Source organism: Corvus cornix, chromosome 4A, assembly GCF_000738735.6.
Source record: "Corvus cornix cornix isolate S_Up_H32 chromosome 4A, ASM73873v5, whole genome shotgun sequence".
NCBI classification, from domain to species: Eukaryota; Metazoa; Chordata; class Aves; order Passeriformes; family Corvidae; genus Corvus; species Corvus cornix.
Window position 1 is genome coordinate 8,020,215 of NC_047058.1, and position 142,633 is coordinate 8,162,847.

A 142,633-nucleotide genomic window follows, 5' to 3' on the forward strand; every position below is an offset into this window, starting at 1 on the left:
AAGATGCAAAGACCGAGAACAGTGAAGAACTCAGGTTTAAGTACAGGAGTGGGGCAAGCACCAGAGACCAATGATCTGAGGGCACAGGGGTGGTACAAAGGCGGGACTAGGAAATGGGAACCAATGGGGAAGTTCTGGAGGAGTGGCGAGGGGCAGAGGCCAATGGGGGGAACCTGGAGTGAAGAACTTTCTAGGACATGAAACATATAAGGTAGCAAGAGGGTGGAACGACCAACAGCCAACCCAAGAAGCAGAACTGGGGTAGATTACCATAACAGAACAAAGCATTCTGGGAGAGGCTTCTTTTCTCACCGTGACCTTGACAGAAGTCTCTGGTACCAGGGACAGTCCTACCAAGAATTCTCTCTGTCCCTTGTACCACAGGCTAAGTGGCCACTACATTTTCCCATTGCAAATTTCATTTCCTGATGTTTTATTCCCACTGCTCATCTGGATCAACTTTGGACACTTTTAGAGGCAAGAGGAACAGAAAAAAACAGATTTGGAGAATATTCAAGACCTGATGTTTAGGATTTAGTATTAAGCCATGTCTAAAGCAGGTTCTTCCTAGTTGTGTTAGGTCTACTGCCAGCTCTTATGATTATACTGAAAGTCCCAAGATGTTTAAAGGTGCAGTTAAAACTCCAGTTCCTGGAGGCAGGTCAGTGTTACAGCGGGGATACTGTAACATGCCTCCATCAAACCAGGAGTCCTGTGGAAAAGAAATATATATGTGGACCGATTCTTGGTAGATGTTTCAGAGATGTTTATTTCCCTAGTCGCATGGCCGGGGCTCTGCCGAGGAACTGCTCAATCACCGGACCAAGGGTCCTTTGCCCACGCAGGGAAACACAAACCAACCAATGGGAACGAGGCTGAGCAGGGGTTAGGGAACCCCGTGCCTCCCCCCCCAGGGTCCCTCTCCCAGGGCTCCATGGCAGGGGGGAGGGACCCCAACATCTCACCCGTTTTTATTTTAATAAAAGGAGATGAAACAACTGGATAAACATCACAAGAACAGTTTCAAAACAAAACAAGCCACCCTCCTGAGTCTTTAAATGTCCAAACAGATTCTGTGGAACATCTTAGGGCTGACAGAAGGGAGACAGGACTCTCTGAGCATGCTTTGTGGGGAAACTGAGGCAAGAGAGGGTTTAATTTCTTCCCTCCCCCTTTTCATCCCCCACTCGGCATTGGAAAGGGATCTTTGGGGAAACAATTGGCAAAGGTATGGTTTTGTGAGGGAAACCATGGATGAAAAAGCGGATTAGGAATACACTGGAGGTAATAGGACATAGGGTAAAAGGGAAAGGTGGGATTAGGAAAGGGAGACTGTAGGGGGGGTTTACAATGGAGATATTGTCTAACATGACTACGATTTTTAGCATATATACTGCCTTTTACAGGAACACCATCAGGCCCAGTGACCTGCGATGCTTGTAACCCTTTTCTACCTTGTATAATTTTGAATTCCACCACCTCTCCATCTCCCAAGCTTGGGATGCATTTTTCAGGGTTATTCTTTTTAATAGCAGTTCTATGCACGAATATGTCTTGCTGGTTGTCACACCTTGTTATAAACCATAATTTGTTTAACATTATACCATTTTACTATCCCTAAGATCTTAGCTACTATGATCTTTTCCTTTTTCCGAGTGGCTGCTGTTTCTGTCTCGCTGCGTCTTTGCTCTCTCTTTCGGTCGCTCCCGTGTTGGAATTGTCAGAGCTGCTGGTGCCTGCACGCTCTTCCCGGGGTCACATTCGGGGCTGCGCGGGCCGGGCCCGGGCTGCACTGCTCAGTTCTCTGTGCGTCGCCTCCTCTGGTCGCAGCTTCGTTGCCGCTGCCAGGCGCTGCATCCACTTCTCGGCCGGGCCCCCGAGCGATGACCCCCCGCACCCTGCTCCAGCGCGTTGTTTCGGCTGGGCGCGGCTCCGCTCCGCCGCCAGCCGCCGCCCGCATGCCGCCCCTCTCGGTCGGAGCGTTCATGGGGCTCGCTCCACCACACACTGTGCGGGGCTGGGCAGGCACTGCTGGGCCGCGCCGCTCCACGCCGCGCCTCACTCCGCCACCGACACTGCGGCTCGCATGGCCCCGCCCGCACGCAGGAACTGCCTCCTGCTCACAGAGCGCTCGGTCCACGTGGCCTGGGTCTCACGGTCCCTGAGGCAGGCTTCCCTTCGCCAGGACACAGTTGACATTGCTCAACAGTCTCAGTAATTAAATAATGTTCATGGAAAATATTCTTCATCGGCATATATTTTGACTCAACAATTAACTGTGTCCAAACGGTTTTCCAAAACCCTTGGTAAGAATTAAATCCCAAGAAACATAGAAAAGTTCTTAAACAACCATGCCAGGAAGTGTTTCAATTCTTTTTGAGCTTGAATCAAGCTAAAATTTACAAATCGTTGTTCAAGAATCTTTTTAAGTTTAAGATAAGTCCATATGCTCTTCCCACGGTTCCTCCATAGTTTAGAGATGGAATAGCAAAACAAAACCAAGAAGAGGAATCCAAAGTTTCTAGGGTTTACTCACACAAATCAGTCACTTAGGGATCGGGGATCGTTCTGCTCACAATTCCCCACCATTTGTTACAGCGGGGATACTGTAACATGCCTCCATCAAACCAGGAGTCCCGTGGAAAAGAAATATATATGTGGACAGATTCTTGGTAGATGTTTCAGAGATGTTTATTTCCCTAGTCGCATGGCCGGGACTCTGCCGAGGAACTGCTCAATCACCGGACCAAGGGTCCTTTGCCCACGCAGGGAAACACAAACCAACCAATGGGAACAAGGCTGACCAGGAGCTAGGGAAACCCCATGCCTCCCCCGCCAGGGTCCCTCTCCCAGGGCTCCATGGCAGGGGGGAGGGACCCCAAGAGGTCAGGAGGTGAAAAATCTCAACTTTCCTGTATTAAAAAGACAATTTGCAATGCTGTGGCTTGTGCAGTAAAGACCATGACCTAAGAGTAACTTAAAAGCTTGGGTATCAGGTGCCAAAAAACCAAGAATCTCAGTGCCACTGACAGCATTTGGAGACTTTTGTCCCTACATGCCCTCTTTCAGCAGCACTTTGTCACACTGCAGAAATATCCTCAGCTTGTTGCAGAGGCGCATAGGTCTTAGCAACATCAGATTTGCTCTTTCCATAGATCATGACTGGAGAAGACACCAGGCTAAAACTATTAACCCTCCTCTTGCTGGGCTCCAGGAGGAAGGTGTCAGGGTATGGGCTCCCCACCTTATGCCATCAGATGATCAATGGCACTATCACTCTCCAGCTACCCATCCCTGGAGTCTGAGGATGTCCCTCACCCTCGCCATTGATTGAGGAGGTGTAGGATTGAAGATGGAATGTGGTGACTGGCAGAAATCTCAAGGGGAACCCATGGTAGATTCCAAAGCAAAGCCAAGTGCTGAGGGGAGAGGGAGGGAAGGAGACAGAGAGGCTGCTTTATGTTGTCTGTGAATTATTTGCAGTTGGTAATGTCTGCCTCAGCTGCTTCAGGAACAGAACTTTTGTCATTATTGCCAGGAGTGTTCATGAAACTCATGGAGCCTACTGTGTTACTGACAGTGGCAAGAGCTGCACACATTTTATCCTCCCATTGACTGTCATTGGAGAAATAAGGGGCTGCCAGAGCCAAGGCATTTGCCAACCCACAGGCACAGGACCTGGGGCAGACAGCTTCTCCCCCCACTTCTACTGGGGAGTATCCAGCCTCCACTGCTCTGAAGACCCTTCTTAGCTTCAGTTTTCCAGCCCAAAGGAGTTTGTGGCCATCTCTGCCTGTCCCTGAGGCAGCCTTATCCTCTGCTGAAATGGCTTTCCCCTCCCCACTGCCCTATGTCCCCCTAGGAGAGTCTGCTGGCAGAAGACCCTTCTCAGCCTGCATTTTGCTGAGCATTTGCAGTGGCCTCTTTCATGATGGTTCTCCACGCCCTATTAAAAGCCCTTCTTCAAACCCACAAATGTAAAATTCCCAATCCTAACATCCCATTCTCAAACTCACCGTAGCTGATTAAGTTGCCTTACCCATGAGACATGAGAAAAGCTATTGTGTAGATGGACAGCCCTAATTTGAATTTTTCAGACCTTCATGGAACTCCCTACTCCTTTCAGGATCACACCACGGAGCACAGCTCTGCTGGGAGCACAACCACATAGTGCCACCAGTCAAGGCAGCAATATTTAATACCAGCCTCTTTTGCACCTCTCTAAGTCAGCCTTGCCAAGGGGGTATCTGCAGAAGCTCATGGATTTCACAACTCCTCTGGGCCTGCAGAGAGCATGCATCCTAAATACAGATTTTCCCCCTTCCCTAGACCTGGCACAATGATTCATCTGTGCATTTGCTTAAAAGATTTCACTGTTGACCAATCCAAGGTTTCTTTGTTGACTACAGTTAATTTTGGTATGCAGAAAATGCCTGGGTAAGGACAGGGATCTAAGATGCATTTTCAGTGTCTCTGAGCTGTCAGCTGTATATTAACAACAGACTAAACAGCTCTCACCAGCTGAGGCTCAGTTTCCATCACTACAGTTTTGTAGTTACAATGCTTCTGTGATATGAAAAATAACTTGTGAAAAACCTCACCTGAGGCAGAACTAAACTGAAACATCTTTAGAGGTTTGGTCTATGGATATGTGGGATCCTGTGGGTTTCTTAGCCTGCATGGACTGAGGCTAGGGAAGAAAATATGGTCTGACATGTGACCAGCCTTGGCTGCAGGATACGTGGCATTGATGAGGGTTTTCTCCCTGTAGAAAAGATAGAGGCCAAATATCTTTATTTGCGTATTAGTGGTGATGGAAGTTGCTTGTGTGCAATGAAAAGAGAGCACAGTCCAAACAGCTAGAGACTGATTTACTGGGTTTTTTTGCATAAGCCTATAAATTGTCTGGAACTTGCTCTTTCTTTTCTGAGAAACTGCTGTCATCTGCAAAAAATGTGACTAATTCCACCTCAACACAAGAAAGATGCAAGGGAGGCAGATTCCTCAGGGTTCTGAGTTCTCAGAGAAGAAAACAGGCTTTTAAGAGTTCACCAGCTCTACACCACAGGAAAAAACATACATTTGTTTCTTTTGCTGATAGTGATGAAAAGGGGAAGGATCACTGGTGAAGTGCCCTGCTTGGATCTTGGCATCAATCAGCTGAGAAGGGCCGGGGAAGGTGGAGAGACTGCACGAGGAAGGGAAAAGGAGACAAAACCCTGTTGGAGCTGCAGAGGTTTTTTTTCTCAAGGCACAGAACTTGCCTCTGTTTTGTATCTGTGCTCCCTGATCACCTCTTCTCAGGCTAGGAAGCCCTGGCAGCAGAAAGGAAGCTGGTGAGACAGAGGTGCTTTGCACCCCTCCATGGCCATGAAATGCTGGAGGGTGCATCTGAATGTTAGCAAGCACCAAAGACACCCTTGTTCCCAGGGTCTCCTCAGGCAGGGGATCCCCAGCCCTGCTCAGATGTTTGGATGACCCTGCTTGCTGCAACTTGTGCTTGCAAGTCCTTCTAAGCAACCCCAGTGGGGAAAAAACAGGAGCATTTTAGGTTGTGTTTCTACAGCAATCCAGAAACGCACTGACAGGCCCAGGTACAGCTACACCTGGGCTGATTCTGGAGATGCCCTGAATTTTACAATGGATCAAACAATGCATTTAGAAGCACTTTGATCCATCCTGTTAAATGTGCCTGGTCATGGATCTATGCAAACGAACACTACAGCACTTCTGAAGGGAAAAGGGACTCCTGTGTACTGCATACAAGATATTCTGGTATTTAGATCAGCCACAGCAGTCTTCATTAAAATAGACACTAATTGCAGAAGGTTGAAAGCAGGATGATAACAGAATGCAGCCACAAACAGAATGAAAATGTAGCAACTTCCACCAAGCACCTAGCTTTAATGCAAGGTTTTATCTTCTAATTAGAGCTCTCAGTCAAATATTCCTATGTGTGGTTGTCTTTGCTTGAAAATAGGCTAGGTGGTACGGTATTTAGAGAAGTGCATTTTTATATTAATTTCAAATCACAAGCTGGTTCCCTGCTGAGGTGCTCCCTTACTAGAGCCAGCCAGGAAAAAGTACTCAAAATGTCATGAATTGAGGGCTAACTGGTATGATGGTGGGATAGGGCAGGATTTCACCAGGCAGCTGCACAAAGCCCAAGAAGAGCCACAGCAGAGTTCTTCCTCTTTCTGAGCTGTCCTGCTACTGTCTGCGTTAGAAGTGAGCTCTGCACAGTCTGTGGTGTGCACACAGACCATAGTGCAGACATCTGCTGGCCACAGTTCATCTCCTTTGACGAGCTCCCCACCTTCTCCTTTGCTCTTGATCCATACTTGTGTATGGTGTGAGGACCGTTCACCTCTTTAGCTCCTGTGCAGCAGCTCCTCATTCCCGGGCAGGGGGCAGTCCCTGCTCCAGCACAGTGCTTGCTGTGCCTTGGCAAAGGCAGAATCAAGCTCATAGCATAAAGGCCCATGGCTTCTGCCCACCTGGACTTGTATGCTCCACCAGCATGATTGCTGCCACAGAGGGGTTTACTGTGCTGGAGCCATCAGAGCCCAACTCCATCCTGGATCCTTGTGCATAAGTCTCCAGGTCAGCACTCGCTCCATCTCACTGGGTGTCTTTGGTGTATTTGCCTGGTTGATGATTTTTAGCTGGATAATTTCCTGCTCATCTGCGCTACTGAGGATTTTGGCTACCTCAGGGCCAGGAGCAGATCCTCTGTTATCTCAGCAGTGGGTGTCCTGCTCTGCTCAGCCACGTATTGGCAATTTCCAGCCATGGAAATCTGGAGGGAGGTAGAGCCAAGAGCAAGCCTGGAGCTGCTAAAAACAAGTTCACAGTTATTCATGATTCCTGAAGAGGTTTCCATCAGAGACGGCCGGCTGGGTGATAGAAGGGCTGTGGGAGGTTATTTCATTCCAGACTACACCACTTAATGACTTGCAATAAACTGCCAACAAAACACTGTTTTTCCTTGAATGCCCTCATTTGGTTCTCTGGATAGCAGCCATCACCTATGAATAAAATCCTTACAGAAGACAGCTTGAACCAGGAATGGGAATTCTGAATTTCATTCCATTTTGGTCACAGACATTTTCAGCTGTTCAGGTGAACCTTCCCCTTGCTCTGGAGGAGAACCAGAAATGTTTTCATGAAGTGATGTGTTTCGTTAAGAAGCTCTCACTGCTGGGAATAAAGGAGGTAAATATTGCTGTAGGGGTTATTTATTGCAAAGAAGTGTTCTGGCAGGATAGAGGCTATTCCGTCTTTTTTCAGATTCTTTTGTATACATTAAATCAAGTCCCAGAATCATTCAGCAATTTATGGGTTCCTTTCCACATCCGATCAGTCTCTGCAGGTCTCTCTTCCTAGAGCTGCTATTGTCTGGATCCATCTGTCCTCTCCTTCCCAATAGCTACTGGGAACTGTAAGCTGTAACTCTGGACACAGTGAAAGAAAATCTTTTAAAGGTTTTTAAAGAATAGTTAACAAATTATAGGAGTTAATGTGACCTGTTTGTCAGGGTCAGGCAGGTTGAGAGAGGCCCTGCTCAGAGGTGCTGCATCATTTTGTGGCAGCAACAAATTTCATCCTGCGCAAACTTGGGTGAACATTTTGAGAAGCCCAAAAATGACTGATGATTCTGCCCACAGCCATGTAAGCATTGTCTTTTCCACATTTGAGGCCCAAACACACACTGCTGAGTGGTGACTGGCACTTGGGCCAAGCTGCTGTATTGTCACACTGCAGTGAGGGGCTCCCCTGGAGTAGGGGGAGGATTGGGGGCACCACTTAGGGTAGGAAGTGAGTGACACATCACATTTACAGCACCACAGCCACCTGTCCCTGTGCCTGCTTCTCCTCAGGGTCACTTGGTACCTGATGCTGATAGATGAGGAGCACATTCAGCTCCTGTGTGTCACGGCAGGTGAAGTGACACCTGAGGGGAGTCCATCCTTCATCCTGCCAGCAGCAGCTCTGCCAAGGACTATGCAACTACGCAGATGAGCAGGTAAAAGGGCATGTGCAGAACATATTTTGGGCCAGAGACTTTAATTTCAGACTGTTTTTTGCCCTGTGTTCTTTTAGGCAAAAGCTGTGATGACTCTCTGTTTTTCTACTAGAACTTGGAATTTTTTTTTTTAAGACATTAAAATAGATCTGACCGTAAGCTCAGATGTAAGACAAGAACTTTGCATGTGTCAGGGTTTCAGGAACAGATTTAATTTTTGTGTCATTTTAAACCATATTTAAAGAGAGATGTTTCTGAATATCAACTGGTCAATGAAATGTCTTTGGTTCTGTCTTGCTGAGTCAGATTAATCATCTTTACTACGCTATAGAAATGCCTGATAATTTTTTTCTCCCCTCCTCCTCCTTTTTTTTTTTAACTCAGCATTCCCAGAAATTGCTGGTTGCTTTTTAAAACAACTGACAAAGTAAAACCCACACAATACAAGAGCACTAAAAGATAGTTCCACGTGTTATTTTGCTCAATTTGCTTAAATCACATTAGCACTGTCAATGAATTTCTACTGCCTGCCCTAAAAAGTTACAACATCTCAGTCTTTGTGCTGTTCACTTGAGTTTTGTTCTGTAAGATGGACTCCACCTTGAAACTGATTGTGCCCAGTGCTGCCCTTTGCTGAACTTTATGCTGCCTTTGCACTGAATGGTTTAACAAGTGTGTGTTAAATGTTATCATAAGAGCTGAATTGTAAAGTGGTGAAATCATCTGAAAGTGCAACAGGCCTTACAGGCTCAGCACAGGTCACGTTCATTAGAGCAAGCTCAGTCACAAATATCCTCTTGATATTTGCCAAGAAAATCTATTATTTTCCAGCAAACACAAAAAGCTGAAAGCAAAGGGTATTTTTCATCATTAGCTCCTGTCCTTTTTGTTGCATGTTCTCTGTTCCAACCAGGCAGTATAGAGTGAAAACTACAGAAGAATTAAAGCAAATGGGTTGAAAATATTTTTCAGACTTTTAAAATATAAATACCCATTAAGGGCAGAGACCTCTCAGTTTCTGCAGAGGTCCAGGGCACTGGAGACAGCAGGAGGGGTCTACTGGGTGTTGCAGTGCTTGGGTGACCTGTTTATCCTCCAGAATTCCCCTACCACTCTTTTCCCAAAGCCAGTCAGCAGTCAGCTTTGCTGCTCGGTCTCATCTTGCTCAGAAGTGCAATTCACTGTGCAGACAGTGCAAATAAAGCCCCAAGTGTGCAGCCAAAAAAATTGTCATTTCTTTTCAAATAATTTTCTATCTTCAGCTGTCACTGTGTGCTATATTGGCAAGTGCAATATATTCATTCACAGTATCCTGATAAACATGTCAGCAGATTTGGGAAAGCAAATTTGTTTCTTTTCTGCCAAAGCCAACCAATGCATGCCTGTGTTTTCCTTTAAACACAGAAGTGTGGTTTGCTGGGATTTACCAACAGTTACTGAGGAGGATTTTGGTCCTCTGTGGGAAATGAAGCTACAGAGAACTTGCAGGTGCTGACAGGGTACATAAACAGCATTATGCTTGAACAGATAGAAATGGATACATGTTTCGATCTGAGACCTTGGCAAAGGCTGCCTGAGTTAGAACAATGAGCTTTTGCAGTTTAAAATAAGAACGTAGTTTTGCAGTTTTAAAATAAGTATGCTTTATAAAAGTAGAAATGTAATTTTAACAAGTAAAAACATGTTTTATGCAAGAAATAATAGTGACAAGTAAAAGAGTAAAGAACTTTGAGTTTAACAATAAATTTTATAATAGAGTTTTTTAGAAAGTTAAGATGTAGTAATGTAAGCCTGTACAACAAGCTTTAATAGCAATGATGATTGGTTAAGAAAATATGCATTGCGGCAAAATCATGTACAGTGATGATGTGCTAACAAGCCTTGTGGCATTTGTTTATTGGCTTAAAAAAGTATATAAGGCCTTGTAGAATAAAGCTGCTAACTACCTCAGCTTTTGTATCTGCTGCAGCTGCTGCTACCTTGGCACCCGTGCCTGCTGCAGCTGCCATTGCTGCTGCTTTTGCTATTGCTACTGTAACTGCTGCTTTTGATATTAGAGATGTTGTCCGCAACATCTCTCCTGTCTCATCCTTCAATAAACATGAGACTGATTCAGCAATAACTCATCTCTGTGACATCTCTCAGTCATCCAAATCCCCAAAATCCCAACAGTCCTCATTCAAATTCTGTCTATTTTTTGATCTGGAATTTAACTGTAACATTTGGTCAGCTTTGACTGCCTGATTTTAGGTAAGAAATTTCTCATGTTGTCAATTAGAAGCAGACCGTTTCTCATTACTACCCCCAAACCAACATGCTTTACATTACTCATGTTGTATAATTTACTGTGCATCAGTCTTAAGTTCTACAATGCATCTCTAACAGGCTACACAAAACTGCCTTTATAGCTCTATCTTTTTTACTACAGCTGATTCAGAATAAAACCTGCAGCTCTCTATAGTGCACCACTTGCAGACTGAGAGCTCTTTTCCTGCCCTCCCCCACCAGCACAAGCTGCCTCCCCGAGTCAGAACTGTCACCAGTGCTGTGAGAGCAAGGAAAGGTTTCTCCCCAGATGGGGATCATCCAACAGCCCTGCTCCTCCTGCCTTGGCACCCGCCCAAATCAGATCAGAATCGCACACTCCCAATATAACACCCAGACAGACATCTTCTGCTTTGTTCTGTAATATGATGCACCCAAGGGACTAATTAGGCATCGTTTGGACACTAATTGCTTGGCAGCCCTCTTTGCCTTCAGATACCTTGCTACAGCAGTTGCTTGAGTTTATTTGTTTCACCTAATCCATGGGAGGCAGTTGAGTAGCAGCCAGGTCTGCCGGGAGGTGTTTCACTGCCCCTGTAGCACCTGGGGCAGAAAATAATGCACAAGCTGCAGGTCTCTGCATGCAAAGTGTCAACGACTGAATCTCGAACCCAAACCAGCAGGGAATCTTAACTGTTTATTCAAAGGAGTGAGTTGGTTTTATACACTTTTCTAAGGCACAGTATTTCTTTATATTGTGTGACCTATCCCGTGTTGCCACATCAGCAACACACTTTCTCAACGTCCTTTTATGGGATGATCACTCGATGTTCACTCGTCTGTCAGCTCCCGGCAGGCTCCTCTCTCTAGGGGTCTGCCGTGTGACACCTCCTCCCCCCAGGGTCCGGTGGAGACGAGCCTCTGTGTGCTGGCATGTGCTCCTTTGTGCTGCCATGTGCCTCTGCAGGCAGGTTTTATGGCTCACAACTCAGTTCTCTCTTATAATTCCCCATAATTCTCCCTTTTCTGCTTTATACAAATAAGAATTATGAAACAAAACACTTTTAACATTAGAACACTGTGGATACAAATATGCAGCTAGCAAGAATTTCTCTTGCTTCTTTCTAGTCCCGTGAGATATTTTTCTCTCTCAAGGAAGATATGAGTAGAGTTCTATAAGCTATGAACACCTGCAACCTTGCAAAGCTTTGTTTATAGTACAGTAGAAAAATATTTTGACAATGGATGTTTTAGGATTTTAGCCAATCACCCCAAGGGGTGGCTGATCCTTTGACCAATTAGACTATGAAGAAAAAAGTCTATAAAAGAGTTTGTAAAATAATTAAAGAATCATGCTACACAATGCCTGCCTGCTGGATCTCTCGTCCCTACCACTGCGGGACACCGTGATAGAACGTGTTTGGTCTACAGCCCTAATCAAATAAGCTCTGTTACAGTGATTAAACAGATTGAACTTTGAGAAACAATGTAAAGTTGTAGAAAACTTTTACCATCACTCAGAGTCTGTAGCTGCTGGAAGGTCCTGTTTCGTAGTGAGGACTTTAGAAAGTCTTTCCTAAGCAAGGCTTTTAAGTTTATTTTGAAAGAGGGTCCAGCTTTTGTGAGATCAAATTAGTAAGTCAAAATGACTTGATTACACTTTTAGAGCAGAAACACTGGGGTCTGATGGTATAAACACCTAGTCAGCCAGGGCTAGGCCTTGGCCAGAGCCTTAAGCTTTGACTGAGAGGATTTCTCTAAAATGCTTATAAAATTGCTTAAAAACTTTATTAATATCATTCTGAATGCGATTGAAAAATAAAGAACATGTAAACTTCTTTACAATCTTTCGCGGGGGGTGCACCCCATCTCTGCATTCCCCCTTTTCTCTTCTAACAATATGTAACACAAACATTTTTCAGTTTACTAAATTCAGGAAAATGTGTAACATAACATGCAGTTTTCTTAGTATGAACAGTGAAGTAATACATCTAATACAACAACAAGTGTGCACCAAGTAAAAAAAAGCAAGGTAATATCATTAACTGCTTAAATACTTCACTGTTCCACAGAATGCATATAAATCTAGGCTTTGGAAAATTCCAATTATAGTAACATTAACTCTCTAAGTGGTTTCAAAAGGTAACAAGGCTAATTCCTGCTTAAAAAAATAGCTTATAAATTATAATTATTACCCATCACAAAAAGCAATCTTTGAGATAGGGTAAACATTTTGACTAACAAAACCAGAAGAGTTCTGTGGACCAACTGCAGGACGGGTATGCTTAGCCTGCAGCCATTCCCGCACAAGCTGGTGCAAAATGCTGTATGCTGCAGCATCCCCACTCCTGGGGAAGGGGCTATTGGTCCACTTAGTCCTTTTTTCTAGCACAGTACCACCACCCGAGAGTAACAGTGTGATCCCCGCCGGCTCCCCAGCCCCCGCTGGCTGAGTGGGAGCACGGGTCCAGCGGCCAGCAGACGTCCGCCGGCCCATCTCTTTACCTCTCACACGCAGAGAGCTGCCCGCGGCCCCTGCCATGCGCCGAGTGGAGCCGCGCCCAGGCCAGCCTCCAGCGCTGCCGATCCCTCCCGTCCGCAGCATGGGGGCGGCTGCTGGGCGCGGCTGCTGGGCGCGGCAGCGGCACGGCTTTGCCATGTGCTCGCTGCTATGTGCTTGCCGGCGCCGCGCGGCTTTGCCATGTGCTCACCACTCCTTTCCGGCTCCGCCGTGTGCTCGCCGGCGTGTGCTCCCCAGCGCCGCTCGCTTGCCGCCGCGGCGCAGCTCTGCCATGTGCTCGCCAGCGCGGCTGCTCGCCGGCGCCGCGCCCTCGCGGTACCGCACGCTCTCTCCTCGCCGCGTCTGCTGCCGCCGCTGCACTCTCGCAGAAGGCAAATGGAGAGGGAATACGCTCCCCCGGGCTCCAGCCACTCGCCGCGATCCGGCTCCAGCTGATGCCACATGGCGTGGGGCGGGGCGAGCTTTTCCACGGTGCCGTCCGCCTTCCCTCCAGGGTCAAACGGGTCGGCGGATGAGGGGCCATCTGGTTCTCTTCCCACAGCCCCGACAGACTTACGGTCGCTCGCAGGCGGTGCAGAAGGGCTTGGCACGGCTGCTGCAGTAGCACAAGAGGCTTTTTTTGTCCGGTCTCTGGGTGCCGCATGTGCTATGATCGCCTTATACACTGCCCTCCATGGACACAAAAGCTCCATCAGTGCTGTGTCGCCACGTGTAACTCGGTTCCGCAACACATCTGAAACGTCCTGTTATAAACATATATTGTAATATTGTCTTCTCGCAAGTATTAAAGTAGATATTATATAATGTTACAAATGCTTTTGCTCTGTGGATGTAGTTTTCTTTCTTTTTAGCAAGAATATTAGCAAGTGTGAGCAAGTAAGATAACCTCCAAGCGAACAGAGGATGAGGCCTGAAAAGCTGCTAATCAACACTTTGTCCAGAGAACAAAGGGGCCCAAAGGCTACTCTGCCCAGAGAACGGGGGGCCCAGGGGAGCCCAGAGCCGCTATCACCGCTCTGCCTGGGGGGCAAAGAGGCCCAAAAACTGCTATCAACCCTGACTGTCTAGGGAATTAAGAGGCCCACTCAACTATCAACTCACCTAGCGAGCCCAGGCCCAAGAATCAAAAGAAATAAAACCGAAAGGCAGAAGAATATGCATGCTCTAAAAAGGTGGGACCAAGGAGTGGCCATGCAGAACAGCTTTTGGAAAAGTTTGAATATGCATAGAGAACAGACAGTAAAAATGGTATAAAAAGGACTATCCTCAAGCATCAGGTGTGTTCTTGGCAGAGCACCAAGGCACCCGGCCGTTACCTCTTTGCTTTATTTTATGTGTCTCTTATTGTCTTTATATTAAACTTTTTAAATTCTCACAGGAGAGTGAACCTCATTTTTCACAGTCCCATGTCTGAGGATTAAAAATATTGGTCCTATCTAAAGTTGAATCACAGTTCTTTGCCCAGAACAAGAGTCTGTTCAAATCTGTAGATTCACCTTTCCTGCCATATTTCTTTAATATCTGTTTTAACGTCTCTGGGACATTCTGTTCTTGGGATACCCGATCTCCTATGTCTCCCATGGCTCACCTACAATTTGTAGGGATTATCGCTGGCCAGCGTTCCTGCTTCTTGCAGCAGCACTTCAAGTCCAATGGGGCTCACTGACGGACGCACAGTTAGGCGTATAAGAAATTCCTCACACGGGGACACCATTTGTCGACGATTGACTCTCAGACCCAGACCAGCAGGGAATCTTAACTGTTTATTCAAAGGAGTGAGTTGGTTTTATACACTTTTCTAAGGCACAGTATTTCCTTATTTGACGTGACCTACCCCATGTTGCCACATCAGCAACACACTTTCTCAATGTCCTTTTATGGGATGATCACTCGATGTTCACTCGTCTGTCAGCTCCCGGCAGGCTCCTCTCTCTAGGGGTCTGCCGTGTGACACATCCTCCCCCCAGGGTCCGGTGGAGACGAGCCTCTGTGTGCTGTCATGTGCTCCTTTGTGTTGCCATGTGCCTCTGCAGGCAGGTGTTACAGCTCACAACTCAGTTGTCTCTTATAATTCCCCATACAAAGCATTTCTCCTGCCTAGCCAAAGGCATTTGGGATCCATGGAGCTACAGCTTATGGCATGGGAAATGCTAGACAGGGCTTGGTCCCTTGCCAGGAAAGTGACATTGTTCAAGTGGAGCTGCAGAGTCACCCTCAGAGCCCATGGGCTGCAGTCAGAGCATAGACAGCCTTGAAAGAACCTAATGTGGCACGAACAATAAGGAAACTCTGCACGAGTGGAGATGCACAATATTAATTGCATCATTAGTGTGGAAACTTTGTTTAAAGCCAGTAAGTCTTCCTCTAAACAGGAAGACTGGAAAGGCTGAAATGCCAAATTCCTGTGGGAGAGAAACTGTAACCTTCCTAACTCTGCTGTCATCTCTGTGCAAACTGTGCCATGTTTGGTTTCCCAACACACGTGGATTGTAGCGTGTGAGGTTTCAGGGGGCAGAGCCATTTGGGCTTTCTTCTCTGCCTTGTGATCAACACAGAATAAAGCAGGCTCAGTGTAGTGCTCCAGACAGTGTGTTCTTTTCTGAAGTCCATGTCTCAACCAAGCTTATTAAGGATGACTTCCCATTAAACCCAGGCACCCAATCACTTGGGATCAGACAACGGCTTCTGGGCGAGACCAAATAAAGACCACTGCTTAAATTCTAGACCAGCAGCTCCTCTAGGGAAGCAGCTCCATCTATGTACAGCCTCTTGAAGATTTTGGCTGTGCCATGTGTATCTCTATTAAATGTATGTGTTTAGATAATTTTAGATCACTTATCATTTTTTTGTTGCTGCAAACTACAGAATAAATTTTAGCTGACATGTTCTGCAGAAGCCAAATAGGAAAGGGTAAATTTCCTGTGGCAATTATTTCTAATCAGAGAATTATGCCAGCATCGTTGAGAATTATCTGAAATAGTATTTTGAGGGACTTTAATGATCAGAACCGAGTTGCTCAGAATATTTTCCTCAGGGAAATCAAAGTGTCATAGCAACAGACCTACCACTACTAATGGCCCAAACTTACTGACCTCCTGCTCCTCCAAGACCTGCATCTGCCATCCAGCAACATTCACCTGGTGGAGAAAGGTACACTGGGTCAGGCCTTGGAAGCAAATTGCTGGAACTGAATGGGTTTAAGGAATTCAGGATAATAGATAAAAAATCCCAGAGGCTGTATGTTAAGCTGGACAGTTGAAGCTGGTTTATAACATACACTACCAATTTCCAAATAAATAATAATTCTTAGTGGATTTGTCCCATTTCTTGGCTAAACAGTGAATAATTGGATGAAGTCCAAATATGGATCCAGAACATTATTTGCTTCTATTGAACAAACAGCACGTTTTGTTGGGAGGCCATGACTGAATTACCCTGTTACTTTTCTTAAAAAATCTTTTCCCCCAGTCTAGGCTGGCATTTGTTTTCCAAAGGAAGCTAAAGTGATTAATCTAAACAATAGACTTGCTAAACATCATCTTAGTCTAGGAGTTTGAGATCCAAATTTTGTTGCTGAACTCTCTCGCCAAGAATAGTCTTACTATTCTTGAACAAAACTGACACTTCCAGGTTTTTGTTTTGCTTTTTTTCCACTTGTGAATATGAAATTCTTCCATTTATCTGCACAGGAAAATACAAGCTTTTCCTTAGTTGGTAGAAATGTCTTTTCTGTGTGTAATGGTAATTTCCAATTCTGCCATCAGGAAAGATAGAATCATAAAATGGTTTATTTTGAAAGTGACCTTAAAGCTCATCTAGTTGCAGTATACCTCCCATGGGCTGGCACAACTTCCACTAGACCCTGTTACTCAAAGCCCTGTCCACCCTGGCCTTGGATACTTCCAGGGATGGGGCAGCCACAGCTTTTCTGGTGAGCAGGTAGACCCTGTTGCATGGGAAGGAGTGGGGTAAGGGCAGAGCTGCAAGGACAGAACTTAGCTGGCACCTGGACTCCCTGAGCAGTTTAACTGGTTAAGATTATACAAACACAGCTTTGCTCTGAACTCGGTTTAGATGTTTCTAAGGCCAAGCCAGGCCTCCAGCAGATATTCCTCATGATTTTTTGTTTTTATACATATGAGATTTCTTAGAGAAGAGTCTCATCAAAGAGTTGTTAATGAAACCTCTCAGCCATAACATCCCAAAACTGCAGGAAATGCTGTAATGGTAAACAGTAACTATTTTCATAAAAGCAGGCTGTATGTTATGCTCTCCCTCTGTCATTGACTACATGCCTCACCTACAAGGTCTTTTAACAGCCTCTGTGATACTTTGTTGTTTGACAAGCACAGTGAAAGGTCTGCGAGCAAAGGCAAAAGCTGAGGAGCAAGTGCCTGGGCTATCCCAGCCCCAACAGCAGGGCTGGGTGCCTGTGCTTGCTAGTATGACACCAGTTTCTACAGGAGCATAACATATAATATCAACAGCCTGGAAAGGAGCAGAGAATTGAGGGAGGAACTAGAAAAGAAAGTCAATATTAGCCTGTTCTGCTTTATAATGAGGTGGCTGTGGATGCAAATGAGGAGCAGGTTTTATAACTGAGAGCCACAGGTACTGCTTCAGTAACAACCAGCTCTTTGTAGCTCCTCCTGCTTTGTGCCATAGCTGCCTGCAGTAAGGGACTGAGTGGGAAGCTCACCTAAGGACTGTTGTTGAGCTCTGAAGCTCTCCTCCCATGTGTACCCAGAGCTCCCTGTAAAGCTGGGGAGGCTGAGGAACTGCTGATGAAAAGAGCTGACTGAAGGACTCTGTCCTGCACCTTGCATGGAGGGATGGTGGGTGGGTCAGAAATGCTCCTGCGGGTCTTTGTGTTGCTTTGGCTCCGATGCAAAGCACCTCTCCTGGCTTGCAAATGGCATTTGGGAGAGGTTCAGCTCTGTATAGAAGATAAAAGAACTGCTTTCAAAGAGGAAATGTGCAAATTAGAGCTGTAACTGGATTAGGCTGTGAGTACAACTTGCCTTTGGATTATTTATGTCCCATGTGCTTAGTCTTGATCATACTCATTACAGCAAGTACAGCCCAGGATTGTTTAAACTTGGAGTCAGGGCAGCTGAACAGCAGCCTTTGGGCAGTGGGGTCTTGTGGCTGCTGTGTGCAGGTTGGAGGGAGGTGGCAGTGACTGTGGCTTTAGGCTTGCTTCTGAATCACACATGCTGTTTCAGAATGATCACAGAACAAAAAGACACAAAGAAGTCACACTTTTGTATTTTTTTTTTGTATTTTTAATGCATCCTTGCCTGATATGTTGTCCTGCCTCTTAGTGTCTCTACCTTGCTCGGAGTGGAAGATCCAGAGAGACTCCCAGAGCTTTTGCCTGGCAAAAGACTGTTGCTTTTGTCTGGCACTGTTACACGGAAAATAGATGGATATTGCTCTGACCTGCAGGTGCATGACATGCCAGGCCCAGCCACAGACAAGAACCTGTCCCTTCTTCCTCCAGAACAGCTGCTGGGTGCATCTCTGCTGACAAGGATGATGGAGGAGCAGCTGATCTTGTTTGGAGTCTGTCCCTAGAGCTGCTCTAAGCACCAAGGAAAAATAACTGGTGGGTTTGACCTGTCTTGACTGAGGTGGACTCCTGTTAGGGAAGCTGAAATGTTTATGGGCATATGCCCTTTATTTATCCAGATGAAAATACTTGGACACATCTGGATGCTTCTTGAGATACTGCAGATCTGGGGAGTTACAGCAAGTAACTGAGTGTAGCCCTCTGCAAATGCAAGTTAAAACTCATGATGGTGCTTTGCTCGGCTGCTGATCTTGAACTTGAACTCAGCTTGCTACTGAGTCCTTTCATGGCCGAATTGCCACAATCAGCACTTTGGTTTCTGTTTGTTTAGGAGCCTGTGGGGAGGTCATTGAGCACTGCCGTGTGCTCACCACCTCCCAGGGTAAACTCCTTGCCCACTGCTAAAGATAAAGTGATATTTGGATTGGGGAGATCATTTCATTTTGTATCGAAGCAGTTCGCACAGTAGACAAAGAGGAGAGAGAATAGATCCAGACTTAATTTAAGTGAACACATGGAAACTGTAGATTCCTATTCTGCTGATTAGCTGCTTGAAATGAGACTTTGGGCGTTTTTTACATAGAAGATTTAAATGTAGGCTCCTGGGTCTGTATTTGGATATTTACTCAAGGTCTGGGAGTACCGAATACCCAGAATGTCCCAATGATGTAAGACAGGATGTTTCTGGGGTGAAGAGAGCACCAAGGTGCTCAGTCTTTTTTTATGAACAGACTAACTATAGAAGAGAATTCCAACTTTTGGCTTGCTAATTTTTGTGGCTGGAGTCTGGAAGCAGCTTCCTTTTCTGAGCTGACCTTGGAATGTGTTAGCAGTGTTTTCTGCTTTCCATATCAGGAAATGTTATTTGTGTCTTAGACTCCTTTTTTTTTTTCCCCTTTTTAAAAAGAGCAGAAAACAGCCTTTTCATGTGGCAACAAACTACAAACTAAGAACTTCATTTCCTTTTTAAAACTTAACATTTTTTATATCTGAAACTTCTTTTTCATGGTGGAGACAGTGTCCAGTTGGTTCTGTGTTAACTTATAACTTGCTTAATTTAAGTCTGTGTAATGCATAACACTAATATGCTCTTTGTGCCTTGGCCATTGCACATACCAAGATTAAAAATGTTAAAATACTTCTGCATTTTTTCAGGACTGGTCCCTCAGTGCTCTGGGAAGGTATCTCAGGGATCAATGGAAACAAGCTGGCTTGCAGAGAAGCCAGTGCCATTGGACTGGTACTTGGAGTTTGGAGCCTGAACTGCCACATCAGTGATGGCAAGCCCTAGAGGAAAATCTGTTGCTGTGGAGGAAGAGCAGTGACAAGAGGGTGTTGCTGAGCCTGAAGCTCAGGGCAGTGGCTCTCTGGGATGGCCATGGCTGTGACACACAGCTGAATATACCCTGAGCCATATCCAGAGCACCTTCAGTAGAGGAGCCCACGGGATCATGGCTGAGCCTGCATGGCACTGACCTGACAGCATTGCTGTGGATATCCCCACGTGGGGAGGAGGGATAAGCCATCAAGAGCTCCCTGTGCCACATCCCAGCCGTGATGGTCCACAAGCTTCTGTGGGTGCTGGGCTGAAGTGGGACCATATACCCCCTACCTTCTCCTGGTCCCACAAATGCCACTGTGAGGTCTGAACTGGCTCCAAGACCAGCCAGACAGCAGAGTGCTGTCTTGTATTCTTTGTAGCACCATCATCCCACATGCTGTTTCAGAAAACCCAGTTTTAAGAAGCTGGATTCAATAAAGAGGAATTATATTTTGCAATATCTGAGATAGTCACCAATTCCTGACATGTGCTCTGTCTCTGCCAAGAGATCCTGCAAAGAATGTCACCACAGACTAGTATGTTTTAAAAGTGAGATTTTTCAGATAATCTGGGTTGGAGAAGCAGCTCAGAGCTGTATGACAAAAGCGCAGGACAACATTGACAGAGGTGCTGCATCATTTTGTAAAGGGACATGAACTTTTTTTCTCCTGCTTGTATAATTTCATCCCAGAATTGCTGTGTCACTATCACACAGGTTTTGGTCACCAGGCCTTAGGAACTCTGCATATGAAGAAAAATTCAGCTGACAACCATCTTGAAAAGGTTGCTGGAATAAACCCTCTCTCTATAGTAGACTAACATTACCAACCTCCCCATGATGACCTGGCTCCTAGGAAGTACTTTAGAGAAAAATCTGTCATCAGTGCTGCAGAATTCAGACAAGCACAAGGAGATCTTCCTTGCTCTTTGAGCATATGAAGAAAAGTCTCATTAATGTTAATAGTAATAAATTATTCACGTCTTACTGCTATTTAAAGCCAAATAGGTGGCATCACTCACATCTCGGAATTCTACTCATGGCTATATTCTGAGCAAAAATAAAGGATACAGGATGACATCTCTTGGAAGACAGACATGTGGGCTTTGCATTCTCACTGAGCATCTCCTGCATTCAGCTTGTTACTGCTGATTGTACTGCAGCATATTTTGTAGAAGGCCAATGGCCACTTCTTCTGTTGCTATTAATGTGATGGAAAAATTTGCCTTCTTTCTGTCTTAATGGTTACCTAGCTTCATTACTAGCTATTTGCACCTTAATTTCAATGTTACCATTTTAGGTCAATTTTAAAACTGCTTGTTGTTAAAACTGCATCCTCATGTAGTCAGACTATGATGGAGTCGCCCTCCTTTCTCCTCCTGGATAAACAGACTGCCTCAGCTCCATGCTCTCATGCTGAAGGTATGTTTCTAGATTGCAAGCAATTTTTGCGGCTCTCCCTTGAACTTCTTCCAAGCATTGAGCATCCTGGAATATATTTACATCAGAATGGGAGGTGCTGAGTTTTGTTTGCCTGTTTTTCCCTCTCCCACTCCCTCGGCCACTAGAGCCAACTTCTGCTTCATGCACAAGTACCAGTCCTGCATGGATCTCAGGTTCAGGTTATCATTTGTGTGAGAAAAGCTACCTGTCAGTTGTGTGCCTAGCAGGGAGCAATTTTGTTTTCTAAGGAGTTTCCACTGAAAAACAGGAAGAACATTTTAAAGCAGGACCTGAGGCTGACAGTGAGGTTTAAAGCTGTGCCAGCACAAGGTCTGGGTTTGCATCAGTCTAGGCTGTGGCCACCACATCTTGCGAGGGTGGCTGGGAAGTACCAAAACTGTTGCCCTCAAACCACAGCAACTCACCAGCAGTCAACGATGTGACTGGGTTTTGGTTGGGTTTTTTCTTCTTTTTTTTTTTGTCCCATTACCCAAGAAAATATTTTGGAACTGTCTTGGCTTGAAAGACAGGTGTCTGCTAAGGAAGGCAGGAGCCTCCCTTGGAATGGCAGATGTGACCCCCCTTCCCTCCGAGTTATTACAATTTTGAAATCAAGGGGCTTTTAGGCAAAAATGTGGGAAATAGGAATAACAGTTCTTTACTATCATATATCTTTATGTGTGTAACAAGTCAAACAACAATAACTATGGCAGTAACAGCAAACAATCACAAACCCAGTCCCAGCCTTCTCGGCTGTCAGGCCCTTTCCCCTCGGGTGCAGTTCCGCTCGCAGCCGGCAGGGGCGCTGGCGGCTCCCGGTGAGCAGGGCAGGTGCGATGGTTCCCCCGCGGCTGCAGGGGGCGCTCCGGAGCAAGCTCGGGGAGCACGCGGCACTGGTGCCCCGGGATCCCAGGAGGGATGGAACAAAGGCTTCACAAACTCCTGGGCAGCCGATCCTGGTGTCCGGCCGGACCCTCGGGAACAGCAGGCTGGAACGGCAGGGACGAGCACAAATCCCGGGTGGCAGAGGGGATGTATCCAAACGGGGGAACCCCCCAGAAGTCTGGGCAGGCAGGGTGAGCAAGGCTACAACGTAGCGAAGGCTCGAAACAATGACAGGGCAGGGCGGCCACCGCCCGGCTCCCAGCGGGGTGGGGAAGGCGGGCTTTGGGATCCCGGGGCTTTTTCAGCAGAAGGGAAAAAAGCAGCCAAAGGAAAAGCAGCCTCCCTCTCTGTCCAAATGCTGAGACTGACTGCCCACACACCCAGGTGAAACAAAGGAGTAGCCAGGTCTTTTGTTTTTCTTAACTACCCAGCCATTTGTCCCCCTAGCAACAAGTATGGGAAAATTCCTTTAACAGAAAAAAAACCAGGAGAGCTCCTAAAACCCCAATAGGAGCAATGAAAATTACTCAGGTCTAACAAATCACCTGCCTTGAGCACCATTTGTCAGCTCCTCTGTTATTTTCCTGCTTTACAAATAATCTGTTCTGAGCCATCTGTGTGATGGATGGTCAAGGATGGGGTGCGCTCAGCTGCTCCAGTCTCAGCCCATCTGATAGCCATGAGCAGGGAGCAATTGCCCCAGGCTGAATGGGGCTGATGACTCAATGTCCTCTGTTATTACATTCCCAAATTTCAGGAACTAGAAATGCTCATGGAGTAGTTTGTTAGTCTCTTTGTACTGCTGCCCCAGTTTGAGACGAATTCAGAGGAACGTCTGAATTTGAATGTCCTCTGATAGAAGGCAGGTCACAGCCATCCCTCCCCCACCAGGTTCGGGAAAAAAAAATTTTCCTCGGAGGAAAGTGAAAGAAAAAACCTATTTATTTGACAGACAAAATGCACAATGGGAAAAGAATAATGCTAAATAATAAAACCTCTCACTGTGGAGAAAACCTGGTAAGATCTTAGAGTCCTTTCTTTAGGTGTGGTCTCTCTCTCCTCTTTGGAGCTGGGTCACCCTGAGCCCCCTCTGGGTCTCGGTGGAAAGTTCTGAGCAGTTCCAGAAGAGAAGAAGAAGGAGCCGAAGTTCCAGGGGAAAAAAACAAGTTTAACTCTCCATCTCGCTCCAGAGAAACAGAGCCGAAATCTGGCTGAAAAGCAGCAAAAAGGGTGCTTCCTCTGCTCTTGCTGCTGCAGAAGCATGCAGAGGAGATAGAGTGGCCTTGGGGCACAAACATCTTTGAAAAGTTTGTCTGGCTTTTTTTCTTTCTCTTGCACCAAGTTTTAAAGACACAGAAAGGCACAGGAATCATGTCTAGGCATAGAGTGGCAATAGGGGATACACATCATAAAGTCACCCCAAGACAACTGCTTTTTTGCCTTGCTGCCTAGGACAGGCAGATGTAGGGGGTAAACTACAGATAGTTCTGGATGTCTCCAACAGCCCATATTTTTGAGAGGAAGTGAAACTAGACAAGATGTTGATAAGTTTTCAGAAAAAGGACTCCACTTGGACAATAAAAAAAAAATCTTATCTACATGACAGCATGTTTTAAAGCTTTTTATCTTATTAGTGAGGAGATGACTGCACTGGCATCTGCACGATTAGTTAATACTGATCTTCCATTACTTTAAAATCACATTTCATTCTCCTTTTAAGCAAAAATCCATGGAAATTACTTGCAGTGGTAGTATGGTACCATTCCTATAGCCTTTCTGCAGTAATCTCATTTTTGAGGATACTTCATTTTGGTTTTAGGATGAATTCCAGTATGATAACATTTCTTGCTTTGCTCTGTTGAGGTTACAGAGATGAAACTTTAGGAATTCAGCAGTCTAATTTCAACCCAATTCAGACTTGTTCATGGAGATTTTTCTTCAGAGAAAGTTTTTGTAGGGGCATGTCATAGGTAGCAAGCATAGTCCCGGAAGGGATGTCCTTGCTAAGGGGTGCTTACAGCTTCGTCTGGGATCTGATAGAACCTATCAGCTGGCCAGTTTGAATATGGACAATTCTTTAAGCCACTTAAAGTTGTGACTGCCTCTGTGATCCACACTTAAGAATAGACAAATTCCCCCCCCCAAGCTCTCTCTCATTTCCGGTGCTGGGACAGGTGTCTGCGGGGCCCGAGCGGGGGTCAGTGGGCCTGGCCAGGCCCTGCTCAGGCCAGGCCGGGCCGGGCCACGGCTCCAGGATGACCCCCCCCTCAGCAGGGCTGTGGGCAGCCAGAGCAGCTCGGAACCACCCCCCCCTCACCCCCCCTCCACTGCAGCCAAGATTTCAGCAAAGCAGCACCGATGTCCAGCAGAGGTCAGGTGACCAACAGCGATAAGACACATTCCAGCTGCAAGGCCAAGGTGAGATTAACCCTTTTATTGCTGTGAAGAGCTGAAAACCTGAGGGAAGAGAAAGAGGAGATGCTTAAAGCTGAAATTCTGTTGTGAAGCTATGATATATCAGAGTATCCCGTTGTAATTTCATGAAGATATGGGGGTGGAGTGTTCAACTCGTAAGCAAAAGCACCTGCGCTGAGATAGGCAGATGCTGACACACCTGTAATTTCATGAGAAGTTTGGACAGGGAGAGATGGAAGCGATGAGGACTTTGGCTCCAAATGGGAAAGGAGAAAACCTCAGTTCCTAGAGATGGACCAGATGAGGACTTTTGCTCCAAATGGGAAAGGAGAAAACCTCAGTTCCTAGAGATGCTCCCAGAGATAGTCCTAAAGATGAAGGTGAGGAAGACCCTTTGCTCCCAGGGAAGGAGAAGGGCCTCTGTTCGTTTCTGAATGGCCCAACCTTAAAATTGTACCCCAAAAAACTTCAAGAGTGGATCCTCGAAAGCAGTTGCGGGAGAAGCTGCAAGTCGGGGGAAGGGACTCACATGCGAGCAGAGAGACTCCTCTTCCTAAATGGACTGAACAATATCTGGAAGTGGGTGGCTGTCTCGTTGTGATAATGTTTTCATAGCACGAGCAAGAGAGACTCTTCTTTCTAAATGGACTGAACAAGGTTATTATGGAAGTGATAAACAGACTGAACATCTTAAGGGTTGTCTTTTTACATTGTCAGTGGGAGAAGGGAGGAAGGTGGGGGGAGGAGGAGAGTTCTGAAGGTGTGGTATAATTTTTTTCCCCCCTCTTTTAGGTCTGTTAATAAACTTCTTTATATTCTTTCAAGTTTGGTGCCTGGTTTGCATTTCTCCTAATTCTTATCTCACAGAAGATAAACAGTAATGAGTATTTTGGACCAAACCACTTGTACTAGTTTGAAAACAAACCAGTGGGAGGCACCAAGTCAGAATAACAATTTAATGGGGAAATTAAAGAAAAGGAAAAACTAAAAGAAAACACTGGTTCAAATTGACAGAGTCAAGATACAACCTGACACCCTGTTAGTCAGGGTGGTGGTAGCAGTCTGGTAAAATGGTGGCTGCAGTCCTCTGAAGTGGTGATCCTGTAGAAAAAGGGTCTGCTCTTCCTCAGAAGGTCCAGTGGTGGCTGTGTAGCCCCTGTCCTCTAGAAGTCCAGTGGAAGGGTTGTCTCTGGTGTTCAGAATCTCAGATTATATCCAGGATGGAATGCTTGGTTCCTCCCTCTGGGTGGAGCATCTCACAATGGGGTAATGAGTCATGAGGCCAAGTGTTGATTAGGCTCATTAACAGAAGATAGTCCGGAGGGAGTTATCTGTGAGTCATGCAGCAGGACAATGATGGGCCATTAACAGCAAGATAGTCTGGGGGGAGGAGGCAAGGAAACACTGCCCCACCTGATTTCAACAGCTCATGAAGATGGTAATAGAATACACTGCAGCCCAGGACACAAGGGTGGTGGCAGCCAGACTGTGGGAGCATTAGGAATATATAACTGAGGAATGTTGCCATTTTCATCACATTTTGGGCCATATGTGTTGAGAAGAAGGATTTTGCTACATGCACCTCTGCACTGGGGAGTGTGTGGGGGCAGAACTTGGTGTGGGACAGGAGCTGTCTGTGACTGATAGCTGGGTTTTTTTGCCCAGCAGAGCCTCAGTCTTCTTACCTGTTTTTTGAGCATATGGGGTATTAAACTCATTGATAAAGTGTTTGAGAGGCACTGGGGAAATCCCCTTGATAAGATGAGAGGTTGTTATTAAAACATTTTAAATTCCTCCATGACTGTTTTCAGTGCCTGCTTTGCAACATAGTGGAAAAAAAATGTTTGTTAATACCTTTTTCTTCTGTTGGCTTCTCTGCTGCAACCCTGTGTCCTTGCTTTAATACTCTGTCCTTCATGCTCCGGTTTCCTTCTGTAGCCTACCACCACAGTTTGTTGTTACCTACACAATACATGGTTCACCTAACCATATGTATCATTTCTCCTAGACGGTCCTTGCTCCTGGGGCCACTAGAACAAAATATTGCTTGGGAAAAGACCTTGTCTCCTGCAGCTCTCATCGTGCAATGGTAGGAGCAATGGTAGGAGCCTTCCCCAGGGCAGCAAATCCTTTGCCGTGTTCTCGATGCCCCACTCCCTGGTGCTGCAGCTCTTCTCACAGCTGCTGGTGCATCTTAGCACATGTGACCTCAGCTGGGTCCTAATATTGACAACTGACAGAGGATGCATATATATCTACCCAATATTCACTGTGTGCACATCAGTGTGCATTAATTCTTTATTTTAAGAGAGCTGCCATTGTTTGCTGACTTCCTCTTCTGAGAAGATGAGAGTGGAAGCACCGTGCCTCCTCACCAGAGCCAGACTCCGACCATCGCTGCTGTTTGTTATTCACACACCAGAGAACACAATTAACACTGGCTATTACATACATTATTCGAGGCAAGGAGATAGCAATTGTATTAAACAGTGCATGATGAAACAGTTCAACAAAGGGCAACTTTCTCCAAATGCATCTTAAACATCTTAGTGCACTGCTGGGATGCCTAAAATGCTTCTGAATTTACCATATGTATTTCTTTTTTATGGGAGACAGTGTTTTTCCTAGCAAGGCACACAGATTGAAAGCACTTAAGAGCAAGAAAAGCAGGCCTGTTCACTTGATGACTGAACACAGGTTGATCCTGTGATATTCAGAAACAAAAAACCACTTTTGAAACAGAATTGCAGTCAGAGGCAAGGAAAGGGACATCAACCTGCTGTGCTACACAAGGCTATTAGTTTAATTGCCTCCAGGAGAGGGGCAACAGCTCCTGGTTCATGCTTCTCATCAGCCCCGTTTGGGGTCATCCCTGACTTTGCTGTACAGGCCATGGTACCCAGCCCAGAGGACTGGGCTGCTTCAGCTCCCTCCACCCGTGGCATCCCATTTCCCCAGCTGCCTCTCTGCACTGCTTGTGCTCCTTGCAGACAGATGGTGGTCAAGGTGATCTGCCAGAGTAAGATTTCAAACCTTATTATGGTGCACTTGTTCTCAGTCAGGATTTATGTGCCCAGCATACTCCTTTCTTGGCCTCTGCTTTCTCTGTAACCATTAAAATTAAAGGACCTGTGACGGTGATAGCAAAGAAGAGAGCATTAAGCATTTAAGGCTAAGGAAGAAAGCTATGGCAGGACAGCATATTCCCTCCAGGCCTGCAAGTTATTCCTATTTGCCGTTGAGAAAATACAAGGAATTAAACTCTTCAGAGCGCATGAAAACTTCTTACCCCAAACTCACATTTCAGGAGAAGCTGCTGGCCTGAGCCACTTCTGTAACCCAAGCCTGAGGCTGAGGCTGCAGCGAAGAGGTTGGTTTGCACCAGGAACCGGGAGACCCAGTGCAGCACCCCGACATCCAGCACCCTGATATCCAGAGCTTCCTCCAGCAGCATGTCTGTGGGGAGCAGGGCAGCACTCCCTTGCATGGCGTGGGTTGTGGAGCTGATGTCCCACGGGTAAGCCTGTCACAGCCATGTGCCTGCAGTGCCTGCAAGTACGCGGTGTTCCAAGGCACCACCTCTGCTCTGCTATTTCCTTCAGTTGACCCCACAGCACTTTCCCAGCTGGAAGCAGCTCCCTCACACCCAGTCCTGGCAAAGTTATCACTGAGTTCAGGGCCATTAGCACCTGATTTTTTTCCTCTGAACTGTCACAGCTTTGTAGCTGATCAAATCTGAACAGGATGCATTTTGCAGACATGCCCTCATTCTCCCCATATTCCCAGGAGCCGCCCCAGGGCCCTACCCCCAGGCTGCAGAGAGGCAGAGCACTTTGGGGGAGCTGCATGGCACTGGAGGGCTTATATGAGCTGGGTGGAAAATATGTTGAGCTGTGGGAAGCAATGGTCTTTCAATAAGCATTGAAAAGTGTACAGTCAGGCATTTAAGAGCAGCCCTGACAGAAAAACAAAGAGAAACTCTGGGTGAGCTAATCCAAAAACAACAAAAGAAATTTTCCTTTGCCCCTCCTGGCTTAGAGCTCTGCCTTTCCATAACTTCTGCCTGTATTGCTGTCTCTCACACGCACCCTTCTACTCCTGCCCAAAAAGGTTCCAGAGAGGAAACCAGCTCTGCTGGGGAAACATTGATTTGCAGATTTTGCAAGAACGCAAGAAGAGAAAGAAGTGGGGAGGAAAGACATGAGATGGCACCCTGTACAGGGTGGGTCAGCCTGCAAAGGCTGCCTGCACTGCTGGGGCCACCTGCCACCTGCTCCTCACCTTGAACTCCTCTGGCAGGGTGAAGGGAAAAGGCTGTGCAGGGAATGGGGAAAGGAAAGGCATCTGGGGAACTGTTAGTCGAGTCTAGTTTAGTTAATCAGTTGAGCTTGGTTTAGTAACTTGTAATCATAACATGTCATGAACGACACAGGGCATTGCCTCATGAACAGCTTGACCTGTGCTCCCACCCCAGACTGGACAGGGTTTGGTCTCCTAAATGTATATATTTGGTAAGGAAGAAAAGTTCACCTCCCTCCATCCTTTCACAGAGGCCTGAGAATGAGGAGCCTATTTGCTTTTGGGGTATAAAAGGTTTTTCGGAGCAAGTCCCAGGAGGGCTGTGATGACTCCGTCCCTAAGCATGGCTCAAAAATTGGACCATGAGCCTGGATCCTTGGTCTGGGTGTTGTTGTCACATGCTTCCTATCACACCACGTGGGCATTTCCAGGCAAACTCTGCCTGACTTGGAAAGTTCCTGCCTGCCTGGAGGTTATTTGCAACAGCACTGGCTGCTGCAGAGCGCTGGATGTGAAAGACAATGCTGCAAGGAGCATCTTCCTCCAGACAGCTGCTTTCTGCTCTGGGCTGCACAAAACACACCACATCTACACACTCAGGAACAACCTATGGAGATGTCTGATGATACCTGCATGGAAATGCCCTGTTCCTCCTGCATTTAGGTGCCTGAGTGCAGCAGTCAGAGCTGCTTTTAGGCTCACATAGCGACACAGAGCTCGTATAGCGACAGCATTCCCAGGGCAGTTCTGATTCCCTTGCATATATGCCTGCATCCCTCTGCTCCCAATTTAGCAGGTCATCTGCAGCCTGCTGCCTGGAGCAGGCAGGATACAGGAACACAGTCTGCCACTCAGTTCATCTCTCATTTGTCCAGCAAAGAACAAGAAAAGAATTTTTTTTTTTTCTGTTTAAACAGACAAAATTCACGAGAAATGCAGGATTAGGGAAATTCTGGATTTTTACAAAAATATTTTTGATGTCTGGCAAAATGAGAATGGTTGTGTTTGAGCAAATCTGAAGATTTAGAGAAAAGACTGACATTTTTAGCATCCTTTGCAATTCCACTTCCAATTTTGAAAAATGCTGACCACTTTAATCAAAATTTTAAAAAGCAAAGAATAATTATATATGAAACAATAGCTTTCCTGGATATTTCAAATCACTGTGGGAGATGACTTTCTAGTTTCAAGAGCTCTGAAAGAGACAAATTCCTTTGGCCTTGACAGCAGCAAGTGAATGTGACTCATGGCTGGGGAGCAGTAGCCAGAGCAGGATTTGTCCTTTAGGACAGCCAGCAGCTGTCCAGGGGTGCTTGGAGCTTCTTGGCTCAATAGCAGATCCATAACCAATGAATAATTATTTCTGCATTGGTATATAATGGCTATTATAATATTTTCATTGTACTTTTCTCTTTAACAGTCAGCAATGCTGATAAATAAATGAAAACTTCTCTTCTGTTGGAGAAAGGATGGTGGTGTCCAGCGTCTCTGCATGTTTATATGCCCCTGCCCCTTCACCAGGTTCTTTCATGGTCGTTATTTCAGCGAGTTATCTCCTTGTGCCATTTGTCAGCAGGGAAGGCTGCAGGGTTTCCCTGCTGGGTGGGACCATGTGTGGGCTCCTGTGAACGCCTTCCCCAGTATCCTTGGGGCACACATCTTATAAAATAGTACAGAAATAGTCAGCAGACAACTCTTATAATACATTGGTCTCTTTTCAGAAATACTCAAGATCTGTTTGAGAGGAAAAGATCCTCCTGTGAACCTCCTCCCTTCGTGAAAACTGCTCCTTTGAATGACTTCCTGAAACATCCACGTGGCTCCAGGGAAAGTTTCATAATTCTGAATTAGAGAGGCTTTGCTATGCAATCAAGACTTCAAACATTGTCATTTAGCAGCCTTCTGAAATAGAGTATTTCAGTGTCTTTTGCTCTTCTCACAATAGCAGTAATGTGAGGAAATCTCACAAGCACAGCTGGTCTAAATAGTGACATGTACGAAATAAAACAGACTACTTGGGCCTGGTACATACATCCTGCTGCTCTAGATGATTTCTAAACACAGAACACAATGAGCATCAATTGACAACTCATAAACTGTTGAAAGGGGATGCTGGGCTATTTCTGTATCCTGGAAGTGTGCACTGTCTGAAGAAAATGAGAAGGAATAGTTTTCATTTTGAGCTTACATCTACCAAAAGGATTTAGACAGTTAACTACATTTAAAAATATCTTGGAGGCTGTATTTTCTTTCCTTTTCTGGAATACCTGCTAAGTAACAACTTAACCATGTGTTAAGGCCAACACACAGACAGCCCAAGCTCAGAAAGGCTCAGTGAATTCTTTAAGTGGGAGAAAAAGGAGACAATCTATGGGTGTGAATCTGGGGGAGGGTTCTCTCTCTGCTATTTTTTTACCCTCCATGGACCCCTTTCCTGTGCAATAGCTGTACATGGCTGCAGAGTCTGCAGAGCCAGACTGTGTATGCTTCAGGCCCCGGACTTCTGCATGACCCATATGCATAACCCCAAGAAATTAGAACATTATATCCGGGGGATCAGCCCTGAGCCATTTCTGACAGGAGTTAATAAATGGCACAAGATCTGCTAAGGGACAGAGGGTAACAGGCTCATTTGTCAGCCTGTTCGAAGCAGTTGTCTTCTTTGTCTTCAGGATATATTTCAGCATCTCAAATATTTTGCAAGCTGCCAGAACATGCAACTGTACTAAATTCTTGTAGACGCCACTGCGGTGGCTTCACTCTGGGTCAAGAGGCCACATTATGCTGCCACACTGTAAACCTGGCACTGGGGCACATGCTGAAGGGTTTTGTCCACATAAGCAAGAGTAACATTAGATATTCATTGATTTACTGAAATCACCAAATCTGCTGATACATTGGACACTATAGGTGGGAAATCAGCTATCTTTTTTAGAAACATAGAATCTATCAAGAAATAGAAGAGGCTGTGGAAGTTTCTGATAAGGGAGAAATCCGTGTTATAATGGCAAAGTCCTGATTAGAGGATCATCTGCATCCAGATACCAGGATCAGCAAAACCAAAGAGAATACTGGAACAGCATTTAATGACACTTTTCTATTCAGAAAGACAGCACAGTGGAAAAATATGAATTTCCTTGAGATGTGCCAAGAAAATGCTGTGCATATTCCTGGTGTGACTGTGTACTGTGCCAAACATGTGATGTGGGTACGTGCCTTGGGCAGCGAGAGTCTTGTGGCACAAGCCAGGGCACCTTCAATGATCAAATTGTCAGGAAGGGATTTCTCCTTTCAGAGTGAGAGTTCAGTGACTTTTTTCAATATTTTGCCTCTTGCCAGAATATTCCTGGCAGAAAACTTGTTTATTTGGATATTTGTATAAGGTAAATCATAACAAAGGAATCACAGATGCAGCTGAAACAGGCTGCTGCTCAGTCCTTGTTCAGCAGCTCATTTTCAGAAAACGCCACTGATTTACTGCCATTGACATCCAAAATCCTATGGATGAATCAGGTCTTTGCTTCTCAGGTACTTGAGTCTGATTTTTCTGGCTATGCTGAGTAACAGGAGGGTTATTATTTAAATGGAAACAGTAAGTACAATGTAAAGAAAAGAAAGAAAAAGAGAGGGAGCATCATGACTGCTGTGAGACCTTCAGCATTGGCAGCACGAAAGTTGTGTGGTCTTTCTGCAGAGTATTAGGCCAAGCAGTGCTGCTGGACCTCCAGCTTACTCTGTAGTGCTGTGTAACACCTTTGCGGGGTTAGAGAGGAGAAGGCAGCATTCTCACCTCCAGCCCAGGGTGGTCCCTGCTGTGCTGTAGGACTGATGCTGGCTGCTGGTGATACTCTGAGGAGGGACTGTGCAGGTTCTTGATACTGTGGCCTATGTCCATAGAACACAACAGTATCAGGCTACAATTTCCTTGAACATGACATCTACACCTACTGTCTGGCAGCATCAGGAGCGTGACACAGCAAAGACTGTAAAGAGCTCGTCTGTTTTGGTGCTGGTGCTATGAAGGGTGATGCTTCCCTATATTTCTAGTCCAAAACCCAACCTGCATTATGAGGAAGATCCACCCTAAACAGCACAGAGTGCTCTGGGCACAGAGTGCTGTTTAGCTTCCTTGTTTAGCTGCAGATGCATATTGTTTTGGGCATCAGATGCTTTGTTTACAATAGAAGCCGTGGTCATCACAGGGTGTCTTCTATGGAGTGAAGGAGGGACATGGCAGGAAAAGCTTCTCAGGCTGCACTGGGGGAAACTGGGTGGCAGTGCTTGGGTTATGTCACAGGTTTGTGCATGTATTGGATTTTGAGGACCAGTTGTCCAGCAGCAGTACAGGGGTGAAGGAGCTCCCCACTGAGTGGGAGCTGGCCCATGGGTTGTGCTCCCAGGATCATTGTGTCAGACAGGGGGAGAGACAGAAGTGATTTCTCCTCTCCGCCACCTCACTACCATGTGCAGGAGTTTCCCCTCCCATGTAATGATGGTGTTGAAACTGAAAGATAATGGTTCAAGGAACTTCTGGCATTTAGCATATGATAACTTAAAATCTTATCAGGATCAAAATGCTTCTGATACAAAAAGCCATTATGAAGTTGTTTTTAAGGCTTGACTTCCTTTTCCCGGCAGTGGATACAGTCCAAGGTAAAGTCCAAACTGAGACTGCCACACTGAGGGACACTATTTCCTAATGCTGACACTGCTTTTCTAATGCATCTGGATGAAGCTTTGCTGTGGGGGTAGATGCTAACTCTGAAAGCTGCCAGTGCAGGGTGGGACACCTTTCCTGAGTGTTCCCCACCAGGCACCAGGATCCTTAGGATGCATGGCTATCAGGGGTGATGCCCCTGGGAAGGGAAAGAGAAAAAGCCTGTTTGTACCAGGATATGCTGTGCTGGAGCCCTGTACACACCCATGCTTGCTCTTCTCATCCATGCTCTACATAATCAACTCATGAATCTAAAACTGCTCTCCAAAACTCTTAATAACCAAAGATCCCTCTTAATTCAGTTGTTTGCTTCATGCTTTAGCTGTTGGAAAAGTTATATCTTTTTTCAGAACAGGAGGCAAAGTACTGTAGAGTAAGTTCCAAGTTCTCCCATTCAAGGAACCTGAAAAACACTGCTACAAAGTCCACAGGATGGGAGGTGTCCGGGCAGAGAGAAGGGAAGGAGAGGTGCCACATGTCGTGTCACACCCTTTGCCCCAAGCTGCACCACCGCCCTCAGGCTGAGCTGCCCCTCACTTTGCAAGTGCTAAAGGGTAAGTCCCACATAAACACTCGAAAGGAGATTAGGCCCCAGAAGGTGTGTCTGGCACCATCCTACCCTAAAAAACATAGAAGCCAAAACCCCCAGACTCTCCTGCTGGGCACATCCTTGACTCCTCCTGGTACCAGCAGCCTCTGAGCTGCTGAGCCTGTCTTGCTCCATGGCAAAGAGGTTCATCACTGCCTCCAGCACCGAATAGTCCAAAAACTAAGCCAGAGGGGGCTTATTGGGTATGAGTCCTTGCCAGGTGCAAAGGCTGATGAACTCTGGCACCCACTGCTATTTGCAGATGCATAATTACATGTTCATAACAAATATGCCATCAGTTCAGGGCGGTCAGGAACGTGTTTCATCACAGGCACACTAGGGCACAGGTACAGGCTTGAGCTGCCTCCTTCTTCTTAAAATCTTTAATGATTTTTTTTCTTCACCTGGATAATCCTGGAGCTGCTGCCCATGAGTGGTTCTCACACCTCCACAAAATGAGTGCACAAAGGCATTTGTGGAGAACAGAAAGTACTCAAGATTTTGACAACAGCTACAGCTGAGAAACATGTTTGATTCAACATCTTCTGTTTTTCCCTTTGTCTCACCTGAGGACCTCTGTAACTATTTGAATTTCCAATGAAAGATTTTTAAATGCATTTTTTCCATTACAAATAACCTTAAGTGTAAGGGAGGTTAAATATAGAGTTAGGAAACACAGGAATGTTCAGGTTGAACAAAATGCTTCTGATTGCTCAAGATTAAATATTTTTTTCCTCCCTGCCTTGTTAACCCAGAAATGTTCTCTTTCTGGTTTGTTTTGACCTCTGAGCTGACAAATGCTCCCTCCTCTGTGCCTGCTCAAGGGTACAGTAAGTGCATCTTTAGAATGTTTCTTGTTTTTCCCCAGGCATTCTCATTTGCCTTGAGCTCTTTGAATTTGAAACCTTGATCTCTGCTTTCCAGCACATTTTCTCCCTTGCCAGCTGAGAAAAGGCATGTTCAGCACTGTGATGGTGGAGGCAGCTGCTCTGAGCCTCGTGGGCAAGTTGGGCTGTGGCAGAGCAAGCTGATGGAGCTGAGGAAACCTGCAGTCCTCCTGAATGCCAGCATTGAGGTTTGTTTTAGGAGAAAAGAAGGACACTTATACTTTCCCCTCGTGGATTCTTTTTGCTTGTAAAAGAGCCAATCTGACCTTAGCAGGTCTTCTTGTACACCTCACCTTGGGCAGAGCCAAGGCCATGGACCTGCATTACCCTTTATACCTTTCTTGTAAGTACTTGCATGGCAGGTGGGGTCACCATCCTCCCTTATCATGAGTTTTATATCACCTACTCATTTGTTAAGTCAGAGAACCTCTTCTGTCATCCTGACTGGGTGGGCAGAAGAGGAAGACACCCCATTCCCATCCTCCCACATGGAGGGTGAGCATGGGAGCAGCTCCAGCTCTCATCCCCAGTGAGTGGGTGGCTGCCTTAAAGCACCAATGGTGCCTAGTTGCATGGGTGTCCCTTGCCATATTGCAGATCAACTCTCACTCCTGAAAGCATCCTCACTTTGCAAGACGTCAGGATTCAGAGGATTTTGAGCTCAGCAAAGCATTTTGGAGATACATTGCGACACATTAAGATTCCTTGTTTTGTGGTTGGCTTTCTGCACTTTGATGGATTCCTGACACCCGTTCACTTTAGGACGGGTGGTTATCACACACTTAAAGCCTCTCTCCAACTCATCAGGGACAGCCAAAAGTGGCAGTATAAAGATACAGACCAGCAGACTGATGTGTGGAAGTTTCAACATCTGCATCGCTTGTCTAATTCTTCTTCTCAATCCCTCATCATGGAGTATTGCCATCCCTGATCCTCCTGCCAATGCCTTCTAAGGGTACAGAAATGTCATGGAAGAGTTCTCATTGACAAAACCATAAACATGGGCAGTTCTACAGGAAAGCTGGTGTATTATACATACAGCAGATAATTGTGCTGCTAGGAGAGAGATAGCACAGGCAATAAAAAGTAAACAGTGAGTGTTTGCCCAGCAGCTTGTGGACTCACAGCAGGCTGCTGGAGGAGGCAGGGCGCAGCTCAGATCCACTACTTCATGGTCAAGGCCAGAGAAGCAGTAAAGGAGATCCTGAGGAGGATCTGCTGACAGCTGGGACCCTGTTGGGTAGATCTGTGTTTGTGGTCCTTTACACATACCTGCAGCCTCTGGTCTCAACCATTCTGCTAAAACAGGCCGTGGACTGACCATGTGTGACTTCTCCCACTGCCTGTCTTCTTCCACACTGAGCGCTGTGTGAGGAAGAGGGAAGAGAAAGCTGATGCAGGTGCAAGCAGTAGTATGGACTGTCCCTTGCTGAATCATGATTTTCATACAGCAAGTGAGGAAGTACTATACTCTTGCATGAATAAATTAAGTTTTTAATAATAGCATTGAAAAATCAGTTTTGTACATGTGGGTGTGCAAGAGTGCTGAGAGGAGCAGCACACCATGCAACAGGTGATTCCATAAGCCATCCTGGCTGGCCACACCACAGGCAGCTGCCTGCACCCAGGGTCAGCCTACCCAGCTGTTGTCCCAACAGCTGTGTCATCCTAATCCCCTGCCATGTGTTAGTGTTCCCCTGGCATGCCCAGAATTGCCAGCGATGGCTGCAGCTCCTCTTGGCCAGAGCATCTGGGGAAGGGTGGCCTCCAAGAAGTCTTTATTTTCATGCTGATAAAGATCAAAATCTTTCTCTCCGGGGTTTCACAGCAGTTCCCACTGTGGAGGAGGGCTTGCTTGGGAACTGAGTGATCTGTCCCAGGGTGGAGGCAGTGGCCACACTAATAAAGCAGAGCTGCACACGAAGCCAAGGGCAAATCGCAGAGGGCAGTTTGGGACAGAGGCACTGTCAGCCCCTGGCAGATCTGTGTCCAGAAGGAAAAGCTGTCATTAAAGGCCACCCAGATCACAGCATCCGTGTCACCCAGGGGCTTGTCTGCAGAACACATGAATTTGCGTTGCCATGACCTTTCACAGCCCATCACCCTCCTGTACCCCTCGGTGATGTCACTAGTGCCTCCATAATAATGGTTCAGAGAATCTGCATGTGTGGATCAGCACTCTGTTAGATGGCACATGGCCAGGGGACATGATCATCATTATCCCAATTTATCTAGATACTCTGAATAAAGAGTGAAAGGTGGCAGGTAAAAACACAGTGGTGGATTCAAGGAGGTGGCACTCTTCAAGAAGAGTTCAAATTCTTAAAAATCGTGCAAAATATTGCAAGTCTTAACAAAAAATGTTGGGCTGTGCCAAGAAGAATATCCAACTCAGAGGTTGTAAAGATTAAGCAGCTGGGTGGCGTTAGGTAGGGTGGGACTTGATAAGGGAAGAATTAATAATTCTGTTTTGCTCACTTGGAGATTATTATCAAAATGAGAAGAAGGTGCCAGGGTCTCAAGTTGACATTTAAACCTGAGGAGCTGTGTATGCACCAGAAAGCTGCATGTATGTGGAAAAATATTCCTCCTAGCTGGGAATGTAAAACCATTACGGGCTTGTTTGAATTGCAGGGCAAAGATTTTATTTAGTGTGTGCTACACAGCACATCTTCCAGCTCCCAGGTCTGTGAGGCTGGTTCCCAGTGGGAAAGTTAGATTCTTTCTCCCAGTTGCAGGATGGGAAAATCAGAGTTTGGCTAGCAAAACAAAACAGAAAAAGGATAAATTGTAGCTGGAGTGAAAATTAATAACTCGTTTTGCATCAACTTGAAGATTTTCACCACTTGCAGCCTTCTTTAAGTGTTTAACCTCACACTCAAAAAGACGTGTCAAGTGATTGTGCTTTAAAATATTGCACTTGAATCTGTGGTTAGTATTTGTATTCCCCAGGATCTGGGGTGATTTGCTGAGTTTGACCTGACTCCACACTTTTTGTCATTCACCTGGAGCAGCCTCTTCCTGAAGGACAGACCCCATGGAAGGCACCCATGCTGGAGCAGTTTTTGAAGAACTGCAGTCCATCAGGACTTCTCATAATGTGTGATTTTCAAGTCTTTGTGAAACAGCTCTTTCAAGATAATACTTCAGTAGTTGCATTAATACAGAAATTAAATCCACAGGGAGCACAGACCTTTACAATCACTTGTAAACAAGGTCAGGTTTTTTGAGCTGCCTTCATGGCTAGGTGGCCTGACAAAACCATCAGGCAGTATTGATGTCATCACCATCAAAAAATAGTGTGTTTCAAAAGATAAAGCAAATATGAGCCACTTAGCAGCTATGTGGTACAGAAAGCTACTTCAAATTTTCTTCCAGTACCAATTTGATGGACCATAAGTGTATAATGATTGAAAAAAAACTCTTTTCACAGATCAGGAGGGGATATTTAGTGGCTGAAAAATGGTTTTATGTGTTAATGCCCTTGGCAGTGCTTCATTCTCAAATTTCTTATGACATACATGTGTGAACGCAAAAACAAAGTCAATTGTAAAATCGTTGGGGACAAAATCAAAACTAAAGCCAAATGTTGCTTTCCCTACTTCTAGAAAAAAGCCTTTTATTCATAGCTGTCAGAGCAGTTGATGTTGGTCTGGATGAAACATCAAAAATATGAAAAGTGAGGACAGATAATGCTAAAATAACAGCAACAACAACGAAAAAGCAGGAAGTGATCAAAACTCTTCCCACTGCCAAGTCAAAATAAGATGAGATCTCTGTGACAGATATATGTTACTTTGCCTATCAGAAGAGTGCCCTACTCTATCTGGGGTACTTGGTGCTGGCAGTTCTTAACCCTGTTTTGTCTCCATGGGGAGCACAGGAAGTGCTGAGGTCGGGAGAGCTGTAACGGCAGACACCACCCTGCAAAGCAGCTCCTGGGGATGCGAACTGGGCTTCACATGGCCACCTCTCCTGCAAGTGTGGCCCTTGGAAAAGTCTTGGACCATATACCCCTTGTCAAAAAGCTGCATTTCTAAAGAAATAGAGCTTTGGGCTCTTCTGCTGGAGTGGCTGCTGAGGCAGGGACCCAAAAGAGGGGTAGAGGCCCAGTCCTTAAACACTGAGGTGATAAAATGCCTGGGGCAGATGGTTTGGGGAATATCCTTGGCTTGGCATGGCTGAGAGCAGTGCCATTCTGAGAACCAGTTTGTCCTTTCTGTACAGGTCAGTATGGCCAGGGCCTGGTTATTTCAGGTATCCTCCACACATGGCAGTTGAGGGCCTCTCACTGCTCTCATCTGCCACCCTTGAAAAGACCATCAGTGCCTGCTGCAGAAGCAGAAGGACATGGAATGTCCCTGCATGAGGACAACACAGCCTGTTTTCTAATTCTGCCTGTGTCCAGCCCACTAGAGAACCTTTTTTTTTTTTTCTGCAAGAGTACTGTTTTCTTCTGTTTTTAAGCCATGTCACAGTTATGAATTCCCTTTGATCCAGCATGTCCCTATCAGCTCCAACAGAGGGAGAAAGAGGAGCTCCTGGGATGAATTCCTGTCTGCAGCTGATGCTGAGAAACACTTTTTATGAGCTGTTACTGTCCTTTTCCAGTAAATTTATTACTGGAAATAAACCTTTATTATAGAGCATATTGGTCAAAACCTGAGGACTGTTTTTGGGCTGGAATGTGAAATGCCAGGACAGTGTCCAGTTAAAAGTCCTGTGATGCAAATTATGAGAATGCAGAAGATGAAGTTTCTGCTCACCCATCACATTTGACACAAATGTCCTCCAGTGCCGTGAAAGCAAATATCCATGCAAAACACGTTTTTTTATGAATTCAGAAAAAATTTTCTGTCCAAATGAATTTTTAACTTATGCATCTTCTTCATTGCTGAGCCCTCTCCCCTCAGCCAGGATGCTGCTCTGGCCAAAGAGGATATTTTGGGACACAGAAGCTTTCTGTGAGCTCCTTTCACAGACTGTCCCAAGGCTGCACACTCCTCAGAGGGGTTGAAGCAATGTCTGCAGGACTGGGCTTGCTTTCAGAGGTGGGGACTGCTTTTGGAGAAAGGTTTTATGTTTTCTACGGTCATTGTCATCATAGCAGAGATGTTGATTTGTCCTCGTCTCCTCCTGCCTAGGAGACATTAAACACTAGCTACAGACTACTGGCTGAAGTGAAGGCATATGGAAAAGACTCTCTGCACTACTGGAAATAAGGGTGGTAATGATTCCAGAATGCAGACCAGAGAGAAATTGAGCTGGGCTCTTGACACTTGAAGGCAAGTAATTTTACAACATGGAAATGCATTTTCTTGTTCTCTTTGAAAAAAATATTCCTTGTTTTTAAAATGAAGCTTGCAGGAGTTTTGATGCTGGTTAGTCATCAGAAGTGGGTATTTAGTGGGTTAACAGCTCACAGACCAATGCAAATGATTTCAGCAGCTGACAGTCACAGACTGCAGTGACCCAGCTATCTAATAACCTTGCCTAGAGTCAGGCACCAAGAGAAAAAGTAATTTTAACATGTCTAGATCAGCAAAAACTAGAACAGCAAGAGCTAAGCAAGGGGAATACAATGGTGGGGTCAGGAAGGCGAAAGCATTGCTGCCAGCTGGATGCAACACTCCACATACTGCTGCCTGGAGGACTGATCCATGCTCCTGTGCCAGGGGGATGGAGCTAAACACCACTTAGGGGGCTGGAAATGAGGTTAACTCCATTGCACACACAGCTTGCAGCTGCTCCATGCACTGTAGTTGCACCCTCTGTGCTGCCTGGGATCCTGCACAGATGCATGGGAGAGGAGAGAAATTCCAGTGTGACCAGCACTAAAACTTGCTTTCCTGCAACGAACAGGAATGACAATAGCAGGAGAAAAGGCTGGAAGTGCCTTGGAGAAGGTAGCTAGTCTGTCCCATATCCTGCAGCAGGATGATGTGAACCTGAACCACCCTAGACTGCTTTTTGTTTGCCCTGTCTCTGTAGTTCCTTATGTTCTTCTTGTATATCACAAGGAGTTCCTTTGCTTTCTGCCTCATCCCACACACAATTACCACAAAAGTCACATTATTTTCAGGCAGTTCTCTCTTTCCTGCTGTGTCCTTGGCAATAAAGTTTAGGGAATGCAAAGCATGGATATGTAAGTGTGGGCTGGTGCACCAGCACCAGTCCATGCACTCACCTATCCTGAGGAGGCTGGTGTGCACCAGAGCCTCCTGGTTTTGATGAGCAGGATCATCCCTGCCCCAGCAGCACTCAGCTACCTGGAGATGCAACTCAGGGCAAAGCAGCTTCCTTGGATCTGCTCAGATCAAGGCACCTGGCCTGATCCCTGCTCTGCAGAGACCAGGAGAAGGAAACAAAGCCTTGCAGTTGCTGGCCCTGTTAAAGAAACTGCTCCACTGAGTTTGTTCCGGCCACTGCATTGGGTTTCATGTGTCCTGGGTCCAAGTGGAGCTACGCAGGGTGTTTGATTTGGCAGGTGTTGTGCAGCCTGGCCTCAGAGCTGGGAACAGCCACAGCCTGGGCTGTGAGACTACAAAGCAACTTCTGTGCTAGGCAGGGTGCAAGGGAGTGAGTGTGTCACAGCTACACCTCCACACAGAGTCCTGCTCCTGTTACATACAGCACAGCTCCTGCAGAAACACACACGTGGCTGGAGAGAGAGCATTGCTTTTAAGGATAGCTTTTTTGTTTCCCTGGGTAAATATCCTTATCCAAAATCAGCATAAGAGAATTCTGTGAGTCTTATCTTGTTCTGCAATTTTCCTGCCTTACACAGTCACTAATAGTTCCCTATTTATTAGCCCTGGCACATGTCCACACCATCTCCCAAGCCCTGGGCTTGCAGGAATGTAGACAGCCCTGCTTCACTTCCACTCACCATAGATTTTGGAAGCTGTGGGATGACTGAGTTTTGCAGGAGCTGAAGGAACTTTGTGCCAGCATGAGTACAAGGGAGGAGCAGGCAAAAGTTAGAGTGGCAAAAAAAAAAAGAAAAATCAAGGAGAAAGTCCAGAGAAAATGAGAACTAAATATTCAGAAATATGTTACAGACTAGAAGGACTAAAAAGTCCAAATTAGTTAGAACCATAGTATAATTTAGGTTGTAAAAGACTTTTAAGATCATCAGGTCCAGCCATTAACCCAGCACTGCCAAGACCACAACTAAACCATGTCCCTCAGTGCCACATCTACAAGACTTAATCCTGTCCAGGGATAGTGACTCAACCACTTCCCTGAGCAGCCTGTTCCAGTGCTTGACAACTATTTTGGTGAAGATAGGAGCAAATTAGTAAGTATTAGAAACATAAGAAAAAGTGTCCTTGAGCAGCAAGAACACTTCCTCAGTTATCAAGCACAGCCTCCAGCTCTCAGCCTGCAGCGGATGAATATAATTCATTAGCTGACATGCAGGCTCTGTATACCTCATTTTAACTTGAGTTGAGCCAAAGGAAGGCAGAGTGGAGAGAAAAATGAAAGCAGGGCCATTGCTGCAAGCCTGACCAGCATGAAGGTTAGCACTGTGCACTCAAGACTCCTCCTTGGAGGCCCTGTAGACGTCCCTGTTCATCCCATCCCAAGCTGTTGATACCATGCAGAATTGCCTGCATAAGCAGCTATTTTGCTTCCTGCCTCCAGTCTTGTCCCAATGCAAAACCAACTGCATGAAGTATTGACCCACTCCTATCTTGCCAAACCACCAGGCTTTTCCCCCTTCGAACCCCTCCTGAAAACTTCAGTCCAGGGTAATGTTGTCCAGCTCTGAGCACATTGCCAGGATTTAATAATAAGAACCTGCATGCAGAACATCAGGCTCTGGTAATAATCAGGTTACTGCACACCAGTGTCACCCAAGATAAAAAATGAACAGCTATCAGCTACATGGCAGAGACTGTATTTTCTACGGTCTGCTTGGTTCTTCTGCCCCAAACTACCTGTGTCTGACCTTCTGCATCTCATGTTCTCTGAAAACATGATTTTCTTTGTAAGCAGTTGCTTATACCTTAGCTAGGAGAAAGGAAACGTAGATTCAGTAGCTTTTCAGCATCTGGTCTTGATGGGTTGATAAATCAAGTAAAGAGAAGAGACAAAAGCACTTTTTCATTGTCATGCTTTTTTTGATCCAGAATGGTGAAGGAGGGAAGTTCACCCTGTTGATATGAACTGGAAATAAAATCTCACCCGGTGTCCTGTGTGCTTCGAAGGTCAGTGAGGCCTCTATAAGCTCAACCCATAAAAAACCTGTAGTTAAGGGCTGTGCAAAGGCATCATATGTGTAACTCTGGCTTGCCACTGATGAGTTGGAACTGAAGAGCTCTCCTAATGCTGCATGGGTGATCCCTGAAAAACTCTCCTTGACAAGAAAGAACACAATTTTAAACAAATAAAACATACACTGCAGGATAGACACAATATGAGACCCTGGGGAACCCCTTCACCAAAGTGAGAGCAGATTAAATAGGAGGCACTGGTGGTTTCACAACACAGTCTAGAGTCCCATGAGGTGATGTGTTATCTGGCAGCCAGGACAGTGAGAGGGAAGGCAGCCTGCCCACAGCCTGGCATGCTGTTAACTTTGGTGGGTAATCTGCACTCATGGTGGGGAGTCTCAGAGACTTCTGTAGACTTTGAATATGGATTCCCTGGACTGGACAAACTTGATGGATAAACTTACTGATATTTATTTCCCAAAAGTTGTTTTTAAGTAAAGAAGAGCCCAGAATTATTTGAGTAAATGTTTCTAGTGGGAGGTAAATTCAATTTTCAGTAGTTCAAAATATAATGCAGATTTCCATCTGCTTTCTTGCAATGGGAAAAAATAGTTCCAGATTATTAATCTGTTCACAGTACCACTCAGTTGTTCTCTTTGATTGATGACAAGTGTTTTTGACATAATATCCTAGTTCTAAGATTCTGTTAATGTTGTGGGTAAGTATTTGCAGAAAACAAAAGTCTAATTGAGAACAGATGCCTTAATTCTAATGAAAGAATTTCATACCAACTCCTTAAAGGCCTCTTCTGAACCCATATGAACTCCTACGGTGTGTTTTGCGGTTTCTCTCTCTCCTTGCCATACTATGCATCAGAGATGCAAGTTTTTAATTGCCCTGTCATGCTTCCTTTCCTTCTTCCTGATTGTCACCACCCCTCACTTACGGTCTGTGATGATTTTTATCTTAGGGCAGCTATCTTAGCCATGGGATATCAGCATTGTTCAATAACCCAGCTTTAACTTTTATACAATGGAAAAGAAGTACGGGAGAAGCATCGCTAAGCTGCCGGATAAGAAGCTTACATTTTAACAGAGATGGTAAAAATTCATTTGACTTCTCTAGGCATGGAGTCACACTAACATTAACCTGGCATTGGCAAAGTCTGTTAAGGGCCCATCCAGCTTCTGCTGGAATCAGTAGCAAAATCGTACTGGATGCAGGGCCAACCCTCCATCTGCCTGGTGATTATTATGGCAATAAACTGCATTTATAGAAATCCGTATGCTTACAAATTTAAAAAATCCAACAGGCAGTCTCCTTCCATTGTGGCTCTATAGCCAGGTGTGCTGGTTTGGGCAAATTTGGAACTATATCCTCTGAGAGAAGGCAGGTTACAACCACCCCTCTCCCCACCAAGTTCAGGAAAAAAAGAATTTTCCTTGAAGGAAAGTGAAAGAGATAAAACCTATTTATTTAACAAACACACAGGAAAAGAATAATAATGCTAAATGATAAAACCTCTCGCTCTGCTGAGAGAAACCTGGGAAAATTTCGGAGTCCTTCTGCAGATCTTTCTCCCCCTCCTTGGAGCTGGGACAGGGTGGTGGGCCCACCTCTAGGGCCAAGGCCTTGGTGAAAAGTCCTCCCAATGTATTCTGATGTTGAAACTGTCCAGCAGAGAAGAAGGGAAAAATCGGATTCCCAGGAAAACAAAGTTCAACTCTCTGGAGGAGAAGGAGCTGAAAAACTGGCTGAAAGCTGGCTGGAAAGAAAGCAAGCTGGGTGCTTCCCTCCACTCTCGCTCTCCTGCCGCAGCTGAATGCAGAGACCCAGTGTCCTTGAAACATGAAAACAAACTGCAAAACTGCTTTGAAAAAGTACACTTTTCTTTCCCACCTCTCAGGCTCAGTTTAAAGGCATAGAAATTTCTGGGCATAGAACAGCAATATGGGATACAACATCATAAAGTCACCCCAAGACACCAGGGCATTTTCTAACACCTGTTAAATTCACTGTACTCTGCTGAGGAAGAGAATTAATTAAGGACTGTTTAAACAAGTCTTCAAAAAGTATGGCCCATTTCCTTCCTCCTAAGGAAGCACACAGGAGTGTGCTAGTAGTTAGTGAAGTCAAAATCCTCTGTTTGCATATTTTCTACAAGAATATTTCACTATAACTTCATTTAAAAGTCATACGAAATAACCTCAGTCATGTTGTAAGTCAGGTTGGAAATACCTGTCCCCTCTCTGGCCCTAAGCCCTCTATTCTCATGGGACTGTATGGAAAGTCCCTCTGTACAAACAGTACTCTTTGTCATTTTCTAAACAGTAATCTTTCTGAAAGGGCTTTAAAAATGTCCCAAATATAATTTCAGGAATTGGCTAACACTCATATACCAGATTTACTCTGTGCTTCGGTCTCTGTTTATAATCTCCATTGGACCTTTTATAAGAGGACTGGCTTTCCCCTGTGACCTTTGCCAAAATTTCACCTTTCCTTTCCTGGTTACATCACCTGTGGATGCAATGAAATAAGAATCCAACTGCCTGCTGTCAGGTGATCTTGAAAAAGTCTGCCCACTCTTTCACAAAGCAGTAATTGCTGAGCTTCCCTGAGAAAGGGAAACCAGTATCTGTGTGTGCTGGTTTGAGACAAATTTGGAGGAAAATATCCTCTGATAGAAGGCAGGCTACAACCACCCCTCCTCCACCAAGTTCAGAAAAAAAAATTTTCCTTGGAGGAAAGTGAAAGAGATAAAAAACCTATTTATTTAACAAACACACAGGAAAAGAATAATAATGCTAAATAATAAAACCTCTCGCTGTGGAGATAAACCTAGGACGATTAAAAGTCCTTCTGTAGTTGTGGTCTCTCTCCTCCTCCTCGGAGCTGGGCCCGTGTGGGCCCACCTCCGGCACCTCGGTGGAAAATTCTCCCAGTGTGTTCTGATGTTTTTGAAACAGTCCGGAAGAGAAGAAGGGAAAAGATGAAGTCCCAGGAAAACAAAGTTCAACTCTCCATCTCCCTCCGGAGAAAAGGAGCTGAAAGCTGGGAAAAGCCGGAAGGTGTTTTTTCTGCTCTTCTTGCCACAGCAGCAGAACACAGAGGAGTGTGTATTTGTGTCCTTGAACAACTGCTTTGAAAAGTTTGCTCAGTTTTTTTCTCTCCCTCCTCTCAGGCTCAGTTTAAAGGCACAGAAAGGCACAAAATTCAATTCTGGGCATAGAGTGGTGATAGGGGATATACATCATAAAGTCACCCCAAGACATTGTGTTAGAGTGTTTTTAACAATAATCACCCAAGAACATGCAGTTGTGTTTTTGCAAAGAAGATGTTCACTAGTTATGTGTAAGTGAAACTCCACATTTTGACATCTTATTCAGAATATGGTAATTATATTGAGTACATAATAAAAATCTTAAACTGAGTTTGATGACTATATCACAGGGTATTAAGCAGTTGTAGCTGAATGAATTGATGTGTCTACTATAGCTCAACATTCTTTGTGTAAGAAGACAAGGGGAAATCCTAATAAAGAGGCAACTGGTAAGTGCTCAATATGTTTAATACTTTGCTGCCTCATTTGGAGAACAAAGAGTTGCCTGTTTCATACTACTGGTTTGGACAAAAGCAGGGCATGGAAACATGTAATCTGCATTTTCTGAGTAGTCAAGATTTACAAAGATGATTTAATGTCTCCCGTTCTTTTATGTTGGCATGCTAGCAGAAGTGGACAAGAAGTAATCCAAAGTATAATTTTTCTTTTGCTAAAATACAGAGTCAGAAACATTCCCAGCTCTCTTGTGTTTGTAATGTAGTGTGAAGCATTGGTCTAATCTAAACACAGGACTACCACCACAGAGTGTAAAATTGAACTAATTTTTAAAATCAGTCTAAAATTACCACTCCTATCTCCAAGAGCCAGCCTAACAAACTGATGAATATGTAAGAGCTTCTGATATCCAACAAGAAATCCAACTGTATAAAAAGAATAAAAGGAAGATGGGAAGAGAGTCTGATTCTCTCAGGAAACTGCTCCTAATGTGATGAGGAAACTCCCACTGTGAGCCATGTCACTTCCATCATGTGGGACAACTTTATGAGACTGTGTCATTTGGTAGCTTTGGAAATACACTGCAAAATGAATTTTCCTGGCAGTTTTGACAACAAAATGCATTTTACTTTATGTTATAATTATCAGACTGACAGCCTTTCTGTAAATAATTAATATAAAAATTCATAACATAGGACTATGCAATTCAGATGCAGAAATGTGCACCGCTAACATTGCCAACACAGAGAACTACGTACTAATTGCAATGGATTTCACTGGGCAGTTCTAGTTAAATATGCCCCACATTTATTTAAGTTTGAAAGAGAAGAGAAAGAATGATCTAATGTTGGTGTGTGCCTTATCTATTAATAGTCTGTTAAGTAACCGTCACCTTTTGGCAAGTTTAATTTTTCTGACAGTGGTGGAAAATAGTTAAACGGCAAAAAATGAGATGTGCTTTTACATTATACCAGAGTTAGCACCTTCCACTAGTGCTCCCGGTTGTTGTATGAATTTATTACTTTGTGCTGTTCTCATCTCCAGGCATGGGAATGTCTCATCTTTCTGGCCTGGAAAGGGTTTTTTGTGCCTGAATGCGTATTTGCTTTTCTCCTAAAACTAGACGAAGACATTATTATCCGAATCCATGTTTTTTCCTCGTCCTGGTGGACGTGCCAGCATTGGCCAAGAGTGTGAAGTTTCCCATTTGGGGAAACAACTTCTGCCTTTTCCGGCCAAGGTCTGAAGTGCAGCTCTGGCCCCATCTCCTTCTCTCTGTTCACCTCCTTCTTCCCACAGCAGGTGTTTGCTTTTTCTTTCTCCATTCAAGGCCTATTTTGGATTGAGTTCTGCTCTCCACCAAGCAAAAAGCATCCCTAAGGCCTTTGATTTCCTGAACCCTTGTAGCAATTTTCGGTGTAAATATCTGTGTAGCAAATGTAGAAATTAGGACAGTTATGAGGTCACCTATCCCAAATTGGACAGCTGGAAGCTGTGTGGGGAAAGGCCATGGCAATGCTCTCTGTCCAGAACAGAATGACAGGGTGCAAGGGATAGGCTCCTGCACTCTACTCACTCGCTGTGGGAGCCAGGCCCTGAGCCAGCGCCTGGCTCCACTCTGTGGGGAGTTCCTCGACCAATGTGCCCACCAGCGCCAGCTTTCCCTGGACATCCTCAGCATCACTCCGCAGTGTTGTTCCTGGGGAGACAAGCGGAATTTGCAAGGGAAGCCCAGAGCTCCTCTGTCTGCGTGGCAGGGCTGAGGCAGCCAGGGCTGCCTCTGCATGGGAGACAGGACACAGTCTTGCACGGAAGGAGGGACGCGAGCACAGAAGGAAGGGATGTAGAGAAGAAAGGATGCCTGCTTGGAGGAGAGTTGCACACAGAAGAATGAGGGATGCTTGCCGAGCAGGAGTGAGGCATGCGCGGGACTGGGGATACACGCAGGGCATGGAGATGAATACATGCAGGACAAGAGGGATGCAGGCAGAGAACAGCGGGGAAGACAGCACGGCAGGGCAGCCCGACGGCGGCAGGGACAAGGACGGGGCGTGCCCTGGCTGGAGCCTCAGCTCTGCCCTGCCCTGAGTGACTCCGCGGCCGCCCATTCGCAGCGCGGAGCACCGTGATGTGCGGGCGGGCGACCCAATGGGGCCGGGCTGGCGGGGCCGGGGCGCGCCGAGCGCGGGCAGCGGGCGGGGCTGGCGTGGCGGGACTGCTCGGAACGGTGCGGACGGTGAGTGCTCCCTGGGTTCCTTCAGCGCGGCTCCAACTCGGGGAAAGTTGCAGGCGCTCGCCCCGCCGCTGGACGTGCGCCAGAGCATCCCGGGCGCGGCGGCGGCGGCGGCGGCGGCAGCGGGGGAGGCGCCGACCAGCCCCGGCGGCTCCGCGGGGCCCGGCCCAGCCCTCGCTGCCACCCGGCTCCGCTGCCGACCAGGCGTGTCTCCGGGGGATGCTGGGGCAGTGGGGCGGCGGGGCGGGCGCAGAGCCCGGCGCGCGTGGGTGCCCGGCAGGACGCGGGGGACTTGTCCGTCGGGCGCGCTCCTGCCGCCGCTCCTAGCTCCCCGTGGCGATGAAAAGGCACTTCTCCGATTCATCCCCCTGGAAAACTTCACCCCCGGGCTGAGCCGGGGCGGGCCTGGCGCAGGGGATGCGCTGCGCGCGGCCGCCGCCGGGGCTCGGCGCTGGGATGGAGCCCCGGCGGCGGCAGACTTGGGGCTTTGTGCGAGTTGGTAGAAGCAGAACCCGGCCGAGGGGCGGGGAACTGCTTCTTCCCGCTGTGGGTTCCCGCAGAGCGGCACTGAAAAGGGGTTCGGTTTGCATTTCACTTTTATCTTTTGTGCAGGATAGTATTCCCAAGGCAGAGAGTGTGAGGAAATGGGAGCGACTTCTCATCTAATTGAAGCGGGGTGAAATGAAGTCGTGTGACAGCTGTGTGGGTTTATTTTTATACGTCTCTAATTTGGACCGGGAGAGGAAGTGTCACCCTACTCTCCTTAACAATGGCTTCTTGTTGGGAGCCTGGGAAGGGAAAGAGAAGAGCAGGCAATTTTTCAGGATTTAAACCTTCAGACTTTTCCTTTGCTGGGGCACCCCGATGCTGGCTGGAAGTATTCTAATGGATAACATCAAGTCCCAGTGCTCACAGAGGTAACAACTCTGCAGGCATGACTGTGCTCCAGTTGTAAGTTTTTATCTAAGTAGAAATAGTGGTGAAATATGTGGATGGGAACTGACCTCCAGTTAATGGTTTCTTGGGACAGGCTGCATGTGCCTGCTCTGTAAGAGCATCTGTACCTTCAAGCAGGGCATCACTTGGACTTACTGATTTCTTTTCAGGAGAGCTGCTGGTATAGATCTGAACAAATACCATTGAATCAGCCTTTGAGGTTGTTATTGCTGTTACACAATTTCAGTGGAATGTGAGAGCTGGGTTTCCTGGTTTTGATAAATCTGTAGAAGCGACTATAAAAGATAATAGGTATCTCAAGTAAATTGCTTTTGCATGAGAACTTGGAGCCATTGTTCAACCAGTAACACTTGTGACTTCTCCAGTGAGGCTGGTAACCTGAGAAGCAAAACTCCTTAATGCTGGGAGACTTGCTCAGAGTAACTTCAAAGACAACAGCTGGAACCTGGATATAAAGAGGGAATAGTAACCGAGATCAGTATGTGCTAGTGCTGTGCATAGTGATGTATAGAAATTCAAGCTGTTTCGAAAAGAAACCCTGTGCAAAGGGGAGCTGCTGGTGGTTTGCAAGTGGAGAGCAGTGATTCAGGGGGATTACTGGACACGAGGCAAGTCCCCTGGGTGCAATATTCTGCAGCTGATTTTTGTCCTGGGGGTGTTTGATGGCCTTATGTGGGGTGTATGCATGCAGAGACTTTAAATTCCAGATCTCTTTGTTTGCATCTAAATAACTCTTAAAAAAAAGTAAGAAAATAATTTGTTAAGGGAAACCTTTTCCAAACACTGCTGTTATCACACCCTGTTTATCTTGCCAATGGTTTAACAATTTGAGGATGTTGTTTGGTTGTAACCAAGCTCCTCTGAAGGAATTTTTTGCTTGTGAAAGATGAATTGCTCATTCTTTGTCTGAGTTAAGAGATGTGATTATTAAACTCAGTCATTCAGTGCTAGATATAAAGAATTGTGTTTAATCAGGGTCTTTGTTCTCTTATGAATTTTAATCTGATGAAGTTTCCCCTTCCATAAAATATGCAAACATCTCCCTAGATTAAGAATGCCCCAAACTCCAGAAACCTATTTACCATTTTTGGCTAGATGAGCTTTACAGCGGACAGGGCTCTGGGGACTGATGACTTCGTTAGATATTTGGATAAATGCAGAGGAAGCCCTTCCCCTGGGGCTTCCTTACTGACTTCTCTGCTCCGGGTTTCAGGTGTTGTGAGATTCAGCTGGTGAGTGAAGGAATTGCAGCCTTGTTAAATGAATTTGTCCTTAATCCACTCATGCAGGGTCTTCTAGTAACTCTTTCCTGTGTTAACTTGGCTTTCTAGTGCAGTGACTTAAATGGCTTTAGAGAAGCGGAAATACAGCAGTTCTGACTTGAGGGAAGCAAAGGAGAGTGCTTGCTGCTCAGTGATTGATTGGAAGGGATGTTAGGGACAGTTAATTCAGTAGTTGTGCTTAAGCAGCTGCTGGTGATCAGAGTGATCTGTGTGCCTTGTGAACGGCTTTATCTGCACTTTTTGTGTCGTTAAACTGCAAGTGCTCCACTTGGAGCTTCAGTATAGTAGTTGCATTTATGACAACGTACAACATAGTGCATGGGAGAAGATAAATACTTCTCTTTTACATGATTGGCAGTAAGTTTAGGGAGGGTGTGCCCCTGATAGATACTGTAATGCACTTCCTTATCTAAGTAGATGATGTGATCAGTGGCTCATTTCACACCTGAAATTGTCTTGCTGCTGATATTTTAGGAGGTAATTTATTTGGTGATGTGTCCCAGCACACAGATAATGTTCTTGGTGATCCATTTTACACAGCATTAAATAATAGGTGGCGAAACACAAAGGGGCTGTGTTTTCAGCAGAGCCAAAGAGCAGTAAGTTCTGCTTTATATCAGTATGAGCTATTTCTTGTTTGTGGTTGGGATTTGTTTTTTAAGTTACAATATTTTGCATCTCTTTGCTTCATAAAATGCTGACAGATGTGGATTGGAATTCTCTGGGGACATTTGTCCCTCTTTAGAAACAGGCCTGTTAGCTTGATTTTCTTGCATGTGAATTGCCTGTGGCAGAGGAGGTGATGGAAAAGCAGCATCAAGCCTGCTTGCATTATTCCAGCACAGATTTTGTACAGATCCATCAGTGCTACAAAGCACAGTCCCGGCTCTCTAATAGTGTTCACAAGGGCAGCTCTTGACCTGCCATGTTCGGAGGCAGTTTAACCCTGTGCAGGTATATGGTGGTGATTCCGATCACAAAGAGAGTGGAAAGCAAAGGTGGGGAAGGAAGGACGGAGATGGCAGCTGCTACAGTGTTGCTGTGCAGTTTGCAGAGGGTTGGACAGGTGAAATTGATGCAGCTGCTACTTGGTTTTTATCTGTGTACCACCAAGTAGCACTAAGCAGCAAAAGAAACATCGTTTAAGTTGATGTTTTGTTCAGGCTTTGAATATTACTCTGCCTCCAGATATATTAGAGCAGTAATTCAGCATAAAAAAAAGCAGATTCTCATCTCTCCAGGCCAGATGTTTAAACATGTGACTGACAAGCTATCAACCTGCCTGGTGCAATAACAGATATTAATTGTTAGCTTTCTTTTAAGTTTCTTGTCAAATTTGGAATAGCCACAACATGAGATGTTAATATTTATCAACCAGTTACTGGCCTTTGCATGCTCAGCACTTTTTGAAGTAAGTACTAGTGTGCATTTAGTAATCTGTGTATCTTTTTGGACACTGACCTCATGAAAGTTATTAGAGTTGCTAATTATATCGAAAAAGCCAAATGTGAATCCAGAAACTCCTGCCAGCAGATGTGTGAAAGGTGGATACTGAATTTTAAAAGTTTACCAAATAGCCTTAATGCATATGCAAAGCAAAACATTCCTGAATATCTTTTCTTTTCAAGCATGTTGCAAAACTGAGACCAACTCTTTTAAAGAGGGTGATGCAAAGTTGAATTAAACCAGTATTTGTTGGGTTACTGTAACAAATGTCACAACATCACCTATCCCTGGTCCCGAAGCCCCTTGATAGGCATCTGTTGACATCTTTGCACATACATTCCTGTTGGGAATTGGATTATTGCACAAGTAGCAGTGGTTGTGTTTGTGGTGGGTAAAGTCTTAGCAGAGCTCTGCCTGCAGCACTGCTGGTAGGGGAGGACTTGAAAGGATCATTTGTCTTCTGACCATCCGAGAGAGTTGCTCAGACTCTTATCCAGAATCAGCTGTCCCTGCTTGCACCATTAAAGCCCTTTTCCACCCCAGAGGTACCTGCTGTCTTGCTGCTGGTGAATAAGTAGGTGGGAAGTATGAAAACTGAAAGCAGTTGGGTGATGGTCCAACATCTGGGCCCTGGGTGCTGTGACTGGGAGCAATCATGCTCAGTGGGCATCCTGGAGGTCCTCTGAGCAGCAGCAGCTCAGCTGACAGTGACTGGGCTGCTGTAATCCCTTTCAGCCATGTGACTGCTGGTCATGAATGAACTACTGTTGTGTCCCCTGCTCTGTACACAGGGGTTTGGGTGTTCCTATGGGTGTACTGTCTCTCTTGGATTTAGTAAATTAAAAACATATATCTCCAGTGTGGTCTGTGCAGGGAGTAGGTATGAGGCGGGTGATGTTTAGACACCGCAGCATTAGTTCAGCTTCAGTCTCAGCAGCTGCCCACTTTGTGCTCTTCAATGCTGAAGTTGTAGGTGATGGGTCAAGCCTGTCCTGTCCTTGCTAGTGTTTCCTGCCCTGGATGTCTTTCCTGTTTCTAGGTCAAGTTTCTCTGAAGTGGAGACTTGAATAACGCCTTTCCATGTGTTGTGAGATTCACTTGGAGCACTGCAGAATGGTCTGTGAAAAGTCTTCTGGTTTGTGCAGATACTTCCCAAGTGAAGGATTTCACTCAGATTTCCTCTACTTTACCTGGGGGGCATTGTCACATTGTGCCATCAGCATGGGGGCAGGGGATCCTGGCTGTCAGAAGTCCTCCTTCCTCATCTCATTGTGCTGCAACCCCCAGCCCACCCCATCTCCACTGGCAAATGGCACTGGCACACCTGGGATGGGTGTGCTGTGACATTGGGGACATGCTGCCTGGGGAGGGTGATGGAGGCCCACTCTTTTAACTGTTGACTGAAGACATGATTTGATTACAGCCAAAAGATGGGACTTGTGTGTTTGTGGCTGCAGAGCTCAATGTGGGCAGCAGGCACTGCATTTGAGATTTCAAGTATATGATGTGTTCCTGGGTCATCTGCCAGCCATGTAAAGAGCAGCCTGTACCAGCTGAGCAAGCAAATGTGGTGAATTGATGGAGCTGAAGACAGAAGTCCCCACCTAATAGGTGGAGAGCGGGGTGGGAGGAGAACACATGCACATCTGCACTCTGCTAGTGCCACCACTGCTAGTGTTTGATCTGGAGGTGGTGGCATTGGAGGTGATAGAGCTCTTCCCTGCAGTGGGCACATCTGACATCAGTGCTGACCCACAGCTGCCCTGTCAGCAGGACTGTTTGCTTGGCTCTTCTACCCTCTCCCAGCAGTTCTGTTCCCATCAGGGGTGTGGACCTCCCTGGGCAGGGTGCTGAGCTGTGGTGGCCGGCCAGTCCACTCAGTTACTGTGGCATCCACTGGTCTTCTGGGAATCTATATGTTGGCTTTGTTTTGGTAATAGATTAAAAATACCAAGAATGATAAGCAAGTCTTGTCTGGCCTGCTTGGAAGAATTATATCACGTGTGCTCCTCTAACAGCTAGGGTTCCTGTCCGGGTTTGTGGGTTCATGCCTGGGCTACTTAAAAGCTAGTTTTGCCGTGGGTTTGTGAGTGGCATGGTGATGAAAAGGGAGCTTCTGTGCCCCCAGGAGAGTTTCTATCAGCAGAAATAGAGCTATCCACAGTCATTCTTCGCCTTTTGTTTGTTTTGCCAGCTGATTCCTGTTAGTTTATCTCTACCTTTCAGCAGCTGAGCCATGAGGGTGACCACTGCCCATGAAATGCAGTATCTTTGGCAGGTGGGCTGCTTGCTTTAGGTCCCCTTCTTTGTGTTCCCCTGTGCTGACTGGTCTGCACTCTCCAACACCCTGTGCTGCTGGGCAATGTGCACATTCCTGGGGGCAGATTGATGACTCCTGCAACATCCAGGCCGTCCCCATGGGCTATGGTGGTCTGTCCACTACTAACATTTGAGAATTAGTATGGAAGTAATAAAATATTTATTGATTTGACATGCATCTGAGGATGTGGGGAGCAGGATAATTGTCTGAAATGGGAAGCTCTGGTCAGGACTGCTGCTGATTGCTCATGTCAATCCATATGGGCCATATGCTTCTAAGCAGTCTCCTTGTCTCATTTCCTTCTCTGAAATGCTTACAGCTGTTTTTCCTGCCTCTTCAGTAGGTTTTTTGTTCCTGTAGAAGGAGTGACAGCTCACAGATGCTGCTGGGAGTCCCAACTGAATAGCTGGGAAGATAGACTATTACTGTGATCTCCAAGAGAAGATAAAGTGTAGTGTCTCTGCAGGAGGCCTAATTACTGATGTTTTAAGTAAGCTTTTTTGGTTTTTTTTCTGTTTAAAGCTGACTATAGACTTTACTGTCTCATTCACAGTTTCCTTATCACATACTGCCCTTAGTGGAGGAAGTGAGAGAGCAGGTCGTTGATGAGGTCACTTGTGTTGAACAAGGAAAGACAAAGTGAAGTTGTCGATAGTCGTGTGTTAAGGTGTTCAGCATCCAGTTTTGCTGCTATGCTTATAATGTTTGGGTTAAATTTCATAGTGTTGCTTAATGTTGGCTTTTTTTTCTAAAGAAGTCTGTGACCAAAGTGATAGCAGTCCTTGAGGTTCATCACTGCTGGTCCTCCGCTTATCCCAATGTACCATCTCTTCATCTTGCCCTTTCTGCATTCTGCCAAGAGAAGTAATTGCAGACTTCTGTAGTTGGGTTAATGATCCAGCCCTGGCCAGGTGAAGAAGGATCTCTAGAGATGCTGATGCCTATGCAAGTGTTTCACAGTTTATGGATGAGTGGTAAAGGGATACCTGAAGACAGTGAGAAAAGCTATCTGTACCTGCTTTTAGACAAATGACCTGCAAATCATTTGCAGTGACCTGCACTGCATTTGCAGTGCATTTTAGACAAATGCACTGCAAGGAACATGGGGCTAATGTGGGAAAGTAAATGGCTGTGTTGAGTTGGCTTGAATGCCAAGTTAAGACAGGGTTTGTAACAAATAAAACCTGGTGGTATGTTACGTCTGAGGTCTGTGGGATCTTGGGTTTGTTTAGGTGCTGAGAGTACAAAAAAATCTCTGCTTTAAGTGGATTGGTTGCCTGTTGACCATAAGCCCTAAATAAACAAAACTTCCCTTCTTTTCCAGTCCTCTACTTTGCCTTTTTTTGCAGTCCCAACTGCACAAAAGAGTGAGCTGTCCCAACAGATTTTGTACTGGTGTCTGAAATAGGAAACCTTGTATGGGATCCTGGTGGTATGTCCATGGCTGGTGACCGTTTTCCTGCCTCATTCTCCCAAGGGTCTCACTGCTGTGCAAGGACCCACGGATTGGCTTTTCCTCTTGTAAAGATATACTGGGGCTGTACTCTCCTCAGCCCATGTTATAAATTATAAACTCTGTGGGAAATGGAAAATAGAGTAATTCTCATTTGTGTTCTTTTAGATCCCTGTTCTTTAGACCAAAATACACATGATAAGTCTGGCCCTTCCCTCTATTCACTTTTCATAGCCTCCTTTGTTTTTAATTTATATATCTTTTTATTCCTCCCATCCCCAAAATAGAATAGACATCAGCCTGCAAGCAAAGATTGCCAGGCATTGGTCTTGTGGATTATAGTGGCTTTTTGGCCTGGTTGGAGACTGAGCCCCACCCTACATAGGCTTGGATTAAAAATAGTCTTCCTTTTAATCAGGCTGAAAACTGTACACAACACATCTGTGTCTTGGTTTCTGGGGTATTGGCAGCCACAGGAAGCCCTTCAGCTATAAAATACCTCAGAAAATCTGTTTGCAGCTAATTAATCCAAAAGTGCTAAGGTGACCACTGTTGGAAAGCTGTAGACCCAGATGTCTGACTGCCAGCTGTGTAGTTGTCATAGATGTTGATCAAAGTTTTAGCTGTGCTTCTTGAAGGACCTGAAAAAATTGAAAACTCTAGTACACAGCCTATGCATTAGGCTGCCACTGTAAGAATGTCTAAGCTCAGGTGCTGCAGGAACATCCAGTGGCCAGGAGACTGCTCCTGCCCCACAGCCTCCAGCTCAGTCCTGTCTGTCCAGGACTGAACTGCACACTCCTCCCTCTTCATATAAAACAGAAAAAAAACATTGAGGGCAAGAGGCTGACTGGTATCTGGTGTGGCGATTTCATTCCCCCACTTCCTATTGGAAAAGCCAAGCCTCAAACCCAGCCTTCTCAGGCAAGTCTGAGTGGTTTGCCATGAGATAGCAGAGGGAAGATCTGAGTGTCTCCTTGCCCTGGGCATCTGTTCTCTGCCTTATGAACCTCAAGTGTTGACTTCTTTTGTTGTTTCATTTGTTTTCCACTGTCCTTGGCCATGCTTGGTGAGGCAGCAAGTCATTTTACAGGATGGTAGGAAACGCTGCTGGCAGGCTCCGGCCCACTCTGTGGGGAAAGGCAGGATGTGGCTGACCTAGGATCTGGAAACAGGTGGTGCTGCCTGGTAATTCCTTCAGCTTAGCCACAGCCTTTTTGGTTGTTTAGGGCAGGGGTGGGAGTAAATGAGCAGGGGAGTGTGATGGGAGGAGGGCAGAAAGACTGCCCAGTGCCTGTTCCATGGCTGTTTATGAATAGCATGCTCTGTGGGCCTGGTTTACGTGACCTTGGTGATCAAAGGTCTTTCTGTAATGAGAGAAAATGCTGCCTTCTCTTCAGTTTTTGTAGACTCTGCCTTGGCCTGTTCTGTTTCTGGTAATTCTATTCTATTCTAGAATAGAAAAAACATCAAAATGTTGTATTGTCTCATAAAACTTTTGTAAACAGTCATGAAACTGTCTGTAGAAGGACACTAGAAGGATTTTATTTCCCCCAAAGCCTAGGGATGAGCTTTCAGCCTCTGTCTAACTCAGCTGCATGTTTTTTACTTTGAGAGTCAAGGGGCTATTTATTCATATCTCAAATTCTTGAAGTGGAAAAACTGACTCCTACAGTTATGTCTTTACTACAGACCTTTTTTTTTTTTTTTTTTTTTTGGCTAGAGGAAACTGATTTTTTTTCTTGAAAAAAATGCTAGCCAGGCTGTTTTTAAAAATTGTATAAATACAGGAACTTACACAAAGCAAAGTGAGCTGCTGCCCACTGCAGGGTCAGGTCAAGACAAGGAAAAACCTGCAAAACACCAACTTGGTGAAAAGCATGAAGAAGAAAATCTGATAATCTGGTAGATGAGACAGGCTGAGTAACATCAGAAATGCTGCTGGCTTGTGTCAGTGTTTCCCATACAAGGTGCAGAATGGGGCTGTGGCTCAGAGATATGCTGTAGGTAATCCTGCCCCTGGCCTATGCCCTGTTAGTGCAGCTTCTGCTGTAGTTGTGTGTGCTAGAACTGCTTCTTCTGCCTTGTGTCCAAATGATGGGGAGACTGTCTTGCAAGGGGATTGCAGAGTTCTGGGGACACCCTCTTAGATTGCTACTGAAGTGGTTGTCTCATTGAGGTGGTGGGAAAGGAAGCTTTAGAAAAATCCCCTTTGTTTTCTCTTGTTTTTTTTTCCTGAAGGTCAACATATGAAAAGTATTTCTATAATAGAAAGCAAATAGGAAGGTGTGTGATTCTGCATTATATCTATGTGGTTTATTTTCTGCCAATATATTAGTGATTAAATTAGAGGCTCTCCAGAGCTGAATGCACAAGATGTTTGAAATTCAGGTTGAAGACCTTGGATAACAAAAGCTTGTATCCTGTTTGGGTTAGATGGAAGGTGATGTGCAGTGGGTTGTTCCTGAAACAAGTTTGCACAGTCACCTGTGTGCCATTTCTGTGTTCTTCCTTGCCTGTTGTGTTATCTGAAAACTATAGCTGAAGTCCTTTTTTCCTATGTGCGCATTCCCTCAAAGTACCTTTTTTTGATCAGATTTGGGGTTTTTTTAATGTTTGTACTGATCTTTGCCTCAGTGATGTTGCTGGTGCATGTGGTACTGTCCCAGCCCTGGAGGTAGGAGCCCACGTACCAGGACTTCTGCTCCATGGATTCTGCTCAAAATAACAAGGGAAGGGGGGTTGCTGATCTGCCTCTTCCACTCTCTCTTGTGTACTACAAGGTAGAAGTGTCTTGCTCTACGTTCACAAACAGTAGGACTGAACTTGTTGCCTTTGACTCTGCTCTGCTGGGAAGGTCAGTAACTGGATGAGGTCCCATGGGTTTTCAGAGTCTCTGTCTCTGTTTTTGGGGAAGATCTTGGTGCAGCCCCTCTCGGCAGATGAAACTGCTGGGCAAGGACCTAAGTTCTCAGTTTGTCTGGTGCAGTGCTAACCAAGTGGAAACTTGAATTCAAGCTACCTATCCCTGTAATTGGCACTCATATTTTGTGAAGCAGTGCTTCAGCTGGGTCTGAAAGATCATGAATTCTGGTCCTTGTTTAGGCTGCCATTGCAATGTTGTGCTCCCTTCTGCTAATCTGCCAGGAAAGGTCTGTGGAGTGTTGTTTGGGTGTGGAACAGGGCTGTGGTTTTGAGATTCCAGGATGCTTAGTCTTGTCCCAGGGACAGGCTTGAATGCTCTCCTGCCTTGGAGCCTGTGCAGCAAGATGTTAGTGAGCAGGCTGATATTCCAGCCCATCTCTGTTTTCCTTGGGCTAAACCAGTGTGTGCCTTCTGCTATAACTGTTGAGCAACTGCAGTGCTGTGGTGGTATATACACATATATATTCTGCTATAAATCCTGTAATTAAACATTTCCTTGACCCAGCATAGAACAAGGTGCTTGTCTCCATCTGGTCACAGAAATAAAGGAAGTGAGTTCCAAAACAATATTGCAATTAAGCTGTTTTTTCCTGAATTTTGCACAAAATGTTTTGTCTCCAAGAATGGATTGTGAGGACTTTATTTTAGGGAATACATAGGGTGTTGTGGGTGTATATAAAGTTACCGTGTTGTGATTGGTATTGGGCAGGCTTTCAGGGAGAAAGTTGGCCCTTGCTTTTAAGAACTGTTTCTGAGCTAGCAACATTCTAAAGGTCTGTAGAGAACAAATGGAAATAAATTTACAAAAGTATTCATGTTTCTCAGTGCTCCTGGTAATAATAAGCAAGTTTCTGAATCCTCACTTAGATAGAATTCACCTTTCCATAAGGAGAGAGGGGAAACCGGGCCTACTGAAAACATTTTGAATAAGCAGCCTTAATGTCTGACCTAAACTTTAGCCTGTTCCTTTCTGCACTGTTTGGCTGAGGTTGGGACTAAGCTTTCTTTGGGGACATGGATAGGAGGTTCCTGTGCAGTCCTGGTCCTGCCCTTCTTTTGCCCACCCCTTTGTAATGTTCTCTTTGATCTAATTTCCAGCTGGGCTCTTGCCACTGTATTATATAAACCAAATGCTCTAGCAAAGGCAGCATAGTCAGACTTCTTGCTGAAAACTTGAAAAACTGACATTGCTTCTGCCCAGCTAAGAAGCTCCCAGAAGTCACTGTAGCTGTGCTGGATGGATGGTTAATGGCAGTACCCAGCCTACATTAGTTAGAGCCCTCACTAATGGCAACAACTTTTATTCCTCCCTCCCCTTCCCCCCCCTTCTCTAAGTAGTATATACACTTTTTATGAGTTATATAGGATTGTTTTAGTTGGTCCTGTTGCTCCCTGTGTTCTGAAGATCTGTATAAAGAGTTGTGAAAGTCATGAAATGGAGTGAGATTCTGCCCTGTACAGTCCTTGAAACCTGCTGTTACGCAAGAGCCTTTACAACCAGTACCAGTCAATGATTCACTTTAGCAATTAAAGTTCTGTGCATTGGTTTGATATCAACTTGGCACATAGCAAGGCATTGCAATTTCTTTAGTGCATTGCCCTTTCATGTGTAACACACATAACTGATACTCTTGCTCAGCATTTGAACCTCTTTGGTGTAATCCATGTTGAACCTTGTGGTGTCCTTGCTCCCAGCTATTGATCTACCTCTTCTGCCTGAGCTCCAAAGTTGCTTCATGCCTTCTATCAAATACCATGCCTTGTTTGGCTTTATGTAGGATCTGTAGATGTTTGGGTTTTAGTTTTGTTTTGTTAATTTCTAGGATGAGGGTTTCTTTAATACTAATTCATAAAGCATTAAACTCAACAGCAACAACAGACTAGAGACTATACAAAATCTGTCAAAGACTGGCTTCACAGCACAGAGATCAGTCTGCTACTAGTAGCTGTTTTTTATGGTCTGGAAAACGTGAGATGACTTACTAATGAGCATTGTAATGAGCTGTGTGGTGAAGATGGTGCTCAAGGGACCTAAAGGCTATGGGCAACAACTTACAGTGTATGTGTGAGTGGTAATCCAGCTCAACCCCACCTTTCTACATATTTGAAAAGAGTGCAGTAGTTGTGGGAGTCCCTGGAATTACCCTGTCCAGCAGGTCCATCCGGTCTCCCAACAGGAGACTTTCTGTTGGGGACTGAGATAAAAAGAGCAGTTGGAGGAAAGCCCACAAGCTTCCCTTGCACGAGCTAAATACCAGAAAAAGCTTCAATGTCCCTTGAGATGAGATTTTGGACTAGTTCAACACAGATGAACTTGTAGGCCCCCTTGCACAATATGATGAACCATGTGCCTCTGGCAGGATGTCCAGATGAGATACCAGCCTCTTCCTGGAGATTCTCGCTGGCTGGGCTGGGTGTGTGTGCTGCTGCCCAGGCTGGTCAGTACCTGAAACCTTTCTGATAGTGGGAGCTCACCTGCAGGTGTAGATGGGTTGTGTGGGACTGAGGAGCCACCCAGTGGCAATCTTCCCACAGCCTCCCACCTGGCCAGGAGTGGGTGGAGCAAACTGGTCTGCACAGTGGTCAACAGTTGGCAAAATGTCCATTTGGTGGCCGGAGCAGGCTGTGACTGCAGAGGTGTAATCTCTTCTTGCGTATAGGTGGAAGGTATTAAGCAGTTCCTGACCTCTGGTTCTGCATAACTGCCAGTCTTGCTACAGTCCACAGATCTATTTTTCAAACCACATCTTTTTTACTGTTGTAATCTTATTTTGAAGATTACCCCAATTTTATTAGTAATCTAGTAGGGTGCTTCTGTAGGCAAGTCCCTGGTGGTGTTTGGCATTAGAGAGCTCTTGTTTTCAGTTGACTAAAAAAAAGTTGAAATGAGGTGCAGTGCTTGGCTTTGGTGGCAGTATTTATGTTTTAGTATTTAGAAAGTGAATCTTCCCAGGGGAGAAATCTGGCTCAAGTAGCTGAAAACTTTACACAGGTGTTGCTGCTGCTCAGGCTGCAGAGTATTTATCACTGACAGAAAGTTAAAAGGCTTATGACAGACTTGTATGAAAATACGAACCTCTTCTGAACAAATCTGTACTCCTGTAATTTGCATTGTGCAACTGTTTGCATTAAGATTGGGTATTTTTTGGTGCTTCTTAAAACTTTTGTGTATGTCAAAAGATCTTAGTTCAAAGAACTACATTCCTATTAAATGGCAGCTTTTCCATATTAATACATTCCATGAGGATGCAGTCCACGTGAATGCTGTATACTTCTCAATTGTAGATGTGTCTAAACAGAGTGTTGCCAGAAAATGGATCAGAACGGTTTCCTTGTTCAGAAATATTGTGTGAACAGTCACTTGCGTTCTGCAATAGTGCAGTTCTAGTGTAAAATGCTATTGCCTTGAGTAGGGACTGAAGGTGGATAGTCATCTAGAGCATGTTCTCCAAAAGAGCAGAGGATTGCCTAAGTCATGTCAAGGACAGACTTGGGTAATAGACAGAGCTGGCAGTAGAAATGAAAGATGAAAAAGTGTGTTTGTGCCTCCCAAGACCCTCCTACCAGACCTCCTGCCACTCTTTCTCCAGTGGCCTGGTCTGTGGGGTGGCTGAGCTGGTTCTAACCGGGGCGCTGTGCTAACAGTGGGCACTCTGCACTGCTTCATCTTCCTTGTGCTTGTGTCCATTTGACCTCTCAAATGTCCATTTGACCAGCCAGGATGGTGGGGGACTGAAATGCTGAGGAGAAGAAAAGGGACAGGATGGCCTTTGGATATCAGCCCTACCTGGGTGCAGTTTTACTGTGTCAGGTCAGTTCTTCTTCCCATGTTTCAGTAACAGTCATTAGCCTTCATCTGATGCTGTCGTAATCACCCAAAGTGTTTTCTTTGGGGTGTGATTGTTGCAAAGTGCACTTCGTGGTTGGTTAGGTGAAGCTGCAAAACTGGCTTAAAAATATTCTCTATTCCAAGTTCCTTCCAATGGCTTCTCCTTTGGCTCAGAGGTGTAGCAGAAAGGATGGGAAAGTGCCTCAGGACTGGTGGTGCCCTGCTCAGGCCTGCAGGACTGGCCAGAGCAAATCCCAAAGGCACTGCAGACCCCTGAAGTGTTTTCAGTGCTGGCTTCTGCCCTGGGAAGTGCAGCTCATCTGGCAACTGCTTTTCCAGTGGATGTGCAAAAGGGTTTCCAGGTAATCTCTAATTTCGCTCTTCCTTTACAAAAACACCCCATCCAACCCTAGACTCCCCATGGCCCATGATCTCAAGAGAATAACTTGTTCACTTTTTTCCCCACTTATCCCGTCTCCACACCCACCTTTTTTGTCTTTTGAATTTAATAAAGTGGGTGACTCAGTACTAAATATAAAGCCTACTGCTTCTGGCATCATCTGCCTCTGGCTCATTTCCTGGAGCTGACATCAGTTGAAGCCTCCTGATTTCCTTATGAAATAGCAAGACATGAAATATCCTTTGTGCGGTGTTCTGGGCATACTTGTGGACTTCTTTGGTGACTGCGTGGCTCCCGGATCTAAGCTGGTTAATTGCTAAGATGAGCACTGGTGAAGAACAGGGTAAATCGGGTGAGTCCTCAGATCTGTTTTGCACTGCAAAATCATACTCAAGTTTGCAGCCATTTTTAAAATAAAGGCCAACTTTCAATCCCTCCTGCATATCCAGGGTTTTTATTAAATAAGTGTGAGCCCAGCTAATGTCTTGCTTTCTTCCAGATGAAAGGCTTGCTGACAGATCAGCTCAGGAAGCTTTTAAGGGGGAAATATAGCAAAGATGGACCTGTCTTTAAAAAGTCTTTAAAAAGACTGTGATAAACTGAGGAGTTAAGGTCAAATGCTTGTCCCTCAGTTGTCACATCTTTCCATAGCTGTTTACATTGATGGGATGTACACTGCCATTGGTTGGCACTGAGGGAGAAAGCCAAAAGTGCATAAACCCTCAATTTGTATCAAAAAGTACAGGTGAGAGTCCTTCTATCTGTTCATAATTTCATTTAAATCCTTATATTTAAAAGAGAATGTGGACAGAACTGGAGGAGGGGAACATCTTGCACATGGTAAATGGTCACTGATGTCAGTCCAAAATGGGGTGGTGGCTGGCCACTCAGCTTAGCCCTCTAAAGCCCTGACTCGTAGAGCATGGTGTTCTTTCTCTAGTGAAGTAGACTGTTTAAGTTACCTGGTTTTCTCTTTCAGTTAGGTATTCTTTTGAACCTCTCCTTCTCTCTTCCGGTTTTTTGGGGTTTTTTTTTGTTTTTTTTTCTTTTTTTGTTTGTTTGTTTGTTTTTTTGTAAGGAGAGGGGATATTCCTGAAAACACTTGATTTGCAGCACTAGAGCAGGCAGAGGCAGGAGACTGAGCCACCTTTGCTACTCCTGATGGCTCGCCAAGGTCTGCTGATGCTCTGTTGGCTCTGGGATCCCCCAAGGTTGCTGTGGTCCAGCCCTCTGGCCATGGAGGTTTCTCTAGCATGGGGATGCTGAAGTGGACCAGCATGTCATATACCCCCATGGCTGGTTGACAGTAGACCTGGCTGTATCCCAGCAAACAGATATTTTAGGCAGGAGCTAGAAGTGCCCACAGTTAAAACCCATCCCAAAAATCACTAGGACAGTTGTAGCATGCCCAGGAACTTGTTCATCACCATGGATTTTATCAGTTATTTTAAACAACTTCCAACATTAGCATTGTATCTCTTGGCATTAATGAGGAAAATACTACTTCTGGAGTGGGCAGGAAAACTTGGTGTCCAGAAGCAGATGGTTGTCCTCTTCTGGACTCACTGGGGAGAGCAGTGGGGCTGCACAGCCTGCCGTAGCCAAAGGCCAGGCCAGCACACTGGATGAGCTCCCTTCCTCCCCCAGAACTTTGCCAAAGGGTCTGTTCTTGAGGGTTTGTAGTGAAAGATGACTCCTGAATTTACCCTCTCTGCTCCCTTGTCACCTGGAAGGCAGCAGCTGCTGCTCCCACAGGCATCACTGAATACCTTCTGGAGAGCAAATATGCATTAGTGGCTTCCCAGTGAAACTTGGCAGCTGGAGCTTTGGAGGAGATGTGTCCCCTTGTGCAATGATGTGCTAGAGGAATCCTACCAGTGCTGGAAGTTCTCCTTGTGCATAAACCTACATCACAGTGTGCCATGCAGGGGAGTGGATGTGTCACCTGAGCACCTCAGGCACCTTCTTCTTCCCTAAAAGGATTTCTTAAAGCGGGAAGAAGAGGAAAATACACTGGTATACTGGCTCTACCAAAAAATTCCTATTTTGGAAGAGAGTGGGGAGTGGTGTGTGACCAGGTGTGTCGAGGAAGTGGGCTGGGAGTGCCCAGGGAACTCGTTTGCTGCATGCTGTTGCCACACCCTGGTGTGATGAGTCTCGGGACATGATGAGGAGATGAGTGGTGCTGGCACTGCCGTGGTGCTATTTTAGGTTTGACTGTAATTGCAGGTTGGACCGCCAGGACTGGATTTTGAGTATTCAGAGAGCAAAGTGCTCTTAAAGCTCTGGAAAAACTGGCTATCTCTGATCCTTTGCAAATGTGGAAGATGGGTATTTCACGTGCACTGTGCGTGAATTGAACTCCTTGTGGTGGAGCCACTGAGGACCTGTGTTACCTGGTGACAGGGGGTAGGGATGTCATTTCCTTGTCAGTCAGAGGGAATGGTTATACCTGGTAGCCCTGTAGGATGCTTTACACTTACCTGAAAAAAGAAAAGTGAGTAAGGAGAGGGCTGAAGACCCATGGGCTTTTAGGCATCTGCCTCTGCAGTGCCAATCTGCCACCTGCACACCTGCAGGTGCTGCTTTGCTGTTCCAGCAACACAGATGACAGAGACAAGGAAAGGAGGCTTTTCTTTTCCCCCCTCAAAAGCAGACATTGCTTGTGCAATGGCTCTGCCACTGATGAAAAGTCACAACCTAGTTTGGGAGCTGGGCTCTGGCATGCTCTCCCCAGGACCTGTCAAGCCCCGAAGCCTCACTAACCCTTAAAGGATAAATTTATGCTGTGCAGTATACTCACATGTAGGACAGCAAGTGGAGACACTAAACTTCATGAGATGAGTTTCTTCATTTTTGTTGCATGTTTGCCCCAAGACTTCACAGGTTCGATGAAGTCCCTGGTTTTGGTCAGAGCAGCCAGTTGGGCTTCCTGTACCCAGAGGCTGATGGGATGCTGAGGCCGGTTGCTGGTGCAAGTCAGAGCAGAATCGCGCTCTTCCGTAAAACCTGTCTGATGGGCACTCAGCCTGGTCTCTGTGGACTGCAGAAGTGTTTTTTCAATCCAGCTTCATTCCTTTTAAGTTGCAGCTGCAGTTCTGGGCATAAAACCCTCTATTTTGGTTTCCATGATGTTAACCATCTTAAGGAAGCTGGCAGGCTATGGGTTTGGGGTTAGGTTTTTTGTTTTGTTTTGTTTTTTGGGGTGTGTTTTATACCTCTTTTGGAACTTCACAGTTGGAAGCTAAATTTTTAGGTGATATCCAAGAAATGGTACCAGGCAGTGACTCACTTTCCTGGCTGATGTAATTTTTAAAGAGAAACAACAAAAAAACCACCCAGTGACCATATTGACCATAATTTTTAGAACAGTCATGAGTTCGTCAAATTTTTCACTAATTCAAATATTGTGTTTATTAGTAAATGGCATCTTTTCCTTTTAGCTATGGGAATGCTCAAACATTATGGACTTAACAAGAACACAAATTTCTGACATACCTGATTGTAGTCTGGAAAGCCCACTTAACCTTTCTGGTGATTGATTCTGCTCCTGTGCATTGCATCAGCAGCACACAGTACATGATGTTTCTGTTGCTTGTGTCTTCCTGGCTGGTAGGAGATATCTGTCCCTGTTTCATCTAGAACAGACAGGGATTAATTACTGAGGTAATGCAATATATTACAGTATGGGCCAGTTCTGAACTCTGTATTTAATTTAATCGAATCTATTCAGACCACTTTTTTTGTTTTTTCCATTTTTGAGGAACTATGAGGTGAAATAGCAGGCAGTATCCTCCTTCAGTGCAGACTGAGGCCAAATAGGTCTGGATCCTTAGTGTTCTCTGAGCTTCCGGTTGTTTCAAAGACATCCATAAAATAAGTACATAAAGCCAAATACAAGCAACTGCGTTGCTGTTTGACTGGACACGGTGAGAACTAGCAAAGAGAAATGCATTCCTTTTAAAGAGTAAAGAGCAGTAGAGGGTTGTTTTGGTTTTTTTTGCTTTGTTTTGGGTTTGTGTTTTGTTTTTTATTAAGGAAAAAAAATAGTTTGCTTACCTAAAAGCTCTGTATCTCACTGCTTCCTGTTCCCAAGTGCCAGACAACAAAAGAACAAGAGCTGGTTGTTGGGGAGAATCCCCTCTGGGTGCTTCATGCTCACGGGATGCTCGGGCCGTCGGGCGCTGGCCGCTGTAGCGCGTCTCTTCGCGACATGACCACATTCCCTCTGCGGCTCTCGGGGAAGCGACCTCCCATCGCTGGGCGGGGAGGGAGGAAGGAATGCTGGCTGCCCAGCTCGGGGCGTGGGAGACGCTTCAACGCTGGGGCCGGGCGAGGGAGCGATTCGCCTTCCCTGGGAGGAGAGAGGAGGAGGACAGGTAAGGAAGGCTGAGGAAGGGTGTCTCGGGACGGGCTGGCATGTGGGTGCTGCCCGGCGGTGCGGATGCAGGCACATGCCAGAGATTGTCCTGCAACGACTTGTTTTGCTTTTCTCTGCAAAATGTCTTGTGATTGCTACTGCTGTAGTAGATAGACGAAAACAGCTGAGGGCAGAACGAATTTCAGGTTTTGATGTGTCTAAGTTTGGAATTTATCAGTGCACTTGAAGCGTGCAAACAGCGGCAGCGAGGGCAGCCACCGACTGTGCATCACCGACGGTTTAATGTTTCAGGCGAGGGCTGAGGGTGTGTCTTCCCAGAACGCTGGGGCACAGTCATTCCATCTCAGTCTGCAGCAGGCTTTTACAAAGCAAAACTGCTTAAACTTGCATGTTAAAGTGTTAAATATTTAAACCTCTGCCTTGCAGAAGGTGCGAGGAGCTCAGAGTGCTTTTGGGAAATGGCTGTAGGCTGCTGGCTGTGGTGGCTCCTGAACTTTTTGGCGTCTTTCACCTGGAGAGGTTGGGCTCTGAATGCTGCCTTGCTATTCCAGCTGGAATGGCATGAGGCATTACAGGCTGGCAGGATTTAGTTTTCTAACTAACAGAGGAGTTTATCTTGCTTGCTGTGGTTTCTGGCTATACCTGATGCTGGAAGCCAATGTAGACTCTCTCTAAATACTTTAGTAGTTGCTACTAGTTTGAAACACGTGCATACCACTACTTTTAAGTATTGAACTGAAGTGCTGAATTTTTTGTGCTAAAAACTCAACTTGTCTGCAAACCGATAGAACACTTCTAGTATAGCTTCTTCGTGTACCTAATTTTGTTTGTACTGCATGTATTGCTCTGAGGTTTTGCTTAGTTGTTTTGTTAAACAGATAATATACTGGTTCTTAGCCAAAAGGCTGAGAAGAGATATTTTACCCTGCATTTATTCTACAAAGCATGTCTCTAAAGAATGATTTCTACAGCTGGAGGACTCTCACACCCTCCTGAAATTCAAAGTAGTGATGAGGTTGCATGCTGTTTACAGTGCATATGTCTCTTTAACCACAACATCTGTCCTAGGGGCATTGAGCACTGGCTGAGCTGTGAAACGGAGGGAGAAGGAGGAAGAGGAGGCAAAGCAGCTTGAAGGGACCTAACGAGAAGTTAGTGCTTGGTTCCAGGAGTTCTGGATGCATTTTCCTAACCTTGATGCTGGATGCATTTACCTAACCTTGAAACATGCTGATTAGAGTGCGTTTTGTGGACATTATTAATGCTTATCCAAAATCCAAGACTCGTGAAGTAGAGAGCTTGCCTGATCCTGAATTGGCGACTGCTGCCTTTGGCTGCCTATTGCTCCTCCCCATATTAAGTTAAATTATAGAGAAGTGTGGGGAACACCCTGCAGTTAGACTAAATGTGATTTCACTGTCATTGCAACCTCCTGGGAGGCAAAGCCAGCAGCTTTCCTTCACTTCTAGCCATTTCACATTAATTTTTGAGATTAATGTTTCTGATTTTGCTAAGAGTAGATGGGATCTATACCATCCATTCTATAGTAAGTAAGTGTTGAATTTACAGAGTTTTTTCCTACTTCATGAGCCACTAGGACAGCTATGCAGTGACACTGATTTATTGCAGTCTAATGTTGCTTTCTTGCTCTGAAACAAATTATTTTGACTTCTTTCCCTTTTTCACAAGTGCTTTCTAAACAAGATTACAGATAGCAGGGGAAGAATGGAAAAGGGTTTTTCTTTTATCAGTAGCTTTTTCTAGTTAGAGATCTGTTACTGAAATTCCTCTGGTTTAAGACACTTTTGAAACATAATTACAACATGCAGAGTATGGTTTGTAGTTTCTAGTGTTTTGTTTCTTATTTAAGAAAACATTAATTGACACATTTCTCTGAGTGCTTATCATCTGAGCCGCCAGAATTTCAGCCTTGGCTGTGTTCTTTCTGGACAGCTCTATTTACCTTCAACTGATAAAATAGTTTGCAAACTGCTTGACCACAGCTGTACCTTCTAAAAGGTTGCACAGAACCCACCCTCCCAAATTTAATAGCTGAAACTCCCTATTGTCCAGCTTGCCAGGAATCAGCACCATCATGCCGGGTATTTGGCTTGCAGGAGCTTGTTTGCTGGTGTTGAATAAGCAGTGACTGTACTGTGATTTAATTTAGGGATCTGGTTGATTCCCCCCACCCCGGGTGGGAGGGAAGTTTAACAGACTGAGTAATGCTTCTTGCTTTATCGTGGCACACTGGATATCACTCCCTTTACCTGCCAAAGGTGCTACCTGGGAGCAGAGCTGGAGGTACTGGGGGATGGAGAGGGTTCTGGGCTGTGTGGGCTTTGCAGGACTTTATCCAGCTGTTCCTGAACCAGGGTGCAGGCTCAGGTCTGCAGCTCACCTTGTAAGGAACTGGGCTCCTTTGGGGCTGAATATTTGGAAATCAAGAGACATATGCTTAAAGCGTGTTGAGGGTAACCTGCAGGTCTCAGCAAGCAGGTCCCAATTGCTTCTGGGGAAGAAAGTTTGCACTGATTCAGCCTTGTGAACCTCATTCCTCCTTGCTTATGCTGGCAGGGAGCCCACTGTCTTTTACACTGTTGCTCTGAGAGTCTCCTCATAAAATGAGGGATGCTGAGTTTTTGCAGTGGATGGTAAAAGATAAGTACTTTCTTGAAGGCGTTTATGGTTAAGGTACAGAATAAGCAGAAGGAAGTGTTAAGGCTGCTCTTTTTTTAGGGAACTATGCAAGAATAAGAATTACTATCAACGTAAGAATTTCCTGAGAGGCTTGCATGACTTTTCTGTGCCTGAGCCAGGAATTTAAATGAAGCCTTCTGAGTTTCAGTCCATTAGCTGACCCCTGACCTCAGCCCCCCTCTCGTTTACCTTCTTGCATTTAAGTTTAAATAATCTCTGAGTCTTATTTGCTTTTGTGAGTTCCAGGCAGATGAGCGTTCAGCTCTTCCTTTCCTGTGAAGTCTTGAAAGGATCACCTGTTCCATGTTGTACTAGCTAGGTAATGAGAATATTGCTGTTCTGTTTCCACTGATATGAACAAACTATTTCAAAAGTTAGTTAAACCAATCTAGTGGGTTATGATTTCAAATGTTTTTTAACCTTGGAGTAGCTGCTCTACTAAAACTGGAGGTGTGTCAAAATGCAACACTTAGTAGGAGTATTTCTCAAAGAGGCTTTTAAGGTTCATTGGTGCCTTGAGCAGTATTTTATCTGTTTTCTGCTGTGCCCTGTAGATGATAAGTACTCTGTAGATATGTGTAATAGATTTTGAGCAAGGTCTGTGTGCTGTAGCTGTGAGCCTGCAGCATGATAGGGGTGTGTGAGTGCAGTTGGTCTCCTCTGTGACCATCCATCCAATCCACTTGGCCCTGGTCTTCCATGACAGGAGCCTTCAAAGAGTGTAAGGTCTGCAGAAAGCTTTTAGTGCTTCTCCCTTCCGTTTGAGTCCCAAAACAGTTTTATGTTTCTGTTGGTTCGGCCTTCTTCTCATAGATGCTGGGACATGAGAGTAACCAAGCATCCATCCACTCTGTTCCAGGGTTGCATATCACCCCATAATGTGCATCAGAGGCAGCTCTGGCTCAGAGGATGGTGATGTATTGGCGGAAATTTCATTGAGGACTGGGGAAGCTTTATTTTTCCCTTCCATGGGCAATTGGAATGGAAGCATTTGTGCTCTTCTGACTTGTGCTTCCCTCCAGCCTCTGGGCAATTTGGTATCATGTGGCCAAGCATCCTCAACTGCTTGTTCTCTGTCTCTTTTCTCTATCTGTGAGACAGAGGGTTTGTATACTTGAATCCCTGTGAACTTCTGTTCATATCCTGAGCTTTCAGTATTCTGGATGCTGCCCTGGAGGACGTGGCTCTCCTGGGCTTTTATCAAGGGGCTGATTCCTATTTGATGCTGTGGGCAGGTTTGATGCTGATTTTGGGTTTTCTCTGGATGCTGGCTACAGCTCAGTTCTGTGTCAGGGTTCTGATCATTATCCAGGCTTCACTGCACCCAAAAGAGCTTCCTTGGCTGTGCAGGACTGTCAAAGGCATGTAAATTGGCTGATGGGTCAGCAGTTGTTTTTACTAAGGATTTAAGATGATTGAAGCTAGTGAATCTGGTTCTGCCATGAAGGGAGAGAAAACACTTTGGCCAGCATGCAAACGGGGAAGGATCAGGTTGTCCAGGCTGTCAGTGGATGTTGGGGTAATGGTTAAAGTCTGAGCAGAAGGCATAGGAATACTAAATTGCTGCATTTGTTCCCATACTGTTGGAGTGGCCCTGCCTTCTCTGCAGCCCAGATCTCTGCTGGGCATCTACCCAAGTGCTGCTTAGAAAAATAGCTGGCATCACTCCATGCAGGTCTAGCTAGGAGAAATTGAGCTTCTAACCTGGATTTGCTGGAGGAACATACTTGTCCAGAGGTGAATACCCCACTGAGACATGCCTCCAAATCTGGAGAGAACCTCTGGCAAGCTAAGAGCAGTGACTAACTCCAGCATGTGTGTCTGCTCCTGATGGATTTGGCAGACTTTTCCCTTGCAGCAGTGGTGAGTTGTGCAACAACTGGAGCAAAGTTTCACAGTCCACTCCCAAGTGAGCATAAGCATAGCAGGGAACTTGCCTCTCCCAGCATGACAGTTTCAGGAGTCTGAAAGAATATAAAGCAGAACCTGCTGATGGGACTTTTGCTGGTTTAGAGGTGCTTCAGGAACAGCAGCTAGAGGTAATCTCAATATGGAATTGGGATGAAGTGATGTGAAGGGTGCCTGTGCAGTGGGAATCCCTATCTGCGGTCCTGTGTCCTTTTCCTGTGATGCAATTGGTAGGCTACACAGCCATCATGGATCAGTCAAAGAGTATACCGTGTGTAAGGGCAGTAGCTTGAGGGAGCTGGAGAACTGGGTCGTGTAAGGTGGTCAATTCAAATAGCCAGGCAAGCTTAAAATAATTCAGAATTAAAACTTAATTTATGTAGTTGGCCTTGGCCTGTTGAGGTGAGCTTTTTGGTGCTTTGCATGGCCAAGAGAAGCTGGATTAAGATTGAAATAAAGCTGCATTTGGGTAATGGCTTTGCAGGTGTTAGAGTACAGTGGTGTTCAATAGTCAAAGCATTGCAGACCTTGAGAGCAGAGCTGTAGATTCATTGTGGTTGAACCTATTGTGTGTGGGGCTGAGAAAACTTCACTGAAGGGGAGATCCACAGATGAGAGACACTACTCAGCCAAATCTGGTACCACAAAGCAATACCTGCTCAAAGCATTGTGTGCCCCTTTCTTCCTGAGGCAGGGGAAACAGCTCCCTGAGTGGATAGGAACACCACAGTGTTTGTGTGCACAAGAACCACGATTGTGCAAAGAGCAATACCAAATTGATTTCAGAATCTGCAGTAGCAGCATCATGCTGATGCTAAGGGGTTAGACACCAACATGGTGCAACCTCTCTGGTTGGGGTAGCATCTCCTAATCACTGCTCTTACCAGGATGACATCTATCACCAAAGTGTGGTGAAGGTCTGGTTTCAGCCAGTGCCTCTGACCAATGGCTGTCTGGAAGGTAATTGCCAATTAAAAGATTATGTGCTTCTGTCAGCTTGGTGTTTGCTAATAACCACATGCAAGGTGCGGGTGCTGTCTTGTAGGAATTTGATGAGCAAAACACTGTGATGAACATTTGATGAGAACACAAACTGATTATGAGCAGGAGAGGATGGATTTTATGGATAGGTTTTAATTTACAGGCCATCAGTCCCTAAACTTTCCTGTCTCCCTCCAAAGCATTGGAAACTATTTACCTCAGGGGACTCATCAGACCAAGTCTGTCACCATAAACTTTCATGTCCTCCTGTCACCATCAGGTTTGGCAAAGTTGTCTGTAAAAACTCAAAGGCTTTGCTTGGACTGGACCAGTAAAAGCAGCTATCAGAGCTGATGATGGAGATGGGAGTGGGTGTATTTGTGCCCTCTCCTGCCTGCAAACATTTCCAAAAGCAGCATGAGCATAGGCCTGTGCCTGTGGAGGAGGGTTCCTGCAGTGTCAAGAGATCTCTGCAGAATCCTCTGTAGCTTCTTAGTCACCTGGGAAGGGATGCAAAGAAAAGGTACGCTTATATCCCTTGCCAGTGACTCTTGCCTCACTATCCTGAGGGTGGTTGCTCTGGGCTGTTGCAGCATCTCTGGAGCTTGCAGAGCCCTTTTGGGATGGTCACAATGCTGCTGGCCCCTTTCAGAAGGGGCTGGGGAGGATGAAGAGGGGAGTGCATGCAGCCACCCCACTCTTCAATGCAGCTGTTGGCAGGGACCAGCCCTGCCTTCGAAACAGGGAGGAAAAGGAGGATTAGGTGAGCCACAGGAAGCCTGAGGGCTGGATCCTTTGTCAGCTGAATCACTGGGTTTCCTCCAAACTGGCCAGGCAGCTGCATCAGTGCCCAAGCCTGAGGGCTCTGGCACTTGCTGTGGGTTGTGAGGGGACTGAGTGCCTGGCTGTCCCATTGCTTATTCCTAAAGATATGTGCTGGGTTAGTGGTCACAGATATGTGGAGTTTGAGTATTTTTAATTAGCTAATGCTTAACTGACTTGCTTTCTGATGTCAGGAGCTTTTGTCATGAGAAGAGAGCAAAACCACAGGTTCCTCGGAAATGGGGAATACATACGGAGTGAGTCACTGCTCCGGACTAGGTCAAGCTTACTTGTGTTGGATTTTTTTTTAAATAGGACATATTAATACCTTTTTGTTGACACTTTAATGTATCTCTGCATTGGCCTGTTTGAGTAAACAAGTTGATATTGTTAATCAGTCATTGTAGAGATATTAAAGTAAGGCAGGCCTGGAAGGGATGAAGCACTCAGTTTTCAGAGTAACACAGAGCTGCTAAGAAAGTAAATTCTTCCATTTGGATCAGCAGCAAATTCCAGCTGTTTCTGTTGGAAATGTTCAAGTGGCTGTGAGGAAATATTTGGTTGTTATGTGCTTTCAAATTTGAATTAATCTGCCAATTTTCAAGACGTACAGATATCCCCCCTTCATCAGTTTTCTACCAATCCTCTGTGTAGGATGCAGCTTCCAGGGCTTCCCCTCTTGGAGAAGAGTCTTGAGAACATTTTTCTCTGTGCTTGAGTGTTTTTAAGTTGCTGTCTGGGCAGTTAATCCACCCAAATATCCTGGTTAGCTTCTGGCACTTGTGCTGGAAGTGCTGAGTGCCTCAGCAGAGACATCCCTCCAGTGACAGCCCCTGCAGTGGCCTGTCCCCAGATGGCTCACAGCTGTCAAAACACACTCTGGGACAGCTTTTCTTAACCTGCCCCTATTGCAGTTCTGCAAATAAACTAACTCTGGTTCAGTGACTGCAGTGTGTTTAGAACCTTTAAAATTTGTTTGCACAGGAGCTTTATACAGCCTGTCTCTGGGAAGGAGTTGATATTCCAAGACCTGACATGTACTTAAAGCAGCTCTGATCTGTATCACAGGTAAAGTCTTCAGAGGAACAGGCTGCACTGTCTGCCAGCCATGCTCTTCTACGTAGGTGCCTTTGTGCATCCATGTGTTACAGAGCTGCCCTTGCTTTTCTTCTGTGGGGTGAGGGATGAAGACAGGATGAGGGATCTGGAGCAGGGATCTTGTACACTTTATCTGTGCATTTACTAACGGGCTGTCAGCCACCAGACTAAAACTCTGCTGTTGTTCTCTTTTTGTCCCTCTAAAATGGTTGTTTAAATGTGAGCCATTCCCTGGCTGTCATACCCTGGTGGAGTCTTTCTTGCAGCAGGAGTGAGCGTGACATGGTCAAGCATGAGCAGCGTGGTGTGTCCCCACAGGGCTTGGAGTGAGGCAGCTGATGTGTGATCCCTGTGCCAGTGTGATAAAAGGGCCTTTTATGTCCCACAAGACAAAGCCTCTTGTTTAAAAATGCAACTGAATGAAAAACATGATTCTGAATGCCCCAGACTCAGCTACTAAAAGCAAACAAACATAAAAACTCCCACATAACAAAAAAAAAGAAAAGCTCCCCTGCCTTCCAGCCCAGTGTGTCAATGATGGTGTAATACCTCTTCATTGAAGAAAAGCTCTGTAAATTGCTTTGGGAGCTTAACTTTGTGGCCCACTAACCTTTCCATAAACTGTTTTAACATCCTTTCCCCTTCCCAGACAGCACTGCAAGGTCAGGTGTCTGCTTTTTCTCTGTTGGTTTGAATTCTCCCTCCTTCTTCTCAAACAGAGAAACAGAAGGAAGAAGTGGTATTATAAAAACTGAGAGGGAAGCCTGTTTTATGGACTGAGCTGAACAGTCTAGGGACTGGAAGGAAAAGTTTTTTTAAGTCAAGACCCATACAAACAACTGCAGAGCATATCCGGTGCATATCTCCCTGATAAAGTTTAACAGAGCAGTATTTTTAAAAGCTCTCAGCTTATGGTGGTGTTTGCTGCTTCTTTTGGTGTTAAAGATGTTAGAGATAGCAGCAAATTAAATTCCGATTAAGTGGTTAGATAGTGATGCTTTGGGAAATACCTTTTTAAGGGAAATCCTGATGGTTTGAAAATGAATTGGTGCAAATGAGAATTAGGAAGAAGGCAGAACTTGTGGAGGAGTTTTGGCTAAATTTTCAGTCTGTAGCTCAGCCTCTCCTGCCTGGCAGCTTATGCAACCTGCCTGCATAGCCAAATCTGTCTCTGTTCTTGGTAGCGTTCCCCAAGTGTTTTTGCCAGTTGTGAAATCCATCTCCTGTATCGTGCAACAAGCTTGCCCAGAGCTGATTTTCTTGCTAAGCAATGCCTTTATCCCCTGGAAATAGCCAGGTTCTGGTGGCACTGAGGGTCGGCTGAGGCACCCATGGGAGTGCTACAGGGAAGGAGCTGCTCCAAGAATGGAGCTAGATCCCAGACTGGATGTCAAGCAAGACAGTCAGTGCTGCACATAGCATTCCCGCATCTTGCAGGGACCTGCATAGTAGCTGCACATAGCATTCCTGCATCTTGCAGGGACCTGCATAGTACCACTGCCTTGGTCAGCTAGCCTGACTTGTAATCCATGAAACAGTAAAGAAGTTTACTTTTATAAAAATTTATTTTTTTACCTCTGTCAGTCAGATGCACCTTTGCTGTGATTCCTCCCCCTGCCCCATTTTTTCAACTTGATCCCAGTGATGAAGTTTGTTGTCTTGCTGTTGGTGGCTTTTACTGACTGTTCAACATCTTGTTGTGCCTGCTAGTGCTGGGAGGTGGAGTCTGAAGTGCTTTCCTTCATGTCTCTGCAGTGATGAAACTTCTTGTTGACTTTCTCTGCTGTGAGCACCTGTCTGAGCTGCTTTCCCAGGCTGCCACACCTGGCCATTGCTCTCATCTCTAACAACTTCATTCTTTCCAGACTGAGTGAAGTGTTACAGAAAATGAATATTTACAGCTACAGGCAAACTTGTATTCTTAAGAGTGCTTGTGAAGGCAGCTGGGAGCCTCAGACAAAAGAGGGTTGCTAATCAGAGCACAGGCATTTATTAAACTGAGTCTTGTTGCTTGAGCCTCAAACCAGAGCCAGCCCGTTCAGGATCCTGCCTTCTGACAGTCTGTAAACCTCAATCCACTCCTCATCCTTTTGCTTACAAAGGAGGAGGCAGCTGTGTCTGTTCCCATAGGCAGAGGAGGAACCTTTTATTTCTCAGCTTCAGGGATTGTAGTGAACAAAGTGGGAGCTGGAAAATCTTGGGATGCAAATCTCATTTGAAGTTGCACTGAGACTGCCTAAATCCCTATTTCTACAGACCCTGAGCTACAGCTTGCAGTGGTGTTAGAATGTGCTTATCAGTGCCTGTGTTTCTGTTCACACACAGGGCTTGCCCTGTAAGCATTGTTGCATCCATTGCTGCTCTCTCATGGTTGTGTCAGCCAGAGTGCCACCAGGGCGTCTGATGCCCTGTCACAAATGTCTGGGAAGGGGATGTGCATAGGTGTCTAGCTTTCTCCCATCCCTGTGGTGACACCTCCTGTCCAGGCTGGCTGGGTGGCACCTAATCAGTGCTTGGAAAGGAGGATGATGGCAGATGGGTGGAGGAACTCAGTGCTTCATCCTCTCTGTTTCTTAAACACCAAGCAGATCTGATCCAAGTGGAGTTTCTGCGTACTCAGGGTTTCAGTGTTTCTCATGCCTGCTGTTCTGTGCTTGCTCATGATGCTCCTGCCATTCAGGGGATCAGTGGCCATGCAAACAGTCTGTTCCTTGGAGTTTTTTGGGAGTGTGAATCTGGGGAAACAAGCAAGTGTTGATTCAAACAGCTTTCTTGCAGAAAAGCAAACTATTTCCTTTTTGCAAACAGTGCCAGGTATACTACTGTGTGCTGAAAGACACTCTTCATGTACTGTTCAGAATCTTTTTTATTTGGGCTTGGTAGCTGTGTGAACTTGGGACAGATGGGCAAGCAGAGCATTCAGTATTTCTTGCATTAATATTTTAACTCTGGATTCTGGTTTTGTTCAAAGTTGTGGAAAATCTCTGGAGCTGTGAGCTTTTCTGACCTACAGAATACACTGACAGCAGGTACCTTAATATGTGCAGAACAGCATAGTTGTAAAATAATATACAAAGCTAAATATTAACAAGGCTAATAGGCTTTTTGACTTGTTAAAGAGCATTATTGTATTTGTATTTCCATCTTGTATTTCCCTTCTCTGACACATCTGTTTTCTTAGTGGAAAGATAAATGTGGTTCTGGTAACTGTGGTGACACTGGTACTGATTGTTGCTATGCTGCTGTTCGAAACTGCATGTTGTTGAATGCAGCTTGGTTTCACACAGTGTTCTTTTTCTCTCTTTAGGTACTTCCTAAATCCATGAGATGGCCAACACCATGCAAATCTCCAAAGATGAGCTGGAGGAACTCAAGGAGGCTTTTGCTAAAGTTGGTAAGTCATAGTGAGGAGGTCACCTTGCTCCTGTCTGCTGCACATTTGAATTGGATTTATCCCACCCCTGTGATAAGCAGCAGTGCCAGCAGGATGTGGGTATTCTGCTGCTCTCGTGATTGTCTCTGTGCAAAGGAGTCCCTTGCCAGCCTTGTTGCTTCTGGCTTGTCACTGTGGCCAAGGATCACAAAGGCAGGGACACAAGCCGTCTGGCTATCAGGGAGCACTGGCAGACAGCCTTGTGCTGTTGCTCCAGGGTGGGCTTTGTTGCTTCCTGATGGCAGAAGAAATATCCAAACAGGTATTGCATTGCTTTGGCCTTGGCAGCACTTCAGGGCTTGCACAGTGCTTGGTTCTGGTGGTGTTGGTTTGGCAGATTGGCTGAGCCATGTGGATGGTCAGTGTAGGTGCTGAATTTTTGGTTTGTGCAGGTGCATTTTGGGGCTTGTAAGCAAAACTGAATTTGTTTACCTGGCCATCATGGAGCGACTTGCGGTGACGATCAATACCTTGTGCTGAGCACACCTCCATTGCCCTCTGGTGGCTCCATCTCTGCTCATCTCCCTCACCCTGTCGTGCTCCAGGGACTGCAGAGCCCCCAGCTGCTCCGCCTGCCTCCCAGCTTTCTGCCTGTGCTGGCATTGCAGAAGCCTCTGGCAGGCTGCTTCAGGAAACTGAAATGGGCAAAAAAGTGACATAATGGAAAAAATTGTTTTCTGTTGGTTTAGTTTCCTGATACGGCTTACTGAAGGATCAGAGAACTAGCACGGAGGGGTGGGGATGGGAGTGTAGCCGAGGGGACTGAGGTCAGTGTGTGCAGCTGGGGAACCACACCCAGGACTGGCACTGGCCAGGATCTAGTTGCGCAAGTGGTGAGAGCCAGCATTTTGTTTTCCTAACTGGACATGGGCATCACTTGAGCACTGGCTGTATATACAAAATCATAGTTGCCTCTTATCTGTATTGGGTGTTACCACCCTCTAGGGCAGGGTGACTGCGAAAACTCTCACTTGCTCAGAATTTCCAGTCTGCAGAGAGAATTGTGAATTTCAGAGGCAGCTGATTCTCGTGGAGCAGTATCCCCTGTTGGAACTTGAAGCAAGTTGCATTTTAAAGAGTTCCCTCTCCTCTCTCGCTCTTCTCAAGACTTTTGCAGCAGGTAGAAGTGAGTTGCCACAGAGGGAGATGTTCCTTGGGAGGAAGCATAGTGTTTCTCTCTGCCTAATGTGCCTCTCTGTCTAATGTACCACTGAGTGCAGATCTCAATAAGGCCGGGATATAGGCAGCCTCTTCTGTCCTTGGATGCATTTAAAATTATTAACCTCTCTGGAATGTGGTGGCTTTTTGTCATTAGTGTGGGGGAAATTATTGAGATTAGGTTGGCTGGCTGCCTTTGTGCTGGAAACATGGAGAAACGCAGGTCAAATCCTGGTTTGTTTTAGGAAACCAGCTCACCCTGCCCAGGAGGTGGGTCCCTGTTTGGTTTTAAATTATAAAGGCAGTGTCCGAACTTAGATATTAATGAGAAATGAGCTAATTATCCTGGACATACCCACAAATGAGATAGGATCTGCTAGTTCTTTTCAACTGCCTTTTTGTGTGCTTTAGGCATGGTAGAGACCGCAAGCATGTGGGACACACCTGCCAGGAGTGTCTTTAATGGTCTCATTCCCTTTATTCTTGCCTAAAGGAGCCATGTTTGCCCTGGGATATGGAACTGGTCACTGGCCGGGTGACTGACTTTCACTGTGAACTTCTAATAGCATCTCTAGTGAATGTGAACAGAAGTTGGACTAAGACTGCTGTATAAAATGAAGCCTGTTTATCGTCTCCCAGCTACTTGGAAGATTTGTAACACAGCTGAGAAGCATGGTTATAGCAAAACTCAGTTGGTTGGCTTCTAGGATGTCATGAAGGAGATGTGGGGAGAAGGAAACATTTCATAGGGTGATTTATGCTCACCAAGATGTGCCCTGCTCTGATGCATGGCTGGTTGGGCTTCCTGGAGACCTGCTTTAACTCCAGCTTGGGGTAAGTTGCTGCTCTGGATGTGTAAGTTGATGGGACTTTAAAGGTGTATGTTTGACCAGCTTTTCTGTATACAGCTGGACTGGACTGAGACATCTGGGGATGCTGGAAGGCAGTGAGGTATGTTACTAAGTACTCTATCACCACTTGCCTTCCACGCCACTTGAAGGTATTTCCTCTCTCTCATGCAGCTGGTGTGCTGTTCTTTGACAGCCAGCAAAAGGCATGAGTCCCATAGACATCCTACTGCTTATTAAAACAATCCACAGGTGAGAAACCACTGTTTAAGGTTATCACTAAAGTCAGCTACAGCGCAGACAAGCAGCTCCCACCATCCTACAGGCAGATATTTGTCTTGGAACTGATCCAACTGGTAAAGAACAGTGGGGAAAAGAAGCTTTGGTAATGTCTGAAAACAGTCATTAAGTGTGGCATTGGAGCTGTCTAGGCTTTAAGTGACCCGCAGGTTAGTGGGAGAAGAGCAGGTTGCTCCAGATCTCATTGGATCTCTGAATTTGTTCTGTGGAACAGGGGCTTGTTAGTGTGTACTTGGGGCCAAACAGTGGCACTTCAGAGGGGAGGTGTGGCAGAATAAAATCTGCAAACTTGCTCTCTTTATTTGTCTTCCTGCTCATTCCTTCTAAGATAAGCAGAAATAAGCTTCTTTTCTGGAAACACGACATACGCAAAAATCATAACTCAGCTGAACACTTTGTTCAGCGCTGCAAGGTGGTAAAACAATGGCTCTGAAATGTTGGCTTAGGGCAAATAGGATCTGTGATCCTGCTAGTGTGTCCTGCTGAGCATATGTCCTTAAAAGGAAATGTGTGGGTTACTTTCCCCTCTTGCATCCTGTTATTTAAGCTATTTTAAGTACTTGTCCTCAGGAGGAAGCTGAGGCAGAGCTTGAAGCAGCTTTTGGGATTCATTGCGGCTTTGCTGCACCACCTGCACATGGCAGAGGCCAGTGCTGTGTGTTGCTGCTGTGACCTTTCTCAGGTTTAGCGTGCGGGCATGCATACATCTTTCAGTAGAAATAGGAAACTTCAGATGTGCTGTAGTTTCCTTTCCATCAGGCAGACTATAATGAATCCAGGCTGTAGCTTGTCTGTTAAAACAATTTTGCTTTCTTCCATTAGTAATTCTGGGCAGGCCGCTGAACAATTTCATTTGGGATAGCTTCTATTTTGACAGCCTCTTCAGCTGTTGAATACCATCTCAGATTTTGTTAGAGAGGGATTATAGACCACCTTCTTTCTGAAGTCTGGTCCTGTTGCAGGACATCCAGCAAGGCACCATATGGTAGGCCTGCAGTAATGCTGGAAATAGTTTTGGAACTGGCTGGTACTGCAGAGGTGGGTTTTTTTGTTGTTGTTTTTTTTTTTTTTTTTTCCTTTTGTTTTTTTTGGTGCTTTTTTAAAATGCTGCTTCTTTGTACATTTGATGCCAGAAGGGGAACAGAGACAGTAGGAAGGGAAGCAGCTGCCCTATGGGATAGGGGTCTCAGGCCTATTGTAATGTCAGGCTTTTTGACATGTTAAGAACAGGTTCATTTTCCATCACATAGTCAATCAGTGACTACTTGACTCTGCTACCAAGCCAAAACCACAGGCCAGCACCACTTTATGGTAAAACCAGCAGGCTTTAACGCTCAAATTTGTCAACCAGCTAGAACTTGAAATGAGAGCATCTTCAGTGCAAAACCAGTAACTTGGTGTGTGGTCTTAGAGTTAAACTAACAGACCTGATTTACTTGTAATTCTCACTCCCAAGTGTCTGGGACGTAGATGCCGTTTTACTCTGTGAAGTTAAATTGGTGATCAATTTTTTTTCCCAGAATACTATGGAAGAGTAACTCTTACAAGTGGATATTTGGGATATTGTTAAGAGTTGCAAGACCTTAGGTCCTGAATCCTGAGAATCAAAGGTTTTGAGTGAGTTAAGGTGTGTCCTTCACACTTGTTTTTTTCTGTTTGTCTGAGCCCAATGCAGCGTGATGGGCAAAATCTTTCTTTGTGCCATGCTCCTGACTCATGTGAGGTCCCATGTGAGTGTGTTTTTCAGATGGCTCTTTGTGTGGCAGAGCTCCTATTTCTTATTGCTTTTTTTTTAGTGAGCAAAGGTAAATCTTCTTTGAACTAGGCACACCTGGAGGACTGGGAAGATGCTGATTGCAGGAGTGAATGAAACCATCAGACTGGGCAGATGTTGGCCTAGCTTGGAGTAAATTCCTGATACCAGCCCTGCAGGGCTTCATATGTAGAACCAAGCTCTAAATAGGTTTCAGCATCCTTTTATCCATACGTTCCTTATTGGAGTTGCAGACTTTGGAGCTTGGTTTCCTGATGTCTCACCTAACAGGCTTCTGCCTCCTGAAATACCATATAAGGTTTTATTCCTTTCACATCTGAATAGGCTCAGACATGCAAGCCTGAATCAGAAATACTTCTGAATGCTTAACCTAGACATGTCAAGAGGAAAACCTTTACCAAATCTGAATCAAAATCAGATCCTATCAAGGATACAATATATATTTTGAAGTCTTATTTTCTCTGTTCTTTGCCTGCTACTTACATCTACTCTAACCTTTGGGTAGATGTAGAAGTTAGGTGGTGGATTGATTGGAAGAAGTGATGAACGGATGTTTCTGGATTTACATGCTTAATTTGTCAGCATGCTGAGGGATTGTGGTTGGTTCAGTCCGGCACAGGCAAAAGCAATGGAAGTTGACTGTAGGCTGAGGGTGAAAGCAAAGTTTTGTTTTAGGTTCACAGGCTCTGGAGATTAGGAAATCCCTTCTTGACTTATTTTCCTCACTGGCTGTAAGGAGGGGAAAAGATGCATAATTGTAAAGTTAGATTCAGTAATAAAAATACCATAATAGAAGAAGCTGTGATTTATCTAGAGGGGAAATAGTTTGCTCATGACATCTCACGCTGGACTGTTAATAAAGCTTGCCTTTGTAAGCTTGTATTATTTTGGAATAAAATTCTAAAACTGAGGGCCAGACAGCAGCCTATTGGTATCATTAATCACTGCTGAAAACCACTTTATTTCATCAGCGCTATTGTAAACACTGGCTTTACATAAAGTAGTTTAATGTATTTTTTAATCCACTGGAATTGATGCTCTGCCTTAGCCTGAGACTGGGGTGTGGGAGGGAGTACAGGTTTGCTCTGGTTACTTTGGATGTTTGCCACTGAGCAAAGTTTCACTTTCTTGCTAACTGATAAAAACAATTTTAAAATCCCATATTCCCATATGGATCTGGAAAATGAGAATGGTTGGAGTGGTGGTGCACACGTGCTGCTTGCTGGAACATTGCTGTGAAACAAAACCTAAAAACCACAGACTCCTTATTGAAAGTAAATTGACCTCCACCATTTGGTTAAAAAAAATAACCCTGGACCTTGGAGCTATCCTGATTGTTTTCTTTTATTCTTGAAAATATCTCCCTTTAAGCATAAATACTGACCCCAGTGGCTGTGGTGAGATTCCGTCTTGAAGAAAACCAAATTCTGGGGCTGGTGCAGCTCTTCAGGCACTCAGTTAACTTCCCTGGGCTGTCTGTAGCACTTGCCTACAGCAAAGGGATTTTAGCATCCTGTTACTGAGCCAGTAACAGTACAACATATCTTGAATCCCTGCCTCTCCAAAGATGGGGCTGGAGGGTCATGCTTATGTTTTGAGGTGTGAATCTGGGCTGTGCAACTACTTCAAATACTCTGTCTCCTTGTGGACCCCTCTCTGCTGAAACCTGGGTGCCAGCTGTGCTGTGAGCAGCACTCTGCTCATCCTGATTAGCTTGGGGAAAGGAGGCACGCAACCCCTGTCTATCCATAGTGGCGGGAAAATCTCACTTCCCTGAAGAAAGGCTGGGGCTGCTGGATTTACCATGTGTGGTGAGTAGATGTGATGATGTCCCCAAAGAGACTGGGATCTGTTGTATGCAAAGCTCCAGTGTCACACTAGATTCTTGTTTTCTTCCTTGGTCTTGTGGGTGACAATATCTCACTAAACACATGGTGCTGCTACGGCTTGGTGATAGACTGTGAAAGCAAATGTCTTTGCAGAGCATTCTTGGGCAGCAATAAAGCACCTGGTTGCAATTTGCTGTCAGTGTTAAATGGAGAACATCACTGACAACATGATAAAGATGCAACTGCAGAGCTGATTTGGTGTTTTCAGTTCCGAAAATAAGAGGTGCTGTGTTTCATTACCATCTATTTTTAACGTGCAAAGGCAGTGGCAGTTAGATGTAAAAAGAGACATTCTGGAGATTGTTTATGAAAATGCAGATGTTCTGTTGTGAAACTTCAACACCAGACTTGTCACATGTGCCCAGAGTCATCCTGGTCAGACTTGCTTTGAAGCTGCTGTTGCCCAGAGCTGCAGGGTTCCCATGGCTTGTGTTGAGACCCTCTCTGAGGATGTGCTGTGTGTATTTACTGCATGCCTTTGGTTCCTAGGGGTGTCCTTTGAACAATGATATTTTTGGTGTGGCCATCCTGCTGTGTGTCCATGCCCTGCATGGATTCAGCAAGTCCCCAGTGTGCAGGTTGCTCTCCATAAAGCTCTTGGACATGGGAGTTGCCCCTCTGTTGGGGGTCATTTCTGTCAGGTACAGGCACATTTCTAAAACCTTCTGCTGCCTCTTCTCTTCCTCAGACCTCAACAGCAATGGGTTCATCTGTGACTACGAGTTGCATGAGCTGTTCAAGGAAGCCAGCCTGCCTCTCCCTGGGTACAAAGTGAGAGAGATCATCCAGAAGCTCATGATTGATGGTGACAAGAATAAAGATGGGAAGATTAGTTTTGAAGAATTCGTCTATGTAAGTGAAATTTCTGAATTGCCAGCAGCCTGGGGGACCCTTTTAGACTAAGCTAAGGAAGACCGTAGAAGAGGTCGAACCTGACTTCTTAGCCACTTACCCTAATCCTAATTTTCTTTTGACAAACTGATCAATTCTGAGGACTAGCCATGTAAAAATCAGTTCTTTGTACAGGTATCTGTATATGATCTGTCTTTTGTGCTGTTATTGACAGCCTTTAGATTTGGACAGTGGAGAAATATTGGTTGGTTTTTGTTCAAAAACCAACCAAAAAGAATCCATGTGGCTTTCCTGTATGATAGCTTCATTGGAGGCCAAAATACTGTTTTTACATGAGGTGACAACTGGAAAAAAAGACTTGAAATGGTCCAAGCTTACAGTATTTACTGGAAGCTGTTCAGTTTTTCCAGGCACACAGATGAATGCTTGTTTTCCCCATGTATCAGTATAATTTCCTTTCTCTGTTTAATGGGACTACAAGTATTTACTGAAGACATGAAAGGGCATTTCAGGACAGACTTGGATTTGTGCTAGGTGCTGATCTAGGAAAATTCAAATCTGTTGCCTTGAAAGGGAAGAATAGGAGTAAGGTGATAGGAAAAGTTGGAGGATCAGTCTTTTTTGGCAGAAATAGGTCAGAATTTATTTTCATAAAAGCACAAGACTTCTGAGATCATGGTTTGATGTACATTCTTCATCCTTTTGATGCTCTGATGACTGAATGCTGAAGGAGTAATTAAAGTATATGCAGTACATTGAGGGAGCTGTTTTCATGTCAGTTAGTTTTCTTGATATTTCTTAATTTATCTTCACCTTAATTGTTCCTTAATTGTTTTCAGACCCTCTGAACTTTTTTAGTTTGGAGCCAACTAGTAAGTTGGAGTTTGCAGTTTGTAAACACTTGCATGCTGGCTGGCTGTTTCAGCTGTTGGTTTGAGCTGGTCCATTACTCCTAACTTTGCACTAGGAAGGAAGAAATAAATCTCTTCTGTTGCATTTGAAAGGTACCAGTGATTGAGTAAACACAAAATGTCTTAGGGCAGCTGAGGTGTACATTAGCAGCAATGCTTAGCTGTATGATTTTTACAAACTGAACTCTTGCTGTTTTCTAACTGAGCATTTTTGCTGCAGTTATGGTAGAAAGAATGACATGAACTGACTTTACATTGGGATAAAGTGATTTAGTGGTACCTCAGCATTAGAGCACATCTTCCCAAGAAGATATGCAATACCAGTAGTTAACACAGGAAATCTCAAAGTAAATAGATCTGCATCAAAATCCTTGTGGTTAAAGCCAACCAACCAGAAATCCCCCAACTTTTGGGCTCTCAAATCTTCAGTCAGCTTTACCTAATCGACCTCTGCATGTCATCAGGAGATGATTTAACTGCACTGTATCATCATCTTGACTTGCCAACTTCCCTGTGTTTAAGGGACGGGGACAGTAAGGTGTGACAACCAGCAGCCTGGACCTGTGGTGACACCTCTGCAGCCTGGTGTCCTCTCCTTTTAGCGGAAGCACGTTTTTGCCCTGCTTTACAGTGCTGTTTCATTTTCTTTTTCTGCGTAATGTTTAGAGAACCTGTATACATTTCATTTGTGTTTTCAGCTTTGTTGAAACTAATTTAGTTCAGTTTTGAGGGAGTTACAGTAGGCTTTCCAGCCACTGAATGTGTTTTTTACTAATAGCTGCTCAGTTCTGTAGGGCCTTGGGGCTGCTAACAGTAACATCCAGCCTGTGCAAATGGCATGTGCATTCTTCCTGTGCTAAAGCATCTCTTTGGCCCTCCAACAAGAGGGTGTTTTGCCAGTTAGCCCAAGCCTGCTGTTGAGGAAGGGGGAATCTTTACCTGCAGCAGTCATTGTTACACTATTGCAGATTTGACTGTTATATGCTTAAAGAGAATTGTTTCTTGGGTTGTGGACAAAGTCTTTTGTGTGAACTAAAGTCACAGTCCCACAAAAATCTGGCTTACACAGAAAGGTTAAAATTGCCCCACAGCTTTCTCAAGTTTGGCCCTGCAGGAACTGCTGCATGTGTTACCTGTACTCAGACTGCAAAAGTTTCATGTTTTTTTCTTGTGGTCTCTTGAAATCTACTTGTAAAGGTAAATATATGCAAGGTACTTCATGGCTAGTGCTTCTGTTTCAATAGGCACTTGCAGTGTGTGTTTGAGAAAGTGGGATGACTCTGCCCACTATCCATGTCAGATTTAATATCACTACACCCTTGCTGGGCCCTTCACATTCACTGATCTTACTGTGAAGTTTGCTTTGAAGCTGAGAAGAAATAGCTCCTTCTGTGGTCCTTTTTGTTTTATGAAGACAATTTTTTCTTGTCTAACAGAGCACTTTAAATTGTAGATTTTCCAAGAGGTGAAAAGCAGCGATATCGCTAAAACATTCCGAAGAGCCATTAACAGGAAGGAAGGAATCTGTGCCATCGGGGGCACCTCAGAGCTCTCCAGTGAGGGGACCCAGCACTCCTACTCAGGTACCACTCTATCTCTTGGGCTTTTGCATGTCCTGTGCCAAAACCAGCCCATTTCTACCATGTCCTGTGCTGTGCTCTAGTTCTCCAAGAGCTGAATGATCTCGTGTCAGGGTGAGAGCAGGACAGAATTTATATGCTGCAAATTTAGCAGTGTATAAGTTAAATGTGTTCTTATTTGCTTCGTTAACTGTGCTTGCTGATGAAGTCCTTGTGTCATACTTGAGTATAATAAAGTTGAGTAACAGGTAAATAACAGGAATATTCTGGAACTTGTAAGTGAGAGTCTTCTTTCTTTAAACTTTGTGTGACTAATAAAATGTGTGGTAATGATAGTGGGGCTGTTACTTCCCTGGGCTATTGTACTCTGCTTCTTTTAGGAAAATCTTTGCTATGTTATGAAAAAACCTGTTTTAAATTTACAATTGGTTATCTTAGAGGAAGAGAAATATGCCTTTGTAAACTGGATAAACAAAGCCCTGGAAAATGATCCCGACTGTAGGCACGTTATTCCAATGAACCCAAATACAGATGACCTGTTCAAAGCTGTGGGAGATGGGATTGTGCTATGGTAAGTCATGATGGCTTCTGAATTAAAGAAAAAAAATTAAAAATCAGCAAAATAACGTTCCAAAACTGTAGTTAGGGGAATTTTCATCCTATTCTAGGCTGGTTTTGTGACTGGTGTGTGTGCATAATGTTTTGCAAATATAAAAAGAGGCTCAGTCTTCCAGGCTTTCACTGCCATTTTGTGATGCCTCAGCTTTGGTGCCAGCTGATATTTTCATCCAGTGCTTTTGTTTGGGCTTGAGACTTGAGTTTGCTGAGGGGGCAGAAGGTATTTTGTGGGAGCAGGAGTTGTCCTGGTGCAAACTCAGCCTGGTGCTGGGTAGCTTGAAGGTGGTTACATGTGATAAATAGCCCATTCTCTTGGATGTTTAGACAGGCCTTATCTATCCTCTGTGGGAATGTTAGTGACCTTATTATGCATTAACCCAAAAAAGGATTTTCTGGGAATCCTCTTGTTCTTTTTGATAACTGCACTTAGTAAGGCTGCTAAATGCCACCAACCTTCTGTGTATGAGGTTTTTGTTGGTTTTATGGGTTAGGTTCATTTGTTTTATTGTAAGTGAATTAATATAGTGAAGAAATGGATCAACCTGGAATTTCAGTAATTCTGTATCAATACACAAAGTAAGTGTAAGTCAGTTAGCTGTTGTCTTTAATTTTTTTTATTTTTTAACCTTAGCTGATGATACATATTTTTAGTTTATTTCCCAAGTTTCAAGTAATTCATGGCTTTAGGCAAAGACTGAACTGAGTAGGAAGTAGTTCATCATATAAAGTTTAAATTTGCCTTATTTTGTGTTGATTAAAAATTCATTATGCTCACATGTTCCCCACTGAGCTCTCCAAGTGTTTGTTCTTTTTTGGGGCATGTTTTCTTGCCAGCAGTAGTAAACCTTTACAATAGGAGGAAGTTTGTTGTCTTACTAGAATGTGCAGTGGATGTCAGCAGAGCATTGAGTCTTCACTAGTTCAGAGACTGCACTGTGAATAATTCATGTGCTCTTTTTGCTCCAGCAGCTGAGATCAGCAGTGGCTGGGAACATGTTTAAAGTTTCAGGCTTAGCTATTACTTACGAATACATTCTCGAGAATGTAAATATTAACTTCTGATTTATACAACCTTCATTTTATGAAAAAAAATTACACAAAACGAAGCAGGCTAAAGGAAATGTGCTGTGGTGTATTGTCACAGTACACTGAGTTTTGTTTGGATTAAATACTAAATGTTGTTCAAATAGAATTGTTTTTCCCCCTAACAGCAAAATGATCAATCTTTCTGTTCCTGACACAATTGATGAAAGAGCAATTAATAAGAAGAAACTCACACCATTCATAATTCAGGTATCATGCGTTTCTGTATTTTATTTTCTGAAATTCATATTAAGATAGAATTAATGAATGCAGCATGATGACTCAAGGCATTATTGTGGAATGTTGGAAAGGAGCAAGTTCTATAACTTCTGTTTATTATTAAATGCAGTTTTGTACTGTGCATAATTGACAGTTCTGTGGCCATGGTTCAAAAATGCTGAATTAATGACAAAATGGGTAAAGTGGCTGAAATGCTGTGCACACATGATATTGCTGTGGTGATAATGTACAGCACTGTCTTTTTTAAACAATGTGGTTATTGATGTTGGCTATGAATAATTTCATACTAGGGCAGGTTGTTTTTGTGAGGATGCCTGTGTGTGTGTATAAATTAGCACTTTTCTAGCCTTATTCTTGTTGATACCACTAGATGCAACTAACTTGCAGGCTGAAATTAAATACCAGAGGGTGAAACTAAACCCTGGTGTCTAGTTCAGTTCTCATTGATTCAGCCTGCTGCCACCATAGCTTCCTTAAAACTTCAGGTGGAGAGTGGCCGGGAGTGTTTCCTCTGAGCTACTGCTGTTGGAGCAAGGACAAGGGGCAAACCTCCACTCTGCTGGTGCTGGATGAAAGGGAAAGCAGCATCTCCCTGGACTCTGTCTGACTGGGCTTTGCTGTTTGCAGGAGAACCTGAACCTGGCCTTGAATTCTGCATCCGCCATCGGCTGTCATGTTGTCAATATTGGTGCAGAGGACTTGAGGGAAGGAAAACCCCACCTGGTCCTTGGACTCCTCTGGCAGATCATTAAGATTGGCTTGTTTGCTGACATCGAGCTCAGCAGAAATGAAGGTAATTTAAATTCTAAGTTGTTACTTCTAAAGCATGAATACAGCATTGCTTGTGCTGTCAGCCCCAGCCCTGCCGTTGCTTTTTCCCTCCCTCCTCTCTGCTGGAAGAAGGATCATGTGCCAAGCTGAATGTTCTCCAGCCTGTTTGTAGCTGTGCAGCAGGTTCATGCAGGTGGGTTGTGCCATCCTGGTGATGTGTATCAGCCTTGGAGAACTGGCTGAACACCAGCCTGTAAGTCAAGATGTAGCTTGGCTTGAGCCTGGCAGTGAAGGAGCACATTGCTTGGTGATGCCCTAGGCAGCTCCAGCTGCAGGTACCTCACAGTGTTGGGATGTGGCAAAACTGCTTGCATCCTTTTAGGATTATGGACAACTGCATATCTTTCGCAAAAAAATTCTTAAAAGGGGGCTTCAGCTCTGTGGTAACCATTTGGTTCTAAAATCCTCCGTACTACTGTCAGTGGTGCAGCTTGAGCTCTTGCTTTGTCCTAGGTAGTGAGAGACTGGTGCTGCAGATGTCTCCCTGTGCTCACTTGGTCCTGCGTGACAGCCTCCAAAATTTAAACTTTCCAAATTGTCTGAAGAGCCCTGACATACCTGCATGTGCTATCAGAGCATCCAGAGGGATGGAGGGGCTTCAGTGTCTTTTATTTAAGCTTCCCCATTGCGAAGTGTTGACGTAGTTTGGCTTAGATTGAAAATTCATGGCAAGAGAAGCACTGGCCAGCAGAAAGGGTGCTTATCTTGGCTCCTCTGGGTTTTTTTAATGGTGCTTATGAAACTGCTTGGAAGCATTTTTCATTGAGATAGAAGTGCATTTGCATTTAGCTTCCTGTCATTAGCTAAAAGACTGACATAAAGTCCAGAAAATTTTGTTATACAAGAAAATGGAAAATACTTTTTTACACATATTTTTCTAGATCATTTATACTCCTCTCTGTGTAACAGCCAACTCAGGAAAAACTCTGCTTTACCCAGAATATTTTGACATAATCAGTAATTAGTATTGTACCCCCCTGAAATCTTGCTGCAGCTCTGACATGCAGGTTTGACTCTTCCCTCACAAGCATTTTTCTTGTAGCACTGGCTGCCTTACTTCGTGATGGTGAAAATCTGGAGGACCTTATGAAACTGTCCCCAGAAGAGCTGCTCCTAAGATGGGCCAACTTCCACCTGGAAAATGCAGGCTGGCACAAAATCAGTAACTTCAGCTCAGATATCAAGGTACCAAAGCTCTCCTGATTTGCAATGCCTGGGAAAAGACTGGGAGCCAGACAGGGATGTGTTTGCATGTGTAAATGAGGCCTTTCATCCTCAGACAGGACCTTTCCTGACCCTAATAAACTGAATGGTCTTACCAGGGGGGTTTGCATGTTATATTTGAGGTCCTGCAGTGCTGTTCTCTCTTGCCATGAGGATGAGCCCAGTGTTGAACTGAGTGTTTCTCTTCCAGTGCTGCTGAGGTGTGTTTTAATCAACTACAAAACTGGTATTACTTACATGTTTTCAAATGTCCTTAATCCATATTTTGATGAAGATAATGGGGGAAAATGCTTCACTGTAGAGTGAGACTTCCACATACTCTTGGCAGGTGATGGCATTTCATCTAAAATGTCATGGGCTGGAGAGAGGAAGGGAAGCAAGACCTCTTATTCTTCACTTGGGTTTAGTAGGAATGGGAGTGGGGACTCTTAAAGCTGCTTTTCAGATGTGAGGGGGGCACTGGTGAGAAATGGACTATGGTGACTCCAGGTCAGCGTGGGGCATCCAGACACTGGTCTCAGCAGTTTTCTGGAGCTTATTCACATGGCCAGCAGTTTCAAGGAGGAGAAAGATTGAGATAGAAAAAAAATTGATAATTGAGGTGTATGGGGAACATAGATCTGACCTGTGTGTGTGCATGTGTGCATAGTCACTCTTATTTCCAACTTCAAAATTACAGTTTTGCTGGTAGCTGTTGGCTTCTCTGGTGCATACCCTAGGCTGCCATGATACGCTGAGGTCCTCCTTAATGCTGAGGACTAAAAGGACATGTAGTTGATAAATAATCACTACAGCTATTGGCTCCTCCTGGTTTGACCATCCCTGGCCTCTCTCCTCTAAGCTGTTCTAGCTAATGCACAGGCACAGAAGAAAACATTCAGACATCTTATAATCAGCTTTTTGCTTGGAATTTGTCTTCACTGAGCCATTTTCATTATTGCTGTAGCAGTAGGAATGGCTGCCTTGTTTAGAGGTTAGGGCTGCCTTGGGGCATCTGGGGGCCACGAGTGTGAGCAGCATGGGGTCATTGCCTCCTCCAGCCACTGCAGAGGTGGTTTTGACACCAGAGCATGCAGCAGAGGCAGCTTTCAAACAGTCAAACCACATAATTGTCATCCTAAATATTTCTAACCTATTCCCTTTGTTTCCTTTCCTGCTGCCTGGATTTCTACCTCTCTTTTAAGCTTACAGATTTTGGCAATTCAGTAAAGGTACATAAGCCAATTATGCATGGTGACTTGTTAAAAATGACCTTTAAATGAACTGCTGTGATGTATTCACTGCTGTGCAGGAGAGCTGAATTTCCTTTTTCATTCATTTCAGGATTCCAGAGCCTATTTTCACCTCCTCAATCAAATTGCACCCAAAGGGCAGAAAGAAGGAGAGCCTCAGATTGATATTAACATGTCGGGTTTCAATGTAAGTATTCAGGCTGTCATGTCCTCATCCTGTAGAATCATGAACTACCTGTACCCTATCATTGCCCCATGACATCTGGGTAACCTGGTATCTTAATTTCTAGAGCGTGTACAATGTCAGTGGCCATGTGCACACCTCAGGTGTGTGCTCAGTGAGTGCTTGCTGCCAGCCTGGTCACTACCCTCCAATTAACAGAGGTGATTGAGCAATTCTTTGTAGGCTTGCTCCATTCAGAAGCATACTGACTTATTTTGAACCACCAAGTTCCAAAAGCATGAAAATTTGACAGCATGTGAGCTTGGAAAGCACCATGCTAAGAAAAATAGCAAGACAAGCCATGACAGTGGCACAGCAGCAGGAGTTGGTGTGTGTGCCTCATCCATTTGCTCAGTTAGCAACTGATGCCAGACATGGACTTGGGACATTGCTCCAGGTAGTGGTTAGGAGCTTCCCATCTGCTTTGTAGCCCAGTCTCTCCCATGACAGCTCTTGTCTGTTACATCCCTGGCAGGAAAAGGATGACTTGCGGAGGGCAGAGTATATGCTGCAGCAGGCAGATCGGCTTGGCTGCCGGCAGTTTGTCACACCGGCTGATGTGGTTAGTGGCAACCCCAAACTGAACCTGGCCTTCGTTGCCAACCTGTTCAACAAGTACCCAGCGCTTACCAAGCCTGAAAACCAGGACATCGACTGGACCCTTTTGGAAGGTGATGGCCGTATCAGTCACAAAATTAGCAGGAGGGGACTATCTAAAGTAAACAGTTGTGTCATAGGAGGCTGTGCCCTACAGAGGTATCTCCATTGAAGTAACACCTATGATTTGAGGCTTCAGTGCTGCAGTGGTTGTTTACTCATTTGGGGCAGATGAGGAGGGCACTTGGCAGCCTGTTCAGCTGCTCTGACCCTGTTGTGGAGCCTGAACCTCTAGGCACACTGACAGCTGCCAGTCGCAATGCCAGAGGATTTGGTTTTGCCATTTCCTGTGATGGGTAAGGAAACCTCGGTAATGGTGAGATGTTCATGGGAGCGCTAATTGTTGGCCCAGCTAGGACTGGGGTTGTGACAGCAGTTAGCTAACACCCATGTGAAAGACCTTTCTGCTCCTTTTTCTTGAAGAAAGTGCAAAAGGCATCCTCTTCTGAGGCCTGAGGAAATCAAAATGATAGCTAAGACTAGATAGCAGGGTCACCCTCTTCCTTTGAAAAAAATTATAGTAGAAAAAATTACTCCTTCTCTGCTTAAAACCTCGTGGTGAGCTCTGCTGCTCAAAGCTTCCTGCCTTGCAAAGTGGAAATCCCTGCTCAGCTTTGAACTTGCAGAATTTGCAATGAACCTGTTTTCTGTCATGTAGGAGAGACACGTGAGGAACGGACCTTCCGCAATTGGATGAATTCTCTTGGTGTGAACCCTCACGTAAATCACCTCTACGGGTAAACTTTAGGCTCTTGGGAGACCCAGCTTTTTTTTTCTTTTTAGGGTTGTTGAAATTGCAACAATCTGTAAGGAATAGTAATTATTCATGATGTGACAAAGTCAGAGTGCACTCAAATCTCGAAACATTAGACTTAATCCATGTTTTCCACTTTAGTGATCTCCAAGATGCACTGGTAATACTACAACTGTATGAAAAGATCAAAGTTCCTGTTGACTGGAATAAGGTTAACAAGCCTCCGTACCCTAAACTTGGAGCAAATATGAAAAAGGTAAAAATGTCAAAAGACTTTAAAAGAAGTCATGGACACTAAAAATTCCTATTCGAGGCTTTCAGTCAAGTGAGTGTGAGTGATTTTTCTGTTTGAACTCTTGTCCTGTGTAGCTAGAAAACTGTAACTACGCTGTAGACTTGGGAAAGCATCCAGCTAAATTCTCCCTGGTTGGCATTGGAGGGCAAGATCTGAATGATGGAAACCCAACACTGACACTGGCCTTGGTCTGGCAGTTGATGAGAAGGTAGGGCGCCTCTCAAATATGAATGGAGTACAGAACTGGGGAAGTTTTTTCCATGAGAGCGTTGCTGCACCTGGAACAGGTCACCCAGAAAGATTGTAAACCCTCTGCCCTTCAGGGGGTGTCTGAGACACACCTGGGAAAAACTGTGATAGAGCTGCACATGAGAGGCTGGAGCAAACACCTCTGGACAGCCCGTTGGTGGACCTCTGATCATCCTGTGACAAGGATCACCTCTCTCTCACCTGCTCAAGTCTGGTCCACATGCAGAAACTCTGAGCAGGAATATTACAGAACTTTTATGTTCTAATTTTTAATTGGAAATTGAGAGGGAAACATTCTGGGGCTGCTCTGTGGCCCTCTTTTGCATTGGAATGGGGGAAAGAAGAAACTTAATAACAGAGAAAGTTGATCTTCCTGTTTCTTATCTAGTTCTGAAGAATTGCAAGATTATGCACTTATATGTCTGGAAAAAAGGTGCATGGTAGCTCCTAATTTGGCATTAGAGGTCTGAATGCCAACTCCTGAGTAAATACACACCTTTTAGGTAATGTGTTACCCCTATGGAGCAAATGCTCAATGGTCAAACAGTTTAACAAGTGTCCTGAGCCCAAGCAATTTTGTGAGCTCCTATTAAAGGGCATGAAACGCTAGAAAGACTAAATGCTTTAACAGAAATCACACTTCAGATGGTTCTTTCTTTTTGCTAAAGGAGTTTAAAAATACCCCCAAACCCAGAGCTGAGACTATGTAAAGACTTTCCAAGCTGCCATGGTTCATGTTGCATCCTGGCTGCATGGCTTTTCTCTGGCTCTGTGCCTAGTCTTGTTCTCTCTCCTGGCTCTCAGGTACACGCTGAATGTCCTCGAGGACCTGGGTGATGGTCAGAAAGCCAACGATGACATTATAGTCAGCTGGGTAAACCAGACCCTGAAAGAAGCTGGCAAGTCCACCTCCATCCAAAACTTCAAGGTGCAGGTTCCCTTCTTGCATACAAAAGGAGATGAGTGCCCAAAATTTCTTTCCTTGGCTGGAGGAACAGCAGGGACATCTTAGAAAGGAGTTTAAACAGGACAGGATTCAGTCTGTGCTGGGATGTGCTGGGAACAGAGTGGCTTCAAGCTAAAGATAGGAGACTGTTTAGGACTGCCCATAGCAGGGAGTAGTGGCAGAGGAGGGGAGGGTGGTCAGGATCTGGGGCAGAGGTGGGAGTTGAGATGCTGGCAAGCAAAGGGGCTGGAGCTGGTGTGCGTTTGGAGGTGAGCACTGTGCCTCGGGCTGTGCTCAGCAGGTCAGACCTGCTGCCTGCACAATGATTACTTCTTTGTATTTTCAGGGCACTGGCAGTAAATTGGAGTAATAGTATTGTATTATCACCAAAGGTGAGGCAGCAGTTTGGTTTTCCCTCTGGTCCACCTGGGAATAGTCACTAACACTGCTGCTTTGAAAAGGCTTACTTAAAATTTCTTTGGTTGCATGTTGCAGAGCAGCTGAATTGAGGTGAGAATTATGCTTTAAGGATTGGACACTCTCATCTTTACTTCTCTGTCCCTGTATTCTCTAGGACAAGACTATCAGCACGAGCTTGGCAGTTGTGGATTTAATCGATGCCATACAGCCTGGATGTATCAACTATGACCTTGTAAAGACTGGTCACCTGTCAGAAGATGACAAGCAAAATAACGCTAAGTAAGTTTGCTCTCTCAAAAGCTGTTTTGGATTGAAAGGGTGCACATTCAATGTGCTGGCCTCAAGCTGCAGGTGTTTTGACCACTGTTTGTTGCTGTGGTTTTCAAAAGTCTCTTATAAGGCACAGTACTTTTTATACAGGCAGCACTGACTGAAATCCAGTTGCTGTCCTTGCCTGTGACGCTGGAGGGAGCAGTAGGCTGAACTGTAGCTTGCTGAGAGAAAAGCAGAACAGCTCTGGCAGTTCTTACCAGTGATACTCCATTTCTCACCTGTTTGTTCAGGAGTTTGAAGTGTTTAGCTGGTGGCTTACAATTTTGAAATTGAACCCTTGTGTGTCTTGTGTTGTTGAATCATCATAGATTGTCAAGTTTAAAGTATGCCTATTAAAACATGCCTTTGAAATGTGTGTTCTGTGACTGTTAGCAGTGGCAGAATGACAGCAAAATTTCTGGCAGATAATAGCCTCACTTTGTTATTCATAAGGAGCAAACAGAAGAGGAAATGTTACATAATTAATCCTTCATTATATATGCTATTAGCCCTAACAAATTTTAATTAAGATTCTTTTTTAACTGTTGGTAAAGTGGACTTGACATTCAAAGGTCAATTTGCACATCAAAAAACACTTTACTGGGTGTAGACCAAATGATGTGGTGTGATTAAACTGTTCCACATCTTGAATCTTAATAAAGAATAGGTGAAATTGTGTTGGATGGGGCAGGATTTGACTTGTCATTTACTGGTAGCAGTCTTGGTGCTGACCACCTCATCTTTCCATGGTGAAACAGGTATGCTGTGTCCATGGCAAGAAGAATTGGTGCCAGAGTTTATGCTCTTCCAGAAGATCTTGTGGAAGTGAAGCCAAAGATGGTCATGACTGTGTTTGCCTGCTTGATGGGCAGAGGAATGAAGCGAGTATAAAAGAGACGATCCATGTAAAGAAAAAAACCCCAAAATGCAACAAAAACCCAACCTGCCACCGTGGGTGCATGAGTAGCAGATCAGCTGTGATCATGTTGAAATGCTGTTGGCCTTGGAACTGTTGAAGTTCGAAGGACTTTGTTTTGCTTTGCAAGACAGATTTATCAAAATTCTCAGGGGGAAGGAGTTTTAACCAACAGACGTGCTCTTTTCCCAAAGGAAAGTTTAACTTATCAAGAGCTCACAGAAATGCATTCATAGCAGACCTGCATCTTGCAGTATTGCTCTGGAGCTGTTTTCACTCCATTATTTCTCAGATACTTGATATGTGGTTTTTTACCCCTGAGGGCTATAAGGTGGTTGGTATGAGTTGTAATGGAAACAAATCTAATTTCTATCTGCAGTCCACTTTAATTTCTATCATACAGTCCAAGCATATTCTAGGTTTGACCACATCTTTAATTTTTCAAATAAAGCTACAGTACAAGTTGGGACCTGCAGGCCAGCTCGCAATGCTAAATGAGAAATGTGTGATTAGGAAGATGTACTTTCTCTGGTATTCTTTGTACATGGTGCTTTTTTGTACATCTAACTATTTTGATTACTTTACAAATAAAGCATGGCAGGTTTTTTTTCTCTTGCTGCTTATAAAAAGGGTTTTTTTGGTTTGTTTGTTTTTTAAGGTTATACTACATATGATAATACCACCATCCTTGGACCTCTTCCAGTAACATATGATGATGTTGCTGATGGCACAGTTACACCTGAGAATGGAAGTGAATGCATTTTTGTATGCATCTTGGCTCAGTTCTGTGCACCTAGAAAAAAAATTTTTACAAAAATCTGCATAAAAACTGTAACTTTTTTATTTAAAATGCTGTTAGATACAAAACCATACTACATTGTGGAGAGGTTTTGTGCAGGGAAGAGGCAAATGGTATAAACAGCAGAGTTCAATAAAGTGAACAGCAAATGTGCTGGAACACAAAATTATTTTTACAGATAAACGGAAACATTGTCACCAAAGAAGGAAGATGCTGTATCCATAGGATTTAATACTCTCTTGCTTTGGCAAGCTGTTTGCTATATTTTGAGATCATATTGCTATTCCAAGCTATTCAAAGTGATGTAATATGGTGGCAAAGCATTAGTTGAAATAAAAACATTTAAATACCTGCTTCTCTCCTTATTTGCACTGACGCAGCATAGCAGCCTGTCTTCAGTTGCAGCTGGTGCTTCTGGGCTGCAGTGCCACACACAATCTATCTTCATCTTTAATGGCCTGATGTAAATCTGATACTAGGTACTGGTCCTTCAGAGCATGTTGAGGGGTTGGTGCTGCTGGGAGCACATTAGGGAAAGGTCCGTTAAAAGCAAAGGCAGGAGACATTTGTTTGAAGCAGCAGCTTCTGTATTGTTGTACCTTGGGGACTTCAGAGATTAACATTTGTATGAGGGCTAATTGAGTGAAAGGGATTTAATTTTTCTATGTGTAGGAGATGAAAAAAGGGAAGGTGAAAAGGAGGAATTTGACAGGGAGCTGAAGTGGGGCTGGTGCACCTGGGAGGAGATGAGCAGGAGCTCTGCCTGCTGCAGGGGTGAGGGCATGTGCGGCGGTGGCACTGGCTGGGAGTGTTCCCTGCTCTGAGTATAGAGTATCAGCAAACCCACCCCAGTGATTCCCTGCATGAAGCCTTGTGCAAAGCTGGCTGGAAACTTTCCACTAGTACAATTTTTTTGTAAGAAAAGTATGCTAACAAAGCTTCCCACAGGAAATTGCATGTTTTCACTCAAGATGGAGCGATATACCGTAAGTAGAGTCACAGCCATTCCACTGAAACAGTGGTCTGGTAATTTATGGCACTGGCTGGGGGTGTGATGTAATTAAGATCAAAATTCTTGGACTCTGGAAGTGGCCATGTGCATCTGTCTTGTCTTGCCTCTTTTGCCTCCTGGTACCAGGTTAAAGGGGGAGAAATGGGTACTTTGACAATTACAGAATGGGAAAGCATCTCCTCTTTGTGCTGAATGTATTTAAGAAAGAAAAGTTTGAGGTCCAAGCAAAGCACATCTCTCACACTGAAGGTCCAGTGCAGGGCAATCAGGAGAAACCAAGTGCTTTCTCTCCACTAAACACTCTTAACAAGCAGGTTTTCAAATAGTTTGTTTTGTCAAACACACCTAAAATTTCCAACAGATGTAAACTTTAGCACATTTCCTTCTTCCTGCAACTCTTTTTCCTCTTTCATATTAAATTATTTGTTGGTATTTATACTTGGTTTTGCTTCTTCAATTACATGCTTTTTGTTTCCAAGGTTTTTTTAGCAGTATCAGATTTGTTCATAGTGAATATTTTTTTAAACAGTTGAACTTGCTGCTGCCTTTGTTGGGTGCATGTTGTCCTTACCCTTAATCTCAATGTCCTCCTTCAAATGACTTTTCAAGCCCAGACTGCCTCCTCAGGGCCTGTTTTTTTCTGGCCTTTTTCTTGTATTCCTTGCATGTTTCATTTTTTGTGGATTAAAAATGTAGCCACATGTTCTCCCTGAGCATACTGTGTATAACTTGTTAAATATTTCTATCACTTTTTATCATAGCACAGAGGATGCAACTTGTGCTCCTGTTACTGTTTAATGAGGTGGTGGTGTAAAAGTGGAAAGAATATTTTCTCAAAGCATTCAGAGAAGACAAGGTGCTTGTCCATATAAATTTTTTGCCAATTTACATTATTCAATGGAAAAAATCTAGTATTTTAGGGACTTAAACAATTGCTGAGGTGGACTTTGCTCGCTTTTTTGCTTTTGCCTTTTTCTATTGCAGCTTGATAGAGAGGAATGCAAAAGCAAGAAACCAACTGGAGTTTTTTTCCACTACTTCTCAAAGTATGTGAAGCTGAGGAGAGTGAGGATGGTGAAACAGCACCAACAATGTAAGCAAAAATTTATTGTATTGACCGTTAAATACTTTGCACAAACCTAATCCTGAATATAATGAGGCTGAAGGACATGTGGTTTTGTTGCGAAGCCCCACTTCATCCCTTCCCTGGTGCAACAACAAAGGTTGGTCCTACTCTGCACTCCATGGCAGGTTTCCCATGTCAAAATGTGCTGGTTTGTGTGTTTTCAGCCCTAAACAAGGGTTTATTTCTCTCTTACCTCTTACCAGCTTGGGATAATTCCTCTAAGGAATTATGTGATGTGTCTGGCACACATTCTGTTGCTTCCTTCTGCGAGCACTCACTAAACATTGGATAAGGGTTTTTAATATACATGCAGAAGGCTGATCTGTGTCTCCCAGCAGCTGGAGGGAGGCAGATTAGGGGTATGGCACTGGGGTGGTGCTGTGACAGACCTCCTTGATGGTGTGCAGGGAGACACAACTCATACAGACCATCCCTGAGAAAAATGACCTCTTTGCAGGGGTGAATGCAGAGCCACATTAGCTGAGGTTCAGTGCTGTGAGGAGCAGCTGAGCAGTAAAATATTTTACATGGTGATGTTTTTGCCCACACCTCCAACACTGTCTTGCACTCTTAACAGCAGAGATACCTGTGTGCCCGCTGTGGGAAGGTACCATGTGCTCACAGTGATGCTGGTGGACTGGGCCTTTTCTAAGGACTCCAGATGTACTGGAGCATGTGCAATTTATTCCTATTTCAGCAATACCCACAATATGCCCAATATGGGCTGGGCACAGGAAGGCAGCCCCTCCCAGGGAGGTCACACCTGGCTGTGGTCAGTTGACAAATGGGGAGGACAGAGGGGAATGTGCTTCCCGGCCCCACATCACCAGCACAAGCCCCAGCCCTGAACTCGCCAATGTGAGCATTTGCATTTAATTCTGATGTTAGCATTTCAGATTAAAGTATTGCCCGTGAAGGAAATAATTTATTCCTATATAATAAAATCCCTTTTTTTCCATATAAAATCCACCTGTCATGAAAACCATTGTTCATAAACAAATTTTAAGAAAATAAGTAGCCTCCACTTTATAATTGAAACACCATTAAAACATGGCCACCACGGTGCCCCATCCCCTCTCATTGTACCACATGTGGCAGGCAAGTGCCAGCAGGATGAGCTGGCCTGGCAGAGGGGGGGGCCCAGGAGCCACACTGGTACTGGCCACTCTGCACTTGTCTTCACTGGCCAGCTCCAGTGGCACTGTGCAGTCCCCCAGGTCCCCAGGGTGGGGGTCCTCAGGTGCTGTTGTGTTGGGAAGGCCCAGGAAGGTGCAGTCCAGCCCCTCAATGATAGCCCTGCGTGTGGCCGTCCAGCGCCAAAACCAGAGCATGCTGCAGTCGCACCTCCAGGGGTTGTTGGACAGGAACACATACTTCAGTTTGGTCAGTTTGGCAAACAAGCCCCTGGGCAGGGAGCTGAGGTTGTTTTTGCTCAGGTGAAGGAAGTGCAGCTTGTTTAAGTATAAAAAAGCAGAGTCTGAGATGGAGGAGATCTGGTTGTTGTTCAAGTACAAGTTTCTCAAGTTGAGCAGGTGTCTGAAGGTGCAGTCGACAGCAGTGATTCTGTTGGCTTCAAGGTGCATGGTCTTGAGCTGGATCAACCCATTGAAAAGCTGATTAGGCAAATCAGTGATGAAGTTGTGTCCTAAATTTAACATGCCCAATCTGAGAAGCTTTGTGAAAGCTCCATTTTGAATGATCCATATCCGATTCTTCCTGAGATTCAGATCGTATAGGGTTTCCAGGTCCTTCAGGGAATCTCTGCCGATGGCTTCTATATGATTGCCCTCCAGGGACAGCCTCGTGAGGCTGGAGAGGTTCCTAAAGGCTTGTGGGACATACCGCATGTTATTGGAGGCTAAATCAAGCCTTTCTAAAGAAGGCAAGTGTGAAAATAAAAGTGGGTGGATTTCAAAGATATTGCAGTGGGACAAATCCAGGCTGATGAGGTTTAATAGTCCTCTGAATGTGTTTGCATGCAGGTAGGTGAGGCGTGAGTTCCTGCTGAGGTGCAGCTCTTGCAGCCTGCTGAGAGCATGGAAAGTTCCTGGGGTCAGGAAAGTCAGATTGTTCCCGTCTAGCCAGAGGCTGTGAAGGAAAGTCAGGTTTCTGAAGGTGTTGGTGTTGAGAATCCGCAAATAATTGTTGGAGAGGTTTAGAGAGATGGTGGATGTTGCTATTTCTCGAGGTAGGGTTTTCAGTCCAGCTCTGTTGCAGAGGATGGTCTCTTCAGGTGTACATTTGCACATGCTTGGGCATGAACTGGAGACATTCAGACTCAGCCCAGCCTTTGCTGCACAAATAAATATAAATATAACAAGAAAGAACATGACCAGCCACACATCAGCCACAGCATCTAATACCTGATGGATAGTAGAGAAGGAGGCAAGAAGAAGAGCATGTACCTTTTGGGCAGGTGAACCGTGGGCATGGCAGGGTCGGTTGGACTGCGCACAATGAAAATAGCTGGTTCTTCCTGCTGCAGCCCCGTGGGGATTAAGTGTTTAGGTACATCAAAGCTGATTAAGTGCTGCCCTGAGAGGCAGGGAGATTTCTCAGCCCAGCATCATGCTCTGATAGTGGTTTTCCCAAATCCTGCCCTTTGCAAACAGCAACAGGTGACAGACTTCCCCTGGCAGCTGTCTAGGAGAAGCTCCTGCTCATGGGTTATCACCATTATCAGAGTCTCTTTGGCAGTTGGCTCAAAATAACTGTTCTGGGAGGAGTTTTTGTGCTTTTCTCCAGCTAGAGCTTCAGCAAAGGCAGTGGAAGGTGGCTCTGCCATCCAGGTGTGAGGTGAGGGCTCTCACCCCGGCGTGGTTGCACATATTGACAGATGGTCCGGGCTGAGACTCAGGGAAATGCAGCTGTGACCAAGCCCTGAGCACAGCCTTGGTGATGGCTGTGACTCCTCTGCAGTAAAATGGGATACTGCCAGGAGCTGTGCAAGCCTCATGTTCTTTGACAGCTGGGAAAATGCAGGGGAGTGCTGTGTCCTGGCAGTGCCTCTTCTTGGGATAAGCCCTGAGCCATCTATGAGTGGTGAAAGATGAACCCTGTGGTCGAAACATGGAGCACCCCAAAGGCACACTGTTCTTCCCAGGGCACTGCCTGTCTCCAGAAGGTTGGAAGATGCCACTGAGCAGTTGGAGCTGGGCTTGGGTCATTAAAAATCTCTGTCCTTGCCCCTGCCCTGGTTTTTGTCCTGTATCCACACTGTAAAGGGAAATTGCATTTGGGGGCCTGATTGATGCACTCAACAGCCAGGGATCAGCAATCTCCAGGCTGATCATTCTGCTTATGACGACAGGAAGACTAGACCCAGGGCTTGCAGCTGATGCATCATTAGGGCAGCCAGTGACACAATTGCTGCTCTTGTTTTTTGTCACTCTTTTAATTTGTCTTTTCCACTTCTCTCTGCTGGAGTTCTTGTGTTCTGATGTGCTTGAAGCACCTTTTGTCAGCCTGCTGCCTTCCAGTGCACTTCCTTGCTCTGAATTTCTCAGTCTGTTTCAGCTTTTTTCTTTTTTCATGTTTTACAGATTGGGTTTTCTTTCTCTCCCCTGTTCTGCCAGCTCTGTCCAGACAGTGGCTAAACCCCCAAATGTATAGTATGCCCAACAGGAAGTGCGAACTGGACAAATTTGCAGCTCTGTTTTCTCAGCAGAAGCAGATTAGGTTTCCTGCGCTGTTAAATCACTATGTTGGCTTCAGCTACTTCTGTTTTCTTCATCATTTTTTCAAGCAACAATCCCCTGAAGGACAGCTTCTCCCTGGAAGCTTGGCCAGGATGATCATGTTGTGTAATGGAGACCATCTTCTAGCTGTAAACAACATAATTTATTTAGTTAGACAGGCTTTGGTGCAGTGTTACTGGACCAAAATCTGGTTTCCACCAAGAGCAGCAGTGATGGCACTGTGCCCAGGAGCTGGTCCTGGGAGCCCTAGAGGAAGGTGGAAATGTGCACTGCTCACTCCATCCAGATGATCATGTCTGGGGTCAGGCCAAAGGTTTTGGTGGGTGAATCTTTGTTTTCTGTATTCCTGGCTCAGCTGGGACTGTTCCTTCGAGGACATCACCTTGGAGGGGTGTCCTGCTGCTGGAATCTCCATGGCTTCTCTTGCCTCCTGATGCAGCACAGCTAGGAATATCCATCACTCCATAATTTTGTCTGTGCAACTCTGTGAAGGAGACAGGTTTCTGCTGATCTCTGTGCAGGACAAGTGAGCTGCACTGTGTGCTTGGGAATGGTCTTGTCTTTAGCTGAAGTTTGTAGCTCAGGCTGAAGAAGATTAATCTCTTCCTCTGGTGTCCCTTTTATTCTACACAGGCTTTATTTCTGGTTGTAATTCTGGTTGTAATTCCAGCAGTGTTACCATGTTCTAGCTCTTAGTTAAGCCCAGTGCTCTCTGTAACTCTCCTTGATTTCATATTGGAAATTTTCAGACCAAACGCATGCAGCTCTTGGAGCTCATTGCTGCCAGATGTTGCTTAACTGGACTAAAACACTGTGGTGGAACAGGACCATACAGCTGCAGAATGTTTCCTTGCTTTAGAGCCTATAGGGCCAAGGAAACCCATAAGTATCAAAGTGACCAGATTTTTACACTTTGTCACAGGTTTGGCAATTCCAGTTGCTCCCTGTAAAGATTCCACAAAGCATGAATGTGGGGTGGCAGCTGCCTTGCAGCTGCCAGCCTTGTGGCTGGTGGTACTTACCGATGGCAGCCCTGGTTGCAGCTGCCCTTGCAGTGGAAGCAATGCAGTGGTGTGCCAGCACTCAGCACTGTGCAGAGTGAAACCTTTGCTGCAGGCTGAGTGTTGGTCCAAGAGAGTGGCCACAGGAATGTCCTGCGTGTGCTGCAGTGCCCAGTGCTCCTGGCAAGAAGTGCTCAGCATTGCCTGTCCAGCTCCAGCTTCCTGAGCATGTCTACTACCAGTCATTGCCACGCCAAGTGCTGTAGAGACAAGGTAAGGACATGCTGCTTGAGAAGAACTGACATGAGTTTTTTCTCTAGCTACCTTTTTAACAAAGTTTCCCTTTATGGTCCTTTCAAATATTAGCATCCTGCTCTTGGGTTCCCTTTTCCAAGCTCAGCTCTTTGTGCTCCACGTGCAGGGATTTTGATTGTCTCACTCCATCTGCTGGGAGGGTTTCTGGAGTGCATCGTGTTTTGGCTGAGGTGGTTCATCCATCCGGCTTTACTGGAAAAGCTGAACCACTGCAGGTCTTCTGTTAAAATGTATTCCACCCATCACATGACCATTGTTGTGGTTTTGTCTTTTTTTCAGTCACTGATTTATCTGACATCTGGGATTTATAGCCTAGCATGTTCCCTTCAGAAATTGTTTGTAGCTGATGACAAGAGCCTTGCCTAATACTGTAGGTTTTGAGGAGATGAATTCTCTTTAGAAGATGGAGGCAGCAGTCAAAACATCTACTTTGGGATGGTCTTGCTGGTCTAATAAGTTAAAAGAGCAAGGTTTTCTTTCTTTAAACTTTTTGTTGGGAAAAGACGGAATGAGCAGAATCACTTAACAGCTTTGTTGGTTAAAAGATTGACTAAATAAGGTAGAATACACAAATGTCAGGAATAATCTGACACCCCCAAAGCTTTATCTAGCTGGTGAACTCTCATGTGTATCTCAGTATTCTTGGAGCATAAGAGAAATTTCTAGTAAAAGCACTTAAAAAGTGGGAAAGCTATTTGCAGTGGTTATAGTTCAAAACAGCAAAGGAAGATTTTTGTTTTTAAAAGATCTCTGGAAAGAGACCCTTTGGGTGCTCTGTAACTCTATAAAACTTTCTACAGAGTCCTAACTCTTCCTAAATATCACCTTGAGACTCTAAAAAGAAATGTGAAGCATTCTCCCACATCCTTTAAATGCCAGGCTATATACAACTATATTAGTACTAATATAGCAGAAGTTAGACAGGAGGGAGCTCTCTCCCACAAGCTATGGGCATCAGTGTCTTGACTTCTGCTGCTCATCACAGCAACTGGTTTGAGAGAAATGAGTAGGAGAAAATTACCTGTGATGATAAATTATGAAAGCTGACTGTGGGTTCCTGCTGTCATCTCAGTTGCTGAAATGCTGTGCTTTGCCACTGATGCTGCTATGGGCATTTAGGCTCTGTGCCTGTTGTTGGCAAGCCCTGGAGTCTGGTGGTTTATCTGTGTTAGGGGCATGACTGGGAGCTGTGCAGCACTCAGGAATGGAGTTTTGACCAAGTCCTGCTGCCTTCAGCAAGAGCAGGCATGCCCCAAGAACAGGCAGCAGTGCCAGGGTGTGTGTGCATTCCCTGCCTTTAATAGCAATGGGTGCAGCTTGTTTCCAAAATCACTTACATGCTTGTTTTCTTTACTACTTTTAGTAACTTGTAAAATGCTTACAGCCAATAATTTGAACAAACAATGTCATGGATGATAACCTCAGTCTTGGCAGTGCTATTGGCTGGACACAAACATCTCTCATAAAATAAATGCTCTGGATAAGTTTTCTGCATGCTGGAGGTGGAAAGGGCATCCCTCTTCGCCCCTAAACGCCTCTGTCACACTCACTGAACTGCTCCAAAACTGACCTCTTCCAGCATAGAAGGTCCGTTCAATGGGACAAGAGCTCTCTGACCCCATATCTGATGGCCCCTGTCTGGGTGGCCCTTGTGTTCACTGCTGTGCTGCTGTGAAGTGAAAAAGCATCACTTTCCCCAGGCCTACTTAGTGCTTCCATGTGAAATCATGGCTCCAGGAAGGAGAGTGAAACACTGATGAAGGTCTTGCTTTTGAGAATTCTGGTAGTTCTTCCTCTTTGCCAAAACACCGCGTTTGCAGACACCCACTGCCAGAACTGATCATGCTTTAGAGGTACATGAGACAGTGCTAAGACCCAGAATTGACCCAGCAAGAACCATGGATGCTGGATGGGAATAGGACTCACTGCCTTGGCCTTCAACCTTCATGGTCACTGCTCACAACTGCTCCCCTCCCCAAGTCTCCAGAAAGGCTGCAAGCAATCAGCTTTCTCTGCAGGAGTGCTCTGTGGCTGGGGAAGGGTGAGGTAGGTTCTCCAATCTTACTTGAAGGACTGAGCAATGAATCCCTAAAGAAACCCTTAAACAAACAAATGCAGGAAGGAGGAATGCTTAGAAAAGTTTATGGAATGTGGGGAACCCAGCTGCAGGCAGGATGGTTTTGGGGAGCATGTGCAGATGGCCTGTTGTTTGGCACAACACACCCCAGAATCACAGAATATTCTGAGTTGGAAGGGACCCACAAGGATCATCAAGTCCAGCTCTTAAGTGAATGGCCCATGCAGGGATCAAACTTGCAATCTTGGCATCCATCCAACTGAGCTAATCCCAGGGTCTGGCATGATGAAAATCATCATTGCCCTGGCAATGCATGCTGGATCCCCAACTCCTGCTGCCAGCCCCGGGACCAGGGAGTCAGGAGATCCTGCTGTAAATCAACACCTATGTTGGGTTATGCAACCTGGGGAGCACATTTATAAAATATTTTTTTCCCCTCTTGGTTTCTGCGAAAGGAACAAATCAAGGTCATGAATACAGTTTGCATCTGGATCTCATATTACTTTGAGCCTTTGGCAGGCTGGCAAGGTTTAGCCTCAAGAGGTGGCTCTGACAGCCTCCTGGCACAGTCAGGCTGCTTGTTTGGGATATTCCATCCCTGACAGTGGCAGCACTTCCCTGCAAAATCCAAGACATAGGACTTGGAGTACATGGATCCTTTTATTTTTACTTGTACAGTTGATCAGAAGTTGCTATTTGAATTGTGTGTGGTGGTGGTTTGGGGTTTTTGGGTTTGATTTTTTTTTTTTTTTTTACACACTTCTGTTGATCTTTTGACCTCTTTAGGTGCATAGGCTTGAGGATAGAAAGACAAACCTAAGTGCTATATGTGAGCCTGCAGCAAATTTCTTGCTCCTCTTGAACTGTGAATTTTTTTAGTTGGTATAAAAGACATACTTAAAATCCTTCCCCAAATCCAACCCCCAGAAAGCTCAAGCTTCTACTTATTTAAAATCAAGCATGTCTTGTGTTGAAAACTCCCAGCTTTTGTAACTTTGCAGCCAGATGAGCAGTAAAAAGGCTCTTCCCTGTGCTGAGCTGTGTGCTGGGCACTGCTGGAGCAAATCCATGTGCTGGATTTACCAGCCTGGCTGTGGAAAACACATCCCACAAGCTCAGGGGGCATTAGCTCAACTGCAGCACTACATGGCAAGAGGTTGTTTTGTGCACAGACAACTTGGGCATCCCTTTCACAGCCATACAAGAATGCTCAGAAATAGTGAGAGGAAGAAAGAAATGGCAGAGGAAATAGAAGAGAGAGGGATTTGTACATTAGTGAGAGGAAGCTTTGCAGTGAGAACTTGGGATCAGATAAGGAATCAGATGCACTGAGCATTGGCAGGGGAAAGAATGGGAGCAGGATTTGTCAAAGGGCAGCCTGAGGTATGACCCCCATTACACTGGGTGCATCAGGGCCATTTCTTGTCTGCTAAAGTCTCAGTTTTGCAGGCAAAACAGAATGAACACAGTATCTGTAAGGATCAAAAGTTGTGTGGAAAGGAAAACTTTATATGTAAGTCTAAACAACTAGTGTTTGTTATTTTTGGAAAATAAACATTCTTGTGTATTTTTCCTTCACTGGGTATTTGCTGAGCAATGGAGCAAAACCTTTTACCAATTGCTTGTGTGCAACTAGCAGCAAGGACTACTGGCTGAGGGTGTCCTGGCGCGTCCTGTTACCAAAAAAGTTAATAAATATGGTTCAGAGTGAGTGCTGACATCTCAGGTCACTCACCTGTGAGCCAGCAGTCCTGCAGACCCCAGGCAGGATGTGTACAGGGGAAACTGGTGGCAAAACATGCATCTCTTCTCCTTTGCAGCAGGACTCATTACTTTATCTCTCTTCCAATGTTTGCTCCAAGCACAGACACTGTGTGCCTGCAGCCTAGCAGTCCTGACCACCAACTGCTTTGTCATCATGTCCTTGAAGCAGTAAATTGCTGCACTGTGGTAAATAGAAATGCTGCGTGGAATTCCCTTTCTTTAAATAACTCCGTCTCCTTTTAGCACAGAAAATGCTAAGAACTGGACTTTGAATTATGAGGCAGATAAAGACAAAAGCTGCCAAGAACTCTTCTCTCTGTCTTGAATGTAGTACTCACCTCCAGGGGATGAATGTATGTGAGTTTGCTGATAAACTTCTTCAACACTCTCTGAAGCTTTTTCTGGTCAAAGACATAGCTGGGCTATGGTGAAACTGGTGAGACTGTTCTCCACAGCCTGCTCAGCCCTTGTTTCCCCTGAAGATGCTGGTAAAAAGCTGTTTTCCCTGTTCCATCTCTCCTCTGGGTCACTCTGGTATGAACAGAGCTGATGACACCTGTTGTCTCTGGTGTGCTGCACAGTCCTGGAGCAAGGGCAGGCACTGGGGTTTCCCCAAGCCACCACAGGTGCATACACCTTGCTCCAAGGCTGTGCTGGTGTTCAAAGGATGGGATGTGCTTGGGTGCAGCACTGGCTAGTGATTGAGAGCCAGCCAGCAGCACCTGGCTGGGGGAAAGGGACACGTCACTGGCCACAGGGTCTCCAGTGGTCGATTCTGTCTGGCACATGAAGCCTTGCTGGGGAGCACAGCACATGTGTCCGCAGTAGATGGATGGTTGTTGCAGAGGAGATCACACTCAGGTATCACGGCAAAATGTTTAAGCCTATGGGTGCTTCCTTTGCCCCTTTCTTATCCTCCAGGAGCCCCCTTGGAGCTCCTTCCAGGGCGAGGAGGCTGGGGCCAGGCACAGTGTGTGATGCAAGAAGGAGCAGATGTAAAAACTCTGTGTTATGTGAATGGGAGTTGGCATGAGCTCGTTTTGGTGATGTCCTACCCCCGTTCAGCCTCAGAACCAAGCCTGCTCTCAGCCATGTGGATTTGTCCTGCTGCCCTCCTTAGTCCCAGCAGTGTGCATGTCTTTGTAAGGAATAGGGCAGTGGCTTTCCCATCCTAACTAACTGGGAGATGGGATCAGCCCCCTTACGCAGGCAATGCTGTTGTGAATGCAGTGATGTTCTTCCACTTTCTGTCTCTCTGTGTTCACATGGTCAATTCTGCCAGGACTAACAGCCAGTTAGTTTCATTCTCAAATGTTATTTCATTCTCAAATGTGTTAGCCAGTGCTAGGACTCCACGGACTGCATGGGAATCCCCCTGCCCTCAGAGATGCACGAATCCTTCCACAGAGGATCCCACATGTCTTCTGTGCACGTGGAGGGCAGAAAGGGGCTGCATGTGGGTGTATCCTCCTGGACCAAGAGCTGCAGTAGAAAACCACAGGGATATTTGTATAAATTTCCTTTTTCTTGCTTGCTTCATTTCTCTTTTTTTTTTTCTTTTTTTTCTGGCTGTCTTGTTCCTCTCTCCTGATTTACTGCATGCGCTCACGTGGCCTTGGAAAGGGGGTTTCTCAAACTATTTTGCTTCCAAAAGGAAAAGAAGCTGGAAGGCATTCATATTTCAGTTCTCAAGTTATTTAGGTTAAAGTTTCCCAGTGGGAAAAGTGAAGATATGAGAGAGCAGATTGCTGGTGGCGATACTCACGAGAAGGAAAACGGAAAAAAGGCGCCCGGAATTCTAGAGCTGCATCCAGACAAATGTGGGGTTTGACAGGTAGGTTTTCTATCTGCCCTTAGAACATAATTTCGAATAGTGTCTCGTGTCTGCAGTAAGAGTAGAATGAGTAGCTCAGAGCAGATCCTAAGGCACCAGTTGTTCATGACCAGAGGGGGGGAGTGTGTTTGTCAATGAAACCTTGGTCTCTGTAATGCAGCTACAAGTAATTATGGTGTGGTCCCTCTACTAGGAGTCAGTGAGGTATTTAATGCTTTGTGACTTGTACTGAGATTTCAACTTCTATATGTTAAAGTGAAGGGCTCAGCACATAAGAGTTAAGGGTGAAATGTGACTCCAGACCCTCTCTGAATATCTGTGTTCCCAAACAAAAAAGCTTCCATTGGGTTTAAGACCTGTTTGAATACAGAACATAGGCTTATGATCAACTATTTGTGACTTTAAATACTGGCACTCTGCAGAAATTCCCCAGCTGAATTTTCATTGTTGAGACAATATATTTAAAATTAAATTTTTCTCAGTATATCCAAAGTAGTGTATTGCATATTTTGCATTGAGCAAATGATAAGCTACTGTACATTAAACTGTTGATACAGAAAAATATGTTTGAACTGATCAGTTGCCTTCTGTTAAATGAGAGATCATTACCCAAATCTGTTGTCTTGGTGAAAATTTCTGTTACTTTTAGGGCTCCTTGGGAATTCTTAAATGCCTGACTGGTTCCACAAAAACTTAATTAAAAATTAATTGCGTCTTTCTAGTATGTAAAATAAAATACTTGGGTATGATATCTTCTTTATTGACTTAGAAAGTCTTAAAGTTTGCAAAATGTCCTGCTCAGAGTGCAGACACAAACCGTTGAAATGCAACAAAGACAGACCTGTCAATTAACTCTCTTATTGTAGCTGTTTTATAGCTACATTTTCCCCTAGTGAAATCCAGTCCTGATATTTCTAGATGAACAGCACATAGAACTGTTAAATCCAATGCCTGCAAGGACTGAGTTTATTGCTTGTGTCTACATTGAAATTATCTCTTTCACTGTTCTGATTAAAGCTGTCATGAGGGAAGGAGATGCAGATATGTTTGAGAAGGACACAGACAGTGAATGACATTTTGCAGACCCTTCAGTGTCTTTGAATTCAGCCCTGTGAATTGGAAAAAAAAAAATCACAGCTTGGTTTCCTAATAGTCTTGTTAAAAGGCTGCATTCATGCCCATGGAGTCCCAGGAGACCCTCAGGTGTGACACACCTGATCTCCAATGGCAACTGCTGCCTTTTTATATTATTTTAACTGTTCAGAGTGCTGGAAATAGCATGAGAAAACTGAGAAAAGGATCATGAAGAGCTTTAGTGTGGCCTTTGGGTCACAGAAGTTCCTAAAGTGTCTCCAGCTCCTGAGTCCATAATCTTTCTGCTCTGCTGGTCACAGAAAGCACCATGTGTAATCATGGATAAACCCCAGCTGCTCTCTTCTCTGCCAGGCTCATTAAAAAGTGCTGTGACCTCCCTAGGGCTAATTGTATCTTGTCAGTGGGATGGAGGTAAGGAGTTCAGCAGGGCTGCCTGCTATTTCAGCACTCAGCTTACTGACATAACTTCAAATGGTTTTTATTTTATTGTGACTGTGTGATTTCAGAGCTAAGACAGCTGCAGAATGCACGTCTAACACACGGTTTCTGATCTGCAGGTGAGTGATCTGATAGAAAAGTGCTGCCAGCCCATGAATTTCCTGAAGAAACTCTCTTTCCACCAGTACCAACATGCAGAGCAACTACTTCCCAGTTGTCACCACCATGGAAAGTCTCCAAGTCCTGTCTACAGCACTGACAAACTCATCGGCTGTGTCGCACTCGTCCCCTCCCTGCCCCCTTACCTCTTCAGATTATCAGTTTTCTCTAATTCCAGCCCTCTTCTCTGTGGTTTTTATTCTGGGCTTGGTTGGCAACAGTGTGGTGGTTGTGGTGCTCTGTCGTCACACTGGCCCCAAGACAGTTGCTAATATCTACATTTTCAACCTGGCCATGGCGGACCTGCTGTGCCTGGCCACCCTCCCCTTCTGGGCCACCTACTACGCACAGGGATACAACTGGCTCTTCGGGTCTCTCATGTGCAAGATCTCCAGTTCTGTCCTATGTCTGAACATGTTTGCAAGTATTTTTTTCATTATGTGCATGAGCATGGACCGGTACCATGCCATTGTCCATCCTATTCACTCCCAAAGGAGAACTCCACAACAAGCTTATTTTGTAGCATTGGTTGTGTGGGGCCTTGCCTGTTTGTCCTCCCTCCCAACTTTTTATTTCCGAGACACTTACTATGTTGAAAGCTTGGAGGTCAATGCTTGCATTATGGCCTTTCCTTATGAGAACTATGCAAAATGGTCTGTGGCAACTGCCTTCCTGAAAAACGCCTTTGGCTTCTTCATCCCCTTGGCAGTGATCACCACCTGCTACATCTGGATCAGGAGGCACTTGCTTAAAGCACAGGAGTTTGGGAAAAGCAGGCAGAAGAGGGACAAAGTCCTAAAGCTGGTGGCTGCTGTTGTCATGGCCTTCCTAATTTCTTGGCTGCCATTCCACGTTTTAACGTTTTTGAATGCTTTGGCTCACATGAACATCATTACCAGCTGTGAGGTGATGGGAGTCATTGACACGGCACTGCCGTTCAGCATCTGCATGGCCTTCGCCAACAGCTGCATCAACCCCCTGCTGTACTGCTTCATTGGCAACCAGTTCCAGGAGAAGCTCCACCGCTTGTTCAAGAGACAAGTTTATCAGTTCAACAGTCATCGGGAAAGCTCCTCTGTGAGGAAGGGCAGCTGTTTCAGAGATGCCGAAACCCCCATGGGCAAAGAAGGGGAACCTGAGTCTTTCCTATAGGCACTGGGGCATGATGTGGGGTGATGTCAGTGAAGCTGGATGTCCCTGCAGTGGTGACATTCTTCTCTCCTCTTTCCCTTGTTTTGTGCCCATTCATTCACTAGCTGTTTGAAGGAGAATCTGTTTTGTCATACATGGGGATTTATTCCTCCTTCCTTTTCACAACAAGAAGTCAAGTTTTACACAGAGGGAAGGGTCCAACAAATAACTATATTGATGGCATTTTAAATATCAGCTTTTTGTATGGCTTAGATCAGGCAAGTGTTAAGTGTAATACAAGAAGTCTAAATATACTGAAGGACCATTACACCATAGCTACAATTGCGTAGGTGCTGAGTATTATACCCTAAGCTGATTTTCTAAAAGAGATTCTCACTAGAGAATGTGTAAATAAAGCAGTGCAGATACTTCTGTACCTATCTGTAAGAAAATATTTTGACATTTATTTTGTATATTTTCGTTTCTTTAAATATATGGCTAGAGATGTATGTAAAATGCATCAAATATATTTCCAGCTTGCTTCAGCCTGGGATCCTGAGAATGTGTCGAGACATGGTTCTGCAGACTGCTGAAGGTGGGGGGGTATTATTGTGGGAAAGTAAAACCACAAAGTGCACGTTTTTATACCTTTCTCATAGCAGGTAACATGTCCATAGCCAGATGGTCCTTTCTTTGATTCAATGTGGTCACTTGTCACAAAAATACTGCAGGAAGTGAACATGCAGTGTCCCACTGCTGCATGGACATGCTGAGCCCCACACACTGTCCAGCAGCCTTTGTGGCAAGGACTTGCTGATTGTGTGGACCTTTTGCATTTTAAATGTCAATTGCTCCGTGCTGGCAGCTGTAAATTTGGAGTACTGCATACAGAAATCCTGAGTGACTCTGTCTTGTCACCCAGAAGAGAAACCACAGTGTGAGCTTACTCATTTTAACTAAAAGAATGAGTGAGGGAAAAAAGTATTTGGGAAATACTATTCTATTTTGAGGTTGCTTTTGTTGTTTATTTGAAATTTTATTTTGCTGGAGACATACTGGTCCTCTTGGACCCTTTGATAGGCTCAGTCTAAAAGAGGGGTCTGTTAGCACCTTTTTCCATTGCCTGCAGGTTTTCCTCAGGCTGAGTGACCAAAAGACCATTAGTTTCAGGGAATTGTCTCTGATGAGTTACTCTTAAGGCTTGCATTCACAGTTTTGATCCACGGGTCAAGCTGGCCTCCCTGGAAGTCCCAACTCCCTGGAAGCCATGAGAACCTGGTGCAGGAGCCATCCTTCACTGGTAGGGTAGGGGTAAGTTTCTTCACTGGATTACACAAGAAATGTGCCAGTCTCAGAGTGACGTGAGATGAAAAGTTTGTGCAGAACTTGGCAAAACAGGGCCTGACCATAAGTAAACCCCTCTCCCTGTCCTACTCCAGTATTCTGTAGTGGGGTATGTGGCTGGAGAGATGCTTATCCCTGAAAGTGGAAGAGCTACTAATGCAGCTCCCCTGGAATGTTTTTGTTGAAGATGTTCTGAGGAGCTAATAGTGTCTGGGACGTTGGATATTTCTGGAAGGACAAACTGTTAATTACTTAGCAATGAGGACAGCAAGGCAGCTGTGCTACAGCAAAACAAACCAACAAACTAAGAAAATCACCAGGTGTTCAAGGCAGCAGACTCAGAGGGGCAATAAGGTTGTGGAAGCTTTTTACCTTTGCTGCAATACAGGTCAGTAATGAACACAAGTGGGACATTAATTGACGTCTTTAGAGTCTCAAAACAAAAGCTAACCTGCACCATCTGACCTCAGTGATACCTGTGCTTCAGATGTACCTGTCTCGAGAGGAAGCACAGGCTGCACATTCTCTACATGTCAGGTTGGACCCGCTAAAAACCAACAGTGTTTAATAAGGATCGTGCCTTTTGCCTGGTGTGCAGACTTATGCTGTTAGGGAAATACTACAGGAATCTGAAATCCAGTTGCATTTACAGCTGTGAGAGGCTGGAGAAAATGAGGATTAAGCTTTCCCAAGGAGAGAGCAGCAATGCAGCATCTCCCACTGTTGTGGGACAAACTCATGTTTGGCTGCTGGAGGGCAGAGATTGATAACCACTTGCAGGGGCTGAGGCAGCTGCACCCAGTGTCACTTTCCTAGAAACAGGGAAACCAAAAAAGAGTATTAAACGTGAGGTGAACTGAGAGGGGAGGAAAATTCTTTCTTTCAAAATGCAAAATTCAAAATTCAAAAGAATTCTACCCTGAAGGTCATATTCTGCAAGAGTGACAAACTGAGTGACCCCAGTGTGACTTTTTTGTTTGCTAGATCTGCCTTGTACCTCTAATAGGTCATGAATTTGAGCAGTGTGGTTAAACAAACATTCCAAAAACTCTGTCTCAAGGGGTTTGCGGGGGAAACAGGGTGGTGCTGTATCAAGGGTTTTGCTTTATTTTTAGAGCAAACTGATTAACGTTGAGCTCTAAGAATTTCTTCCATCATACTCAAGTTTCTCATGAGATTTTTGAGGGACTTTTAAGGAAAATGTGTGTGGGGGAGGGGTTTCACAGTTTCTGCATGTTGTGTTTATTTTTTCATTATTTTCAGCAAAAGAATGTGGACGGAAATTTAAGTAGTTTTTTTTCCTTGCAATTTAGAATCTTCTTTTTTCCTTTAAGGAGAAAGTTTAGCTGATATTTGAAAATGATTCTGATAGTTGTGCAGGACTGCAACCTCTGTCAGTCAGACTCCAATATACCTCCCACCCTGGTCCTTTGTAAGCCCTATGTTGCCTTAAGGTCTCCTAAAAATGCAGACCCCTCTCCAAGGCAGGAGTCCTGCAGCCCTTTCATGGGGTGTGCAAGCCTGGGCCTCCTGCTCAGGTCAGCCTGGCCATCCCACAGCACCCACCCAGACTTTGGGACTCTACAGGCATTCACACAGTTTTGGCAGGGACTTTGGGAGTGTGTGTGGTCGCTTAGGGTTGCCCACACTATAAGTGCAGAAAGATGAATTTATGAGCAACAATTGGGTTTTGGCTGTGCTGTGGTGCAGCAGTGTCAGTGGAGAGGAAAGCCTGCTGTGGAAGGGGTGTATTGTGATGTACCATGGCGAAATTCTGATGGGTTTGGAGAGGGGAATGTCCTGGAGCATTTCTGGACCTGTCAGATGGTCTTTCCCCAAAAGAGATGGAAGGGATGGTTTCCATCTGTCTCTGATGTATTTGCTCAGTAAAACCTGTTTGTGGTTTCCTTTTTTAGCTCTAGTTGATTACTCTCAGTTTAAATCATTGCTCAGACCACTTTGAGCATCCTGTGCATGTCCCTGAGATTACTTGACTACTCAACTTCAATACACGCACCAGAGAAAGCCACTGGCATTTTTTATTATGAGCTAGTGCTGGGTGGTGAGCTAAATGTTTTGTTTATGTAAGATATACAATAAGAAATGTTTGGTACAGCATGTTCTCCCTGAGAAGTCAACATGGCCTGACTCTTGTGCTGGCACCCACTGAGCACACTTGTCTCTCTTCCTGCCAGATTCTGAGCAGGAATATCATCTTTCCACTCTGCAGCCAACTTCCACAACTTGGCTTCCCCTCACAGCATGTCTCCTTGTCCTGGCTGAAGGGTGAGGAGGTGCCATGGAGCAAGTGAACTGCTCATGTTTCCCTATGAAAATGAGGCCTTCTGGATAGTCTGAGTGGTCCTGGCAGGAATGCATGAAACCTGAAGCGCAGAAATTGGGGTGGTCTGGCAGCCTTTGCTCCATGCTGGCAGCCTTGCTGATCTCATCTGAAATCTCCTTCCCGTGGAGGAAAATGACTGCTGTTGTTGGGAAGGGCTGCTCTGTTCAGCAAGGTCCTGGGATGCGCTTTCCTCACATCTGCCTGCTGCAGGATCCAGCTGAGGATTCAGACAGAGAGGGGCTTGTTCCTGTGGTCCATGGGCTCTGCCAGGAAGGGTTTTGAGTCTCCCGTGGCTTTGTCGTATCAGATACCTGTCTATGGAGGGAGCCCAGGCTGCTGTCTTCAACATCCCATATCCTCTGGTTTGGGTACAGTGGTCAGCCCATTGCCATGCTTCTGGCAGAGCATCCAGGTGAGGTACCTGTCTGAGAGAGGATGCTCCCTCCTGTTTGCCAGGTTTCACTAGAACCAAAATGGGAAAGAAAAATAAATAATAAACAGGGGTAAAAAAAGAGATTTATTTATTGAAAACAGTGGGGTCCTGGAGTGGAGAGTCCTGGGATAGGGAGCAAGCCAACCTCTCTCCTTGCCGCTTTCAAATGTTTACTTTCCACTTCCTCTTCAGCTGAGGCAGAGCCTGGATTTGACACTGTAAGCTCCGGATAGAACTCTGTTAATCCTCAAAGCACTTCACAGGGACAAAGCAGAGGGATATGGAAGTGGATGAGCGTCATGACATGAGGTACATCTGAACTTGCCCCCTTATCCCCTTCTGACAACCAGTAGCTCTTCAGAGTAAGTAAACATAAAATCACAAAGCTCTGCTTCGTTCCTGTAAGACAAGCAATTATGGGAAGCCAGGATCCAGTGTGATTTTTGGCTTCAAGTATTGTAAATTCAAATAAGAAAATCAACAACTGCAACAGTGCAAATGTGACTTATCTGACACAGCTGTCAAGTCTACATGACAGACAGCTAAAATGGAACAGAGACAAGGCTGTCTCTAGAAATCACACTCACCTTGCAACAAATGTAAGAAGCATTTCTTTCAGGAAGGGAAATGGTGTAATCATTAAATGCATTTAGACAGAGATGTATTGGATATATGAGATACAATTACTCTTGAATGATGTGTGGGAGAGCTTGTAGAGACTTAATGCAATGAAATAAAAAGATGTCACCTTCATATAATATATTCATGAGGAGAAAGAACCAGCATTTAATTACTAATGTTTCAACTTGGGTTTTACTGTGTCTTCTGCATTCCCTGGTGATGCCTCTGAGGTTGTGCTCTGAATCTGTCTTCCCACACGTATTGCAGTTCATTCATCATGGAGGAAGTACATGCATGTAGAGGTGTTTGCTGTGCTGAAGGCATGGGACTGAACTCTGAAGTAATTTGTATGTTGCCCTAAACTTGCTCCTTTGTGCTATCAGCCCTCCCAGCCTCAGGCACTCTGGAATGCCCCACTAGCCAGGGTGCAGTGACATACCCAAAGCACAGCCTCCTTCAACAAGCACAGCAAAACATCTGCAGGAACAGTCAGGACAGCATCCAAATATGAGCTCTTTCGCAATGACAGGAAAGTGAAAATGATGAATACAGTGTGTGCTAGGCATGCAGCTGTGTCATGGCAGGGCGGAAAATATGTAGCAAGTACCTGGTCTCTGGAGAAAATGGAGCACTCCAAGAGGTGATGTTTATGTGACATACAACTCTTTAGGGCCTTCACTTGCAGGGGAGCATGGTAAGTTTTCTCAGTAGATGCTGAGCAGCATTACTTTGTGGTTTTTGACTTGCTCTAATGAGTGCTTTGAGGGGTTTTACACATAGTGAAATAGATCTTGTGATACTCGTGCTCCATCTCACCCTGCAAACACTTCCACTGATCACAGCCAGGTTTCTTCCAAGGGAAGGACTTTGAAATTTGTCTCTCTATACAAATCTCTACTGTTGTGATCTCCAGGGTTATAGAGCATGATGAATCCTTTTTTATCAATAAGGTGCTGAGTGTCCTTGTTTTACTGTATTAGCTGTCTGTTGTTAGATAAATACAGTGCGCAGAATTTGTTCTTCAAAGTGCTTGTGCTTCTTTGCAAGAGGATTCCTCCATGTGCATTCAGTGTGCAGTAAAAACGTTTGACAAAGGTCTGCTTAAGAATGTACTTCCAGACCAAGATAGACTTTGTAATGTAATCAATGTGTTTAATAGTGAAAAGATTCATTTTTCTTTCAAATCTGTGCTAAGACTGCTGTAGTTCAGTATGTATGGGCTTTTACTAGGGAAATTATACAACCCAAGGGAGTTGTTTTCAAGGACAAGTCTAAGAAAAAAAGACTTTATAGTATGACACTAAATATGCTGTATTAACTGGGTAAAGCCCTGTGGACATCGCTGGTTCTCAGCCTAGAATCTGACAGTCTTTCATCTGATTTTATTTTGATCTTCATCCCCTGCAGAAATGCTGTCTCTGTCTTTGAGACAAAACTTCAGGAGGAAACATTCCGGAGTGAGTGTCTTCTCCGAAGGGAAAAAGGCCTCCCTTTTTCCTCCGTCAATGAGACAAATGGGTCACAAGAAGTGAAAGTGGGAAAAAGAAACCCAACTGTTTATTAACACACAAACAAAACAGGGTAGAACAGGATAAAAAAACCCCTCAAAATACAACAAATTCCCGGAGAGGGAACAGACAACGCGGGCTCGGACCAGCCGGGGCCACCCCGCGGGCCCGTCAGGGCCAACCCACAGGCTCCCTGGACCGGCGAGGAGGGAAGGGAGGCAGTGAGGCAAGGGGGAGGGAAGGGAAAAAAGAACAAGAAAAAAACCCAACAGAACCTTTTCCCAGCTAGCTGGAACACAAAGAAATCCAGAAAAATACCACAGGGCTCCCAGCGCACTCCCTCCCCAGCCCTGCCAAAACCCTGAAGCCGTTGGGCCGAACCATCCAACTGCCCCCTCGGGTCCGTGGCTCCGGCCCCACCCCTGGGTCCATCTTAAAGAAACAGCGTCCTTGGGCATTAAGCAGGTGGTTAAGGAATAAAGCGGCTTCATAACATCGCCCCAGGACAAATGCAAAGAGATTTTTCCTTCATCCACTGGAACACCTGCAAAAGAAATTACCCATAGGAGTCAGGAATGTTTATTCCTTCAGCTCTGAGTCAAACATGAATCTGAACTATGACACAACAAGCTGCTTTTCTAGCTATTTTTATTCTGAGGTTTGATACTTTGCAGGTAACTTTAGGATGAATGAGGAACACAAACAGGTAATGAAAACAAAAAAGTAGTTAATGTTGGGCTACCCTGTAGCTAATTCAACTGCAATAGTACTCAGAGCAGTCTTCATGCTGAAGGCGGGAGCAGATTTTAGCCATACCCAAATGGGTGGGAAATTATGAACTTGTTGATTGCGAGGACAGCACTTGGGTTAAGCAAGACTCTTGTAAGGCATGCCATCAAAAAAATTCCACCATTTAAAAAATGTCAGATATTCATGTGGAATAAACAAGGTGGATTCAGCACAAGGGTCTGTTGGAAGCCTCTGAATAATTACTGGAATTAACTACTGTGAACAGGAATGTTCACAGGTTTTCCTTGGGTTGCAGGGCACATGACAGTGCTGAGGACTTGTTGCAACACTGGTAACATGGGGCCAGGTGACCCGAGTTAGATGCGGTTGGAGACACATGAGGAATTGAGAGGTTGATCCCAGAGTTCCCTCCTACTGTGGATCCTGTCATAAATCTTTGATGTGTTCATGATGCCACCTGTGCCTGTCCTATAATCTTTGTTATAACATTACTGAAGATGTGCAGTAGTGTTCAGACCAGCTAAACTCATAATAAAATAGGGCAATCCTGGCAGCTGACACCTAAACCTGTCATACAGAGCATTTCCTTTGGCCTTTCTGTCTCAGACCCAATATTTAATGACAGTACGTAGAGGAAATCTCTCTTCAACTTCACTGGGGTTTTAAACCCTTCCTTTTACTTGTTGGAGAAGAAAAATACTCCAAAGGAACAGAGGAGTTAGGTCAGAGGCACAGCAGCACAACAGGACTAAGGGACAGACAGCCACGTGTTCTCCTTCATATGGCGACCAAAAGAAGTCACTACTTTCCTTTTCATGGGGATGTCCATAGAACTGCTCAGAGAAGCAGCCTTTCATAAATCACCCTTTTGCTGGCTCTTCATTTACTAGCTCTACAGGCTCCAGTCTTCATTCTTTGCCTAGCAAGAAGCATTTACCTGCTCTGTAAACAAATTATCCCATTTCAACTGATGGAGTAAATTGCTGTTCATCCATGGCAAAACATGTTGTATTTCCTCATATGATCTCACCTAATCGCACTGCTACAAGCATTTGTTTAGCACAAAGCTTCCTGCAGAAGCACAGTGATTTTGCAATGAAGTGATTGTGCTTTTGGTGGTTGGGAAATTCTGAAAGGCAAATTAAGAACCCCTTTCCTGAGGCCATTTTGCCAGAGTGCTCTCTTGCTGTAGGCAATGCTCATTTCTGTGTTAGCCTCTTCAAGAAAGCTAAATGCTCCAATTAAACTATTATGCTGGTCTCTGCATTAGAAACCTCAATTCCATTAGATTTTTTTACCATCCAGGAAAGTCTCTTAAATGCTTTGTGATTCATCAGAGTTTTCTGCTTTTGCAGACCACTTGGCAGAAAGAACACACACTGATGGAGTGTATGAGCTTTATTCAGAGCAGGGGAGGTGAAGCTCTGACTGTTATTTTGGATCTCACCTGGCAAAACCTAAATCGAGTAGAATAGAGTAATTATTTTATCTTCACATGCTCTTCCCCTCTGTATGCTCTTGCATCAATGAGTTGGATAAAGGCACATTGTGGTTTTGGGCTTTTTTTTCAGGAATAAAATGCTATGTGTACCTCCTTGGAAGTTGTGTGGATAAAACGTTGCTCAAGGCTCAGGCTGCAAGCCAAGTTACAGATAATCAGTTCTGTATTTTGAGCTACAGAGACTTCATTCCAGTTAGGAAACAATGAGCAGTTTTGCAATATTTATCTTAAAATCCTACTGGACAAAGCTCTTTAGATTTGCCTGAGGTTAAGGCAAAACTTTTGGTTAAGTCCTGAGGTGATATAATGATGTATCAGACCTTCTCTGAAAGAAGAAAGAGGCCACCTAGTGCCGAATTAAGGGCTGCTGTAGAAAACTGTTTGCTTGGAAGGTATGAAAACAACTTTGATGCAATAATAATACTATTCGTGGAAGGTATTTTTTTAAAAAAAACCAAGAGTGTTAGACATTAAAAATCAGATCTCAATTAGCCATACTTTAAAAATTCAGTGTGTCTGTTTTATAGGTGGATCCACTGCTTGTCATAAAAACTGAGTGAAATTTGGCAGTCTTTAGTGTAGCACTCAGAAAACAGTCCTACTCTGATTATTAAACTGACACACTTGTGAACACTCCACTGCCCCACAGAACACTGTCACACCTGAGTGAGGGGTGAAGGGCAATGAAGCAGATGTTCATGAAGGTTAACTGCTGGTGCCAGACCAGCTGCTGGGGCACCACAGAAAAATCCCTGTGGGCTGCAGAGATACCACTGGCACTGCAGGATCTCTGGCTCTCTTTATATTCAGTGTTGAAAAAGGTACCCCCCCAGTTTGTTATAAATCTGATTACTTGCTGGCATTGCTTCTCTTTCTGCATTGACTTTTATGAGAGCATGGGGGTACTGGTATGTTTGGAGGAGGGTCTAAACTAATGGGGTTTTGACCAAAGGTCTTTTTGTTGTCTTCTGGAGATACTTGGCTTTTCATGCATTGTCTGCAGGAGGAAATGTTCTCCTAGGTGACTGTGCTTAATCATACTTGGATAACTAAGGTAGATGGCATGAATAATCTCCCAAGGCCTGTATCAGGTATTGCATGCTCTAGTGTTCGTTCAGGGTTCCAATGACACCCTTTGCTTTCAAAAGCAAATCTACTGTATAGAGTTCAGGGTAATTTAATACATACAGGTAAATGCCTGTTTTTATCTGGAATGAGTCATCTACACAACATGAAACAATTTTCTTGAGAGAAGAAAAAGCACTTTTCCATGTCCTCTTCTGAGCCAAGGTGTTGTCCAAAAAGATGGCTGAAACAAAGTTATTGAATTTTAGATACGTCATAGTTTGGTGCTTAGTTTCACTCATTAGTCACTGATGGCTGGAACCTTCTGTAAGTTTAGTACTTTCTAGATTAGAGCCTAAGTACCTTCTTTGAAATATCCAGAAATGGAGGTGCCCAAAATCAATGTCTCTATGCACTTGTGCCCATATCAGTTTATTCAAGCAGTATCATGAAAATACCTCTTCCCTACAAATATTCACTATGCACATCAATGCTTTAGTAATTTCTGCAAGCACAGGAAATGCCATTATGAGACTGCACAAATTGGTGCGTGCCCTGGTGACATGGAATTCCAGTAGGTCAGTTTAATTTGTTGTGTAGCTGTAATAAGAATGGGGTTCTGGTGTACAAGTCTTCTCAAAAAATAAAATTACATAGAAGTAAAGGGTAAGACAGAAGATAAGGTAAGATTCCATGTAAGATTACATATTGATGAAATCAGCTTTGTTCTGTGTTTGAGGCATTTTGCTGCAGGCATAAATTGTTGTGTACTGGATTAGATGGGGATAGCAATATAATAGCAAAAACAGTAATACTTTTTTAAAGTTGCATAACTTCAGAGAAAAAACTATGTTTAGCCAACTCAATGTGTCAAAATCCACAAATATAAATACGACTTTATTCCTAAGTGAATTATTTATTATGTTTGGAAAGTGTGGCACTTCCTTTTCATGTGGCAATTCCAGCTCTTTTACATATTTCAGTAGAAGCTCTAACTTAGTCTGGCATTTATGTGGGTAATAAATAAATTCCAGAGCAAAACAGTTAGATTACAGCAAATAAAAGACAAAGTTAGTCAAAAGTTAATAGGGACAGATGTCCTTGGAGCTGGGTTTTAATGCCTCCCAGTTATCTGGCCCATAATATCAAGTCTATCTCAAGTGTGCTTTTGGATACGTGCTCTATTCTTGAAGAGGACAGTTCACACAGGCTAATGGGAGCTTAAGTGTTTCACTATGTCTGCCTAATATCTGAAATGCCAAGATTTTAAGACATGCAGACTACTCTTTTCTCCTGCACAGTCCTACTTCAGCCAGGTTGTGTTTTTCTAACTGTTTGGATCTAGGAATCCTAAAAAAAATCCTACGAAAGTGCAAGAGAGTACTACTAGACTGTTTTATTTATAATTATTCTTTGTAGAAGTAGTCCACTGGTCTGCAGGGATCATGGGCAAGAGACGCCAAACCAAGAGCTGTGTTTTCCATCAGATTGGAAAACCATGATGTATGTGGTGGAACGTGGTTTGAACATGCTGAAAACAAAAGTGCACGTGACCAGGTCTGCACACACAAACTCACACACTCTTAAGTCAAAAGGTGTCATAGGCACCACTGCTGATCCTTCTATGTCTACACAGCAGTGCCTCCACCCATGAACCACTGATATCAGTATTATTTACAAAACAGATGGGTTGATCATGGAGAAGAAAAATATTTGCCATATGGAGGTCAATATACTTCAGGTAAATAAATAATTTGCTGATGATGATCTTTATCTGTTAGGATATCTTGTTGGAGGTTTGTCAACTTCGAAGGGAGCAGCAGACTTTATCTTCATGTCCCCTACCTAAGCACAGTCCAGGAATAATGCACTATAATCAGTCTACAAATGGTGTGTTTGACACTGCAATGAGCAGTCCCTCCTCTGGGGACCGTCTGGACTGCAACTGAACTGTGGTGTTCTTTTCTATACATATGGTCATAAGAAGCAAATTTGCCATGTCTTTCTCTGGTACCTTTACAAAAGCTGTTCTCCTTCCTATCTGAAGCAAAGTAATTACTTGAGTAAATAAATACCACCTGGTAGATTTATCAGCAGCTCTAATTTCTGCCTGCAGAATCCTCCAGTCTTCTGTCTTATGCAATTGAGGAAATGTTCATAAACCCTTAAGATACAAGAACTGAAGGAATGATCTAGACCTTTTCTGATAAGCTTCAAATTTCCCTGGTACTAATGTCTTAACTTTCCAAAACTGAAGAATAATACAGATAAAAATTGCACTTAGAAGGAACACACACAGACAAAAATGGCATGTTTCAGCCAAGAGAGAACATTCTTCTGTAAGATTCTGTTTAACACCATACTATCGATTTTTTTTGCCGTTTACAACAAAAAGTAAAGCTAATATTGAGAAATCTGATGCTGCCCATTAGTATCATACACTGCAATAACTCCTGATGGAAAACAGAAGCAGCCAAATCTTCTTTGCATTCCCTTTTCTCCCTTTTGCTTTTGTGCAGCCTACCAAAGCTGTCAGGTCAGCGATTCAGCTCTGAACCTGTTTGTCCTTGTTGGTTCTACTCCTCTTTTTTTAAGATTACCTCTTCTGTTTTGCAAATCTCTGGCCATCTCTACTCGTGCATCTTCCTATTTGGTTGACAGCAATTACAGAGCTTTAGTGCTGCATTCCTCAAACATGAAGTTAAATTTTCTGTCTGATTTTACTTGTCTTTTGTCTCCTGTGCCACGGTCACTTTATTTTTCCTGTCTTTGCTTGGTTTCAGTAGAATCAGTAAGCTTTATTTGTGTTTTCCTTCTCATAAAAAACATGTTTTGCTGAGTGATTTTAACATTCAATGCAATAAGTTGCATATGGTCAGACCTGAGAGCTGGTCGTTTACAGTGAGTTTCTTCCGAATTTGTTAACCTTGTCCTCTTCCTTCCCTCAAACCCCACCACAAAGATGATGAAGTAGTGCTGGGATGGTCCTGGCATATGTAACTGTTACAGAGTACAATACAGGAGTCCTGCCTTGTACTCCTTTAAATAAACAACCACATCTCCTTCAGTTGCTGGAGTTTGCTGCTTCATTTACAAAGTGGGATGCTATGGCTTCTTTCTTTCCTTCAGCTTCTTCCTCCATTACGGCTTCAGAAACTGAAGTTTCTTGCAGTTGGAATGCTTGGTAATACCAGTAAAGCCTGTAAATCTTCTTTGAGAAGAAAGGGTGTGGTGGGCTGTCAAGGCATCTCTGACTTCCAGCATCAAACCCTCTTTCTCCATTTTCCAACATGTAGAGAAAAGGCTTATAAGACAAAATACTTGCAGTTAGAATTTTCTTACTTTTTAGCGAATACATTTCTTTAGTGCACTGAGAGAAATCCAAGGAAAACACTAAATCAACCATCCAGTAGTTACGCCTGCTTCTAAATTTGTCCCAGGCTCTGTACTGGAGAAGAAGACACCTCCCCAGAGGATCTTTCTTTAGTTCATCCTAATTGTCTTTCCGTGTTTTGGGGGTTTTTTTGATCACTGCCTGATGTAGGAAACATAGCGGTGTTTGTCCAAGATTTTTGATCTAATAGCCTTCTATGGGATAGCTCTTTTTTTTTTTTAAATAGCCTTCTAAACTTCTTCTGTGAGTCACAATAAGCAATTTTTTGTGTAGGTGTAACTGCGAATGTTCCTCTGGGTCTCTGCACAGACTGCACAGAAAACTACCCTCAAAAATTATGCCATGAAAAGCCTGTGTAGTACTTCCTGAAGAATTGGTCAGATATTATTTCACAGCAATCCTCTAACCTTTTTGCTGCAGGTCTTAATCCTCCAAACAGGTATTTCTCTAATTCTCAGTTATGTGCCTTGGAACACCATTCACCAAAGTCAGTGACATTGCTTCCTCTTCTTTCTCCCATCAGGCAAGAGGTCAGAGGTTTTACTGTTACTTGTTTTTTGTATGGGACAGAAACTTGCTGGGAGTACATGGGGGGTATGTGGGGGGGAAGGCTGCTGTTGTATTTACCTTTGAATGGAAAGAGGGAGAGGGACCACTCAGTGTTTGCTTTTAATCTGGCAACCAAAGCATTCCTGGTTTCCTTCCAATTTCTTGGAAGCTTTGTCTCATACGCTCACAAAGCTCTCCCTATTGAGCAACAGTTTTGTTCCTTCTCTGGAGCAGGACTACCTTGGGGAGGTCCCGGTGGAGCACAGAGTAACCACAAGGCAAGGAATTGCAAATCCAACATCTGCCACGGGCTGTTCAGTGCTGGAGATGGTGACCCTCTACAGTCTGTGCCAGGCCGTGGCATTGTGCTCAGCTGGCAGGTCTCCAGCACCACTTGAGAACTGGTGTTGGGAAATCAGGCACCATTCTGGTCAGATTGTGATTCCTAGACCAACCTCAGATGAGTGGGAACATTTCTTCCCAACTACAACCATGTATGAGTCAGACGTTCCCAGGGGTGTTTATCAATTGATCAGTTTGAGGAGAGAAGCCTTTGAGGGAAGGACTTTCCTACACAGGAGGAAAGTTGTCTGTATTCTTCTCACTGCAGCACTGCAGTGGGGAGGTGACTCTGCCTTGGCACTCTGGGAACTCACTGTGCCAAACTGTACTAAAGGCATAAGACATCACATGCAGTCTGTGTGGGTGGGCTCCAGTCTGGTGGAGGCAGACTGTGGGGTTTTAACTTTCCTGAAATGCAGGGCCATAGGGGAATCCTAACAGGGGCAAATATGGTGGGTTAGGGGCCTGGAAGAAGGTGGAAGTCTCAGTCTTGCCCTTACTTTCTACTACTGCAGGAATACTTCTATCTTTTTGTGAAATCCTCCTCACTTTTCTCCACTCTTTCAGTGAGGTCAGTGGAGCTGAGGAATGTGTACATGAATTTTGGGAGGGAGAAACTCACCCCTCTCCCACACCCAAATATAGCCCTTAGAGCCTACACTGTCCTAAGACTTAATTGTACCCTGTGGTATCCTGATAATTTAACAAAAGATTAAGCAGTTTCTTCTGTTGTTGGTATTCCTCCCCAGTCTGTCTGTGTCTGCTATCAGCTTCTGAGAGGCTGCCAGAAGTTCAGCTTTGTTGTCTTCAAGGGCTGTAGAGTCCATAGTCATTCCCCTAGTATGTGGTCTTGGTATTTTTACCACTGGTGTGATCCTCAAGCAGCCATCAGGGAACAAGCTGGCAACTTGTCAAGCTTTGCTTTCAGACAGTGTTCTGCCAACACATGCCATCATCCCACAGGTGATTTGGTATCTGCCCCCAAATTCCAGGGCAGATTGGCTGGTGGATAAGGGAAGAAGGAAGGTTAAGGAGTTGTAGCTTTTGGTCATATGATGAACCTCTGCCTCTCTTCGTGGCACTCAGCTTCTGGAAGGGATGTAGCAGCAAGAGCTCTGGGCTCTGCCTCTGTTCATCTGCTGTCAGGACTGAGGAACACACATCTATACACAGCTTTTTTGAATAATCAGACATAATCTTTAATCCTATACCAGTCCTACTGATAAATCAAACAGGTACAAAGTCTTGAGTTGCTCTGCACTACAAAATGCTGCGCAAGGATAATCTTAGGTTAAATTTGTAGCTTAGTAGTTCTCCCAGCTCCCATACAGGAGGAAACAGAAAGATGAAATTGCCCTCTTGAGCCACGTGTCTGCATTCCAGGCATGTCCCAGCCTCCCACAGGCTCTCTGTGAGCTGTGGGTGAGAAAGAAGGTGGGAGCTGGGAAGCAGTGTCTGTGTCAGACTCAGGATGGATGTTTGCAGTTTCCAGTTCCCTGTTGTGCCTGGCAAGCTACATGGTCTCTGATTTAAAATTTGTAAGAATGTACTATGAGCCATGAGAAAGTGAAATTATGCCAGTAATTCCATCAATCTCACCTGCTTTTAGAATGTAATAAAAAAATGAAAAATTTTCTGACTAGAAGTTCTAAGAATTATTTTCTTTGGAGTCATTATGAAAACCTGACTTTTTTTTATTTACAACAATTAATTTTTTCTGATACATTTTACTTCTAAATGATCAAGGTACAGATCTTTTTTTTTACTATATCAAGGCATTTCATGACTTTTTCAGCAGTGTTAACTCCAAGATTTTAAAATCTATTGGACTAAAAGAAACATTAACATTGAATTCTTTGAAGTCAAAACAAAATATTTCTGTAGAGAATAGATACAAAATTAATGTTGCCGTAGACCCCTTACACAACACTACCAAGTTACTGCTCTTTTGGAGAATTGTTCTGTGGGTGAATTTCCATCTAGATCTAACAGCAATTGAAAGAATGAGACTGGTGGGCTTTTTCCATAATTTCTAGGACTCTGTGGCAAATACTTTTTATAAGAACTTAGAATTAGAGGCACCTGTTAATAAGAAGTGCCACAGCTTTTCATGGCAATATGGTAGAAACAAACATAAAGTTATGAAACAAGTAGAACATTCAGAGTATTTAGTTCGGCAACTGCCAATTATTTTTAGAATAGTTTCTGAGTTCATCCTTGAAACTACTGTGGGCATGGCATTACTGAGAGCTGTCTGTGCCCCTTACTGGAAAGGCAGATGATTGGTTTCTCCTCTGCAATTGCCTTGGATCCAGTCATGTGCCTGTGGGGCAAGGGAGATTGTTTTGGTATTCCCTGTGGGAAATGCTCAGACTGTCTTTTCCTAGAGGTGATGAAATCCTGATCCTACAGTGCCAGTTCTGTTTGAAGCTTTCTGATGCGTGCTTTTGTTTGCCTTTCCTGGCCTTGAAATAATTTCCACTGAATCAGGTCAGGTTATTATTACACTGGGGAAATCCAGTTCTCAAGAGAATAAGTGGTTCTGACCTGACAGTTATTTCTAGTCTTTTCCTTCTTCCTTTCCCAGAATACCTCCCCTTGCTCACTCCCCAAACTTCACAATCAGTCTGTGATAGTCTGTGATAACCTTTAGAAGTATTTCCTTCCCAAAAGCCAAACCAAATTCTCCCCACCAGTTAATATCAATGCAGCACTGTAAATAGTCAGTAGTGACCTTTGGTTTTGTTTAAGCTGCCTTCTGCTTAAGACCGTGTACATGGCTTCATACAAAATTCTTCATCAAATATGATTCCCTACCAGATTTCTAATCTAATTGAACAGTTCTGTGGAAGGACATGGCATTTTACCTAAGGCAGATTGAAATTCAGTCATAAGATCTGGGTTGCAGTCCAGAACTCTGGTTCTGAATTTGTCTGGTGACCCCACTTCTGAGCTTGACCTTGTTTCCTAGTTGTTGTTCAGATAGACCAGCCTTTCCATAACATTTCATCTCTTTAGAGAATGAAGAAACTTATAATGTTTCCTCTATGTACAGTCCCAAGAAGAGTTTTTGAAGTCCTGACAGCCATCTTAATGAATCTAGGTATTTGTTGGAGTGCTCTCAAGTTGAAAAGGGAGCACTGTACATAAGCAGTCATAAATTCTGTTCTCAGTAAACTTTGGAACATTGATGGATTTATTTTTTGCACATTATTTAATTCTGAAAACTATACAGATGGTCTTTCAGAAGACGTTCAAAGTATGGAAATACTGCTGTATTAATAATGAGTACAAAATGTCTTCACAACATACAAATCATTACACTATGTGAAGAGCACGTACTCAGTGGCAAAGTACACTTCAGTCTGAGAGCTGAAGTATGGGCAGAGGTTACTGTAATCAGCAACCGAAAGATCTATATGCATGTAAGACCTAGGGAGAAGCGTGGATATTGCATCACAGGATGAAGGGCTTTTCATTAGTGTTTTGCATAATTTGTAAGAGTTTTCACAAACTGTAAATCCTTGCTTGAAAAAATTGTTCATTGTCTAATGTCAATGTCCACTCCCATTTCCTACTTTAAATCCCTGTGACTTCAGCCAAAGTGAAATATCATTCTGAAGTTTTATTAAATCTTTAGAATTTTCATCTGTCTTACATTTTATCAGTTTTACAAATAATATGAAGCAGGAACATTGTATTAGAAAAAAATATTAAAATTGAAGTTACTAGGAGCATATGGAGCCTTTACCCATTAAGTCCATAACAATGCAGAGGGAATTTTACCTGGCTAATTGGGCTGACCTCCATGAACCTTTTTTTATAGACAGGCACTTCTGTCTCACAGGTTTCTGTATTATGCTGTTGGCCTCAAAGATTGTCTCAGTCAGAAAGCCTAGATCTTAAGAATCATATGGAATAAAATTTGGGAGGGTTATAATTAACAATGAAATTAATGACTAACTAAGACTGACAGCAATGAAAGCTTCCTGATTAAGAAGGCTGTAGCAGCTTATACAAGACATTTCTTTTTGTTTACACATTCTCTCAACAGTGTGTGTGTGTGTCTGTGGTCTCATAAGGTTTTTATAAGGTGCTTCAAACAAACTATCTTTGTATTGCCATTGCCATTTGAGTTCATGTAATGTTATCCCTCTTATATGCACATACAGCACCAACAAAATCAATATCAGAAGCAGAAATGGAACTTAAAACCCAAACAAACTCCTGCAGCTGATATTGCTACATTTAGTAAGACAAGATTGAGGCACATGCTAACCTTGACCTGAATGCCACAGTGATGGTGATGAAAGATGGTACAAGAATGGGTGCCCCTCCCACACAAGCTGACTCTGAACTCTGCCAGACAGCCCTACAGGCTCTGGGTTTCTATGGTGAATCTGCTCCTGCTGCCCATACTTCTTAGCAGTATAAGCGCAGAGGTATTATGGTGGGCAGGAGTAGCATACATGAAGAGTAGGATGGGGAGGGTTGTCACAGGGAGAGAGCTCCTGTAGGAGAGGGTCCTGTGTGTACTTTTCACCAGGAATTACGTGTTGGTTGCTTATGAAAGAATAATAAGTGAATTTTGTGTTGCTCTGGCAAGGGAAGCGCGGCTTGTCTGTTTCAGTGTGTGTATCTGTTACCTAATTTGTTTTGATTTTGATACTTTAGAAGATGATGATTTGCATTCAATTCTTGCTTCTCTGTTAGTCGTGGCCTTGTGGTCCCTTTCCTTCCAGGGATCGATCCCTGCCATGGCCATGAGCTCTGTCTGGTGTGAGCAGCACTTTGCTACATGCTCATGTGCTCTGTTTGCCACCGTGATATGGTTCAGGTTTATAGGTTAGTGTTTAGGACAATGTAGAAATATATGTATGGAAAGTTTTTATCTATGCAAATAAAGGGAAAGGGATGACTGCTTCATGGGCAAGATAATGCAGTGTTCAGTGCTGAATTTCCTCTAACAGGTGCCAACTCCTCACCACTCACAGGCAGCAGCTGCTGGGCACTCACAGCCAAAGTAGCCAAATCCAGTCACCTGTAAATGAGAAATGGTAGCTCTGTGGTGTGTTTATTCAAACCATGTGACTTCCAAGATCCTTTGTGTTCAGTATGATTTTAGGCATGTTATTTCTAATACAGAGCCTTTTTCTAGCATCAGTAGTTAAGCTAATCTTGTAGGCCAGTTACTTACAAAACCAGGTATGTTTTAACTGTGGTAAATCCTAGGGACAGATCAGGTCATGGCAAGGGCAGTAAGTGAAGGAGAGACCAAAAAAAAGTGAAAAATTCTTGAACCCTGCTGCTGGCACTTATGGAAGAACATTGCATGTCTTTAAGGCTGTGCTGGGTGGGAAGAGGAGGCTGCTGGAGGGAGCACAAGCTATAAGACATAAATCCTTTTATTAAGCAATACAGGAGCTTCTCTTATCTGAAGAGAAGGAAATAGCAAGAAAGATATACCCAAGCAACAGGTGAAGTTCCATGTTGCCTAAGTCAACAGAATCCTACCTTGTATGTGTGTGGTGTCCTTAAATGCCCAGGATTTTCTAGGCTGATGGAAATTTAGGGAGTTTGATATTTCTTTATCTTCAATCTTCAGAAGATACCAATCAGATGCTGTTTGGAAAAACGAAGTTGCTATTTCTTGCAGGTCTTTCAGCATGTTCCTGTTGACTCTGGACACTTCAGGCAGTTGGCAGAGAGACAATGTAGAAAAATAATCAAGTTGTTAATGTTGTTAAAATTTTGTTTATTTGTGGGATTGTCTGCCTAGATTCTTCTGAGCAGAACCCAAACCAAAAACTGACTGATTTTGAGTCTTGCTTTTAGACTTGGAATGCTGATATGAGCTTCCAATTACATAAAAAAAGTTGAATCTAAATCTCAGCACTGTAATCTCTTTTGACCCAAATTTAGGTATGAGCTTTTTGCCCATTTTTGAAGAAAAGTTCAGCAAACAGTGAATACAACTGAGCTACAGAGAACTAGCAGCAAGTTTGTACAGGAGTGTTAAATACATACAAAATGAGCTATGAGGGATGTATACACTTCCACCTTCATTACTACTTTATCTTTGCCCTGGTGAGGTTATGTCTCCGAACAGATGAAATAATGACCTTCTACAGTAATTGTAGTTGTTGTTATAACACTGTTCTTTATTGCAGAAAGATGCCCCATGACATCATGCTCAGTATATAAAGCAGGGGAAGGAAAGAAAGAGGAAGGGGAGGACATTTGGAGTGATGACGTTTGTCTTCCCAAGTCACCATTATGTGTGATGGGGCCCTGCTCTGATGGACATGGCTGAACTCCTGCGTGCCCATGGAAAACAGTGAATTAATTTCTTGTTTTGCTTTGCTTGTGTGCATGGGTTTTTTTTTCCCTATTAGACTGTCTTTTTCTCAACCCATGAGTTTTCTACCTTTTACCCTTCCAATTTCTCTCCCCGATCCTGCTGGTGAGGCAGTGACCTGAGTTGCCTGTGGTACTTGGCTGCTGTCTGGGGTTAAACCACAACACACCCAGAGCTACAGGAGAGGCTTAAGCGGACAAAACTGAAGAGCCAAGACCTGCCTCTTGTGCCAAGGATGGGGAGAGAGCCACCCTGAGCCCCACTTGTGATTTTACTGGAAGTGGGAATTGCAATAAATCCCTGCAGTTTGCAACACAGCACATTCCTCCTGATTGAGCTCAAGTGCTTCCTTTCCTCGTGGTATCAGACTAAATCTTGTTTTCAGCTTTTTGTTTCAAAGGCTGGGCCAGCCCCATGCTGTGAGTGTTTCACAACTGACCTGGTCCCCAGACCTTTGTGAGGTGACAATGTTACCTACTATCTTGAACTTTTCACTGTTTGGCCTTTACTCTGTGACTGCTGCAGGTGGAACATGCACTAATCCATTTATGCCTCTTCCTGCTCCCAAGTCTGTGGGAGGAGAGGGTTTGATAAAGCCTTTCAGTAAATTCCTTCTGGGTAAAACAGAGAAGGAAAAGTTATCTTGGGTCATCTTTGTGTCTACACTCCAGCCCCTTCTACGTAAATAAATTACCTTCCTCAATGCCAGACCAAGTAACTTTAAGGAAAGTTTAAAAAAAATAAACCTCACACGTTCGAAACAAACCAGCCAGAAAACAGAAACAGAGCCAGACAATTAATAGTATCTGGGAGTTGCCTCTTTACACAGCTGCATGACAGCTATTAAAGCCTCCTACATTTACACCTAGCAGGGCTTCACAGCACGTGTGTGTTTCTGGGACTCTGTGAGCAAAGTGGTGTTGCTGCATTTAACACCTGCCTGTTGGTGGTCCCTCTTCTTACATGGGATGGTGAGCACAACAAAACAGATCTTGTGGCATCTTGAAATGGACAATTCTAACCAGGCATCCCTGCTCCTCAGGCCTTTCTGAGTATTTTAACTTGGGAGAACTGTACTGGGGTTTTGGGTTGATGGCAAGCTGAATATGTCAGCCATGTCCTGTGGTGCATCAACCCCAGCATCAGCAGCCATTTGAGGGAGGGGATTGTCCTGCTCTGCTCTGTGCTGGTGCAGCCCCACCTCGAGTCCTATGTGAAGTTTTGATGCTTCTTTGTAAGAAGAACATCAAATTACAGAGCATGTCCAAAGGGGGGCAACAAAGATGGTGAAAAGACTCAAGGGCAAGACTTGGAGGAGCGTCTGAGGCCATTTGGTTTGTTCAGCTTGGAGAAGAGAAGGCTGAGGGGGACCTCACCACAGTCTACAGGTTCTTCAGGGAAGGCAGTGGAAGAGGAGCTGCTGATCTCTCTCTGGTGACCAGCAAAATATGAGGAAATGGGATGAAGCTGTGTCAGGGGAAGTTCAGATTAGACATTAAGAGAAGGTTCTTCACTGGAAGAGTGGTTGGTCACTGGAAGAGGCTCCACAGTGGGATGTGATCATGGCACCAAGCCTGTCAGAGTTTAAGGAGTGTCTGGAGAACATTCTTGGTCATATGGGATAGCTTTAGATAGTCCTGTGAGGAGCAGGGAGTTGGACCGATCTTTATCGGTTCTTACATTCTATCATTCTATGATTCCTTTAGCTCAGCATGGGCTTGCAACACGGGAGACTTTTAAGTTTTTCTCTGTTCAGGACTTGCTGACAGAGTCAGAGTTTGAAAGAACAAGGAAAAGACATGGCAACCGAAAAGATTTGGCTTAACTTGGCAGGAGGTTACTACAATATTTAAAGCAATTAGCATGTCTTCACAGGGTCCATTGAATAGGTTTTGTGAAAGTAGATATAATTAAATGGAACCTAAGCTAATCTGGCAACTTCCATGGGGACCTACTGTGTCCCATTTGGGAAATAAAGGAATTTTATGTAGCCTTTTGGAATCCAGTTTTCCACCTGCTCTACGATTACTCTCTTTGCTTATACAGAAGTCCTGTGATCTGAATATACTGCAAATAAAAAAGAAAATGCCTGTTACATCTGTTAGGCATCCACCTGACAGATGATGGTGTAGTTTAACAAAGAATTAGAACAAGCCTGACATTTCCTTTGTGGTCTAAATAGTCTAATCCAGAGAAAATATAGTAGGCACAGAAACACTACATTATTTGAATTTTTCAAAACAGAATCTAAGGAATAGAATTGAGTGGAAGAAAATGAAATGCTAATAGAAGGAGATTGATGATAATTTCTCATTTTGAATATATACAAGAATAAAATAATCACATTCTTTTACAAAAGCTGTAAACACCCTTTGACTATTAGCTTAAGCAAACTATGAGTCCATTGTTACCCAACTTCTATCTTACCTTTGAAAACAAGAGGGAAAAGTTTATCTCAAAAGGAAGTTTTCTTCACTGAGACTCTACCTCTGATGGTATCCAAGTGTTTTGTCATAAAAAGAGCCAAAGGGGGACAGGAAGAATAAAATATACAGAAGGGTGTTTTGCCGTGGATTGCTACACGATTATTAGGTTGTACTGGCATTTTATCCAGATGCTGACTTTGTTCAATAGACACAGTTAAACTGGTGTACATAGGAGCTTGTTCTACTACTCAAATGTTGCTATTGAACAAACAGCTTTATTTTCAACTGGCTCTGAAATTGCCCCTCAGTAGAGCCAAGAGTCATCGTTCCCAGCACTGAAGGGCTGCCTGTGTGCAGGTGCTGCCTTGGCAGACAGCACATTCATCAGGCTCCATTGCAAAGTGTTTCAAATTGCCTGTCCAAGAAGGTCCCAGATCATTTCTGGGGTTTGAAAACTTGGCCAAGGAGAAGGAGGAGGAGACTGGTCCTGTCATCAAGAAAACCAGTCCTGTGGGTTTCAGTCCTCTTACCACATCTTGGTTTCTTCAGCAACTGTAAACACGAGTGAGTTGTCATGGAGCTTCTGGAAGAGGAAGAAGTAGGTATTTTTACAAAGAGCTTGGAGGTCATCTGAATGTCTTTGACCAACGTGGCCAACACAGGCTCCAAGGCTCATCTCAACTTTGCTTGTACACAGGCTAAGCTTGGCATCTCATCAGAGGGGTGAGGAATGGAGATAGTGTTAGTAAACAAGTTGTGCTTGCTATCCTTCTTCCACAATCAAGCTTGAACTTTGTCTCTTTCTCACCATCCTGCTGTGAAATTGGAATTTCTGTTGTGATTGCATGTGGCTTAGGTTTTGTGTATGTTGGTTAAAGTGTGTCTGGGTTATATATCAGTTGGTCCAAACTGGAAAAAACAAGCGTAGATGCAAAGGCATTTCTTGAAGAGCAAAGGAAATAGCCAACACATACCTCCCCCTTATCTACTTAATTTGCAAATTCTTCTTCATTCACAACACAAAATAAGTGTGGCCAAAAACCTTATAGCCCAGCAGATTTCAGTAACAGTGAGAAATCAGGTATTGTGACCTGATAAAACAGACTTTGAAATATATTTAAATCCAATGAGGATAGATACAACCAACTGATGCAGAGAGAGAGAGTTGCAGAAAGACAGCTGAAGGGTTTGGATGACATCACAGTGTTATTATTTCATTATTGTAAGGTTTCATTGCAATCACAACATTTGTGTATGTGACAAATCTACCATATTTTTTAAGCATGGGATACACAACAGTCACTCTGGAGCAATAGGAGCTGTGATTTCTTGTTCTAATGCCTGCTCTCAAGGCTTCAGTTTGCCATGTCATCTCAAATGTCATCTTAGCAGAAGAGCTGAGGCGGGGGGAAATGCTTCAGGCCTTTACTGGGTTTGAGCTTTTTTCTCAGAAGAAAAGTATCTTCTCTTTTCCTGGCATTAGTCTGGCAATAATTTCTGTTTCATGGGGCATGAGGAGATGATCTATGTACTGCTTTCTGCCTGCTGAGCCTGAGAAGTGCCATAATATATCCAAACTGCATCTCTGGGCTTCAGAAAGATTAGCGACTTTTTTCTGCCTTTTCCTGTTGAATTGCTTCTCTATGACTGCCAAAGACTGTTTTAATTTTTTTCCATAAATTTAAATGATTTTAGGGTGTTAGAAGCTTTTAGTTGTTCTATTTCACTATTTTTTCTTTCCCTCATCTCCAGCAGGCTTTTGATTTGGTATTGACTTTTGGAAGTTTTTCTAAATTTCTCTCTTTCGGGAATTTAATTTGCATTACTACAGGTTTATTAAAATAGATCTCAGGACTTTAAGCAGAAATGTTTGTTGTGACAATATTAAAACAGGTCACCTCTGATTGCCTCTGTTCACTCTGAGATAAGGATAAGCTATTTCTCCTGGCTATCTTCTGAAGGTAAAAATAGTTTCAGTATAAAGCAAAAACTAACTTCTTGCTTCAGCCTAGATTTCCATCCTCAGTACTTAATTTCATATAAAAAAGGCAGAAACCTGTTCACCTGATAGACAGGAGTCTGGACTAGAGGTACTTTCCTGCCTGAGTTGTTCTGTTTCTAAACCTGTTGTCATATAAATGCTCAGGTTAAGTTGAAAGAAAAAATAAATAAAGGCAATTACAACAAAACTTAAAAGATATTTTGCAAATAAAATTTTAAAAATTATGTTACAGTATTTTTCCCTTTCAAATTTTTTTTCAATGTCTCAGCTTTTTGTTGAATTTGAGATGAATTAGTTCTTTGGAAATTCAGTTCTACTGAGTTTGCCATTTAAAAAAGACGTCTCACCTCCAGTGACTTCCTCCTAGATACTTTTCTCTTTATAAAACAGACTAACGTGATCTAATCCTCTGCAAATATAGTTAAGTTTGTTTTGTTTCCAGTGGGAAACTACCTTCAAACAGTAACCAAAGAAACACCTTAATAAATAAATGTATTAAGCTGATAAAGACTTTAGCCTTACTGGTTCTACTTTATCACCCTGCTAGGATCAACAGCTTTCCAAATGGTTTGAGAATGTGCCTCTTCTGTTAGGGTTCTCATGTAAACAGGATGCTTAGGTTGTCTTCAAAGTTTGCATCCTTACCCTCCCTGCTCTTTGTCCCTGCCTGTGGTTACCCATGTTCAAAGGAGCTTAATCCAGACTTGAAGATGTGCAGAGAATGGATGTCAGAATGACCAGGGGAACTGAGATGTGACTAGAGGAATTTGGTTTATTTACCTTAGAAATACCAGAGTGAGAAAGATATGACAGGTCTCAATAAAAAAGGGCAAAAGGAAAGACAGGAGGATAGAGAAGGGGGGGAAAGCAAAGGAGGAAAAGAAAGTTAATTAAGCACAAGTGCAGTTGTTAAAGGTACATTTCAGCTTCAGAGGTGTCAGATTGTGGAAATGCTCTATTTGGAGTAGCAGGTGGAAAACTGTAACAGGTTAAATTGTGGTTTGATCATTTTGAGAGGAATGGAACAATGCTACTGTCCACAGAGTATTGGATTGTATAACCTAGATCTACCTGTCTTCTAACTCCTGCTTTGTGCCTTCTGACACCACTGTGACCCTTCCTACTAAAGAAGCCGACAAGGATAAACCCTTTGCAGATCATCAATTCTAAAAAATTTTTGTAGAAATACTTACTTCTTTTTTCCTGACCCTGTAATAGGAATGCTTGATACCTCCTTTTGGTAAAGAAGATCCAGGTGCCAAGTTGGAAAATATCCTTTCTATTTTGGAGCAAAGCTAGCAAGTTAGCCATTTGCAGTCTGTTTTATCATTTGTGACCTTAGAGTGCCTGTGAATCTCCTGACCTTGCTCAGAGTGCCATGTCATGATTGTATTCTTGTGTTTGCCATAATTCTCTTTCTAAATGAAAGGCCTAAAACAAGTGTCCATGTCATTAAATATTCTGCTTGAAATATTCAAACTAGTGGAGATGTTATCTGGCCTTGATTTAGGCAAATAAGGAAGGACCTGACTTCAATGTTTATATAAACAGCCAGCAGTGTAGCAGTAAATCTGTTTGCCAGCGTGGCAGATGGAACTCTTCTCTAGGGTTCAGTTTCCTCTCCACCATCCACATCCACTTCATCAGCCAATGCATGCCCATGGAGAAAGCATATTCATTGTCAAGTGAAAGCCTTAGGAAACAGTCAAGATAAATGTACCAGGATTTCTGATTGAATTCATATCACCAGTAGTCTTCTAGTCTTTGATGGGAAAATGTTTCTTTTACAGCACCATCAACCTCCTTGTAATCTTGTTGAGGTTAACAAATGAAAACATCTATTTATTCAGTTTCAGATATATACACCCAGAGTAAGTCCCAAGTGCATGTAATTTGAATACAATGGAAAAAAACCGTGATTGTCTTCTTAGTTAAGCAGGTGAGTAAATGCAGCCCTCTTGTCTGGCTTTATTTTCTACTACAATGTTTCCTCCCCCGCTTCAACATTCACTTAGCTAGGAAGGACACTAAAAGGAAGGACACAAAGCTGTGTAATTTAGCCTGTAAAACCACACTGTATATGGGCAAAAGCAAGACGTGGGAAGCATTGAAACACTGGAAAAAGAAAGCAGCCAGTATTAACCCCTTGCTGGAAGGACTTGTGTTCATGTGTTGCCCCTTTTACTACTGGTGCCTAATTTAGTATCAGTGTCATCTTAATGCTGCAGACATACCTGGGACCATCCCTCAGTGTCCCAGTAAAGAAGGCAACCATGACTTATACCCTAGGAAGATTCAGATTCAGATTCAGGCAACATTTTTTTCTATTTCCATGCACATGTATCAGAATAGAGGTGACCAAGTTATGTGCTGAACAATTCCTTCTAAACGGAACTATATTCCAACATTAAAATTCACTTTCTAGGGAGCAAATAAAAAAATAACAACAGCAAAGGAACCCCTCACTCCAAAGTGAAAGCAAATTTTCATGTAACTAACAAAGCCCTGCCTCACACTCTTTTGTAACCACAGAATCTTCCAGAAGCAAGATTGGCATTTCTTCCAAAAACTGGACACTTGCTGGCACCACAAGCACCACTGGAAACAATGCCGTAAATTGACCTTTTGGTTAATATCTACCACCAGAATGTCCTAAATGAAATGCTACCTTGAAACGTCTGTAGAAGGAAGTGATATGTGCTCAGGTAATGAAGTTCTGCGAAGTGATGATCAATAAACATACAATCTTACGGTTTGGACATAAATTATCAATTTTTAAATGAAAATTAACACTCAAAAATTATTGTTTCAAATTTTCTCCATACTGCAACAGCTCTGGAGTGATTGTACTAAGCCTTGAAATATCAGGACAGAAGTGCATGGGATTGGGTGGAATAATGGAGGGAAGTTTCCTTGGACTTTTTCCAGGTACTGCACTGTGCAACTGGAAAATTATCATGTTACATGATGTCAGTAGGACAGGATCTGCTTTGATTAAATCATCTAATCACATTACTTGATTAAATTCTTTAATCAAGGCGGGTCCTCTCTACTCAATAACCTGAAAATATAATGTTTTAACTGCATACTTCAGGCTGCTAAAACAGGGCAAATACTCCTATGTGTACTGGCATGGGAGGTATGGCTGCAAAGCATGTATCTGGATATGCAAACAAATACAGTCTCTGTGCACATTTCTTGGGTTCAAAGTAGCTGTTTTCTGTAAACTCTGGGCTTGCTACTATTTTTGAATTCTTACTGGCTAGCCACGACTCAGCAATAAATCTGTAGGGCATCTTTATGTGGTCCTAAAAGAAGTTGCATATGCTCTGTGCTGTGTGGAACAGTCCTGG

General features: G+C 44.4%; 3 protein-coding genes and 1 long non-coding RNA gene across 11 annotated transcripts; 2 read left to right on the plus strand and 2 right to left on the minus strand.

The window, feature by feature from the left end:
- The first annotated feature begins 48,889 nt into the window (after nt 1–48,889).
- Nucleotides 48,890–99,344, plus strand: PLS3 (plastin 3). 6 transcript variants are annotated; one of them, XM_010407614.2, is made up of 18 exons: nt 67,860–67,938; nt 69,009–69,091; nt 78,757–78,843; nt 85,540–85,703; nt 88,068–88,197; nt 88,633–88,765; nt 90,024–90,105; nt 90,763–90,928; nt 92,009–92,151; nt 93,375–93,401; nt 93,514–93,609; nt 94,121–94,316; nt 94,961–95,039; nt 95,198–95,312; nt 95,426–95,559; nt 96,405–96,528; nt 97,121–97,245; nt 98,037–99,344. In XM_010407614.2, the coding sequence occupies exons 3-18, from the start codon at nt 78,777–78,779 to the stop codon at nt 98,167–98,169; spliced, it is 1,914 nt and encodes a 637-aa protein (XP_010405916.1). In that variant the 5' UTR covers nt 67,860–67,938; nt 69,009–69,091; nt 78,757–78,776; the 3' UTR covers nt 98,170–99,344. The 6 variants fall into 6 exon arrangements, with proteins under 6 accessions (XP_039427683.1, XP_010405917.1, XP_010405919.1 ...); XM_039571749.1 differs by lacking the exons at nt 67,860–67,938; nt 69,009–69,091 and adding an exon at nt 48,890–48,949; XM_010407615.3 differs by lacking the exons at nt 67,860–67,938; nt 69,009–69,091 and adding an exon at nt 49,601–49,863.
- Nucleotides 64,960–67,774, minus strand: LOC109145730. Of its 2 annotated transcripts, XR_005604654.1 has the most exons (4): nt 67,619–67,774; nt 67,058–67,197; nt 66,363–66,602; nt 64,960–66,042 (listed from the first exon to the last, which is right to left on the minus strand). It is a non-coding gene; the product is annotated as an uncharacterized LOC109145730 (long non-coding RNA). The 2 variants fall into 2 exon arrangements; XR_005604653.1 differs by lacking the exon at nt 64,960–66,042 and having other exon boundaries at nt 66,278–66,602.
- Nucleotides 98,732–103,588, minus strand: LOC104694463 (nyctalopin-like). Its single transcript, XM_010407737.3, has 2 exons — nt 103,537–103,588; nt 98,732–103,424 (listed from the first exon to the last, which is right to left on the minus strand). The coding sequence occupies exon 2, from the start codon at nt 103,378–103,380 to the stop codon at nt 102,175–102,177; it is 1,206 nt and encodes a 401-aa protein (XP_010406039.3). The 5' UTR covers nt 103,381–103,424; nt 103,537–103,588; the 3' UTR covers nt 98,732–102,174.
- AGTR2 (angiotensin II receptor type 2) lies at nt 100,979–115,188 on the plus strand. 2 transcript variants are annotated; one of them, XM_019290793.2, is made up of 3 exons: nt 100,979–101,098; nt 111,610–111,820; nt 113,473–115,188. In XM_019290793.2, exon 3 carries the CDS (start codon nt 113,546–113,548, stop codon nt 114,662–114,664), a length of 1,119 nt encoding a protein of 372 aa, XP_019146338.1. In that variant the 5' UTR covers nt 100,979–101,098; nt 111,610–111,820; nt 113,473–113,545; the 3' UTR covers nt 114,665–115,188. The 2 variants fall into 2 exon arrangements, with proteins under 2 accessions (XP_019146338.1, XP_039427684.1); XM_039571750.1 differs by having other exon boundaries at nt 111,672–111,820.
- The last annotated feature ends 27,445 nt before the right edge of the window (nt 115,189–142,633 follow it).

Excerpts from the sequence above, each read along its gene's own strand:
- PLS3 (XM_039571749.1), top strand. The coding sequence starts at position 78,777 with ATGGCCAACACCATGCAAATCTCCAAAGATGAGCTGGAGGAACTCAAG. Across the intron at positions 88,198-88,632 it reads GACCCAGCACTCCTACTCAG|AGGAAGAGAAATATGCCTTT; the intron begins GTACCACTCTAT and ends TGGTTATCTTAG. Across the intron at positions 93,610-94,120 it reads TTAACATGTCGGGTTTCAAT|GAAAAGGATGACTTGCGGAG; the intron begins GTAAGTATTCAG and ends CATCCCTGGCAG.
- LOC104694463 (XM_010407737.3), bottom strand. The coding sequence starts at position 103,380 with ATGTGCAAATGTACACCTGAAGAGACCATCCTCTGCAACAGAGCTGGA.
- AGTR2 (XM_019290793.2), top strand. The coding sequence starts at position 113,546 with ATGCAGAGCAACTACTTCCCAGTTGTCACCACCATGGAAAGTCTCCAA.